Source organism: Zingiber officinale, chromosome 4A (assembly GCF_018446385.1).
Source record: "Zingiber officinale cultivar Zhangliang chromosome 4A, Zo_v1.1, whole genome shotgun sequence".
NCBI classification, from domain to species: Eukaryota; Viridiplantae; Streptophyta; class Magnoliopsida; order Zingiberales; family Zingiberaceae; genus Zingiber; species Zingiber officinale.
The window spans coordinates 130,824,181-130,932,858 of record NC_055992.1 but is presented as its reverse complement, the minus strand read 5'-3'; the positions used below and the strand labels follow the sequence as shown (position 1 = coordinate 130,932,858).

The window sequence follows — 108,678 nt, the reverse complement described above, 5'->3', positions numbered from 1 at the left end:
GCCCGTCCGATCGGCCCCATAACCCGCCGATCGGCACCATTTGCTTTTTTCTAGACCAATTCCAGGGCGGCCTTAGATTTCCTACCCATCCATTCATTTTGGAGGTTTGTAATTATTTCCGCATCCCGCTCGGCCAGCTTGTGCCGAACTCCTTTAGGTTGCTGAGCGGGGTGGTTGTCCTCTTTAAGCTGCATAGTATCCCACTTGACCCCAAAATATTCCACTTCTTCTTCTACCCCAAACAATCCGAGTTGGGCACTTTCGTTTTCCAGAGTAGAATAGGCTTTAAATTTTTGATAATATGCCGACCTCCAACAAACACCGGAAGGAATTTTTCTTCTACATCCGACTTCCCGAGCGCAAGATTTCAACAAAATGGCAGATCATTGACTCACCGGAGCTCGGCAAGTTGTAAGCAATCCACCTATCTTCATGCAAATAATCTGTTGTCCGTCACGATACAAGATCGACCGCTGTCGCTCAAGGTGTTATATATTTTGTTATCTCCTGCTCGGCCAATCTTCCCACCGTATGGGTAAGAGACTCTTTACTCCCTTCACCTTTTTATCTAACCGATTTTAATTTCTCCTATTGCAGCTAGTCATGTGGCGCTCCAAAGCTACCGCTCATCTGAAACTGAAGGCCATGGAGATCGAGGCGGCCACCAAAAAGGAGCTCGCCGAGCGGGGTCTCATCCCCAGCCGCCCGGCAGATGCGGGAGAGGGGGGGCGCAGTCCGCCCCTGAAACAGATGATGCCCCATCCGCTTCAACGGAGGTTGAGGCGGATCCTGTTTCCTCGGCTCCCGCCGAGCTGGGAATTCCCCCGTCCGGGGATCCACCGCTAGAACTTCGGCGAAAACGTCGAAGAGACTCCGGTCCTCCGCCACCCCAAGAGGGGGAACCACATGAGCCGATCGGCGCATTTCGCCCGATCGCACGCCGCAGACGGGACTCGTGACATCGCCTCCTGCAGCCCCACCGACTCTCCTCCCGACTCGTCCGCTTACATCGGTTGGGAAACTTCCACCATAGGGAGTCCTCCGCCAGCGATCGCAAGAAGCGCCGCCACCCAACCATCAAGACCACCCTCCGATTCCCATCGGAGGAATATTTACTATCCGCCGATCGGCCTTCAAGCCCTGCTCACGAAATAACCTTGACGGGCCCGCTTGCAAGCTTTTGAGGACGCCAGATTCAAGCAATTTCATGACGCCCAAGCAACATGACAACAACATGCAGCAGCCACCTGTATTCATTTTCTTCCTGCTCCATGCCACTATTTGATTCCCGATTTCATTATTTCCTTACAACGCTGGGCTGAGCAAATCGCCACTAGCCGTCGGCTAGCCGAGCTGGAGGGTCTCCTGGAAAAATTCAATTGTCGGGGGTCCGTCGACCGAGCCTCGAGGCCGAACAGAAGAAGGTTGCCGATCTGGCTGCGGAGGTGGCCCGACTCGAAGACTTGGTGAAGAAGCGGGACGGGGACGTGAAGCGCGCCAGTGGCCGGAAGAGGCGAGCGATTGCTGATCTGGATAAAATGAAGTCGAAGTCCGGGCCCTACATCAGCAGTCTAAGAAGCTAGAGGCCGAGCTGAATGCCGAGCGAGAGATCCGTTCGGCAGAGCGCACAAAGGCCGAGGTGGACTTGAAGGCTGTTCAAGACACCTTAACCGCTTCCCGAGCAGCACTCAGAAAATATAAAGAGGGAGAGCCGAGTCGCCTAGCAGCCGCGCGCCAGGAATACCTCCACTCGGAGAGGTTCGGCCTAAAATTCGGTGGCAACGTCTCTTCCACTTTCGCCGAAGCGGTCAAGGTCACCGTGACATACTTGAACAAAGGGGGCCACCTTCCCGAGGGAATGCATATTCCCGCCTCCGACCTGGCGGCCATGATTGATGATATTCCCGATGCCTTCTTCAGCTTTGAAGACCCTGAGTGAGGCAGGTTATTTCGGGTACCTTCTGTATTTCATCCGCTCGGCGGATGTAAAATTTTTGTGCGTGCCGTTCGGCATAATTCTTCTTCTAAAGAAACGCTGCTCCTTTGCTTGTTTTCCTACTCATTGTCCATAATATTCTTCTGTTTGCTTAACGTTGATACTTAGAGTCAGTCCTGCTCTTAAGGGTTCTCTTTCACGCGTCCGATCGGCTTGGCACATTGCATAGAGTTCGAGCAAGGTAGCCTACTCACTTTGCACGTATCCTGCCTGCGTGAAGTCCACAAAGCCGAGTATCGAAGGACCAACTCCCAATCGGGCCTGAATTTTTTAATATTTGTAGTTTCCACGGTTTCTTACTTTGATATTCGTTCTTCCGCTCGGGATGTTTATAGCCGATCGGCGGCTCTCGATTTTAACGACGGTGCTCGTCCAGCACGGATGTTTATAGCCGATCGGCGGCTCGATTTTTAACGACGGTGCTCGCCGAAGCACGGATGTTTATAGCCGATCGGCGCGACTCGATTTTAACGACGGTGCTCGTCGGCACGGATGTTTATAGCCGATCGGCGCCTCGATTTTAACGACGGTGCTCGTCGACGGATGTTTATAGCCGATCGGGCGGCTCTCGATTTTAACGACGGTGCTCGTCGGTCTTCCGCCGGAGGGTTTATAGACGCCGGCTCGTCTCTACGGTTTAACGTCCGGGCTAGACGGCCTTGAGGTTGACTCCTTACTGTGTCAAGCGACCTTGGCCTTCATATCCCGCGCTTGAACAATATTTATGCCGAACAACACGGGTCATTCGCTTGCGAACCTGATCGGCAGGGAGGCTTTCACTATTCGGGTGCTTGGCTCGGATAATCCCTATGCCCTTTACCCAAGAACGTACTCTGGCCGAACGGCTCGTGGTCCGCCTCAGCATTTTGGCTCGGATAATTTATATCCGTCCGAATGGTACGGGCTTCCCTTTTAGAGCGTTTGGCGCCAATTTGATCCGTATACCTCCGGCCGAGCGGTTCGGGGCCTTCGTTGTCGAGCACTTGGCTCGGAAAACCATATACCGGCCGACCGGCTCGGCCTTCGCCTCAGGCAATAACCTCCTCTATCATCCCGAACAGCGCAGGGCTTTGGTTTCCTTCCGCCACACTAGTATGCAGCCCGGCCGAACCGCTCGGGGTCTTCGATTTCGAATGCTTTTATTCTATACGCAGCCCGGCAACGCTGCTTCGATTCTCCCGGCTCGGATACAAACCTCCCTGCCGATCGGCTCGGGGCCTTGATTCATGATGATAATGCCTTATATTCGCTCTTTTGACTTTTCATCTCGCATTTCAAGTATTTAGTCGAAAAATGAAATACAGGTGATTTACAATGATACACCTTTCACCCCGCCTGGTAAGGTTGGAGGTGGTTCGCCCACGGCCTATCTAGCTGCCATCCGTCCTCATCCTCCAGATAATACGCTCCCGACGGAGCTTTTCGATGATTTTGAAAGGGCTGCCCATGGAGCTTCAAGCTTGCCGACGTCGGCGACCTCTTCCAGATAAGATCGCCGACTTGGAACGATCTGGGAATTACGCCGGTTGTAGTTTTGCTTCATCCACTGCCGATGCCATCACCGAACGGACGCCTTTGCCCTCTCCTCTTCTACCAAGTCCACTCCATGTTTCTTCGTTCGCTTGTCATCATCATAGCTCGATCCCGGCCGACTCAACGCCGACTTGACCGGTATGATGACCTCACCGCCATATACCAAATGGAACGGTGTGACTCCGTCCCTTCTTTGGCGTCGTTCGGATAGCCCACAAGACGCTCGGCACTTCATCCGGCCAACTCCTCCTAAATGGTCGAGCCGAGAGCGCAGAATACGGAGAATTTCCCTGTTGGCTACTTGAGGATAGGCCACGGACGTGAAATGTTGCTCAATGCCGTAGCTTTGCACCAATCCTCTAACATCTTCCCCGTGAACTACCGCGTTGTCGGACACTAGTCGGCGAGGGATGCCGAACCGACAAATGATGTGTTGCCCGATGAATTTTTAACCATCTGCTGATCTTTGCCAGGGCTCGGCCTCCACCCACTTGGAGAAATAGTCTACCGCCACTAGTAAAATTTCCTCTGCGGTCGCCATCGGAAATGGACCCACAATATCCATTCCCATTGATCGAACGAACATGAGATGGTTGATGCCTTCATCTCCTCTCGGTGGGAGAAGTTGTGATACTTGAAAGGCATGTAGATACCGTCCGAGCGGCATCTGTTTGTAAAGTTGGCCAAAAGTATCCGCCAAGAGGATCTTCTTAGCCAATGAGCGTCCGCCCGGATGACCCCGCATGATCCTTGATGTACTTCCTGGATGTAAGGTGAGTCCTCCGAGCTTACACATTTCAAAGGCGCGAGAAAGCTTTCTTGTAAAGCTGATCTCCGATGAGTGTGAACCGACCGACTCTTCTTCTGAGGAGCCGGGCTGCATATTCATCGGATGGTGTGGTGCCCGAACGGAGGAATTCTATAATAGGTGTCCTCCAGTCACTTGGAAATGCGAGGCCTTGCATCCGGTCGACATGCGACACCAGTAGCGTTTTTTCAATTGGTTGCTGAACGGCGACCGGCGTTATTGAGCTCGCTAGTTTGGCTAACTCATCGGCAGCCTGGTTCTCCGTTTGGGGGATCTTCTGAATAAGCACCTCTCGGAAAGTAGCTTTGAGTTTTTCAAAGGCCTCAGCGTAGAGTTTGAGCCGAACACAGTTGATTTCAAAGGTGCCGGAAAGTTGCTGAGCGGCCAACTGTGAATCAGAATAGAGTGTCACCCGAGCTACTCCCACATGCCGTGCTGCCTGCAATCCGGCTATGATGGCCTCATACTCTGCTTCATTGTTAGTAGCTTTGTAATCTAGCCGGACGGATAGGTGCATCTTTTCTTCATGAGGTGAGAGTAGTAATATTCCGATCCCACTTCCAAGCCGAGTGGAGGATCCAACCACATATATTCTCCACATAGCTTCTGGCTCTGGCCTTTGCACTCCGGTCACAAAATCAGCCAAGGATTGGGCTTTAATCGCCGAGCGGGGCTGATATTGGATGTCAAATTCACTCAATTCTGTCGTCCACTTGATAAGCCGTCCGGACGCTTCTGGATTCAACAGCACTCTTCCAAGTGGACTGTTCGTCCGGACAATAATGGTATGAGCCAAGAAATACGGTCGCAGGCGCCGAGCGGCTAGAACTAAAGCAAAGGCCAACTTCTCAAGCCCAGTGTAACGAGATTCAGCATCTTTTAAAATGTGGCTTAGAAAATACCTTCGCTGTTCGCCCTCACAAGTGCTGAGCCTACAGCATGCTCAGTTGACGACAGATACATATAAAGTGACTCACCCCCGACCGGCTTGGCTAACACTGGTAGAGAATTAAGATATGTCTTCAACTCTTCAAATGCTCGGTCACATTCTTCATCCCACTGGAATTTAGTAGCCTTGCGCAGGATCTTGAAGAATGGCAGGCTCCGGTCGGCGGTTCTGGAGATGAATCTCGATAGAGCGGTTATCCGACCGGTCAACCTTTGCACTTCTCTTGTATTTCTTGGGGGCGGCATGTCTTGCAGTGCTTTAATCTTGCTGGGATTTGCTTCAATTCCCCTCTCGGTCACTATATATCCCTGAAAACGCCCTCCTTTGGCTGTTTAGTTTGACTCCATATTTGCGCAGAAGGTTTCTTCCATATCCTTGAAAAGATCGGCCGCTCGGACGGATTTGATAAGAATGTCGTCCACATAAACTTCCAGATTCCGCCCGATCTGCTCCTTGAAAACCTTGTTCATCAAGCGCTGATAGGTGGCTCCGGCATTCTTCAATCCGAACGGCATCACATTGTAACAATATGTGCCGTCAGCCGTTACGAAGCTTACTTTTTCTTGGTCTTCTCGGGCGAGCGGTACTTGATGATATCCTTGGTAAGCATCAAGCATGCAAATTAGTTCGCAGCCGGCTGTGGAGTCCACCAACTGATCTATCCGGGGCAGAGGATAAAAATCCTTGGGGCATGCCTTGTTTAAATCTCGAAAGTCGATGCAGACCCTCCACTTGCCGCCCGGCTTGGAGACCAAGACTACGTTGGCCAGCCAGCTCGGGTACTGCACCTCGCGTATGTGGCCGGCCTTCAGAAGTTTTTCCACCTCCGCCCGGATAATGGCATTCTGCTCGGCGCTGAAGTCCCTTTTTCTCTGCTTCACTGGTCGAGCGTCCGGTCGGACATGCAATTCATGCTGCGCTAGGCTCGGCGAAATTCCAGGTAACTCATGTGTCGACCAGACGAAGACATCATGATTTCGTTGGAGGCATTGAATCAGCTTCTCCTTCTGTTCTTTCCCCAGATCAGAGGCGATAAAAGTCGTGGCCTCCGATCGGGTCGGATGGATCTGGACTTCCTCCTTTTCATCATAAATTAAAGTAGGAGGTTTCTCGGTTATGGCGTGTACCTCAATTCGGGGCGCCTTCCGAGCGGAACAAGCTTCTGCTCGGATCATCTCTATATAGCACCGCCGAGCTGCTAGCTGATCTCCCCGCACTTCTCCTACTTTGTCCTCCACGGGGAACTTTATCTTCTGGTGGAAGGTTGAGACAACCGCTCGGAATTCGCCGAGCGTCGGTCGTCCCAAAATGACGTTGTAGGATGAGGGAGAGTCGACCACCACGAAGTTTACTGTCCTGGTCCTCCTGAGCGGCTCTTCTCCTAGCGAGGTGGCCAGCCGGATTTGTCCGACCGGCTGAACTTCGTTGCCCGTAAACCCGTAGAGCGGGGTTGTCATGGGCAGCAGCTCGGCTCGATCAATTTGCAGCTGATCGAACGCCTTCTTAAATATGATGTTGACCGAGCCCCGTGTCAACAAATATGCGGTGAATGGTGTAATTTGCTATTACCGCTTTAATGAGCAGTCGTGGGGCACTTCAACTCCTTCTAAGTCCCCGGTCCGAAGTGATTTCCGCCCACTTGCTCGCTCTTGGTCAGCTGCGTGGATCCGGTGACGGACGCCCGCCTTTCTCGGTTGGAATCTCCTCCGGTCGACCAACAATAACGTTGATCTCGCCCGGAAGTATTGCTCCTATTTTCCTCCTCCCGAGCGGACGGCCTGACCGCTCTCTGGACGCCCGGCGATTCTCCCGCCTCGGGATCGGTGCCGATCGGTGTCTCACGGTGTCGCCCTGCGGGTCCGGCCACCATGAGTCCCACGTCTCGCCGATGGGAGGCGACTGCTCGGCTTTCCCGGAACAGGATTGGACACAAAGGGAAGGCTTCGCAATCCCTCGTGTTGTGCGTATCCGTCTGAAGGAGCAGAACATAGGGTCCACCTCTTCTTTGGCTTGGGCGGCGGCAGCCCACTTCTTGACGTGTGATCCGACGTGAGGGATCGAATTGCTTCGCCCTCGGTCCTCCGGGTGGTCACGAGCGGTGTCGCTTTCCACTCGATGAACAGTGCGCCGTACGGAGTTTCCTTTTTCCGAGCGGCTTGCGCTTCTTCCACATTTATATATTCGTGGCCGATGTAGCATGTGATCATAATCTCGGGCGGCTTTCGGATAGCGACCGGAAGAAGTCCCCATCCACAAGGCCTTGTGTGAAGGCATTCATCATCGTCTCCGGGTGGCCGTTGGAATATCCATCGCCACTTGGTTGAATTGCTGAATATAGCCTCAAGCGATTCTCTCGGCTCTTGCTTGATGGCGAATGTCGACACTTGTCTTTTGATAACGCCGACTACTGGCGAAGTGGTGGAGGAAGGCCGTTCGAATTCCTTGAAGCTCGTGATGGATCCGTCCGCAACCTTGAAACCACCGCTGAGCCGATCCCGAGAGGGTGGTAAGGAAAACTCTCACTTTACTCCATCGTGTATTGATGGAGTGTGGTCAGATATCGAACTTACCCGGATGATCATCCGGGTCCGTTGTTCCATTGTATTCGCCGATCGTCGGAGGCACGTAGTGCTTGGGCAGAGGGTCTCGTAGGATAACCTCCGAAAATTGGCGATTGATCCGGGGAGGAGTCCGCTCGGGGAGCTTTCCCCTTCCTGTCATCCCGCCTTGGCATTTCATCTGAGGAAGATCCTCTATCTCTTCGGGCTGGTATGACTTCAGGGGTGCGAAACAAGGCCCGATGGAATGCGACGGTGGTTGGAGGTGCTTCCGCTCGGCCACCAGACGCAGATGTTGCTTGTTGCTCCGCCCGCTCGGCGGATGCTTTTTGTTTTTGCTCCATGAGTTTGGCGGCCCTCATCTCGACCAGAGCCTCGAGTTCTTCTGTTGAAAGCGTCACCGTGTGTTGTCGTCCAGCCTCGTCCATTGTCTCCGATCGGATGCAGGAGCGTTCCCACAGACGGCGCCAATTTGATCCTGTCCGAACCAAGAGTCAGTGGACGCTGGGCACGTGGCGCTCTCTGCTGGATCCTCGAGTGCTCCGGCGAACCTGCAACAAAACCGAGCCGGGAGGGGTGTCCCGGCGACGGTCCTCCGACGCTCAAGTCAGGCGAGGAATGACAAAAAGGTGGCCTCAAGATGAAGACGTGCATACCTCCGGTGAAGAAATTGGGGCCTTATATAGACCCCTCGAAGAAGCCTGGGCGCGCCAATCAAAGCAATCACCTGCATTTGACCATGCCCAGGCATGGGTCTGTCAGAAGGGCCATGCCCAGATATGGATCCGTCAGAAAAGGCGTCCCTGAGGCCATACTGCTACTGTATCAACCTTTCCATGATGTGACGGCAAGATCCTCCATCGTGCGATCTTGTGTACGGCCTAATCATCAGACATGCTTCTACCGATATCCCATATCCCGAGCCGAGCGCATAGGCCGCTCGGCCACCTTTTTGTCCCCTCGCCCTTATTTTGCCCGGGTGGGTTGCCCGCTCGGCTCTTTGGCCCCTGCCGTTCGGGCTCCCGGTCGGCCCTTCGATCCTCCTGCCTTGGCGTCGGACACCCAACCCCATGGATGGGTTATCTCTAACTCCGCTCGGACCAACCCGGCTGATCGGCTCGGCCATTAACCGCTTAGTCAGCCCTTCATCGGTTCTCAAGCTAAGACCCTTCAGGAAGTGGGTCCCCCATTCTTACTGCCGGATCAGTTGGTTTTCAACTTCATTCTTATAGAGAGCAAATTTTTCTATAACTTCATTCTTACTTTTAAGAAAATACACATAATAGTATTTTATATTATCATCTACAAAAATGATAAAGTATTTATTCTAACCACGTGTTGGTGTACTTTTGAGGTCGCACACGTTGGTGTGAATTAGCCCGAGTAGTTCGTTGCTTTTTTCAACATGTTGAAAGTATGATTTTGTCATTTTTGCTTCAGCACAAATCTCACACTTATGTTTTGGGTCAAGGTGGAATATATGTATGATTTGCATGTTTATTAATATACGCAATACATCGTAGTTAACATGTCCTAGTCTACCATGTCACAAACATAAAGACTCAAGTATATAAGTGGAAGAGCTTTCATCTTTATTTATCTTGGGTCTAATGGTCATTACATTGAGTTTAAACAACTCATCATATACATAGCATCTTTCTACAAATATTCTATTTTTGGATAGTATAACTCTGTCTGACTCAAAAATAATGTGAAAGTCATATTTGCTTAATAGTGATTTGGATACTAGATTCTTCTGAATCTCTAGAATATACAACACATTGTTTAGAATAAGGTCCTTGCCCAATGTCATTTTCAGCACAACTTTTCCTTGGCCTATGATGTCCTAGGTTATTGAGTTCCCCATGAACAGATTGTCCCCACCTTTGACTTCTTCAAAGTTGTGGATCAACTCTTTATTACAGCAGACATGTCTAGTGGCTCTAATATCGATCCACCATTGTCATGAGTTTGAACTGATCAAGTTCAATTCTGAGACCACTGCGCAGAGGTCATCTATTTCTGGTCCCTCGTTCAAGATGACCTCTTACTTCTTCTTCTACTTTCTGCATTTCGAAGATTTGTGATCGACTCGACCACAATTGAAGCACTTCCCAGAGAATCTCTTAATGCTTCCTCTGGGTCCTATCATGGAAGTCTTGGGGTTCTTTCATTTCGAGTTTTGACCATGCTCGACTACGTTGGCTTTCACAGTAGCCTGAGGGAACAACTTTCTCTCTACTCTCGTTGTCTTCTTCGATGTGAAGTCTAACAATGAGTTTCTCTACATTCATCTTCTTCCGCTTGTGCTTTAGTAGTTCTTGAAGTCCTTCCACCCGGGAAGCAGTTTCTCAATGATAGCAACCACTTGGAATGTTTCACTCAGAACCATCCTTTCTGATTGGATCTCGTGCAAAATCACCTGAAGCTCCTAGACTTGGCTAATCACCATATTGGAGTCAACCATCTTGTAGTCCAAGAATCGACCCATGATGAACTTCTTGGCCCTTACATCCTTCATCTTGTATTTCTTGTCCAGGTACTATACACAGCGTACAACGAGTTGACAAAGCAGTTGAGGATATAGTTTCGGCAAAGGAACTTAGAGTGAGTCTATACCTCCACTGTACTGATGGTCTACGCTTCAATATCCTCAGCATACTTAGGAGGGTCTTTGATCAAGAACTGAGCTAGATTAAGGCGTGGTCAAGTAGAAGAGCATCTTCTATTGTCACCTCTTGAAGTTTAATCCAGCCAACTTCTCTGGCCTTTCCCCGTAGTTCATTAGCACAATTACAATCAAGGTGAAGGGGTCTTCATGTGCTGAGTCTCTTGCACCTCAACACTTTGTTTTGTGGCCATCTTAACAGAACGAAGTCTGCTTCAAGATTGTTGGACAATCTGTTGCCTGAGATATTAAGGAAAATTACTGAATTGAAATTACATAAAATTAATTCAAATTTATTTGTTGAGATGACTTGAGCAGATAATCTCATGTTGCCAGCAGGCTGGTTCTGCCAAGCTTCTAGTGGTCCAAGTTGCGAAGTTGATGTGGTGTGTTGCAGAATCAGGAGTTGATTGTCGAGTCAGGAAGGAAATTCACTGAGTAAGATATCGAAATCTGTGTTCAACGCAGTTTCTTTGAAATAGATTCACCCCACCTCCGGCTGTCCTTCGAGGTTCTTTCGGGTCATTTGTTTCTCATGATACAATGACAAAATCATGTATGCAACCAAGCACTGGTCGTTCGTGGAGAACTGAGAATGCATCCGAATGCTATCATGAGTAGTTCAGCTGAACAGATACATTGCTAAGAGAGTTTTTGTGGAAGAACATGGGTGGACAAAAGTTTGTTTTCCGCGCTTCCTCTTACTCTCTATCTTCTGCTCAAGATCTGAGCTCCTTATATAGGGGCTCAACCTTTGGCCGTAATAAATGACCGATTAATAATCATTTATTACCATTAATTGCTAGTAATTTTAATTAGATCAATTAATGATCATTTATTCCTATAATTATCGACAGTTTCAATTGAATGAATTAATGACTCTTATTGTTATTAATTATCGATAGTTTCAATTGAATAATTAACAACCATTTATTACCATTAATTATCGACAGTTTCAATTAGATTGAATTAATTGAAATTAATTCATCTGTTTCACCTAAGCAGCAAAAAAAAATGTGGCAAAATATTGGTTTATTCGCTTGGCAAATCTTGCCTTGACCAGTCCGACATTCGCCGTGCTTAGATCGTGCTTACACATAAGTCAACCTTGGTTCAGTACAATTCGGACTCTGAATTTGCACCCACCCCTGAGTACTCACGCATAAGAGAGTCTCTCCCTATGCAAATATTTATAACATCAATACATGTACCATAATTTAAACTAACAATAAAGTCAAGATATTTCTAATATGAGACTAAAACCCATGCATAACAGAATTTCTTCATCTCTCTCCTTTATTCTATTCACATTTCTAATAATTTATACTAGAGTTATATTTATAAATAAATCATAAATATTATTTTATATACCTATAAATTTTTATAAATTAGGATTTAAAAACTATTGATATTTTAAATATTACTTATTAAGTACTTCATAAATTCGTGTTACTAATTTTCGAATATTATTTTTCCACTATGTTCCTTTTACCTTGTTAATCATTCATATATCCATCTAGACATACTTTAACTATCAAAATTTAGTTGTAATGGATAATCAATAGTCCGAAAAGAGATTCTTCATCAATTATTAATGGATACATTGATAAAATTATGAGATTGATACACTGATAAAATGACAACGAATACAGTTCGATTAGAGAGAAAAATCAATTGGAATATATATCAATCAATAAAAATTGATTAGTTGTCTCCCATAGAGGTAGCTAAGTTAATATTTAGGTGAGGGGTTGTCATAATCACAGGATTTATGATCTTGTATTAGACCCCCTCACTTAAGAGGCCCTTTGATTGACTGAATTACTTTTATGATTTACTCAAGGGACGTTTGGTTTAGAAGAATAGGAGTGAGGAATGAGAATGGGAATTATTTATTAACATTGTTAATGTTTGGATTATAGGAATAGAAATACAAATAAGGAAATGAATTCTTGAAATTGGGTAATAACTCATTCCCATGTATCTCCCCTTCAATGAGTCATTACTATATTTTCATCAATCAAAATATTTCATTATTCCAAAATTACCCTTAACTTAAAATTAAAATTTTCTCCCTTAATATCAAATATCAAAATATATTTATTATTATTTTCTTTCATATCACTTTTCTCTCCTTGTTTTCTCTCATCATATTTTTTCTCTCATCGTTTTATCATACACTTTCTCTCTCCTCAATCTCTTCCATCGCACTCTCTTCCTTCTTTTTTTTTCTCATCATACTTTCTCTCTCCTCAATCTCTCCTATCACACTCTATTTTCTTTTTTTTTCTCATCACACTTTCGTTCTCATCATACTTTCTCTCTCCTCAATCTCTCTTGTCACACTCCCTCATTTTTTTTCCTCAACACACTTTCTCCCTCATCATACTTTCTCCCTCATCATACTTTCTATCTCCTCAATCTCTCCCATCACACTCACTGTTCTCTTTTTTTCTCATTGCACTTTCTCTCTCATCATACTTTTCTCTCTCACCATACTTTCTCTCTCCTCAATCTCTCTCACCACACTCCCTCTCCTTATTTTTTTCTCATTACATTTTCTCTCTCTTCATCCTCTCCTAGCATACTTTCTCTCACATCATATTTTATCTCTCATCATGCTCTCTCTTATCACATTCTCTTTTTCTCATTTTCTTTCATCACACTTGCTCTCTCTTCATTCTTTCTCATCACACTTTCTCTCTCATCATTCTCTTTCATCATATTTTTCTCTCATATTCATCTTTCTCTCACATATAATTTTTTTTCTTTGATTTATTCCGATAGAAAATATATAACCAAACATTGCTTTTAAGAGTGATATTCATGGTGGCAAAAGGCGAATACGGTCGCCTCCAGCGCCCCCGCCAACCCGTCCCAGGGCCAACACGGAGGAGGCAAATCACGGGGCGGCTACTAGTCTTTGGAATAGTGACTAGCACATAAGGGAGACATTTATCTCGGCTTTGCCGAGATTCGAACCCCAAACCTCATACGCTAGCCACTAGACTCATCCGAGAGGACTTTTAAGAGTGATATTCATGCTCATACCCATTCCCATTTCACAATACAATGATTTCAATTCCAATTCCTATTCCTAGGAAAGAACTAAACGCTCCCTCACTTCTATTAAAGGGCCGAGTGTAGGGATGTAAATGAACCAAACGGTTTGCGAGCTATTCGGAGCTCGATTCGGTAAAAAACTTGTTCGAGTTCGTTCGTTTATCTTATCAGCCGAGCTCGAGCTTAAGGATATTCGGTTCGTGAGCTCGCGAACATGTTCGTTTATAGGCTCGCGAGCTAAAAAAAATGAGCCTTAAACCGAGCAAAAAAACGAGCTCAAAAAATGAGCTCTAAAACGAGCCTTAAAATGAGCTTTAAAATGAGCAAAAAAACGAGCTCTAAAATGAGTAAAAAATGAGCTCTAAACGAGCCCGAAAATGAGTCCGAGCTCGCTTAACGAGTTAGGCTCGTTAACTTCGATAATCGAGCTAATAACGAGCCGAGTTCGAGCCTTGTGATAAAAGCTCGATTCAAGCTCGAGCCGAGCTCGATTCAAGCTCGAGCCGAGCTCGAGCCCAAATATAACTTAAACGAACCGAGCTCGAGCCTAATATTGTTCGGCTCGGTTTGACTCATTTACATCCCTATCCGAGTAAGAGTTATTTAAAAAAAATAACAAATAAAGTATATAATATGCTTATAATTCAATAGTGCTATTTATTTATTTATTTTTAATATTCTCATCAGTAAAGTCAGCTAAGTTTTAGCTGATAAATCTTAAATTCCTTCATTGTCATCCTCTGAATAAATGATGATGGGTTTTCGAGAGGATCTTCCATAAAATAGGTAAATATTTTTTTTTTATGTGTTAATTATTATTTTAAAGTTTAGTAATTATTGTTGATTTATCTTCTCTGTGGATAGGGTACTAGGATGAGTCTATTTACCTTTTGTCACAATCTACATGAAGATCTGCTTGGCGCTGCAATGGGAGGGAGGAGTAAAGCAAAAATAAAAATAAAATAGCGACAGATTTTACTGTCAAAATAAGATTTACCTTTCTTATCGAATTTAATTTTAACTTTTACCTAATATTTTTAATTTTTTATTAATCAAAAATAATTTTGACCGTTAAAAATTTTAATAATATTTTACGATTTATTCAAACGGTAAAAACATAAAAATTATTAATAAATTTAAATATTTATGTTATGTTTGGATGAGTGAAAGAAGGAAAGAGTGGGAGGGAGGAGTAAAGGAAAAATAAAAATAAAATAACGACAGATTTTACTGTCAAAATAAAATTTACCTTTCTTATCGAATTTAATTTTAACTTTTACCTGATATTTTTAATTTTTTATTAATCAAAAATAATTTTGACCGTTAAAAATTTTAATAATATTTTACGATTTATTCAAACGGTAAAAACAAAAAAATTAATAATAAATTTAAATATTTATGTTATGTTTGTATGAGTGAGAGAAGGTAAGTGAAGTAAAAGCATTCATGATGTATTAATGGGATATTATAATACTCTTTTGGTAAAAGGAGTATTCAAAGTGTTGAACGCATTTAAACAAATGTGGGAGGGCCAGCCAGGACATCCATGTGTATTTTTTTTTTAAAAAATGTTATTTATTAAAAACTTAAATAGTTTTAAAAATAGTAAAACGATTGAAATAATAAAATTTTAATATTATTTTTTAAAAATACTAAAATTATTTTTTTTAAAAAATAAGATTATTACAAAAGGTTCTAACATATATGTTACTTTATGTGACAGGAAAAGAAGAGAAGGAATTTTAAATATATAAAATTATAAAAATAATTTTATTTTTTAAAATAAATTTACATGTGAAAAAAATAGGTATAACCTATTTTATTTTATTTTATTTTATTTTACATCCCAAATCGATTCATGAGCAGACATTACCCCGTCTGGAATCTTGTGGGACCGGGATTAATGGGCCGCTAGGGTGGCGATTCCAATTTAATTTTTTTTTTTCGCCAATGAGCGGACATTACCTTCTCGCCCTTTTCCCCTCAACTCACTCCATCCCAAACAAGTTCAAAATTCCTTTTCCGCTTGCTTACCCTCCCAAAAGAGCGTTACCTAAAAGAGGAAGTCGAGTATATCCGATCGTTTCAAAGACCGGCGTAAGGGCAGTAGGTATCATGGAGGAGGAGACCATGGAGCGGCGGAAGAGATCAACAGACGATTCTCGGAGATATTCCCGACGCCGCAACCACGAGAGGAGTAAGAGGACTAAGCGAAGAGACGGATGTCGTTTCTCCGAGCCGGAAGATTCGAGGGTTACGAGGGATATCACAGAGAAAGAGATCGTGGACTACATGGTGAAGAAGGTGCAAAAGAAGGTATTTGTCTTTATTTCTTTTGAATACGTTTATTACGGTTTGTGAGAGCTCTCAAGTGGGGGCAAACTGTGCTTCTTTTTAGGCTCTGAAGGTTGCGAAGAAACTCAAAGCAAACAAGGTGACTGGATATTCTAACGATTCAAATCCTTTTGGAGACCATAATCTGACTGAGAAGTAATGTTTCTTTTTTGTTTTTAAGTTGTTTTTTTTTCTAAATAAATTATGTTTAGATGTTTTATTTATTCGTATGTTCATTTTTAATCTTTGGTTGTTTCTTTCCTTTTGATTTACTCAATCCCAAGAAAAAAATCTTGATCCTTGGTTTGCATGATTGTAAGTGTGATCGTGAATTAAAGATATAGAAGAATAGTTGTGATTTGCAATCAATCATACCATTAATCATCTGAATTTATCAAATAGAAGGACATAATTGTATAGTTGAGACGTTTTTTTTTTATGTGGAGTATATTTTTATACCATCCATTACTTGAAATAGTTTGTAATGATTAGTAAGAAAATGTGTTAGGTAGGAGGGGGAAAATGTAACAGACATAGAGTGGTCAGGTTGAGAATCCTTGTTGTTGTTAAGAATGTAGAACTAAAATTTAGATTGGACAAGTTGCAAAATCAAAAGAAAACAAAATGAATAAGAGAGAAGATGATAGGAAAAATTGATAGGGAAAAGTCGAAAAGGCACATTTCTTTGCTTTGTTTAAAAGATGTCTGTAGAGGGTGGCTTTGGTATTTGAGTTCCCTTATTAGCTCCTTTCCTCCAAATTAGGTTTAGTTGGAGAAAGCAAAGGTAGACAAACACGAAGTGGAAATAAATTTTAGGGTTAGCATAACATACTCAATTACTGACAATTAGACTGCTTAGTAAAAGCTACTCTACGACAAGGCTGCTGAAGCTTTCATTGTATATATTTTCTCTACACACCAAGGCACGTAGAAAATCAGACATGAATAATTAGATATGACATTTTTTGTCTTTATCTTATGCATTCATTTCCATTCTACAGAAAATATGTTTTCTTTCTAGTTAGACATTCATCATTGAGTTACATGTTAGTTCCTGTGGAAACATCATATCACTGTTTTGTACTTATTACTCTATTCATTTACATATTGGTAGGTTTGTATGGATGAAAAAGATAGAATCTGATATTACACGAGGTGTACTTCTTGATACATCAGTGAATGCTGAAAAGAGTAGACAAAGAGAAAGAATGGTAATTATAGTTGATAATGATACAATTTGTAATAGTCAATTCTTTTATGTTATATATTTTGTTTTGCTTGGATTGATCAAGGAAGACTGGCTTTAGTAACTAATTAAGTATATTTACCTAGTCCTTATTCCTTGCATGGATAGATACTCATGAGTGTACAACTTAAAAACTCATAGTGGCATTTAAGGTTTGCTCCACCTGTCACTAACTAAGATGGTCGCATTAAGTGCAGAGTTGCTTCTTGTTAGAGAATATGCACTTTAATTCCGTCTGTGTATGTGATAATATAATGCCACTACATATTAGTCAACTTCTTAGACGTTGGTCTCTTTATATTTGCTGAATTTGTAGTTTGAGCATGATTTTGCATTTTCTCTCGAGATATGCTGTACTTAAGGGAAATGAATGGTGATTATTGTTCATGAATAAAGATAAAGCTTTCTAATCTGCTAAAAGAAAACTGCATTCCATTGCATAATGCTAAGTAGATTTTCCTGGATTCTTCTCTTTTGAGTAATTCAGTTTATTATTCTATGTTCTCTTTTTGACCAAAAAAAAAGAGATTGACATTATACAGGAGATAGAATTCTCTAATTTACTTCTTTTTATTTGCTACAGATCCAAAGTTTATCTGAAAGTAGGGGTATTTATTGCTGCATGCTAATATAATCTACTGATGTAGGCTGAGATTGAAAATATCAAGAAAAGAAGGGAAGAAAGGGCAATTGAGAAAGCACAACATGAGGAAGAAATGGTTTGGCCAAATTCTCAATTTTCTATGAATACACTTATCTGAATCTTTGTAAATGCTTTCCTTATGATAGTTTAGTTAAATCTTCTCATACTTTCTTTGGTAAAATGCCACAGACAATGTTGGCAAGAGAGAGAGCCTGGGCTGAGTTTATAGATTGGGAGAAGAAAGAAGAAGAGGTGATTATATTTTCAATTTGCCACATTTTTTCTACTCGTGATTTTCTAGTCTTTCATGATATTCTTATCATCTTCTATTAATTTTGTTCTACTGTGCAGTTTCACTTTCATCAAAGCAAAGTTAGATCCAAGATTAGATTGCAAGAAGGACGTGCAAAACCCATTGACATACTTACCAAGACCCTTAATGGTTTAGAAGAATTTGACTTTGATCTAAATGAACCATACATTGTATTTAAGGTATTTAATTCTCAGTTCTCAATACCTTTTGATAAAGCTCTAACTTAAAATTTGCTAATGCCTATTAGGTTTCTTGAGTACTCTTTGTAATATCGAAGTCTATGTTACTCCATGAATAACTTTGAGAATTGTAGATTTCCATAACAGTTACCTTGTGATGTGATTTTATTATTATTATTATTATTATTATTATTATTTTTGAGTAAATTATTCATAGATGCTAAACGTTGAAACTGCAGGGGCTTACTGTGAAGGATTTGGAAGAACTTTGTAATGACATTAAACTGCATCTAGATTTGGATACAGCAACACCAATTCATATCAGATATTGGGAGGTGAAGTCTTTGGCTTTAGATCTTTCTTAGTGCTCACAATTTGAATTTCTATACATTCTATTGTACCGCCTTCTCTCTCTTTCTCTGATATGAGAAGAATGTTTATTCTCAATTTATCCTTTTAAAATTTGTCATTTACATAATCATATTTGTTATTGGCACTAATGGCTTAACATTTTTAATTTAGCTGATTTCGAAGGAAAATATTATTCACATGAATTTGGATGAATGAAAAATGAGGGATGTCTAATGCAATGCAAATATCTTCTAATAAACTTGCACACGATCAATTTATGTTATAAAAAAGGAATTATGTTTTCTGAACAACTTTAAGATTTCAGATTATATAGGTGGTCAATCTCCATCCAAAAATAATTAGCAAAAGAGTGGGTTCAAAAGGTAAAAGATACCTGCATTCCTAAAATTTTCTATTTGGTTGATGTGTCTCAGTTTGGGCTTCTGATCATTAGATCAGATTAATGAAAACAAAGCTTGGGATTTCATATTCATTTGAAAGTTGATGAAATTGAACCTTTTCTGACTATGGTTAATTAATAACTTTGATTCTTTTATTTATCTCGACTGATAGGTTATTACTATATTTCACAATTGATTGAACTCTTTCTGTTACTCAAATGGTAATATTATAATTGGGCTTTGGAAATTTCAACACTAATTTGTGTAATAACTTCTTATCGTTTTTTATCTATCCATATTTCATAATTTGATTGAACTCTCTGTTACTCAAAGGATAATATTCTAATTAGGCTACTGACAGTTCTAATCTGATTTATGAACTATGGTCACATAACTTTGATATTTTTTCTTACCTCTATGAATTCTTTTCCTTTTCCCCCCTTGATGTAGTTGATATCTTGTATGCTCCTGATGTTGCACAGGCGTTGATAATAGTTTGTAACTGGGAACTTGCAGAAGCTCAGAAAAGAGATGCAATTGATCGAGCTAGAGTACGTGGTGAGCAAGCACCTCCTGAAATTCTTGCAGAAGAAAGGGGTTTGCACTCGAGCATTGAAGCTGATGTGATGAATATGTTGGAAGGGAAAAGGTCTAAGGAGTTGGAGTTTATGCAGCAAAGAATTGAGTCACTAATGTGCTCAGGCACTGCCAAGGTTGTCGAGTATTGGGAGGCTATTCTCGAACGCCTGCAAATATACAAGGCGAAGGTATGCTACCAATCTTGACAGCAAGAGTGAGATTAGACTCATTTACTTCTGTTAAAGCTTTGTACTAGTGCTAGTATCTAGTCTCTAGTACAATAATTGCATGTTTTAAATAATTGGAATCATCCACAATGACCTCTGTCGTTCTGCTAGAGTTGAATCAACTTCATAATCAGATGTTAGTCTTCATGCCTCTTCTATATTCCTTCATATTGGTCTTTTAATGTACCTATCCTGAATCTATGCCCTCTGCTAGTTTTGCTATTGGAGTTAAATTGAAATCATTGCTATTTGCTATTGGAATAAACCATAGTAAGAGTGCCTGTACCTTGAGTTGTAACATTAGTGTTGTGTGAACTTGAATTAGAAATGGAATGAAATGACTCTCTTGTTTACTTGGAAGTAAACAAAAAAAGAGAAAGTAATTTATTTCCTTAAGTTTCCTCTATTTTTATTTCCACTCAGACTAGGCAGAAATAGATTGAAATGGAGTTTAGACATCTCATAAATACAAATGTGTATTCTCCCTTTTCAATTTTGTCTAGCTAAACAAATAAATGAAATAAAGTGAAAATAAGATAGTATTCTTTTCTTTTCTCTTCAACTTAAACTCTTTCGTTACATTCTGTTTCCTCTTCTCTCTGTAAAGATCAGGTATAGATAATGTGCTTCCCATCTTGTAAGCTGTGGTTATTGGACCCCTTCAGTGGACACTTCAAGTTGATCTATGTGCCCATGTTGGACTTGAACACTGTCACTCCCATGCCAACACTTCAAGTGGACACTTGCACATCTATTGGTTATGTGCAAAAATTACCCATTCTCTAAGAAACTGAGCTTATAGTTATATCTTCCAACAATCAGTTCAGAGTTAGCCTTATTTTTTCTCAAGTAGGGATAGGAATCCTTGAATAGAAAAGGATAATTGAGGACCCATATCAGATGCGCCCTTATCTCATTACTTATCCTTTTCATTTCAATGGTAAAGAATGTGCCCCAAAGACATATTTAAATAAAACATGTGTCTTCCATTATGCATCTGGTTATATTGTTCAAAATTAAAATTTTAGGATTTATGAAATCTATGCCTACACTGTGCATTTTAAAGTGTTTCTCTCAATCTATTGGTTTTATGAAGATGAACTTAGCTCTTTTAATTTATGGGTATTATTGCTCAAACACTATATGTAGGCTACTCTTAGAGAAATCCATGGCTTACTTCTACAAATGCATCTTCAATGTTCGGAGCATCCTCCAGAGCTCAAGAACCGGTTAAAAGAACATGAAGATGCAAAAGCAGAAGAGGAAGAGTTGCAGGATCTGGAGGGTATATAACTTCGAAATTTAGTCGTCTTAGTTATCTGAAATTGCCTGAGTGCTATACTTATGCTGTAAGTTTTTTTCCCCTAGATTCCAAGCATTATTCTCCTGAGCATGTAATTGAGGAAGCTGATGAACCTGAAGAAGCAGGTTCATTCTCACCTCAACTCTTTCAAGGTGATGAAGACAATAAAGCAATTGATCCCGAGGAAGACTGGATTAAACTGGTAATGTTCCTCTCCTACTGTTGGGCAACTTCTATTGTACATGTCATTGAACAAGCCTAGAATTCATCTCTTGACTTTTTGTTCTTGTTCTTGATATTCCAAGTTGAATCCCATGTTGGGTTTTTACTGTATGTGTTATGGAACAACCCTAGAATTTATCTTGACTTTTTGTTTTTATTCATGATATTCCATGTTGAGTTGGGCACTCCCAGGGAGAGTAGAAGGTTTGGTTACTGCATTTGCAGTAATTAGCAGGTGATAGTTTTGACTACTACATATTTTTGGCTCAAATTTGTGAAAGGTAAGTCTAGAAAGTACATATTAAAATTGTCATTTTCAGTCTTATAATATGCTATTAATATGGATATGGCAATTTGTTTCTCTTCTGGTGGTCGCTGATTTTGAATCATGTTGACTAATCCTGCCCAAAGTTTCCTCCAACTCTTTCTTTTCGATTAGTTGGTGTTTGGTACGGCTGATTTGGAAGGACGAACTGCCCATATCATCCATTCAACTGTGTCATCAGTGATGGATAAGCTTATAGCTTTTGCGAAATCTGACAACCAACTTGTTTGATCTTCTCCTTATTGCATCACTTTCTGAATTGGGAGACTTTTCATAGCATGCTTAACATCACTTTCTGAATCGGGAGACTTTTCATAGCATGCTTAATTAGCTCATCTCTTGCAGGGGCGGAAACGCAAGGCTGTAGAAATAGAGCAGCAAATGAGGACTTGGGAAGCAATGACTGCAAAGAAGGTGAGCACACCCGAAGAGAATATGGAACTCGAAGCCATGAGAGTGATGGGAGCTATGGATGAAGGGGATGCAGTTTTTGGCGCCAACTCTGAAGTAACTCTGGATTCATTGGTAGTATTTTACTCTCTTTTCTTCATATCAAAACATGTTCTTTGTGCTGTGACTCTTATTTCATCAGTTACCAATTTATATGAAATCCATTTTGTTTTAGAAGCCTCATATATGGATCATTTTGAAGAACATTGTGTGTTGATTGAAAAAAAGAGATACCTAACAAGTGAAAGTTTTAAAGGAATGCATATTGAAGAACACTTATTTTTCTTTTCTATTGGGCTTTCATTTTTTCAGGTATATTGGTGGCATGATAAATACCGTCCGCGAAAGCCGAAGTATACCAATTTGGTTCACGCCGGATACAAATGGAACAAATACAATCAAACTCATTATGATCACGACAATCCTCCCCCTGCGATTGTCCAGGGATACAAGTTCAAGATATTTTACACTAATCTTGTTGATAAGTCGAGAGCACCAGTGTATACTGTTGAGAAGGATGGCGACAGTGATGAGACTTGCATTATCAGATTTCATGCTGGGCCACCCTACGAGGACATTGTGAGTTGCAATTTATCTTAAGTTTCTAATAATATGTTAATTAAAATAGCAAATGCTGACATTCAGCCCTTGCTAATGAAGAATTTCAAATTTTTATCCTATTCTAAAATATTCAATCAAAGCCTCTTTCCACCTATTGTATTCAGATGTCCTTTTGTAGTCTTCATGTCATGTTGCCAACTAACTTGCTAAAGGGTATTTTCTGCCAAAATTGTCATAATTAACCGATACACCCTGACATATGGGTTAATTTTAATACAAAATGTTATCATTATACATTTGATTCACTCTTTGTGAATGAGATTAAGACTTTGAAAGTTGGCCATTTTTTTGCATCTATGGCACTTTTTCCTCATCTTTTAATTTATTAGTGTCACCTAGAATCAAATTTTGCCAAGTTTATTATGATTATAGCTTTTCCTCATCTTTGAATTTATTAAAACCACTTGCAATCAATTTTTGTCAAGTTTAGTATGAATTTCTTTTATAAGCTATTGGGCAAAACATTTTGATGGTCAAAAAGAATTTATTAGCACTGTGGGTGAGGCAGTTGCCTTAACCATTTCAAATAAGGTTATCTGAACTTGGAAAATTTTAATTAGAAAGATTCAAGCTAGGTATCTGTCCTAGTTATAATTTAATACTTGTATGGTTGCCTAATATGCTTGTATTGTTTGTTTGTATAAAATTTGACAGGCTTTTCGCATTGTAAACAAAGAATGGGAATATTCCCATGATAAGGGCTTCAAGTGTACCTTCGAGCATGGGACTTTACATTTGTTCTTCAATTTCAAACAGTATGGATACCGACGGTAGGAGGAGCTTGGGACATATTCATTTGAACTTGATAAAAGAGTCTTTTATTGGCAAACGATGACTCAAAGAAGTCTTTTGTAATTGTCTACATTTAACCAAGAAGTACATCTACCTCTGCTGTGCTAAATTGTGCGAGCAAGACTCGCTTGTTAGTTTTTTTATATGTTTATTTCATTTGGGCTGTGCTGCTAAATTATATTTGTGACTTTGCTATCTATCTGATTTTCAACAGTCAAAATCCTAAAACATTTTCAATATTTAAACTTTTAATCCAACAGCATCCAAACATAACAATTATAACAAACTAAAAAGAAGTTAAAAATTATGAGAATATTCCCATTCTTAGTTAAAAATTATGAGAATATTCCCATTCTTACATAGACTTTCTACTCAACTAACTCTAGATGTCCATGGCCATACAGAATCTTTGATGACCAGTTCCAAATGCCAAGTTCCAACTCAATAAGAAAATGATATTTCAATGTCTACGTTCTTGATGTGATTGATCTCTTTAGATATTGACCCTATTAATTAAAACTGTTCATCAATCTGTTGGATCTTATTTATTTATTTATTTATTCAGAGTGAACATCATATTTTTATTTCAACAATTTACCAAAGAACGTACGTAAAAATTTAAATTTATCAAAAAGCGTACACTATTTTGGTATTTACCAAAGAGCGCACTTTTTTAAATGTATTTCCTATTTTACTCTCCTGATAATTTGCCTTTTTCTACTATTCTTTTCTTCACTATATTTCTCTCTCTTCTCTCTTTTCTCTGTCGGCAGAAAATAAGAATAACATTAGTCAATTTTTAACCACATTTTAATACATTTGAAGAAGTCAAAATAAATAATGGACATCATATTTGGTCTCCTTACAATTTTAGAAATCCACAGGAACTAAAATGGGTGCAATCGGAGCTTTCTAGGTCGATCAGTGAGTTTCGATCAAAACCCACTGATGGACCTAGAGAGCTCCGATTGCATTCATTTCAGTTTCTATGGATTTCTAAAATTGCAAGGAGTTCAAATATGTTGTACATTATTTATTTTAGCTTTTTATAGATGTTAACAAGTAAAATCAAAGAATCGGCATAAAAGCCCACGTTGGGCCTGATATGGAATGTTGGGCCTGATATGATTCCATATCAGGCCCAACATGGGCCAGATATCATTCCATATCAGGCCCACGTTGGGCCTGATTTGAGTCCATATCAGGCCCAATGTGGGTTTTTTGCCGATTCTTTAATTTTACTTGTTAACATCTATAAAAAGTCAAAATAAATAATGGACACCATATTTGAACTCCTTGCAATTTTAAAAATCCATAGAAACTGAAATGGGTGCAATCGGAGCTCTCTAGGTCCATCATGTAGAAAGCTCCGATTGCACCCATTTCAGTTTCTATGAATTTCTAAAATTGCAAGGAGTTAAAATATGATGTCCATTATTATTTTTAGCACTCCTAGTGGTAGACCAGAGGTTTTGAAAACCCTAAATCTCTCTTTATTCCTTGTTTTTATTTTTTTGTTGTTACTAGGCCTGATATCTCCCATATCAGGCCCACATTGGGCCTGATATGGGGAGATATCAGGCCCACATTGGGCTTGATATGAAGAGATATCAGGCCCAACGTGGGCATGATATCTCTTCATATCAGGCCTAAACAAAAAAAAGGAAAAAAAGAAAGAAAGAGAGATTTAGGGTTTTTCAAAATCTCTGGTCCACCACTAGGAATGCCAAAAATAATAATGGCCACCATATTTTGACTCCTTGCAATTTAGAAATCCACAGGAACTGAAATAAGTACAATCGGAGCTTTCTAGGTCGATCAGTGAGTTTCGGTCAAAACTCACTGATTGACCTAGAGAGCTCCGATTGCACCCATTTCAGTTTCTATGGATTTCTAAAATTGTAAGGAGTTCAAATATGATGTACATTATTTATCTTGGCTTTTTATAGATGTTAACAAGCAAAATTAAAGAATCAGCAAAAAAGCCCACATTGGGCCTGATATGGACTCAAATCAGGCCCAACGTGAGTCTGATATGGAATGATATCAGGCCCAACGTCGACTTTTATGCCGATTCTTTGATTTTACTTGTTAACATCTATAAAAAGTTAAAATAAATAATGTACAACATATTTGAACTCCTTGCAATTTTAGAAATACATAGAAACTGAAATGAGTGTAATCGGAGCTTTCTAGGTCCATCAGTGGGTTTTGATTAAAAATTGACTAATGTTATTTCTATCTTCTGCCGACAGAGAAGAGAGAGAAGAGAGAGAAATATAGTGAAAAAAAAAAGAGAAACAGTAAAAAAAGTCAAATTATCAGTAGGGTAAAATAGGAAATATATTTAAAAAAATACACTCTTTGATAAATACCAAAGTAATGTATGTCTTTTAGTAAATTTAAATTTCTATGTGCACCCTTTAATAATTTGTCGTTTTTATTTCTTAAAAAATGTATGATGCTTTGGGCGGCCTTCGATATAATTAGTATCAGCTATGGCGTGAGAACAAAACAATATATAATTGACCATGAGAGGGAGGCCTGGGTTGTTAAGATAAAAATAATAATAATAATAATTTACTCGATTGTTACTCATTTATAATGACATGTTATTGTAAATATAGTCTCATTACGATGAGATCATTTAACAACAAATAGAGTATTGTAATATAAAAACACGACATGAACATTATTGATTATTCTATATACAGTAATAATTGTCATGCGCCCAGAGGCGTAGCTATATACCTCCTGAAATTCAAGAAAAATATTAATACAGCGGGAAAAAAATTTTAAAAAAATGTATAGTCATAAACTTTGAAATTTTCTCGTCTTTTTAGCAAAAAAATTTAATTAAAACCCTTTCAACCTAACCCATTTTCCTCTTCTCCCAAGTCAATTTTTTTCTTTATCCGTTTTTCTTCTTCCTCCTCTAATCTCGAACTTTTATTTTCCTCTTTTCATTTTTTTTTTCTTCCTATAATATCTTTCATATTCTTTTTTTCTAACTCTAATTTTACCCACAAAATCTTTAACGACATGTCGCTTCCGTTATAGCCCAAGTCGCTATCACCGGACACCGATTGCTACCATCGTCACTGTCATTTGTTGTATGGTCGTTGTCTTCACTTGGCCAACGTCGTTGCTTCGCCGATGCTCCATAAAAAAAACATCTTTTAGGTGAAATTTACTTGATTTCTTTCGCTTAGCCGATACCGTTGTTTGCTGCTAGCATCATTGTCATCGTCGCGGACTCCGTCGCTTTGCCCCTCCTGAGTAAAAATCCTAGCTACGCCACTACATGCGCCTGATCTCGACCGAACCCTTCAACTGGAATTGAAGCCTGATATTTCCTCAGCGCTAGTATGTCGTCAACAACAACAACAACAACAACAAAGTTTCGTCATACCACAAGCATTAACGGTCAATTGCGAAAATACAAATAAATAAATAAATAAAAATTCATGCTGAAAGTATATACTTAAATCGACAATTCCTCATGATGATAGTGTTAAATGAAAATACGATGTTTGTTTTATATTCTCTTTTCTTTTAATAAACGAATTAGTGGCTAATAACAATAAAATTAAAGAATCTCCGAAGACTCCTTCAATTTACAATCCACTATTTTATCTAACGGCGGATTCAATTTATATATATACCTAGAAGTTTTTATCCATCCACCTTAATATTCTCCAGCTTCCTTATTGTCATCTTTTCAAATTTCTCTTTGCATTTTTGGTCGCGGACATAATTAAACACTCAATCAACATATTTGAGTTTCTAGATATGAGATTGAGTTATAAATCTAAAGGTCAAGTCAAAACTAAATCATGTAGAAATAGCAGGCTAGCTACTAAAGCAATATGCAAAATATGAACATGCTCTATCCTCAAAAATTGTAGCAGCCAGCATTATTGAGAACAATTAAGAAAATACCTCTCTAAATTCACAGGAGGAGCTGGAGCTGGAGGAGGAGCTGGAACTGGTTCAGTAGCATTTGGCGTCCAGATCTCTACGCCATTGTCTATACCGCAACTAGCAATAGCAGCAGCATAAGGATGATATGCAATACGGTTGACAACAAATTTATCTCCTTTCAACACGCGCTAAAGCATGCCGTCCCTTTTCCTCCAAATAAAAATTTGGCTGCGGTTTGAACTGCTGCTAACGTACTCACAAGTCACAATTTGGAACACTAGTGATTTCCCACAGAACTACGCCCAAATCGTCGCCTCCGGAGATGAGCATATCACCGTATATATATATATATATATATCTGCATTGAATCTCACAGTGTACACGATATCTGTATGTTTGTCTAATTTTTTGTGAATGCTAAAACGCAGAATAGGATCCTGTCACCAGAAGTTAATCAGAAAAGTATCTAGTAAATGCATGCATGCAGTTCACTCACGCATAATAAACTAGAGAAATATTTAATTAAATAGGTAATTAATTAATTACCTCCGAGGCACCGTAGCGGCTGGCGAATGCTCTCGGGATTAACTGGCCCGTTTCACAGCGCTGTACTCGACGATGCAGTTGCCTCTCGCGCTCTGCATCTTGGATCACCTTTCGAGCTAGTTCCAATCAACAATCGACGAGATCAGTTCAAACTCCTTAATTTTCAATCAAACAGTGGTGGCCCTTTTATAATATGGAGAAAATTTAAATTAAAAAAAGGGAAAATATTACATTTCAACTATAAAGAGAAACCGAGTTTGAACATTTTATTTAGAAAGTTTCTATCGAGATATTTGCTCTAATTCTAATTAGGGATGAACATTTGATTAATTCGATTAATAAATTAATCGAATTAACCGAAAATCAATTTAATGTTGACTAATCGAATCAAATCAAAATTTTATTAAAATTGAATGAATCGAGTTAGTTATTTCAGTTAACACCGAATTAACTAAATTTATTTAAAATAATAATAAAAAGAATTTATAAAAAATTAATATTAAATTAATTGAATTAACTGATTTAACCGAATGCTTATCCCTGAATTTCTAATTTAACTTTATGGTTGTCTAATATGCTTATATTATTATTTTTTTTTATAAAAGTTAGACAGACTATTCACATGGTAAACATAGAATGAGAATATATATTTTCACCAGAAAGAATAGCTTCAAGTCTATACCTTCATGGATAAGACTTTATATTTATTCTTCAATTTCAAACGGCACCGATACCAACTATAGTAGGGGTTGGAACTTATTCATTTAATTAAAACTTAATAGAAGAGTCTTTTATTACCTATAAAACATATATAATTATTAATATTAATATTAATATCATACATGTATAAAAGAATTCATATAATTAATTAATTAATTGTCCCCTGGTTAAATTTATTTATTTGAATGTATATATGTTTTAAAATTTCTATTTAAGTTTTCAAAAAGAAAATGTAGATCCGCTACAACGGCCCGGTCGGCCCCTCTAATGTTAGCCCTACGGATATGGAAGGAGGTACATGCAGATATACAGACATTAGGCGCATAGTGGGGTAAACCCTAGGTCGTCAGTTCTTGCGAATCGACCCCTGTCCATTACGTAAGAAATGTTATGCGCCCACTGTCTGTGTTACGCCCTGTGGACTCTATTTAAGTTTTCAAAGACTAACTATAAGATGGAGCTAAATTGCTAAATTTCCTAAGCAAACATGCTTTTTTTGCGCTCCTCCTAACTCCAAATTATTTTATACTTTAGGTTATATATATAAATTTTTTATCCTGCATACTTCTGAGCGATCTCATAAGTTTGGATGTTCGGATGTTCGTTCTGGTGTCTCAATTTTCAAAAGTGAATAGAGACATTGGATGGACATCCAGACGTACGGATCTGTATGATTATCCATGAATATATAAGTTAAGGATGTACACGATATCATCTATATATTAGGGTCAAAATTTTAAATAATGCTAAAGCGATCGAAGGCAATAAAGCCAATTTTTGTGTTAGTATTGTCCATATAAATAAAAAGTTAAATGAATATTAGTTGAGCGTAAATATTAATAGTAAATTATAAAAGACACCGAAATGAAAATGTAAATTATAAAATAATAATAACGAAATTATAGAGGTTATTTAAAAAAAAATTGAAATATGAGATTAAAATAATAATACTCAAATAATTAAAATATGAGAGTAAGATAATAATCCTAATGAGTATTTTTGGACGAAAAAATAACACGTGATATATAAGGCTTAACTTATGCTCTATCCAATTTAAGGATTAAGAATTAATTAATATAGCATAATTTTTAACCCGTCTTACTTTTTATGTCATGATTTTAACCATGAAAAATAAAATTTTTTAACAACGATTATATATATATATATATATATATATATATATATATATATATATATATATATATATATATATATATATATATATATATTATTATTATTATTATTATTATTATTAAAAATCTTCTTCTTTACTAATTAATTCAAAGATTTATTAGTAATTCCACAAGCGAAACAATCAGTGATATAGAGTTCGAAGCTCAGTTATGGCATATTATTATGAATTTTTCTCATCATTAATTTTCTATGATTGTTTTATATAAAAAAATATAATTCTCTTTAGTCCCATATCTTAGAATTGACAATACTATGATTAAAAAAACTTCTATAAAATTACACTCTATGAGCTCGGAATAAAATTTAAGGCTCCAAAACAACAGAGAGTCATGTGTAATAAGCTTGATGTTGTTGATATTTATTGATCTGTTGGAAATTGGAGCAGACGGAACTCTCAAAATGATGTAATTGAAATGCAGACCAAATCACCATGAGCCAGAGGGGGAGTGTGATGAGCTGTCTTCTATGTTGATCCAGTCGTCAGAAGATCTCTGATCAACGCTACCTACAGGAATGACACGGGATTCCCTGGTCCCTGGCATCCCGATGCTCGAAGTAAATCCCACGGAAATATAAGGAACAAACTAATGATAGAATAATGAAATAAATAAAGAATGAGTACAGTGACATACCCTGACCTAGAGGGAGCCCTCGGATGGATTGGTGAGCTGGTCGTGACGCTTATTGAGTCGTGGTGATCCAAAAGAATAGATGAATGTGAGCTGGAGAAGTCAGATATGATGGCACAGAGTCGGACCTGACGACATGGAGCCGAATGCGACAGGGATCTGTTGGCACATAGCTGGATGCTGTCTAGATCGTTAGAATATGACAACAGCCTGTAGGCCGGAATACAACAACAGCTCGAAGGCCGGAATACATTAACGGTTTGAAGGGCGGAACAAAATAGTGGCTCAAAAGTCAGAGATAGACTATATCAAGGGAGTGAATGCTAGATCGTCATTGGGTATGTACAGTCGGCTGGATCTGAGGGGCATATGGTAACGATGATGATCTAGAGGATAGCTGAAGACGTGCCACCCGACTGCGGGCATCAACCGGTTGCGAGCGACATTGGCTGCTGGAGGCGGTCTACCAAAAGAGGGCGGGGTTGACCAGCTGCGAGCGGCGTCGGCCGCTGGAGGCGATGTCGGTCTTCTGTGGGCGCGAGGAGGTAGAAGGCGTATGGGCTGTTGACGTGTGTGAGAGAGAGCATGCTGGAATGGGGGAGAACGGCGGGGCAGTGCTCGTCTGCGATATGTGGAGGCAGAGGTAGAGGCAGAGTCAGTCGTGAAGCAGCACGAGGAGGAAGGAAAAAGGGCAACCGGCGAGAGGAGAGGCGGCGAGGTGACCCAGGCGTGCGTCCTGTGGTGACGGCGGCGAACAAACCCAGCCGAAGAAAGCCTCTCTCTAACAACGTAGTCGTGAGGGAGAGCGGCATACGAGGTTTCTGACGAGATGGCGGCGTGCGGCGTCCGTGAAAGCCCTCCACGGTGGCGCTCCCTCCCCTCTCTACGAATCCCCTTTCCTAACCTTTATATAGAGGGGACCAGCCAAGGGGTGTGTACCTCTTAGAGGAAAGGCCAAGAGTTGCATCCCATTGGAGGATGTCATTAAGGGAGAAGAGAAAGAAAAGTCCAAGAGGCGAAGAGAAGTCTAAAAAATATTTCTCTTGGAGGGAGGGAAAAAAATCTCCTCTCTCCATGTGGCTCTTATCCATCCCCACATCAATTATTAAATGGGCTGATACAATGTCAAACAGAATCAAGCAGTTAAAAAAGAGAGAGAATGGAAACTTAAATCCTCAAAATCATCAAGAAACTGAAATAGAGAAATGGAAACTTAAATCCTCAAAATCATCAAGAAACTGAAATATAGAGAAAGAGAGTGTGTGTTTTCATTGCAGAGATCCCAAAAGAACAAGCTACGCTACGCTATTGTTCTTTGCTTCTTCTGAGTAAAAGACTTCGAACAAACAAACCACACCAAGCTTTGCTTGCCAAGATACGCCAAATGTACTCTTATATCTCACGTGGTCATCAATTCAGGGTTTTCCCCCTTCAACGGTGGATTCCGATCGATCGATTGGGAAACGCAGCAACTTAAACACATCAAGTTTCAATCAAGACATTTTTAGGTTAAATTTGATTAAGATGTTCGGTGGCAAGTCTTTGATTTAGCCATTAGCGTGTTTCATTTGGCTAATCCTCACCTGATTTAATTTCCCGAAGACAGCATACTTTCCCAAAGTTTTTTTTTTCTCTGTTATTATCTAATGTGTCACATGCATGTTCTGCATTTGTATCAGATCAAAACAACATATAATCTTTTTAACTGGAGAAGAATATTTCAATTGATCTGAAAAGAATCATTTTTTCAATTGAATATATTTCTCCAGCTATTCCTGAAAAATCTTCTATGAGAAAATTATACTAGAGAATTCAATACGGTCTAATAATTTAAGCCTTGAAGGCTCTTAAGAATCTTAACTTGTACTGTCTAGCAAGAGTTTTCCTTTGATTGCTCAAAGCAATTCATTTCTTCAATAAGAAAAAGAAAATGAAAAAGTTTCCTGAGTATCAAGCAATACTTCATTTTTTACTAATCAGAAGGAAAGATTTTTGAATATACAAAAAAATTCAATCAAGTGAATAAAATAAAATAAAATCTAAAACGAATTCCCTTTTTTGAAAGAGTAGGAAGTACTGTGTAATCTCATTCTGTCGGCCAAATTTTCTCAACGCTATCAAAGAACAGAAGTCTAAGTTATTACTTTACAAATTTCTCTTCCGGTGTCGAAGTTATTTAAGCTGATTAACGTATGAACACGTGAATACAAGTAATTTACATGAACACAAAGGATACAAAGTCTCACTAGATTCAGAGTGATGAACCACGAAAAGCAGCAGAATTGAATTATATTCGGGAATTGGCAGCTGGAAACAAAAGACACGATATAACTGATGAGTAAGAAGCTGAATGATAGAAAGGATTAACAAAATGTAGACTTCTGGTAACTTTAAGCAAAAGAACCAAATAAAAATGAATCTGAGTTACTCACTACAGTATACAAATTGGTTGAAATCTAGTGTTACTCTGCCTTGTTTGGTTGTATCAAAGGAATTAAACAAATTCCTGCAACAAAAAAGGAAACAATTAACTGACTTACATGCCTGCCTGCATTCAAAGACATAAATGAAAACTCTTTGAAGCTTAACAAGTTCAAGACTAATTGCATGTTTCGATAGAAAAGCTTTTGTATTCCCTGTGAATTGCCGTAGCATTGTAAAAATGAACTCCAAATATCACTTCTAGTGGCTATTCTTTATCTATTCGACAATGTAAATAACCACGAGAAGTAAAATAGCCAGACTAGTTAAATCAGGTATTAGGATGGTTTAGTTGGGTCGGTTAGGCTGAATGCTCGAGACAGGCTGAGGAATGCAGCAAGATTGGTAGTCCGGACGAGTTGAATGAACTAGGTGGTGCGCTGAGTGTACCAAATGGATCGGACGAGCAAGGCTGGTTGGGTCGGACAAAATGAACTTGTCAAGTCATGCCTAGCTACTCAGAAAAAGTGGCTCATTGTGGTATTTTTCAGAAAAAATAAATCCAAAATTTCCGCCTATCCTTTAGTTTTTAAGAAATAAAGAGCACAGAATAATGTCGGAGTCTAAGTTAACTACTCCACCTACGAACAAAAGAATATGCATACCGAGCTGACTGTACAAATATGCAAAGTGAGATGAAGTCATCCAACAGAACCATTCCCCTCTTGTTCTTGTCAAAGCTCTGACATGGATCATCAATCAAAATTAGTAATAATGCAAGCATAAGAAGGAAACTAAGTTACGTTTACAAAATTCGACAGCATTAGAAATGAAACCATAGGAAAATATTAAGAATCAAAAGAATTTAATTTTTGCTAACATGAAACTCATGCGAGTGAAGCATGTCATGAAAGAAAGCAGTGTTAGGTTAAGACATAAAGAAACAAACGTTTGATATCATATTACAAAAAAATATGCACATTAATTTCATAAGGATTAGTCCATAGTATCTTATGAAACTGACAAAATTGTGAAGATAGAAGCTAAATATCAAGTATGCCTTCTATATGCCAATATAAAAATACAAATGGATATTCTCCAGAACATTAAATAGCACGTCATCTACCTCACAGACTGTTAAGAAAGAAGGTGAATCAAGGGAGAAGCCAAGGCTGACCAGTCCCTGCAAGAATGTTGTGGAAATTCTCAACATTAAGGTGAAGAAAAAATAGGACAGCATGTGCTGCAGATGTATATAACTGCACAGAATATTCATACTGACAGAAAAGTCATAACATAAAGCAGACCCTAAATATCACGTGACAGAAGTCAAGAAAGTGAATATTAATTACTAAGAATAACAGTTAAATCAAAAATAGAAGTATCTGGCTATATGCCAATTGAAAAACTGGCCCTAATTTACAGCTGCTCTACCTTAATTTCCGCATCCAGTAGTTCTGGTCACAAACATTATGAGAATGAAAGCAATTACTTGGTAAAGGACGCTATCTGGTAATATCTTTTGCAAGAAAGGGGAGACATGAAACTTGATGGTATCAGTACTTCAAAAGTATCAACTCCTTACTTTTGAGTCAGAACATCCAAGGCAAGGCTAAGCATAAAACTTACAAAGAACCGTCTTCATTTATAGCTATGCTTCACAACCCACTCTATAGCAATCATTTACCCTATAGTTGAGAGATATAATACACTACAAAGAAGAGAATACAAAGACAATCAAATATGCAAGGTAAGTTCAGAAGAAAAATCAGAATCGTGGAAGTTGAATAATTACATTCCCATCTTAAGGATAAGGTTATGTGAATTTCAGGCGAGAATTTGAAAGCTGGAAGAAAAAATATAATCAGAATATAATGTTTTTTTAGAAAAATTATCCTCAACATTGTTTAGAAGATTAAAAGAAAGTGTCTCAATTTATTGTGTCTATTCAGAAACAAAAAGAAAAACAGACATCATATACCACAAACTTCATAACATAAACCAAAAAAATTCTTAATTTCAAAGGTAATAAATTGTATAAAGGTAATACAGATTATATACGTAACATATCTTTGAAGAGGTTGATTGGAGTTGTCATATATTGCTGCAACGACAATAAATAGCAATCACACTCATATTGTTCAATTAAACTATAGAATTCATCTATTTTGTTATGATTTAAGCAAGAACTATAAATTTCCATTGTTGTTCTAAGAACTATAAATTTCCATAACAAGCTCCTTTTCTTAAAAATATTAAATAAGAAAGATAGATACCACCAAGGTTCCTTGTAACAATTTGCATAAGTTAAAAGAAATAAATTAAGGGAAAAATAGTCGAAATGAAATAAGAAAACATAAGTAATTAATTTTGAAACAGAAACTTTCCAGCATTGATTTTTTTTTTTTAAAAAAAAATCAGGGGTGGAGGGTCTTCCTTGGAAAAAAAATATAGCATTCATAAGGTAAACAATCCTCTTCCTACATTAAGGAAAGAATAATTTTCTAAAAAATCACCATGACAAGAAACCATTACCTCATAGACATCATCCGGATTTAGATATCCACGACCCCTATATATCCAAGTAGAAGAAAAGTTATACAAGACAAGCACAATGTATGAACAGGATAAAATTATGATTATACTAACTTGGTATGGTAACTTATAAAAAATTGAGTAAAATCATTCTATTCTTAATTGAACTCAGTAAGAAACATATCATGAGACATGTATATCAATAATCAACGAAATGCATATTAGAGAGAACCAATATAAATACTTGTGCATGTCCATTTCATATGTCAGATTCCCAATCTACCCAAGGACTAACTAGAAAGATCATGTTCATCTAACAAATACTAAATAGGTTTTCGGTGAGCAACTTAGAGCATGTAGATTGAAGAAGAAAATGAAGACTCAAACAGGGCCATGATGATTTAATTCCGAATTCTACAACAACTTTGTATGAAATATCAACTGAAAATGCACTTATCTATACACAGTTACAAATGACTTATTTATTGTACAATGCTGTCCTTAAAAAAATAATGAATTTCTAACACCTGTGAGAGAAATTAAAGCAAGAACTAGTTAAAAAGCGAACACATTACAGGATGAACAAAAAAAATTAACCACAGTCCAGGTTTATGAATTAATGGGCTAGGCCACATAATTGTGCAATTCTACAGCCCAAAACATGCGAGCCAAGTCGACTCATTCCCTATAGTGTAAACAGGCAATCTTTGTGGATCATGATCCAAAATATGGACTGGGTAGAATGAAGCATGTGCCACGATGCTGAGATTGAACCCTAAGCAGTTCAATTGCTATAAGTTTTTGCTCTTGAATGCAAGATATAGCAGAGAACAAAGAACTATATTTGAGAGAAGTCGAGCGAAAGGAAAAGCTATCGAGGAAGAGATGAAGTGGAAACCTTTACTTGCAAGATCCACTTTTTATACAAGCAGACTTTAAAGAGCTCATCTTTGTTGCACCCATAAGAAAATTATGTGAACCATGCCATCACTACAAGAAGCTTCAAAGTTTGTAACTACTGTGAGAAGTCTTTGATGAGTTGATACTGTCCACAGAGATGGCCCCCGTGTAAACTTATGGGGCATGTGGTTATGGCTTATGGTGGAATTTAGAAGCCAAATTGAATATATGTGATCATATGCAACGAATCACATTTGATGAAGCAATGACAACATACTGTAACTTAACAACACAATTCTTATTTTTGATTCAAAATATTAAGTTGTCTGGAAAACTTGTGCAAATGGTTATCTAACTATATTAGTCAATAAAATACTGAATTATATATGTTCTAAATATGTGTCTAGCAGCAAACTAATGTTATCGTTTGCAACTGTTAGCATGGAAATGAATTAATATGTACTAATTATTAAGCATGTGCTGACAAGGATAAATGATACTTCTTGTACAATTTGAGCATTTATATCATACAGGATATTGAAAAGGACTAATAATGTGCTAGATATGAGAAAGTTAAGGTGGACGTTAGAGGTTATGAGGATATGATATCCCAATTGGCCTCCTCTTTACATTCTTATAAAAGATGCAGTCCCTACATAGACAGGAGGTTCATTGCCGAGCCTTCTTCACCGTCACTCAATTGTCAACCATGAATGCTAACAACTTGGTAGGACAATTTGGGTTGACAGCTCAGCTCTCATGAGAGATTAGATTATTGACAAAGAGTCGAAGTTCTATTACTATCACTTATATCAGACATAGGACCGATTAGATGTAGCACCAACCAATAGATGACAAAATATGTAAAAATAATGTTAATAGAAAACAAACATATCCAAAGGAAGCCAAGAGATTCTATAATTGGAAAAATTAAATGGATTTAGAGTATAAAATTAAAGGAATAAAGGGAGACTAAAAAAGATAGTAAGAATACATTTTAAGATATAAATAAATGATAGAACTTAAAGAAAATATGATTAATTTGGTCTGATTTGCAGACTCTTGCAAGCTTAAGATCCGTTCCTGGTCTAAGTTCATGAATCTCATATAATGTTGTCTGATCCTACCCAAGAGTGAGCTCGACCACCTTGTGGATAGAAAAACCTATGCCAACTAAGAGTAAGCTCAACTCTATATTTTGAGGACACTAATGTACAATGACACAGGATACTTCTCGTACATGACCTCACCACTCCAGCATAGACTACCACAGGGACCATAGTTGATGGCATGAAAAACACCCATTTTCCAACTAGTATCTAATCTTGTAGATTCCACAGAAAATTCTTATTGTACTTTGATTATTTAGTTTATTTAGTTGTATTGTTGCTTCTGCAGGGCAGTATGCTAGCATCGAGTTAAATACCCAAAATAAGACTATGTAAGCACAAACAAAAATGCAAGAAAATAAGACAAAAACATTACTTCCAAAGTTGAATAGAGTAAGGCCATCTTATAATAAGTAATAAAAATTATGTGATCATTAACTGTGGAAGTTTTCTAAATCCAAGAACTTATCGTAAGTTGGTCAGTTCTGATTCTGCAAGCAACATTACTGAAAGATAACCACATGTAAGGATGAAGGACGATACCTTTCTTTGAGGGTGAAAGCATTTTGGACCTGCAAAAGGATTAGAGTGTTTATGTGCCAGTACAAAAGAAACAAGGAAGTAACAAAAAACTATGAGAATCTTAATTGAAATATACAGAAAAATCATGAGGCAAATAGGGTGTTACATATCTTTGGTTAGATAGGAACCTTATACAAGATAACAACCATTAGATTCGTAATATAAACAGATAACAGTTGCAAATAAATCTGATTCTAGTTGGGGAGCATTTCAATGTTTTGACATTGAAGCATTGGATTCATGCCACCAAGGATGAACATTCAAAATGGAAATATATGGTTGGATAAAGCAGATTATAATTTTTTCAAGAGTTGGAGGGAACAGCGCAAAGGTAGAAATCAAAGTTTACAATAATACAACCTCCAGATTTATAATGATTCCGTAACCCCCTAGAACAGCATATTGGTTAAAATAGAAACAAATAATGCATCTGTATTTCATTGTTTTTTAGAAATGATCCAAATTAATGGGCAATAACACTTCCAAAATAAAGATTCCAGGATAACAGGTCATTGATACAATTCAGAATAATCAAAGCAAACTAAATCTACCATTTGCCTTCTTCAGACTGTACTTAGAGTTCATCATGTATGATAAACCAGTTCACTTAAGCTAAAACAATTGGAGTAAATTTGAAGGTAAAATGTTGCTATTACCCTTTAGCAACTGAAGAAAATCAATTAAAATAACAAAAATGGCAAATGTAAAAGCTGTGTAACACTGTCAACAGCACGAACATTTGAGCTCAGCTAGGATGAACATATAAGAGAGTAAAGACTCACGAAGTCAGCTTCCTTCTTTTAGACCTTTCTAGTGTGGGTTTCAGTTCAAATATCTAACAAATTAGTTATCAGTTGCAATAATATGCTATGTGCTGTCAGGAACATTCTACTATGCACACTAAACAAGGATTCAATGAATGCTATTAAGCAATGAATGGATCACAATTTTGTGTCATAATTTGTTGCCACAAATATTAACGTTAGAAGTTCCATGTGTTTAAAATTCACCAATACATATTCACAAGAAAAAAAAATTCATAACATCAACTAGAAAAGTAAAAAAGATGAGATGCAAGATCAAGATGTAGTGAATAAGACATAAAACACAAGCAAAGCTCAAGTAGTAAGATATTAGGACAAAGAACAAAAAAACCACGCCACTTAGGGCAACCATATTTAAGAAACAGAATATTATCTTTCAAAACTTGGTTACTTTATAACAAAAAAATGATAATTCTAACACACTATTATCACCACATGTATTTTTTAAAGCAAAAAGGTAAATAGATGTTTTGGAAATCCCTTTGTATAAGTCCCAATGGTAAAAAACAGTATACTTGGGAAAGCCAAGCATGCCTGCAGTCTGGAAGGGACAAAATTAAAGAACATAAAATATGGATGAACTATTAGAAAACATCAGTTATATTGACTATATCTTCAGTACAAGCTATGTAAAATTAGAAACAGAAATTATTGCACTTGGTCCTACTTCAGTTTTATACAAACTAAAATTTGTAACACAAGTTTCTTATATTCAGTTGATATGAGAGCTGACCTTGAGAAGAAACTTGTTGAGAGCAAGAAATTCTGTGAACAACACAATTAGACAGATTAATGGAGTTATATCTAGAAAGCAACAGCATTCAACAAAAAAAAATCATTAGACTTTTGCTAGTAAGAGATATAAAGCTAGTGATTCCAGCTGAACCATGGGCGTCTTGACCTTATGCAAACAAACAGTCAGTAGTTATTACAACAAATCTGATTAGATGCATTGGAGCTCAATAAAGGTATATATGATCAAACATGGTTCAATTAAAACAATAAGAATGAGGCCATTCCCAATCAATACTACATTGGGTTAAGAAAATCAAATGTGGAAATGCATAACTTGACACTAAAAAAAGGTACAACAGTATTTTGCAGAAGATCTCTCAGTTTCAATTAGTTTATCCATGGACAAGTTAAGAAGGTTTTTTTCATTAATATGATTAATATAGTTGTACGAACCATAATTAGTATTACAACCTTATAGAAACCACCACTGTGAAAATAATTAATTCTTTTGCTGTTCTTAATGTGAACTGTGATGTACCTTTGCCAGTGACAGCATATGATGTAGTTTTATATGATACATAAAGGTCGGCGGTAATTGATTAACCAAATCAACTTATTACTGATTGAGAGAACAAAATCCGCCAAATCTACATTGTAATTAAACACTAAGTAATTACTGAAAAGTAACCAATTACTACTCATGTAAACAGCACCCAACGCATTGCATAACTAAGAAAGGAGTGATGAAACCACCTTCAAAGTTCATGGTCCCATTTCCATCAAAATCGTACATTCTGCAGTTTAAGAAACATCAAATTAAGAAGCAGAGCACCGACCAGCAACTGACGGAAACAGAAGGAGGCAGAGAGACAAACCTGATCATCTGCTGTACTACGGAGAGGGAAAAGTCGAGGTTTCCGACGGAGAGGGCTCTCTGATCGCAGGTTCATCGATGCCGAAATAATCAGAACTAGGGTTTTGGTTAGGAGAACAAAACAAGTATTATTGGATAAAACAAGCTGAGGGGGGTGAATGAGGAAGAAGAACCTGGAGCTGGTGGGCCGTGATGTTGCCGGAGCGATTGGAATCGACGCGGTCGTACCATTCTCGGAGGATCACGGCGTTGTCCATCCCGGTCCCCGATGACGAGGATTAGAAGTCGACTATTTATAGTCCACCAGTAGACAAGTATTTAGCAATTGCTGCTCCAAATACTGATTTAATAATACGATAAATAGGAATTAAAATATTGATTATTTCAAAGTATCTTTTACAAATTAAGTAAACTTTAGTGGGTAAAATGAAATTTACTCTAACATCGAATCACCTCGAATAAACGTGGCGATACCAACTGGGAGAAAGGGAGACCGGATACCGTTGTGGCGTTGTGCGCAGCGCATGCTCTGCATCGGCGCTCGCTGGCCGTCCCCACCGCGAAGCCCGCGACCGCAGATTGCTCCCTCCTCCGCCTTCCCCACCCCTATTTCTTGCCTCTCTTCCTCCTCGTCGCTGCTCTCCCATTCACTCCTCTCCTGCCCTCTCCTCCTCTCTCCCGCCCCTCGGCGCCTCCGCTTTATCCCCCCCTCTTTTCGTCGCTTTGCAGGTAACGCAAGACCCAATACTCTTCCTTCTCCGCTTAGTTAAGTTTTTGTTTACACTGTTATTGTGATCTTATCTGAATTCTTCAATTTTGATTTCACGACGTAAGAATCTAGGATTTTTCGGACAAGAAAAATCGACTGCTTGATATTTTTAGGGTAAATTGAACTCTTCCTAGTCTTTGAATTTGGAAATTCCTTCTTTGTTTCCCATCAAACATAGCACTCTCGATGATTTTTTTAATACGATTAGCAAATTTGATGGTTGATCCCTTATCTCTCGCATCGCGCCTGATGTCATAATGGCTGATTCTTCGATTTTGAATTCACGTCGTCGTATCTGAAAGAAAAAAATAATAATTTCTGGTCCGTCGCTCCTTAGGTAATATTGTCTATTCCACAAAACAATAGCATTCTCCATGGATCTCATCTATTTTTACGCAATTATTGATTTTATTGTTTGATCTCTTATCTCTCGTTCCTGTTGTCTTTATTATATATATGATTTGTTCAGTGTCTTGATATGTATAGCCCTCAAATTTTGGATCTAACCTAAATGTTTGTTCAACTGCTATATTCAGCACTCCCGTTCTTGAATCTAAACTCATGAACTGGTTAGGTGAGCTTATGTGCATGCAAAAACTTAGGTTTGATACTTTCAGTAATGGTTTTGCTTCCATCTTTTTTGAGACCAATCTTCATAAAAGAATTGACCTCTAGTCTTTTTACAATGTTCTTTCTCCTTGAATTTTGATGTGTTCATTGTTCTAATCTTCATTCTTTTGAGATATGCGCTTTAGACCTAACAAGCAGCAATATCTGGAGGGCATGCTTGCTCGCAATCATGTTTGCACTGTATCTATATAAATTTTAGAATTGTAGTTTCCTCTGATTATTCTTCTCATTTTCAATTAGATATAGATACTTAACCAATTGCAAACTATCATTTCTTTTTTTGTTATTATTTTCTTCATTGGATGATTTAATTACAATTGGTTTATGCGGTTGATACAAACCTTCCTTTTTCAGACCTTGCCATGTTTTGTATCTTAATAAACTCATATGCGGGTGTTTTTTAGAGGTAGAAAATATTCAAATTTTCTAATTCTTGATTGTACAGTGATGGATGACAATGATAAGGGTGATCATGGAAAGATGCTTTACACACGGTTGAGGTTATGGCAATTCACCGACAAGTATATCCTTGAGCCAATTGATGTCTCTTCTGATTCTTATTTGTCGATCAGTCGCACTGATGGATCAAGCAGCTTAATAGGTCTGTTTCCCCTCGTATATTTTGTCGTTGTGCTGCTGGCTTATTTTTATAATCAAGCATAGTTTCTTAAATAACAAATATATGGATTAAGGACTTCCTATTTTTGTCTAATCTATTATTTCTACTTTCTGTTTTTTTTTATTAGTTGAATTGCTAGAATTAAAGTTGTGGGTGGTAGATTATAGAATAAACAAAATTGTCCTTGACTTAATATGAAAGGACATAAAAAACCTGATTGTTGGAGTTCAGTGGTGTGTGAGATCTATGTATATATGCTTCTAAATAGTTGGGACAGTAGAATGTTGAACCCGATTTCAAGTCTCATTAATTCAATCATGTTAACCAACTGCTGGCTAGGGATATCTCTTTGCAGTGGTAGTTTTCTTTCAGTAATCAGGTTGCTAGTTGAACACCATTACATTCATGAAGTAATTTATTTACCTTGTTAATCAACTTGCTTAAAGAAATTTTGACTTCTAGTTCTACATAATTACTACCTTGAAGCTATAAAGAAAATTTTTCACCTAATTTTATCTGTTTCGATGTACAGCTCAACTTCCAAAGTGCACAACACAGTCTCCAAGTGTTCGCCCTGTTTTTGGCGTGATTGGAATGCTTAAGCTTTTAGTAGGTATGTGTATGTTGTCCCTAACATATTGTTGTTAGGTATTATTTGTATTGTATTGTTGACCATTGAACCCATTTCAAAAGAATGGTGAGATCCAGTTTTAGTGTTTACTTCAAGAATGATTGGTGAAGAAATGTAATGATCATTTCGTTGACCAGTAACTGCAGGTTCAAGTGTCACAAAGGTTTGAAATCTTATGGTCACAGGCCTATCTGCATAACATGGGTGAACTTATGATAGTGGAGCCTTTTATTTGGTTCTTGTTAAATGGGAAAGAAATATTGTATGCTAGTGATGAAAGACATCTATTGATAGTGGAACGTTGTATTTGGTTCTTGGGATTCTATTTGGCTCTTATTAATGGGAAAGAAATATTGTATGCTAGTAATGAGAGACATCTATTACACAGTATATATTGGACTCGATATAAACTCTAAACCTGAAACATTCATTCTGGGACTAAATCCGCAATACTTTATAATACTTAATCACTCCCCATACTATATATGTCCACCTTGTTATATAAACTATAAAGGTCTCATAAAAATTGACTAAGATATGCCAATGATGAAAATAAGAACACAATAGATGAGCCCAAAATCTAGGAGATATATCTTGAGTGAGCTTCTCCTTACGGCGATGTTGACAACATAGAATAGTCAAATGAAGGAGTTGAAGGAAATCACTCAATGAGGTTTCCTAAGGGTCAGCTAAGAGGATAACAATGAGAGAATGAAAGAGAAGATGAACAAATAACAATGTGGTGGATAGATCATTGGAGAAGAATCTTGTGCTTGAGGAAGAAATTCAATGGAGAGGGATGGCGATCTCTTGGAACGACCGAATATGAAGACATAACATTGCTTTAACAAAGAAAATAAAGCAGCCAACACTTCTCTCGTCATCTGGCTGGAGATGATAGAATTGGGTCTTGGAGCTGATGAGTATGTTCTGAATTCAAATAGGCATTGGAAGTTGGGGGGTCAGATGATGAAAGGATTCAGATCTGGATCTAGATGGCGCTGATATGGAAGGAATTGAATCAGACATTGGAGAGGCACTCAACTCTAGAGAATTCATCTGGAGGAGGCAAAATGTGAAGGAAACAAGAGCAAATGATGACAAATAAAAGAGGTATCAACAGTGCTTGAGGGAACAAAAGTTAGTGAGAATTGAGGGAGGTAAAGCTCTTTTTTAGGAAGAAGAGGTGACCAGTGCAAGGTCGATAGGATGAGAAGAGGATAGTAGGCTGCGGCTGCATGAAGGAGAGGAAGCAGTGTTTTCTTTTCTTTTCATTAGCATATCCATCCAAATTTGAATACCAAAGAAATCAAAACAAAGGAACAATCAAGGGTGATGTTGGCTTTAGGTGGCATGGATATTACAATGGAGAATAAGAAACCATTGTCGAATGCACAGGAGCTACATCCTTTCTACATCTGTAGCAGATTATTGTGGATGACAGTGCAGGTGTCAATTTGAAAGGTTGGTGTTGAAGAAAACTGAGATGACTAGATGCAAGAGGAGGATATTTGATTGTCTAGAGCAGACACAAATGCAAAGGAACACAGAAAGCAGTGAGTGCAACCAATGAAGTGGCAAATATCAGAGAAAGCTGTCAAAGAGGGCTACAAGAGGATGATGCAAGGCTGGTGAGGTGTGGTCTGAATCAAAGGAGATCCAGGCAGAGGCAAAGACAACAGGGAGAAAATGGAGATGGTGAACTGGAAGAAAACATATTTGATGCTCTATAGGCAAGTTTTGGGAGTAGAGGAGTCAGTGCTGCAGAAGATCAATGATGACCCTATAGGACATAGACACTCCATGGAGATGGCAAAGTGCAACGAATGTGGGCATATGTTGAAGGAGAATCAGGCATAAGGACAGATTGTAAGGCCAATGCAAGCATAATATTCTTTGCTGCCTAAATATCTACCTCCATATGTGATAGCTGTTGCTACCATATTCAGCATTATCACTGTTTCTAATGTGATCCTTTTTAGCATGGATTAAGGCAGGTTGTAAGGCCAATATAACATAATATTCTGTGCTTCCATTACATCTATGCCCATATCTGATAGATGTTGCTACCATATTCAACATTGTCACTGTTTCTAATGAGATCCTTTTTGGTAACTAGGGTTAGCATAGCTTGTAACTTGTAGAGAGGGTGGAAAAGCTGGTAATTGTCTCAATGAAGAACATTATTTTTGTTGTTGGACACAAACAATTTCATATGTGGAAGATTTATCCTGGCTTTATGAATTTTATAATGTATACGCAATTTGATGGAAGTGTGTGATTGAATCTGTTAGCCTTCAGCTGATACTTTATCAAGTTGCTTCAACAACTTGACAGTCGTTGACAAGGAACACTCATGGGAATTCATCAATTTCTTCCCATGTTAATGGTAGGAATCGTTTTCTTTCCTTCAAGTCATGAAAGATGAGGTGTTGATCCAATCTCTGACTGAGTTGACATTCTATCCACTATCTGGTAGATGGTTTTGCTGTTGATTATATGGTTTGTAGGTTTTGTGTTGTTCCTCACTTATATATATATATAATGCTTAGTTAGGCTCTATGCTTAAGTTGAACTCTGCTATTTTCACATAATGCTTTCTTTTAGATATTTTTTCATACTATTTATAGCCAAATTAAATGCATTATATTATTTTAACCATACCTTGTAGCTTTTGAGAACAAAAAAATAAGTGAGAATAATTAATATGGTCAAAGAGAAGATTTCTACTAGTAGCAATTTTAGATGCCCTATGTATTATTCAACAATATGCAAAAAGAAATATTTTGTGTTTTGTGGTATAACCATCTATTTTGACAGTTAGGAAAGAACATATACAAGAAGTTAGTTAGTAAAGATGTTAATGTTAAGATTGATTAGTGGAGTTATTAGGGGAAAAAAAATACTATTCAAGATCATTAGGTGTAATTTGATGGTAAAATTGGAGACAATGCATTGTAATTGGTATGTATATATTTGAAGATGACTAATTGATTCTATATTTTGACTTGACTTGATTAGAGACGGAAGCTTAATTTAACATAATTCAAATATTTTTTTAAATATAAACATCACTATTGATATAGTCATATTAAGTTTAGTGGAGGACAAAGAACCAATAGTTAAATGCCACTTCTGATTTATCTCTTCTTGTTGTACTTTCTAGCTTCGACTAGTATGATATTCTTACTAACTAATATACTCATGCTGCAGGATCATATTTGTTGGTTGTAACAGAGCGTGAATGTGTTGGATCTTACCTAGGGCATCCAATTTACAAGGTCTCAGGCATGCAGATTCTTCCATGCAATAATTCTCTGAAAAATTCTTCGTCTGAGCAGGTTGGAAGGGTTTTGTTTAAATTTTTGGTTCACTGGTAACATTTATTCAGTAATTGTAACTTATGTGGTTAAAATATATGTTTTTGGTTCATTGATAATATCTGTTCATAAATAATAACTTGTGGTTAAAATATATATTGACAGAAAAAGATGGAATCTGAGTTTTCCGTTCTTCTAGAGGCTGCACAAAGTACGCCAGGCCTGTACTTCTCCTACGACGTCAATCTAACTCTATGGTAAATATGTTTCTTTTTGAATTTATCTTTTCCAGAGTTCTTCCCTTATGAGCTAGATATATAAAATTAAAATTGAAGTCATTTTTCTTTCAGGTTAATATGCTATAATTTTGTACTTATACTAAACATGTGTTCTTAGCCACATTTTCTTTTTACCCGATGAACTAATTTATTGATTTAATGTGTGTACTAGTTGGAATCTTTGTGAGATGTGTGTAACATGTAAAATTTAACCTGTAGTATCTATAGTCTGTGATGTCGGGTTCATTAATTTTTGTTTAACAAGGTAGAAAGTTTTCTTGATTTGATTCTTCAGATTCTTTCTCTTTTGTCATTGATTTACATGTGTTGAAATTTGTTGGCTGTTGAATATACTATGTCTACTGATCAATGATTTGATGCCAAGTATGTGCTCTTTTGTTCAGGTGGTAATTATAGCAAGAGACTGAGGAGTTTAAAATAAGTCAGCCTCCGATATATTCTTTAATTCCTTGTACTTATGATGCCATAAAGAAATAATGACTATTATCACCAGGCACTGCTCTCTTGGAAATGGTCTCATAATGCATCAGTCAATTTTTAATGTCAAATTACCTTAATCATGCCTGAAGGGAGGTAATCTTATGCTAGTCTCCTAGGTGACCAAGAAGACCAATGGTGCAACTCTCACTTTTTTGTCTCAACCCTAATTTTCTGACAGTTCAACTAGTTGACCATTATGCATATAACTAACATGGCAATTTTCTTCCACAAGGTCAAAGTCATAAATGGTTGTATGACTTGTATGTAATTTTGAAATCAGCTTTAGTTAGTGACCCCTTATCATATTCCTCTGTCATGTGGACTTAATGCTTGAACCCAAAAATCCCTTCAAGAAGCACCTGTGCTTTCTAAAATAGATTAATGTTGTTATAAAGTTTTAAGAGTTGATCGAATGCCCCCAGGGCGTAACACAGATGGTGGGCGCATGATATCTTTGGCGTAATGGCTAAGGTCGATTCTCAGGAACTGACAACTTGGGGTTTATCCCACCATGCGCCTGACACCTGTGTATCTGCATGTACCTCCCTCCATATCCGTGGGGCCGGCACTAGGGGGCCGTTAATGTAGCGGATCTACATTTTTTAAGAGTTGATCGAAAGTATTAAATGCTATTCTAATTGGATGAGCACCACTGATTTATTGTTCTCTCAATTACAACTACAAATTCTTCAACTTGATAGTGAGTTTTCTCATGTCTAGGCTAGTCTTGCTTTATATTACTTCATAATGATCACTACTAACTTAACATTCTCCCCAACAAATACCTGATTTATGTTATGGTCCATTTTGAGCAATGCCTCTTACGCTGCATCTCATAATTAGTCTGACAAATATATTCAGTATACTAATTTCACCCTTTTTGGGCATTTGTGGCTTAAATTACAAATGTCTTTGTTCTACTGTTTTCTAATGCCCATAATAATTATTTGTTTGGCAGCTTGCAGAAGTTACATGAGTTGGGAAATGACTCGAAGATGGTACCTCTTTGGAGACAGGTACAAATTTTTTACTCCTGACATGTATGAGAAATTTGTTGATTTGGGTTTACTTAGTTTTCATTCAAAATGTTCTTGTACCTTTTAATAGATTGAGAGTAATTTGGAAGGGTTTAGATTAAGACAATGTTTCATTGTTGGAAGTCTGATATTTATTTAGGGGTTTTTGATGCCTTTATGTTGTATTTATGTTCCTAGAACAACCATTAGATTTGATTTTGTTATCCCCATGTATGTGCCTTATCATCAAGAAATGAGAAAAATGATCTCAATTATTGCATCTTTGACAGGCAATTTAGACTATCTGCACTCTACCTCATATAATGTTTTAACGCTTACAAAAAATGTTCCATTAAAGACACTTGGCTAGCCCTTCACTTATGCTATAATAAATTTCAAATTATTCCATCTCATTTTAGCCCCAAAATCCTGTTTTTGAGGGAAGAAACTCACAAAAATTTTAGATTTTAACGCACAACCTAAAATAATCTAAGTTAGAGTTTCAAATTAGGTCTCTCTCTCTTAAATGAGTGAATTTTTTGAACACCTATTTCCTGATATGAGTTGTATGTAGGATGACATAGACAAGCAATACAAGTTTGTAATTCTCATTCAAAATCAAGGTGGTGATCCTTGACATAAACAAGATGTGTTGGCATCACACTGGCCTTTTGAGTGTGCCTGTACTTGGTTTTGCCTAGTCATTCTTTAAAGCTTTGATCTCGTTCTGTCATCCATTGATTTACTAGTATTAGATGTTGCTTGCTTGTATAAAATCAACCTCATAGTGCCAACTTCATATTGCGTCTGTCACCTCAGAAACACATGCGGCATGCGTGCCCATGCCTGAAAAAAGAAGTGTTGTCATTGAGGATAAAAAAGGTAATGTTGCTAGGTACAAGATAAAGCAATGCCTAGTTCAAAGATATTTTCCAGTGTCTTTTTCTTTAATTGGTGTTGTTGACAAGAAGAAGAGGGCTTGTGAGATGAAGAAGAGAAATACCTAGGTTGAGGCATGCTAACAAGGTCTCTTATTCATTTGCGACATACTTGTTTCTAGATTGATCTCCTCCATATCACACAAATTTAGGCCTAGATCTCAATTCAATGAGAAGTTGGTAATAACGAAAAAAAAAATCCTACTCACTTGCTTTGTAGTATTGTTCTAAATGGTGGTTGAGGCGGCCACCTAGGTGGGAGGCGAACCTCAACCGCACCGCCTTGAACCGCACCGCATTGTGTTTAGGTGACGGTAAAGCGTTTCCTAGTAGAGCTTGGGCGACGCCTCCAGACGCGTTGCCAAGCTCAGGTGATGCGTTTGGGCACACACGATGGGTTCAGACTCATCGTCGGCCCCAGGTCTGGACTCGTCACCGGGTTTAGACGACGCATCTCGACACGTCACGTCCGACGACGTGTCTGACGCCGAAAAATCAAAGATGGTCGAATAGAATAGTTTTTTTTTAACTAGGATTTAATCAAAATTTTATATTAATAATTTTAATCATGATTGGGCTAATTTAAGTAGACATAATTAAAGTCCAATAAAATTATCTTATATATATATATATATATATTAAAAAAAATATTTAGATTAACTTTTTTATTTTTTAGTTAATATATTTTATAGTTTTTTTTTAAATGATCCTATATTTATTTTTTATTCTTTAGTTAATATATTATTTAATTATGTATAAAAATAAGTTAAAAAAATTCAACCGCCTAGATGGTAGGCGGTCAGCATTGCCACCACCTACCGCCATTTACAACACTGCTTTGTAGGTTTAGGGAATACTTCCTTTTGATCATATCTTTGATTTTTCAAAATTTGTCTTCCATATAGCTGATATATTTCTTTGACCCAACTCATCAACATCGGGCTCAACTAAGTTTGACAACTATGGTTCTATGTGTCGTGCAATTGGCGGAATTTGTTTCATCCATGCTGATCTTCATGGTATTCTAAAGCACGAGACAAAAAAAAAATTAGCAAAAAGGTGATTGGGTTGGCAAGGGACCATCATTGACCTAAACAATCAAGAAAATTGACTTGTTCAATTAGTCATTTTGAACTTCTATTAGGCCTAATAGAAGCTCTGCTGTCACATTGCCAAGGTTGTTCCATGTCAATCCCCATTCAAAATGGTATGTTTTGGCACCCTATAATGCTGACACTTGGCATGCTTTCACACAAAACATGTGATAAATTTAGATGTGCTTTACTCTTTCAGTACTCTTTCATTTAGTTTATTTTTTATTTTAAAAATAAGGATATAACAATTAAATAGTCATTTGAATTGCATTTTTATTTTGCTATATCATAACTGTACTCAACAAGTTGACATGTGTTATAGTAGCCTATATCAATTTAGATAGTTGAGAACTCGTATGATCTTTCACTTAACCATTAAAAAAATAAGGATATATCTGCTTGTTTTACATAGATACAGTATGAAAATTGAATTGTCAAAATTGTGTTAATTACGACAATTTGTTACTTGTCTTATCACTTTAATCTAAGCTATCTTGCAGGCAGAACCTAGATTTCTTTGGAATAGCTATATGTTGGAAGCACTTATTGATAACAAAGTGAGATGTGATTCTCAAAAACTGCTTGAATGAATTAGCATTAGCTTATCTCATATGTTAATATGTTGCATTTCTTTATGCAGTTGGATTCGTATATGCTACCAATCATCCAAGGAAGTATCCTGATATTGTCTTTTGCTCGTTTGTTTTTAGTCCCGTTTTGCAAGTTTCGAGTAACTTATTGAGTTATTGCAATAGCCTTAACCGTATATCAGGCTTCCAAAGTTTTCAAGCAGCCATTGGTTCACAAATCATTGATGTTACCTTAATTGCACGTCGATGCACAAGGAGAGCAGGTTTTGGTTCATTAGAAAAACTCACTGTTATTTGCTTCAGTTTTGGATTATTTATTTGAATTATAACACTGCCAAGTGGAAGGAAACCCAAGTTCAAATCATAACATGATGTGCCTCGCTCATTTCAATTTTAGTCTCTTCTTTTGTAAGAAATTATTGTACTATCGTACCTGTATTTTGCTTTAAGGTACTCGGATGTGGAGAAGAGGAGCTGACTCAGAAGGCTATGTTGCAAATTTTGTTGAATCAGAACAGATTTTGCAAACTAATGGATTTACAGCATCCTTTGTCCAAGTACTACTTCTTTTCCTTTTGGTTATAATGTTAGATCGAATCAAATTACCCCATGTCTAGCAAAACTTGTTTGCTATGTTTGTTTGTGTGGTTGCAGCTTGGTGTTGGGTACAAAAAAGTTTAGAAATTGTCTTATGCTTTCAATGGATGCACTTGTTTACATAATACATTGAGATACTTCTAAGCATCATCCGGAATTTAGATTGCTCAATGGTATCCTTGATTGCTCTTCTAGATCTGTTTCTTTGCTGAACTACTTGTGTATTCTAAGCATTGCATAGAAGCAAGAAGGCAATCCATTTGATTAGACATACAATTGCTAAATAGAGGTGAATTTCTCTCTCTGATATTTGATAGAATAATTAAGCAGACAATATGTAGGTTAAGTATCTACCAAAATAGTTGACTTTCTGCCTGTTTAATCAGTAATACAATGTTCTTTGTTTAAGCAAATTGATTTTAGCATCTGGTTGCTCCATATCCTTATTTCTCATCCAGTGTCTATTTTATTGGTAGTTGAAACATTTAAGAAAAATGACATATTAAGGGTTTAGTTTATAGAAAGTCTTTTTGAAAGAGGATTTATCAAATTAATGCTTGCAGATTCGTGGATCAATGCCATTTCTATGGGAGCAAATTGTTGACCTGACATATAAACCTAAATTTGATATTGTTAGGCCTGATGAGGCGGTAATAATTCATTGATACTCTCTCCTTTCTAAAATAGGCTCCTTAAAAGTTTCTCTCATTATCCTCTTCTTTCTATTTGACAGTCTCGTGTGGCTGAAAGGCACTTCTTAGATTTAAATAAAAAGTATGGTTCAGTTGTAGCTGTTGACCTTGTCAATCAGGTAATCATTATTGTAGCATCCTTCATGCTTATCTTATTGTTAACTATTCATGTTCCTCAGAAATTTGCACATTATGTTTATGCAAAGTATTTGCTGTGTGGTTAAATATGATACTCTGGCCTACATTGACACTGAATATTTTATTAACTTTTAGTTCACTATTAGTTGAATGATATGTTCTTAGTATCATTTCTTAGAAGAATTTAATCTATATTGGACCGAATGTTCTGTACCGACCAGTATGTACCATACGCACCACATTATATCTTGCCTATTTGATGACAATATTGGGATCTTGGAGTGGTAGTATAACTGCCCGGCCTCCTTGTTCGAGAGGTATCAATGTAGTCACAGATCTATCACCTGCCCCCCTTTGCTTCAGATACATATGGGCTTGGACTATCTTGCAGGGTTGGTAGACACATATTTTGTGCTCTTTTATATTTTGTTCGCATATATCTGTATATATTCTTTCTATTAGATTAGTTAAGTCAACTGTGAACAATATAGTGAAAAATGAGAGATCCCAACCTAATTATTTTAGTGAATCAACTTAAATAGATTTTATCAAAGGTGAAAAAAAAGGAAACTAACCTCACTTGATTATGTCTCTGCCTCCATCTTGTGGCTTTAGTGAGTCTGCATGAGATTATATTTAAGATTCATCCAAGTTTCAAATTGTATGCTAATGTTTGCAAGGGAACTTGGGTTTTTTGAATCTCATGCATATGTATGGGCATTGGGCAATGAACTTTCTTAATATAAGAAATAATGTAGACCAAATTAATTGATAGAAGGCTTTGATTTTCCCTTATTATTATGAATGTTTGATGCTCAAACATATAAATTAATATATTATGGAAACATCTTAACTTACACAATTAGTTTACAAAGCAATATGATCAAGTATGGAAGTAAAAGAGGAATATTTGAGAAGCTACATAAATACCACAGTCAAAGTACCATGCTAGTAAATGTATGCAAGACTTGATTTCAAAAATAGAACCCAACATGCATACCCCTCCAATCTAGTATGCTCATTACATTATTAACATCGTGTAATAGCACAGATGGATTCCTTTGAGTCGTGTTGGTATGAGCCTGCAATGCAAACTCAGAAAGAATAGGATTATTCAGGAATGGAGATGCTATAATCAGTAATCAGCGCATTCATAGTTTCGTTAATGCTAAATGTCAAGATTAATTTTGCATCTTTACTTCCTCCTATCTCGACTTAAGAGCTAGTCTATCAAGAAATCATATTATAAATGCTGTTTTCTTACCTTACTAAACTCCTCTTGTGCGGTGAATTTATTTGATGTTGTTGCATTTATTATTTTACATATTACATTGCTAACTTATCTTTCTGCATACACAAAAGAGAATTTAAAGCTGTACAGATTTTATTCATGCTTTCTTATATTTGACACAATCATCAGCATGGAAGTGAGGGACGTCTAAGTGATATATATATATATATATATATATATATATATATATATATATATATATATATATATAATCTCATTCTTTACTAATTAATTTTGGTGAAGCCTAAAATGAATTTACGTTAATATCATTTTTTCTATTCACACTAAAAATAATTCAAATATTTATTAGTAATTCTACAAGCGAAACAATCAGTGATATAGAGTTCGAAGCTCAGTTACAACGTATTATTATGAATTTTTCTCATCATTAATTTTCTATGGTTGTTTTATATAAAAAAATACAGTTCTCTTTAGTCCCATATCTTAGAATTGACAATACTATTATCAAAAAAACTTCTATAAAATTGCAATCTATGAGCTCGGAATAAAATTTAAGGCTCCAAAACAACAAAGAGCCATGTGTAATAAGCTTGATGTTGTTGTTATTTATTGATCCTTTTGGGAATTTGAGCAGACGGAACTCTCAAAATGATGTAATTGAAATGTAGACCAAATCACCATGAGCCAGATGGGGAGTGTGATGAGTTGTCTTCTATGTTGATCCAGTCGTCAGAAGATCTTTGATCAATGCTACCTACAGGAATGACACGGGATTCCCTGGTCCCTGACATCCCGATGCTCGAAGTAAATCCCACGGAAATATAAGGAACAAACTAATGATAGAATAATGAAATGACTAAAGAATGAGTACAGTGACATACCCTGACCTAGAGGGGGCCCTCGGATGGATTGGTGAGCTGGTCGCGACGCTTATTGAGTCGTGGTGGTCCAAAAGAATAGATGAATGTGAGCTGGAGAAGTCAGATATGATGGCATAGAGTCGGACCTGACGACATGGAGCCGAATGCGACAGGGATCTATTGGCACATAGCTGGATGCTGTCTGGATCGTCAGAATCTGACAACAGCCTGTAGGCCGGAATACAACAACAGCTCGAAGGCCGGAATACAATAACGGTTTGAAGGGCGGAACAAAATAGTGGCTCAAAAGTTAGAGATAGACTATATCAAGGGAGTGAATGCTAGATCGTCATTGGGTATGTACAGTCGGCTGGATCTGAGGGGCATATGGTAACGATGATGATCTAGAGGATAGCTGAAGACGTGCCACCCGACTGCGGGCATCAACCAGTTGCGAGCGACATCGGCTGTTGGAGGCGGTCTACCAAAAGAGGGCGGGGTTGACCAGCTGCGAGCGGCGTCAGCCGCTGGAGGCAATGTCGGTCGTCTGTGGGCGCGAGGAGGGAGAAGGCGTATGGGCTGCCGGCGTGTGTGAGAGAGAGCATGCTGGAATGGGGGAGAACGGCGGGGTAGTTCTCGTCTACGATATGTGGAGGCAGAGGTAGAGGCAGAGTCAGTCGTGAAGCAGCACGAGGAGGAAGGAAAAAGGGCAGTCGGCGAGAGGAGAGGCGACGAGGTGACCCAGGTGTGCACCCTGTGGTGACGGCGGCGAACAAACCCAGCCGAAGAAAGCCTCTCTCTAACAACGTGGTCGCGAGAGAGGAGTGAGGGAGAGCGGCATACAAGGTTTCCAGCGAGATGGCGGCGCGCGTGAAAGCCCTCCACGATGGCGCTCCCTCCCCTCTCTACGAATCCCCTTTCCTAACCTTTATATAGAGGGGACCAGCCAAGGGGTGTACCTCTTAGAGGAAAGGCCAAGAGTTACATTCCATTGAAGGATGTCATTAAGGGAGAAGAGAAAGAAAAGTCCAAGAGGCGAAGAGAAGTCTAAAAAATATTTCTCTTGGAGGGAGGGAAAAAAATCTCCTCTCTCCATGTGGCTCTTATCCACCCCCACATCAATTATTAAATGGGCTGATACAATGTCAAACAGAATCAAGCAGTTAAAAAAGAGAGAGAACGGAAACTTAAATCCTCAAAATCATCAAGAAACTGAAATAGAGAAAGAGAGAGTGTGTTTTCATTGCAGAGATCCCAAAAGAACAAGCTACGCTACGCTACGCTACGCTATTGTTCTTTGCTTCTTCTGAGTAAAATGCTTCGAATAAACAAACCACACCAAGCTTTGCTTGCCAAGATACGCCAAATGTACTCTTATATCTCACGTGGTCATCAATTCAGGTTTTTCCCCTTCAACGGTGGATTCCGATCGATTGGGATTGGGAAACGCAGCAACTTAAACACATCATGTTTCAATCAAGACATTTTTAGGTTAAATTTGATTAAGATGTTCGGTGGCAAGTCTTTGATTTAGCCATTAGCGTGTTTCATTTGGCTAATCCTCACCTGATTTAATTTCCCGAAGAGAGCATACTTTCCCAAAGTTTTTTTTTTCTCTGTTATTATCTAATGCGTCACATGCATGTTCAGCATTTGTATCAGATCAAAACATATAATCTTATTAACTGGAGAAGAATATTTCAATTGATCTGAAAAGAATCATTTTTTCAATTGAATATATTTCTCCAGCTGTTCCTGAAAAATCTTCTATGAGAAAATTATACTAGAGAATTCAATACGGTCAAATAATTTAAGCCTTGAAGGCTCTTATGAATCTTAACTTGTACTGTCTAGCAAGAGTTTTCCTTTAATTGCTCAAAGCAATTCATTTCTTCAATAAGAAAAAAATGAAAAAGTTTCCTGAGTATCAAGAAATACTTCATTTTTTACTAATCAGAAGGAAAGATTTTTGAATATATAAAAAAAATTCAATCAAGTGAATAAAATAAAATAAAATCTAAAACGAATTTCCTTTTTTGAAAGAGTAAGAAGTACTGTGTAATCTCATTCTGTCGGCCAAATTTTCTCAACGCTATCAAAGAACAGAAGTCTAAGTTATTACTTTACAAATTTTTCTTCCGGTGTCGAAGTTATTTAAGCTGATTAACGTATGAACACGTGAATACAAGTGATTTACATGAACACAAAGGATACAAAGTCTCACTAGATTCGGAGTGATGAACCACGAAAAGCAGCAGAATTGAATTATATTCGGGAATTGGCAGCTGGAAACAAAAGACACGATATAATTGATGAGTAAGAAGCTGAATGATAGAAAGGATTAACAAAATGTAGACTTCTGGTAACTTTAAGCAAAAGAACCAAATAAAAATGAATCTGAGTTACTCACTACAGTATACAAATTGGTTGAAATCTAGTGTTATTCTGCCTTGTTTGGTTGTATCAAAGGAATTAAACAAATTCCTGCAACAAAAAAGGAAACAATTAACTGACTTACATGCCTGCCTTCATTCATAGACATAAATGAAAACTCTTTGAAGCTTAACAAGTTTAAGACTAATTGCATGTTTCGATAAAAAAGCTTTTGTATTCCCTGTGAATTGCCGTAGCATTGTAAAAATGAACTCCAAATATCACTTCTAGTGGCTATTCTTTATCTATTCGACAATGTAAATAACCACGAGAAGTAAAATAGCCAGACTAGTTAAATCAGGTATTAGGATGGTTTAGTTGGGTCGGTTAGGCTGAATGCTCGAGACAGGCTGAGGAATGCAGCAAGATTGGTAGTCCGGACGAGTTGAATGAACTAGGTGGTGGGCTGAGTGTACCAAATGGGTCGGACGAGCAAGGCTGGTTGGGTCAGACAAAATGACCTTGTTAAGTCATGCCTACTCAGAAAAAGTGGCTCATTGTGGCATTTTTCAGAAAAAGTAAATCCAAAATTTCCGCATATCCTTTAGTTGGAGTCTAAGTTAACTACACCTACGAGCAAAAGAATATGCATACCGAGCTGACTGTACAAATATGCAAAGTGAGATGAAGTCATCCAACCGAACCATTCCCCTCTTGTTCTTGTCAAAGCTCTGACATGGATCATCATTCAAAATTAGTAATAATGCAAGCATAAGAAGCAAACTAAGTTACGTTTACAAAATTTGACAGCATTAGAAATGAGACCATAGGAAAATATTAAGAAACAAATTTCAAAAGAATTTAATTTTTGCTAACATGAAACTCATGCGAGTGAAGCATGTCATGAAAGAAAAGCAGTGTTAGGTTAAGACACAAAGAAACAAACGTTTGATATCATATTACAAAAAAATATGCACATTAATTTCATAAGGATTAGTCCATAGTATCTTATGAAACTGACAAAATTGTGAAGATGGAAGCTAAATATCAAGTATGCCTTCTATATGCCAATATCAAAATACAAATGGATATTCTCCAGAACATTAAATAGCACGTCATCTACCTCACAGACTGTTAAGAAAGAAGGTGAATCAAGGGAGAAGCCAAGGCTGACCAGTCCCTGCAAGAATGTTGTGGAAATTCTCAACATTAAGGTGAAGAAAAAATAGGACAGCATGTGCTGCAGATGTATATAACTGCACAGAATATTCATACTGACAGAAAAGTCATAACACGTGACAGAAGTCAAGAAAGTGAATATTAATTACTAAGAATAACAGTTAAATAAAAAATAGAAGTATCTGGCTATATGCCAATTGAAAAACTGGCCCTAATTTACAGCTACTCTACCTTAATTTCCGCACCCAGTAGTTCTGGTCACAAACATTATGAGAATGAAAGAAATTACTTGGTAAAGGACACTATCTGGTAATATCTTTTGCAAGAAAGGGGAGACATGAAACTTGATGGTATCAGTACTTCAAAAGTATCAACTCCTTATTTTTGAGTCAGAACATCCAAGGCAAGGCTAAGCATAAAACTTACAAAGAACTGTCTGCATTTACAGCTATGCATCGCAACCCACTCTATAGCAATCATTTACCCTATAGTTGAGAGATATAATACACTACAAAGAAGAGAATACAAAGACAATCAAATATGCAAGGTAAGTTCAGAAGAAAAATCAGAATCGTGGAAGTTGAATAATTACATTCCCATCTTATGGATAAGGTTATGTGAATTTCAGGCGAGAATTTGAAAACTGGAAGAAAAAATATAATCAGAATATAATGTTTTTTTTAGAAAAATTATCCTCGACATTGTTTAGAAGATTAAAAGAAAGTGTCTCAATTTATTGTGTCTATTCGGAAACAAAAAGGAAAACAGACATCATATACCACAAACTTCATAACATAAACCAAAAAAATTCTTATTTTCAAAGGTAATAAATTGTATAAAGGTAATACAGATTATATACGTAACACATCTTTGAAGAGGTTGATTGGAGTTGTCATATATTGCTGCAACGACAATAAATAGCAATCACACTCATATTGTTCAATTAAACTATAGAATTCATCTATTTTGTTATGATTTAAGCAAGAACTATAAATTTCCATTGTTGTTCTAAGAACTATAAATTTCCTTAACAAGCTCCTTTTCTTAAAAATATTAAATAAGAAAGAAAGATACCACCAAGGTTCCTTGTAACAATTTGCATAAGTTAAAAGAAATAAATTAAGGGAAAAATAGTCAAAATGAAATAAGAAAACATAAGTAATTAATTTTGTAACAGAAACTTTCCAGCATTGATTTTTTTTGAAAAAAAAAAATCAGAGGTGGAGGGTCTTCCTTGGAAAAAAAATATAGCATTCATAAGGTAAATAATCCTCTTCCTACATTAAGGAAAGAATAATTTTCTAAAAAAATCACCATGACAAGAAACCATTACCTCATAGACATCATCCGGATTTAGATATCCACGGCCCCTATATATCCAAGTAGAAGAAAAGTTATACAAGACGAGCACAATGTATGAACAGGAAAAAATTATGTTTATACTAACTTGGTATGGTAACTTATAAAAAATTGAGTAAAATCATTCTATTCTTAATTGAACTCAGTAAGAAACATATCATGAGCCATGTATATCAATAATCAACAAAATGCATATTAGAGAGAACCAATATAAATACTCGTGCATGTCCATTTCATATGTCAGATTCCCAATCTACCCAAGGACTAACTAGAAAGATCATGTTCATCTAACAAATACTAAATAGGTTTTCGGGGAGCAACTTATAGCATGTAGATTGAAGAAGAAAATGAAGACTCAAACAAGGCCCTGATGATTTAATTCCGAATTCTACAACTTTGTATGAAATATCAACTGAAAATGCACTTATCTATACACACTTACAAATGACTTATTTATTGTACAATGCTGTCCTTAAAAAAATAATGAATTTCTAACACCTGTGAGAGAAATTAAAGCAAGAACTAGTTAAAAAGCGAACACATTACAGGATGAACCAAAGAACAAAAAAATTAACCACAGTCCAGGTTTATGAATTAATGGGCTAGGCCACATAATTGTGCAATTCTACAGCCCAAAACATGCGAGCCAAGTCGACTCATCCCCTATAGTGTAAACAGGCAATCTTTGTGGATCATGATCCAAAATATGGACTGGGTAGAATGAAGCATGTGCCACGATGCTGAGATTGAACCCTAAGCAGTTCAATTGCTATAAGTTTTTGCTCTTGAATGCAAGATATAGCAGAGAACAAAGAACTATATTTGAGAGAAGTCGAGCAAAGGGAAAAGCTATCGAGGAAGAGATGAAGTGGAAACCTTTACTTGCAAGATCCACTTTTTATACAAGCAGACTTTAAAGAGCTCATCTTTGTTGCATCCATAAGAAAATTATGTGAAGCATGCCATCACTACAAGAAGCTTCAAAGTTTGTAACTACTGTGAGAAGTCTTTGATGAGTTGATACTGTCCACAGAGATGGCCCTCATGTAAACTTATGGGGCATGTGGTTATGGCCACGGTTTGAAATGTCGTTCCGTGTTGCCCGGCACGGACGGTTTTTACCGTTCCGCCGGGCGGCCGAAACCGGCACATGAGGCGTCCCCGTCTCGGCGGCACCGGAGGAGATGCGGGACGCCTCCGTTGGCGTCGGAGGAGACGCGGGACGCCTCCATTGGCACTGAAGGCGTCATGCGTAACGCCTTCTGCGGCGCCGAAAGCATCCGGCAAGGTCGCCAGACGCTTCCAGCGATCCTTCTGGCGCGACGCTTCCCGCGCCGTCGGACGCCCCCCGAGAGATTGCCCGTGATGATCGCGGGCGCGATCTCGCGTACGCGATTTTTTTTCTTCTGTTTTTGATAATTATTTATTTTATTTAATTAATTTAAACAATTCCCAAGGATGTGTGGAGGATGTGTGATATTTCGAAGAGACTTTTATAAACCCTAATTAAATTATCCTAATAAAATATATTTAAAATTAAAATAAATTAAATTTTTTTTATTAATTAATATTCTGAAAAAATAATATTTTAAATTTCATTTAAAAATTTTAAAAAATATATAATAATTCTTATTTATATTCTAATATATTTTTTATTATTTTAAATTTTTAAAAAAATTCTAAATTTTTTTTAAAATTTTTTTAATAAATTATATTTATATTCTGATTTTTTTTATTTTTAAAATTTTTTTTACTTGATATTTTTTACTATTTAAAATATATATTATTTAATTAATAATTAATTAAATGAATAAATAGTTAATTTATATACTTATTATTATTATTATTATTATTATAATAGATACTTCCATTTTAATTTGAATTATTGATATATCAATTTTATTTAAATAAAAAAAATTTTAATTATTTTTTCTAACAACATTAAATTATTCAATAATTGAGAACTTATAATCAATCAATATACAACTTATTTTTATATACACAATAAATATATTTATCTTATAATTACTATAGATAAATAAAAAATACCGAAACTGTATCGGCACGACACGGTACGGTACGATACCGAAACCGTATCGTTCCGGTGTGAGACCGAAACTTCGACACGGGTTGAAATTTTAAACCTTGGTTATGTCTTATGGTGGAATTTAGAAGCCAAATTGAATATATGTGATCATATGCAACGAATCACATTTGATGATGCAATGACAACATACTGTAACTTAACAACACAATTCTTATTTTTGATTCAAAACATTAAGTTGTCTGGAAAACTTGTGCAAATGGTTATCTAACTATATTAGTCAATAAAATACTGAATTATATATGTTCTAAATATGTGTCTAGCAGCAAACTAATGTTATCGTTTGCAACTGTTAGCATGGAAATGAATTAATATGTACTAATCATTAAGCATCTGCTGACAAGGATAAATGATACTTCTTGTACAATTTGAGCATTTATATCATACAGGATATTGAAAATGACTAATAATGTGCTAGATATGAGAAAGCTAAGGTGGACGTTAGAGGTTATGAGGATATGATATCCCAATTGGCCTCCTCTTTACATTCTTATAAAAGATGCAGTCCCTACATAGACAGGAGGTTCATTGCCAAGCCTTCTTCACCGTCACTCAATTGTCAACCATGAATGCTAACAACTTGGTAGGACAGTTTGGGTCGACAGCTCAGCTCTCATGAGAGATTAGATTATTGACAAAGAGTCGAAGTTCTATTACTATCACTTATATCAGACATAGGAGCGATTAGATGTAGCACCAACCAATAGATGACAAAATATGTAAAAATAATGTTAATAGAAAACGAACATATCCAAAGGAAGCCAAGAGATTCTATAGTTGGAAAAATTAAATGGATTTAGAGTATAAAATTAAAGGAATAAAGGGAACTAAAAAAGATAATAAGAATACATTTTAAGATATAAATAAATGATAGAACTTAAAGAAAATATAATTAATTTGGTCTGATTTGCAGACTCTTACAAGCTTAAGATCCGTTCCTGATCTAAGTTCATGAATCTCATATAATGTTGTCTGATCCTACCCAAGAGTGAGCTCGACTACCTTGTGCATAGAAAAACCTATGCCAACTAAGAGTAAGCTCAACTCTATATTTTGAGGTCACTAATGTACAATGACACAGGATACTTCTCGTAGGTGACCTCACCACTCCAGCATAGACTACCACAGGGACCATAGTTGATGGCATGAAAAACACCCATTTTCCAACTAGTATCTAATCTTGTAGATTCCACAGTAAATTTTTATTGTACTTTGATTATTTACTTTATTTAGTTGTATTGTTGCTTCTGCAGGGCAGTATGTTAGCATCGAGTTAAATACCCAAAATAAGACTATGTAAGCACAAACAAAAATGCAAGAAAATAAGACAAAAACATTACTTCCAAAGTTGAATATGGTAAGGCCATCTTATAACAAGTAATAAAAATTATGTGATCATTAACTGTGGAAGTTTTCTAAATCCAAGAACTTATTGTAAGTTGGTCAGTTCTGATTCAGCAAGCAACATTACTGAAAGATAACCTCATGTAAGGATGAAGGACGATACCTTTCTTTGAGGGTGAAAGCATTTTGGACCTGCAAAAGGATTAGAGTGTTTATGTGCCAGTACAAAAGAAACAAGGAAGTAACAAAAAACTATGAGAATCTTAATTGAAATATACAGAAAAATCATGAGGCAAATAGGGTGTTACATATCTTTGGTTAGATAGGAACCTTATACAAGATAACAACCATTAGATTTGTAATATAAACAGATAACAGTTGCAAATAAATCTGATTCTAGTTGGGGAGCATTTCAATGTTTTGACATTGAAGCATTGGATTCATGCCACCAAGGATGAACATTCTAAATGGAAATATATGGTTGGATAAAGCAGATTATAATTTTTTCAAGAGTTGGAGGGAACAGCGCAAAGGTAGAAATCAAAGTTTACAATAATACAACCTCTAGATTTATAATGATTCAGTAACCCCCTAGAACAGCATATTGGTTAAAATAGAAATAAATAATGCATCTGTATTTCATTTTTTTTAGAAATGATCCAAATTAATGGGCAATAACTTACAAAATAAAGATTCCAGGATAACAAGTCATTGATACAATTCAGAATCATCAAAACAAACTAAATCTACCATTTGCCTTCTTCAGACTGTACTTAGAGTTCATCATGTATGATAAACCAGTTCACTTAAGATAAAACAATTGTAGTAAATTTGAAGGTAAAATGTTGCTATTACCCTTTAGCAACTGAAGAAAATCAATTAAAATAACAAAATGGCAAATGTAAAAGCTGTGTAACACTGTCAACAGCACGGACATTTGAGCTCAGCTAGGATGAACATATAAGAGAGTAAAGACTCACGAAGTCAGCTTCCTTCTTTTAGACCTTTCTAGTGTGGGTTTCAGTTCAAATATCTAACAAATTAATTATCAGTTGCAATAATATGCTATGTGCTGTCAGGAACATCCTACTATGCACACTAAACAAGGATTCCATGAATGCTATTAAGCAATGAATGGATCACAATTTTGTGTCATAATTTGTTGCCACAAATATTAACGTTAGAAGTTCCATGTGTTTAAAATTCACCAATACGTATTCACAAGATAAAAAAAATTCATAACATCAACTAGAAAAGTAAAAAAGATCAGATGCAAGATCAAGATGTAGTGAATAAGACATAAAACACAAGCAAAGCTCAAGTAGTAAGATATTAGGACAAAGAACAAAAAAACCACGCCATTTAGGGCAACCATAATTAAGAAACAGAATATTATCTTTCAAAACTTGGTTACTTTATAACAAAAAAATGATAATTCTAACACACAACTATCAGCACATGTATTTTTTAAAGCAAAAAGGTAAATAGATGTTTTGGAAATCCCTTTGTATAAGTCCCAATGGTAAAAAACAGTATACTTGGGAAAGCCAAGCATGCCTGCAGTCTGGAAGGGACAAAATTAAAGAACATACAATATGGATGAACTATTAGAAAACATCAGTTATATTGACTATATCTTCAGTACAAGCTATCTAAAATTAGAAACAGAAATTATTGCACTTGGTCCTACTTCAGTTTTATACAAACTAAAAATTGTAACACGAGTTTCTTATATTCAGTTGATATGAGAGCTGACCTTGAGAAGAAACTTGTTGAGAGCAAGAAATTCTGTGAACAACAAAATTAGACAGATTAATGGAGTTATATCTAGAAAGCAACAGCATTCAACAAAAAAATCATGAGTTAACTTTTGCTAGTAAGAGATATAAAGCTAGTGATTCCAGCTGAACCATGGGCGTCTTGACCTTATGCAAACAAACAGTCAGTAGTTATTACAACAAATCTGATCAGATGCATTGTAGCTCAATAAAGGTATATATGATCAAACATGGTTCAATTAAAACAATAAGAATGAGGCCATTCCCAATCAATACTACATTGGGTTAAGAAAATCAAATGTGGAAATGCATAACTTGACACTAAAAAAAGGTACAACATTATTTTGCAGCAGATCTCTCAGTTTCAATTAGTTTATTCACGAACAAGTCAAGAAGGTTTTTTTCATTACTATGATTAATATAGTTGTACAAACCATAATTAGTATTACAACCTTATAGAAACCACCACTGTGAAAATAATTAATTCTTTTGTTGTTCTTAATGTGAACTGTGATGTACCTTTGCCAGTGATAGCATATGATGTAGTTTTATATGATACATAAAGGTCGGCGGTAATTGATTAACCAAATCAACTTATTACTGATTGAGAGAACAAAATCCGCCAAATGTACATTGTAATTAAACACTAAGTAATTACTGAAAAGTAACCAATTATTACTCATGTAAACAGCACCCAACGCATTGCATAACTAAGAAAAGAGTGATGAAACCACCTTCAAAGTTCATGGTCCCATTTCCATCAAAATCGTACATTCTGCAGTTTAAGAAACATCAAATTAAGAAGCAGAGCCCCGACCAACAACTGACGGAAACAGAAGGAGGCAGAGAGACAAACCTGATCATCTGCTGTACTACGGAGAGGGAAAAGTCGAGGTTTCCGACGGAGAGGGCTCTCTGATCGCAGGTTCATCGATGCCGAAATAATCAGAACTAGGGTTTTGGTTAGGAGAACAAAACAAGTATTATTGGATAAAACAAGCTGAGGGGGTGAATGAGGAAGAAGAACCTGGAGCTGGTGGGCCGTGATGTTGCCGGAGCGATTGGAATCGACGCGGTCGTACCATTCTCGGAGGATCACGGCGTTGTCCATCCCGGTCTCCGACGACGAGGATTAGAAGTCGACTATTTATAGTCCACCAGTAGACAAGTATTTACCAATTGTTGCTCCAAATACTGATTTAATAATACGATAAATAGAATGATAGTAGGAAAAATTTGCATGCCAGTAAATATAATTTTGCATGTAATTCCATTAGAATAAATTTTTATTTTCGTCCCCTAATTAAATATATTTATCTAATTATCTCTCATATTTTAAGTATAAAAAATCTAAAAATAAATATAAAATTCAGTACATTAAATTAGAATCTAATATATTTTTTTATCAAATTGAGTACGATTCTTTTTCCACCTCAATTGGATGAAAAATATATTAGATTTTCTTTAAATGATACTCAATTGGATGGAAAATATACTAAATTTTCTTTAAATAGTGTTGAATTTTGGAGGAATTATATTAAGTAGGAAAAAAATTGTACTCAATTTAATAGAAAATATACTCGATTCTAGTTTAAAGTACTGAATTTAATAGGAATTATATTCATTTTTAGATTATTTATACGTAAAAAATATGAAGGATAATTTTAATAAAAAATATACTTGAATATACTAGATTTTCTTTAAATGATACTCAATTGGATAGAAAATATACTAGATTTTATTTAAATGATACTTAATTGGATAGAAAATATACTAGATTTTCTTTAAATAGTATTGAATTTAGGATGAATTATATTAAAACAGGAAAAAAATCATGCTCAATTTAATAGAAAATATACTCGATTGTAAAGTATTGACTTTAAGTGAAATTATACTAATTTTTGGACTTTTTGTACCTAAAAAATCTGAGGGATAATTAGATAACAATATTTGTATAAGGGAGTTGAAATAAATAAAACTTTACATAGAAGGAGTGGAAATAAAGCTTTTTATGAGTGAGGATTACATGTAAAATTTAAGTTGTGATTGAAGATTTTTCTCTATTTTACTCATGATAGTAGTATTGATTATTTTAAAGTATTTTTTACAAATTAAGTAAACTTTAGTGGGTAAAATGAAATTTACTCTAACATCGAATAACCTCGAATAAACGTGGCGATACCAACAGGGAGAAAGGGAGACCGGATACCGTTGTGGCGTTGTGCGCAGCGCATGCTCTGCATCGGCGCTCGCTGGCCGTCCCCACCGCGAAGCCCGCGACCGCAGATTGCTCCCTCCTCCGCCTTCCCCACCCCTATTTCTTGCCTCTCTTCCTCCTCGTCGCTGCTCTCACATTCACTCCTCCCCTGCCCTCTCCTCCTTTCTCTCGCCCCTCGGCGCCTCCGCTTTATCGCCCCCTCTTTTCGTCGCTTTGCAGGTAACGCAAGACTCAATGCTCTTCCTTCTCCGCTTAATTAAGTTTTCGTTTACACTGTTATTGTGATCATATCTGAATTCTTCAATTTTGATTTCACGACGTAAGAATCTAGAGTTTTTCAGACAAGAAAAATCGATTGCTTGATATTTTTAGGGTAAATTGAACTCTTCCCAGTCCTTGAATATCCCCTCTTTGTTTCCCATCAAGCATAGCATTCTCGATGATTTTTTTAATACGATTAGCAAATTTGATGGTTGATCCCTTATCTCTCGCATCGCACCTGATGTCATAATGGCTGATTCTTCGATTTTGAATTCACGTCGTCGTATCTGAAAGAAAAAATAATAATTTCTGGTCCGTCCCTCCTTAGGTAATATTGTCTATTCCACAAAACAATAGCATTCTCCATGGATCTCATCTATTTTTGCGCAATTATTGATTTTATTGTTTGATCTCTTATCTCTCGTTCCTGTTGTCTTTATTATATATATGATTTGTTCAGTGTCTTGATATATATAGCCCTCAAATTTTGGATCTAACCTAAATGTTTGTTCAACTGCTATATTCAGCACTCCCCTTCTTGAATCTAAACTCATGAACTGGGTTTGGTGAGCTTATGTGCATGCAAAAACTTAGGTTTGATACTTTCAGTAATGGTTTTGCTTCCATCTTTTTTGAGACCAACCTTCATAAAAGAATTGACCTCTAGTCTTTTTACTATGTTCTTTCTCCTTGAATTTTGATGTGTTCATTGTTCTAATCTTCATTCTTTTGAGATATGCGCTTTAGACCTAACAAGCAGCAATATCTGGAGGGCATGCTTTCTCGCAATCATGTTTGCACTGTATCTATATAAATTTTAGAATTGTAGTTTCCTCTGATTATTCTTCTCATTTTCAATTAGATATAGATACTTAACCAATTGCAAACTATCATTTCTTTTTTTGTTATTACTTTCTTCATTGGATGATTTTATTACAATTGGTTTATGCGGTTGATACAAACCTTCCTTTGGCAGACCTTGCCATGTTTTGTATCTTAATAAACTCATATGCGGGTGTTTTTTAGAGGTAGAAAATATTCAATTTTTCTAATTCTTGATTGTACAGTGATGGATGACAATGATAAGGGTGATCATGGAAAGATGCTTTACACACGGTTGAGGTTATGGCAATTCATCGACAAGTATATCCTTGAGCCAATTGATGTCTCTTCTGATTCTTATTTGTCGATCAGTCGCACTGATGGATCAAGCAGCTTAATAGGTCTGTTTCCCCTCATATATTTTGTCGTTGTGCTGCTGGCTTATTTTTATAATCAAGTATAGTTTCTTAAATAACAAATATATGGATTAAGGACTTCCTATTTTTGTCTAATCCATTATTTCTACTCTCTGTTTTTTTTTATTAGTTGAATTGCTAGAATTAAAGTTGTGGGTGGTAGATTATAGACTAAACAAAATTGTCCTTGACTTAATATGAAAGGACATAAAAAACCTGATTGTCAGAGTTCAGTGGTGTGTAAGATCTATGTATATATGCTTCTAAATAGTTGGGACAGTAGAATGTTGAACCCGATTTCAAGTCTCATTAATTCAATCATGTTAACCAACTGCTGGCTAGGAATATCTCTTTGCAGTGGTAGCTTTTTTTCAGTAATCAGGTTGCTAGTTGAACACCATTACATTCATGAAGTAATTTATTTACCTTGTTAATCAACTTGTTTAAAGAAATTTTGACTTCTAGTTCTACATAATTACTACCTTGAAGCTATAAAGAAAATTTTTCACCTAATTTTATCTGTTTCGATGTACAGCTCAACTTCCAAAGTGCACAACACAGTCTCCAAGTGTTCGCCCTGTTTTTGGCGTGATTGGCATGCTTAAGCTTTTAGTAGGTATGTGTATGTTGTCCCTAACATATTGTTGTTAGGTATTATTTGTATTGTATTGTTGACCATTGAACCCATTTCAAAAGAATGGTGAGACCCAGTTTTAGTGTTTACTTCAAGAATGATTGGTGAAGAAATGTAATGATCATTTCGTTGACCAGTAACTGCAGGTTCAAGTGTCACAAAGGTTTGAAATCTTATGGTCACAGGCCTATCTGCATAACATGGGTGAACTTATGATAGTGGAGCCTTTTATTTGGTTCTTGTTAAATGGGAAAGAAATATTGTATGCTAGTGATGAAAGCCATCTATTGATAGTGGAGCCTTTTATTTGGTTCTTGAGATTCTATTTGGCTCTTATTAAATGGGAAAGAAATATTGTATGCTAGTGATGAGAGACATCTATTACACAGTATATATTGGACTCGATATATAACTCTAAACCTGAAACATTCAATCTGGGACTAAATCCGCAATACTTTATAATACCTAATCACTCCCCATACCTATATATGTCCATCTTGTTATATAAACTATAAAGGTCTCATAAAAATTGACTAAGATATGCCAATGATGAAATAAGAACACAATAGCTGAGCCCAAAATCTAGGAGATATATCTTGAGTGAGCTTCTCCTTACAGCAATGTTGACAACATAGAATAGTCAAATGAAGGAGTTGAAGGAAATCACTCAATGAGGTTTCCTAAGGGTCAGCTAAGAGGATAACAATGAGAGAATGAAAGAGAAGATGAACAAATAACAATGTGGTGGATAGATCATTGGAGAAGAATCTTGTGCTCGAGGAAGAAATTCAATGGAGAGGGATGGCGATCTCTTGGAACGACCGAATATGAAGACATAACATTGCTTTAACAAAGAAAATAAAGCAGCAAACACTTCTCTTGTCATCTGGCTGGAGATGATAGAATTGGGTCTTGGAGCTGATGAGTATGTTCTGAATTCAAATAGGCATTGGAAGTTGGGGGGCCAGATGATGAAAGGATTCAGATCTGGATCTAGATGGCGCTGATATGGATGGAATTGAATCAGACATTGGAGAGGCACTCAACTCTAGAGAATTCATCTGGAGGGGGCAAAATGTGAAGAAAACAAGAGCAAAAGATGACAAATAAAAGAGGCATCAACAGCGCTTGAGGGAACAAAAGTTAGTGAGAATTGAGGGAGGTAAAGCTCTTTATTAGGAAGAAGAGGTGACCAGTGCAAGGTTGATAGGATGAGAAGAGGATGGTAGGCTGCGGCTGCATGAAGGAGAGGAAGCAGTGTTTTCTTTTCTTTTCATTAGCATATCCATCCAAATTTGAATACCAAAGAAATCAAAACAAAGGAACAATCAAGGGTGATGTTGGCTTTAGGTGGCATGGATATTGCAATGGAGGATGAGAAACCATTGTCGAATGCACAGGAGCTACATCCTTTCTACATCTGTAGCAGATTATTGTGGATGACAGTGCAGGTGTCAATTTGAAAGGTTGGTGTTGAAGAAAACTGAGATGACTAGATGCAAGAGGAGGATATTTGATTGTCTAGAGAAGACACAAATGCAAAGGAACACAGAAAGCAGTGAGTGCAACCAATGAAGTGGAAAATATCAGAGAAAGCTGTCAAAGAGGGCTACAAGAGGATGATGCAAGGCTGGTGAGGTGTGGTCTGAATCAAAGGAGATCCAGGCAGAGGCAAAGACAACAGGGAGAAAATGGAGATGGTGAACTGGAAGAAAACATATTTGATGCTCTATAGGCAAGTTTTGGGAGTAGAGGAGTCAGTGCTGCAGAAGATCAATGATGACCCTATAGGACATAAACACTCCGTGGAGATGGCAAAGTGCAACGAATGTGGGCATATGTTGAAGGAGAATCAGGCAGGACAGATTGTAAGGCCAATGCAAGCATAATATTCTTTGCTGCCTAAATATCTACCTCCATATGTGATAGCTGTTGCTACCATATTCAGCATTATCACTGTTTCTAATGTGATCCTTTTTAGCATGGATTAAGGCAGGTTGTAAGGCCAATATAACATAATATTCTGTGCTTCCATAACATCTATGCCCATATCTGATAGATGTTGCTACCATATTCAACATTGTCACTGTTTCTAATGAGATCCTTTTTGGTAACTAGGTTTAGCATAGCTTGTAACTTGTAGAGAGGATGGAAAAGCTGGTAATTGTCTCAATGAAGAACATTATTTTTGTTGTTGGACACAAACAATTTCATATGTGGAAGATTTATCCTGGCTTTATGAATTTTATAATGCATACACAATTTGATGGAAGTGTGTGATCGAATCTGTTAGCCTTCAGCTGATACTTTATCAAGTTGCTTCAACAACTTGACGGTCATTGACAAGGAACACTCATGGGAATTCATCAATTTCTTCCCATGTTAATGGTAGGAATCGTTTTCTTTCCTTTAAGTCATGAAAGATGAGGTGTTGATCCAATCTCTGACTGAGTTGACATTCTATCCACTATCTGTAGATGGTTTTGCTGCTGATTATATGGCTTGTAGGTTTTGTGTTGTTCCTCACTTATATATATATATATATATATATATATAATGCTTAGTTAGGCTCTATGCTTAATTTGAACTCTGCTATTTTCACATAATGCTTTCTTTTAGATATTTTTTCATACTATTTATAGCCAAATTAAATGCATTATATTATTTTAACCATACCTTGTAGCTTTTGAGAACAAAAAAAAGTGAGAATAATTAATATGGTCAAAGAGAAGATTTCTACTAGTAACAATTTTAGATGTCCTCTGTCTATTATTCAACAATATGCAAAAAGAAATATTTTGTGTTTTGTGGTATAACCATCTATTTTGACAGTAGGAAAGAACATATACAAGAAGTTAGTTAGCAAAGATGTTAATGTTAAGATTGATTAGTGGAGTTATTAGGGGAAAAAATACTATTCAAGATCATTAGGTGTCATTTGACGGTAAAATTGGAGACAATGCATTGTAATTGGTATGTATATATTTGAAGATGACTAATTGATTCTATATTTTGACTTGACTTGATTAGAGACGAAAGCTTAATTTAACATAATTCAAATATTTTTTTTTAAATATAAACATCACTATTGATATAGTCATATTAAGTTTAGTGGAGGACAAAGAACCAATAGTTAAATGGCACTTCAGATTTATCTCTTCTTGTTGTACTTTCTAGCTTCTACTAGTATGATATTCTTACTAACTAATATACTCATGCTGCAGGATCATATTTGTTGGTTGTAACAGAGCGTGAATGTGTTGGATCTTACCTAGGGCATCCAATTTACAAGGTCTCAGGCATGCAGATTCTTCCATGCAATAATTCTCTGAAAAATTCTTCGTCTGAGCAGGTTGGAAGGGTTTTGTTTAAATTTTTGGTTCACTGGTAACATTTATTCAGTAATTGTAACTTATGTGGTTAAAATATATGTTTTTGGTTCATTGATAATATCTGTTCATAAATAATAACTTGTGGTTAAAATATATATTGACAGAAAAAGATGGAATCTGAGTTTTCTGTTCTTCTAGAGGCTGCACAAAGTACGCCAGGCCTGTACTTCTCCTACGACGTCAATCTAACTCTATGGTAAATATGTTTCTTTTTGAATTTATCTTTTCCAGAGTTCTTCCCTTATGAGCTAGATATATAAAATTTAAATTGAAGTCATTTTTCTTTCAGGTTAATATGCTATAATTTTGTACTTATACTAAACATGTGTTCTTAGCCACATTTTCTTTTTACCCGATGAACTAATTTATTGATTTAATGTGTGTACTAGTTGGAATCTTTGTGAGATGTGTGTAACATGTAAAATTTAACCTGTAGTATCTATAGTCTGTGATGTCAGGTTCGTTAATTTTTGTCTAACAAGGTAGAAAGTTTTCTTGATTTGATTCTTCAGATTCTTTCTCTTTTGTCATTGATTTACATGTGTTGAAATTTGTTGGCTGTTGGATATATTAAGTCTACTGATCAATGATTTGATGCCAAGTATGTGCTCTTTTGTTCAGGTGGTAATTATAGCAAGAGACTGAGGAGTTTAAAATAAGTCAGCCTCCGATATTTTCTTTAATTCCTTGTACTTATGATGCCTAAAGGAATAATGACTATTATCACCAGGCACTGCTTTCTCTTGGAAATGGTCTCCTCAGTCAATTTTTAATGTCAAATTACCTTAATCATGCCTGAAGGGAGGTAATCTTATGCTAGTCTCCTAGGTGACCAAGAAGACCAATGGTGCAACTCTCACTCTTTTGTCTCAACCCTATTTTCTGACAGTTCAACTAGTTGACCATTATGCATATAACTAACATGGCAATTTTCTTCCACAAGGTCCAAGTCAGAAATGGTTGTATGACTTGTATGTAATTTTGAAATCAGCTTTAGTTAGTGACCCCTTATCATATTCCTCTTTCATGTGGACTTAATGCTTGAACCCAAAAATCCCTTCAAGAAGCACCTGTGCTTTCTAAAATAGATTAATGTTGTTATAAAGCTTTAAGAGTTGATCGAATGCCCCTAGGACGCAGCACAGATGGTGGGCGTATGACATCTCTGGCGTAATGGCCAGGGTCGATTCTCAGGAACTGACAACTTGGGGTTTACCCCACCATGCGCCTGACGCCTGTGTACCTACATGTTCATCCCTCCATATTTGTGGGGCTGGCACTAGGGGGGGGGGCGTTAATATAGCGGATCTACATTTTTTAAGAGTTGGTCGAAAGTATTAAATGCTATTCTAATTGGATGAGCACCACTGATTTATTGTTCTCTCAATTACAACTACAAATTCTTCAACTTGATAGTGAGTTTTCTCATGTCTAGGCCAGTCTTGCTTTATATTACTTCATAATGATCACTACTAACTTAACATTCTCCCCAACAAATACCTGATTTATGTTATGGCCCATTTTGAGCAATGTCTCTTACTCTGCATCTCATAATTAGTCTGACAAACATATTCAGTATACTAATTTGACCTTTTTTGGGCATTTGTGGCTTAAATTACAAATGTCTTTGTTCTACTGTTTTCTAATGCTAATAATTATTTGTTTGGCAGCTTGCAGAAGTTACATGAGTTGGGAAATGACTCGAAGATGGTACCTCTTTGGAGACAGGTACAAATTTTTTACTCCTGACATGTAAGAGAAATTTGTTGATTTGGGTTTGCTTAATTTTCATTCAAAATGTTCTTGTACCTTTTAATAGATTGAGAGTAATTTGGAAGGGTTTTGATTAAGACAATGTTTCATTGTTGGAAGTCTGATATTTATTTAGTGGTTTTTGATGCCTTTATGTTGTATTTATGTTCCTAGAACAACCATTAGATTTGATTTTGTTTTCCCCATGTATGTGCCTTATCATCAAGAAATGAGAAAAATGATCTCAATTATTGCATCTTTGACAGGCAATTTAGACTATCTGCACTCTACCTCATATAATGTTTTAACGCTTACAAAAAATGTTCCATTAAAGACACTTGGCTAGCCCTTCACTTATGCTATAATAAATTTCAAATTATTCCATCTCATTTTAGCACCAAAATCCTGTTTTTGAGGGAAGAAACTCACAAAAATTTGAGATTTTAACGAACAACCTAAAATAATCTAAGTTAAGAGTTTCAAATTAGGTCTCTCTCTCTCTTAAATGAGTGAATTTTTTGAACACCTATTTCCTGATATGAGTTGTATGTAGGATGACATAGACAAGCAATACAAGTTTGTAATTCTCATTCAAAATCAAGGTGGTGGTCCTTGACAGAAACAAGATGTGTTGGCATCACACGGGCCTTTTGAGTGTGCCTGTACTTGGTTTTGCCTAGTCATTCTTTAAAGCTTTGATCTTGTTCTGTTATCCATTGATTTACTAGTATTAGATGTTGCTTGCTTGTATAAAATCAACCTCATAGTGCCAACTTCATATTGCGTTTGTCACCTCAGAAACACATGCGGCATGTGTGCTTATGCCTGAAAAAAGAAGTGTTGTCATTGAGGATAAAAAAGGTAATGTTGCTAGGTAGAAGATAAAGCAATGCCTAGTTCAAAGATATTTTCCAGTGTCTTTTTCTTTAATTGGTGTTGTTGACAAGAAGAAGAGAAATACCTAGGTTGAGGCATGCTAACAAGGTCTCTTATTCATTTGCGACATCCTTGTTTCTAGATTGATCTCCTCCATATCACACAAATTTAGGCCTAGATCTCAATTCAATGAGAAGTTGGTAATAACGAAAAAAAATCCTACTCGCTTTGTAGTATTGTTCTAAATGGTGGTTGAAGCGGCCACCTAGGTGGGAGGCGGACCTCAAGGTGACGGTAAAGCGTTTCCTATTAGAACTTGGGCGACGCCTCCAGACTCGTCGCCAAGCTCAGGTGTTGCGTTCGGACACGCATGATGGGTTCGGACTCATCGTTGTGCCCAGGCAACAGGTCCGGACTCGTCACTGGGCTTAGACGACGCATCTCAACACGTCACGTCCGACGACGTGTCTGACGCCAAAAAATCGAAGATCGCCGAATAGAATAGGTTTTTTTTTTTAACTAGGATTTAATCGAAATTTTATATTAATAATTTTAATTATGATTGGGCTAATTTAAGTAGACATAATTAAAGCCCAATAAAATTATCATATATATATATATATATAATTATTATTTATTTTTTAAAAAATATTTAGATTAACTTTTTTATTTTTAGTTAATATATTTTATAGTATTTTTTTTAAAAAAATGATCCTATATTTATTTTTTTATTCTCTAGTTAATATATTATTTAATTATGTATAAAAATAAGTTAAAAAAATTCAACTGCCTAGACGGTAGGCGGTCACTACACTGCCACCACCTACCGTCATTTACAACACTGCTTTGTAGGTTTAGTGAATACTTCCTTTTGATCATATCTTTGATTTTTCAAAATTTGTCTTCCATATAGCTGATATCTTTCTTTGACCCAACTCATCAACATCGGGCTCGACTAACTAAGTTTGACAACTATGGTTCTATGTGTCGTGCAATTGGCGGAATTTGTTTCATCCATGCTGATCTTCATGGTATTCTAAAGCACAAGACAAAAAAAAATTAGCAAAAAGGTGAGTTTGGGTTGGCAAGGGACCATCATTGACCTAAACAATCAAGCAAATTGACTTGTTCAATTAGTCATTTTGAACTTCTATTAGGCCCAATAGTAGCTCTGCTGTCACATTGCCAATGTTGTTCCATGTCAATCCCCATTCAAAATGGTATGTTTTGGCACCCTATAATGCTGACACTTGGCATGCTTTATCACACAAAACATGTGATAAATTTAGATGTGCTTTACTCTTTCAGTACTCTTTCATTTAGTTTATTTTTTATTTTAAAAATAAGGATATAACAATTAAATAGTCATTTGAATTGCATTTTTATTGTACTATATCATACCTGTACTCAACAAGTTGACATGTGTTATAGTAGCCTATATCAATTTAGATAGTTGAGGACTCGTATGATCTTTGACTTGACCATTAAAAAAATAAGGATATATTTGCTTGTTTTACATAGATACAGTATGAAAATTGAATTGTCAAAATTGTGTTAATTACGACAATTTGTTACTGTCTTTATCACTTTAATCTAAGCTATCTTGCAGGCAGAACCTAGATTTCTTTGGAATAGCTATATGTTGGAAGCACTTATTGATAACAAAGTGAGATGTGATTCTCAGAAACTGCTTGAATGAATTAGCATGAGCTTATCAGATATGTTAATATGTTGCATTTCTTTATGCAGTTGGATTCGTATATGCTACCAATCATCCAAGGAAGTATCCTGATATTGTCTTTTGCTTGTTTGTTTTTAGTCCCGTTTTGCAAGTTTCGAGTAACTTATTGAGTTATTGCAATAGCCTTAACCATATATCAGGCTTCCAAAGTTTTCAAGCAGCCATTGGTTCACAAATCATTGATGTTACCTTAATTGCACGTCGATGCACAAGGAGAGCAGGTTTTGGTTCATTAGAAAAACTCACTGTTATTTGCTTCAGTTTTGGATTATTTATTTGAATTATAACACTGTGCCAAGTGGAAGGAAACCCAAGTTCAAATCATAACATGATGTGCCTCGCTCATTTCAATTTTAGTTTCTTCTTTTGTAAGAAATTATTGTACTATCGTATCTGTATTTTGCTTTAAGGTACTCGGATGTGGAGAAGAGGAGCTGACTCAGAAGGCTATGTTGCAAATTTTGTTGAATCAGAACAGATTTTGCAAACTAATGGATTTACAGCATCCTTTGTCCAAGTACTACTTCTTTTCCTTTTTGTTATAATGTTAGATCGAATCAAATTACCCCATGTCTAGCAAAACTTGTTTGCTATGCTTGTTTGTGTGGTTGCAGCTTGGTGTTGGGTACAAAAAAGTTTAGAAATTGTCTTATGCTTTCAATGGATGCACTTGTTTACATAATACATTGAGATACTTCTGAGCATCATCTGGAATTTAGATTGCTCAATAGTATCCTTGATTGCTCTTCTAGATATGTTTCTTTGTTGAACTACTTGTGTATTCTAAGCATTGCATAGAAGCAAGAAGGCAGTCCATTTGATTAGACATACAATTGCTAAATAGAGGTGAATTTCTCTCTCTGATATTTGATAGAATAATTAAGCAGACAATATGTAGGTTAAGTATCTACCAAAATAGTTGGCTTTCTGCCTGTTTAATCAGTAATACAGTGTTCTTTGTTTAAGCAAATTGATTTTAGCATCTGGTTGCTCCATATCCATATTTCTCATCCAGTGTCTATTTTATCAGTAGTTGAAACATTTAAGAAAAATGACATATTAAGGGTTTAGTTTATAGAAAGTCTTTTTGAAAGAGGATTTATCAAATTAATGCTTGCAGATTCGTGGATCAATGCCATTTCTATGGGAGCAAATTGTTGACCTGACATATAAACCTAAATTTGATATTGTTAGGCCTGATGAGGCGGTAATAATTCATTGATACTCTCTCCTTTCTAAAATAGGCTCCTTAAAAGTTTCTCTCATTATCCTCTTCTTTCTATTTGACAGTCTCGTGTGGCTGAAAGGCACTTCTTAGATTTAAATAAAAAGTATGGTTCAGTTGTAGCTGTTGACCTTGTCAATCAGGTAATCATGACTGTAGCATCCTTCATGCTTATCTTATTGTTAACTATTCATGTTCCTCAGAAATTTGCACATTATGTTTATGCAAAGTATTTGCTGTTGTGGTTAAATATGATACTCTGGCCTACATTGACACTGAATATTTTATTAACTTTTAGTTCACTATTAGTTGAATGATATGTTCTTAATATCATTGCTTAGAAGAATTTAATCTATATGGGACTGAATGTTCTGTACCGACCAGTATGTACCATACACTACATTATATCTTGCCTATTTGATGACAATATTGGGATCTTGGAGTGGTAGTATAACTACCCAGCCTCCTTGTTCGAGAGGTATCAATGTAGTCACAGATCTATCACCTGTCCCCCTTTCCTTCAGATACATATGGGCTTGGACTATCTTGCAGGGTTGGTAGACACATATTTTGTGCTCTTTTATATTTTGTTCGCATATATCTATAGATATTCTTTCTATTAGATTAGTTAAGTCAACTGTGAACAATATAGTGAAAAATGAGAGATCCCAACCTAATTATTTTAGTGAATCAACTTAAATAGATTTTATCAAAGGTGAAAAAAAAGGAAAGTAACCTAGCTTGATTATGTCTCTGCCTCCATCTTGTGGCTTTAGTGAGTCTGCATGAGATTATATTTAAGATTCATCCAAGTTTCAAATTGTATGCTAATGTTTGGGAACTTGGGTTTTTTGAATCTCATGCATATGTATGGGCATTGCACAATGAACTTTCTTAATATAAGAAATAATGTAGACCAAATTAATTGATAGAAGGCTTTGATTTTCCCTTGTTATTATGAAAGTTCGATGCTCAAACATATAAAATAATATATTATGGAAACATCTTAACTTACACAATTAGTTTACAAAGCAATATGATCAAGTATGGAAGTAAAAGAGGAATATTTGAGAAGCTACATAAATACCACAGTCAAAAGTACCATGCTAGTAAATGTATGCAAGACTTGATTTCAAAAATAGAACCCAACATGCATATCCCTCCAATCTAGTATGCTCATTACATTATTAACATCGTGTAATAGCATAGATGGATTCCTTTGAGTCGCGTTGGTATGAGCCTGCAATGCAAACTAAGAAAGAATAGGATTATTCAGGAATGGAGATGCTATAATCAGTAATCAGCGCATTCATAGTTTCGTTAATGCTAAATGTCAAGATTAATTTTGCATCTTTACTTCCTCCTATCTCGACTTAAGAGCTAGTCTATCAAGAAATCATATTATAAATGCTGTTTTCTTACCTTACTAAACTCCTCTTGTGCGGTGAATTTATTTGATGTTGTTGCATTTATTATTTTACATATTACATTGCTAACTTATCTTTCTGCATACACAAAAGAGAATTTAAAGCTGTACAGATTTTATTCATGCTTTCTTATATTTGACACAATCATCAGCATGGAAGTGAGGGACGTCTAAGTGAAAGATTTGCAAATGCCATGCAGACTATTCAAAATGATGATATTAGGTAATGTAGCATCAGAATAATAGCATCATGCATACAATAGTAGTACATGTACACTTTCTTTTTTGATATCAATATATACACATTTACCCTTGTTCAAGAAAAAGCATTAACAATAACCAAGTCTTATTCCACTAGGCTCAAAAAGAAAAAAAAAAAGAAAAAAAAAACAGCATCATGATAATAAAATTAATTTGTCTTATTTCTTTAATTATATATATTATCTTCTCTAGGTATGTACATTTTGACTTCCACCAAATCTGTGGCCATATACATTTTGAGCGTCTGTCGATCCTTTATAGCCAAATAGAGGATTTCCTGAATAAGCATGGGTATGTTGTTTGCTCAAGTGTCTTTCTTTTTGATGCAGCACTAACTTGTTCAATGTTCATTCATGCAAACCACTTTTGACTTGCTAATCTTTTATAGGAATTGGGCTCCTTTGTAAACTTACAATATATTAAATATCATGAAGAGGAATAGAGAAAGGATGGCCAAATGAGTTTTTCTTTGGTGGAGTATAATGTTGTAGAAAAATTATGTAGTTTTAAATTCAGAAGATCTTGAATTTTATGAGTATTAAGAAATGCAATATATTATTTTGGTTAAATCACTACAAACTAGGTTATTTTAATTATGTTTTATGAAATTAAGTTAGTTTAAAGATAGGTTTATTTATCTAGTTTGCAACAATATTGTATTTTTGGTTCCCAAGTTGGGCTGTCATTGGGCCTCTAAAAGAAGCCCCAACCCTTCATGTTAGCTCACTTTTCAGCTTAATAATTTTTTTTTTTAAAAAATCTTAGTTTGTTTCTCCTGGTGTTGCATGACCTATTTAGCAGTTCATGAGAATTGCATTCCAATGGGAATTGGATTGTCCAGTTAGAGGTGAAGTGTTTTTTTACAATACGGTTCAAGGATAGAAAGAAGTTCCACTTATGGGCTCATGGCTTCAAGAAAACTCAAGAGGCACAAGGTTTCTTGAGTGGAGCACTTGCTTGCTACCTGAAATGTCAGATCCTCATCTGGTATTTACTGGCAATCAGTATATTCTTGGTTCTGCCTTGATTAATAAGTCATGTCAAATGGTTGAAATATGGTTTTCTATATTTAATTTAGTTCACATGGAATCAAAGGGTAACTCTGATTCCTTGCCATTGGGTGGCCAACACAGTTAAGCTATTGGACGTGTTGTTATCCACGATTAGGAATAAAAGATGCATTCATCTGATTATTTAGGCAGATGAAGAACAGGGTTCATGACTCTATAATCATACAAGTTTCTTTTAATATCTCATTATCTGTGTGCCTCTAATGGAAACTGGCTCATTGATTGTAATCAATGAATCCTATGATGATCTTTTAGGTACTTCCTATCAAATGACAAAGGCGAGAAAGTTACAAGTCAGACAGGAATTGTGAGAACCAATTGTATTGACTGCTTAGATCGAACAAATGTTACACAGGTAAATGTATTTGGTGTTCATTTTGGTTATGCAAAAGATGTTATTTTTATTTGATTTCTTGGCTCATGCAATCTAAACCTATCAAAGGCAGATTTAAACCTATGAAAAGAAGCAAAACAATTGTTGTCAGTTATTCTACTTATTTTGTTCCTTTTGAATTATTTTGTTTATTGTTAGATGGAGGTTGTTGTAATGACTCATTCTGATCATCAGAAATAATTCTTTTCCTTTATAGTAAAGCTGAACATTCTTTTTACTTTTTTTTTTTTTACTTTGATAATGTTTGTGTAGTTAAATGAAAATTTAATTTGAACCTTTAAGCAGTTGGGAATTAGAGAGTGAAATTTCGAGAAGATAAAATAGCATCCATACAAATGGTTATACCTAAGTAGCTAAACTATGTAATTCACCTTACGTTTCAGCCTAGAAGTTGTGTATCATAGTTAATGTTAGCATGGACTACAACTTGAACAAATCAATTCAAATATATCAATGTTTTGAAATCTCAGTTTCTCAATGCTCTCATTACTCCTGTTTGCATGTCCTATTGAAATTTCTGTAATGTTCATCTCAAATGCTTGACAGAAAGTCCAATAAAATTTCTTAACCAAATCTATATTTGATTTCATCGACTATGCATTCACTTTCTTTTCTATTTACCTGCCAGATATACATCTTTCCTCTATTATTATATTTCCTTGCTGTAGTATATGTTCAGATTGATGGGCAATTTGAACATTACCTAGTTACCTTTGACTTGCTATGCGTGCTTTTGTTAAGTCCTATTAGAAACAACCTTTTTTTTTTTATACTGTTTTCCTTGTTTTACCTGCCCAATTTATGTGAAGTGTTCGAGCTTAAAGATGTTAGATTAAGTGATTTACTTCATCATATTTTCTAAAAGGAGATATTTCAAAACCGATATCCCATATAAAATGTAACACTTTTATTTATTTTGCATTGTATTATCTCTTCAGTGTTGGAGTCTTCATTATTTATTCTTTTTGGAGGTAAGGTCTTTTACTGTGAAATATTTTAAAATTCTGATTTTTAGTTCATGCTAATTTCCAAGTAGGAACTTCATAAAAGATCCATTAAATTTATCTTCTGTACTTGTGTCTTCTGACATGCTCAAATTTCCATGTTCTAGAAATCATTACTAGATATTCTATCTTCTAATTACAGAACATGATTGGGAGAAAGATGTTGGAAAGCCAACTCAAACGAATTGGTCTTTTTGGTCCTGATGAGGCAATCACTGCTCATCCATATTTCGATGCTAACTATAAAATTTGTGAGTTTCTGTAAAACTTTGTACTTTTTTTGGGTACAATTTCTAATATTGTAATTACTACTTTCAGTATGGGCTAACCATGGAGATGCAATTAGTATACAGTATTCTGGGACTCCGGCATTGAAAGGAGATTTTGTTAGGTATGCCCTGAAGAGTTTATCTTTTGAGGTGTTCAAGTTCCAAGGTAGTATTTCTTATTGTACTATTTTTGTTTAGTTCAATGATTAACTATGGCAATACAACTCAATAGGATCCTTTAAAAAAAAGATCCTTAAAGCTTATAACTGTCTGGTATTTAATTTTGGAGATTGATTACTAAAATGTGGATTATCACTAGGCATTTACTTGGTATACTAGTCTATAACAAGATGTTGAAACTGGTATGGAATGGTTTTTAATACTTTGATTGTGTTGAATGATTCCTTATGAGTATCCTTTATCTTAGGAGGTGTTGCAACTTGCAAGAGCCAGAACACTGATTTAAAAACAGTACTAACACCTTAAATATCATTTGCTCCATTGTTTTTCTTTTATAACATGCTTGTTTAGCACATACTCGACTACACTACTGTTGAACAAGTACATCATACCCAAATCTTAGGGATATATATATATGCCGATCTGCACGTTAATGTGTACTAGATATATAACTTTTCTGAAGCTGAATATCGGCAAGGAATGAAAGTTTTGACTCCTTCAAATCAAGATCATTTGTATTGTTAAGAAATAAAGCTAGAAGAGAGTATGCCCTCTCAGATCTATGGCGCATATACTTTTTCCTTCTTGATAAGCATATTAAATTATCCTTGAATATGCTGTTACAGGAGAGTTGTTACATGCCATTGCTATTGATACAGGTATGACACTAGATTTGTTGTGATTAAAGAATATGGAAACAATTCGAGTATATAGACATGTTGGTACGTAAACCTTGATCAAGATGTAACCAACACCATTAGTTCTCTTTCAATGGAAAAGTAACCCACTTACTTGGCAGTACAACTATGATCTGTCATATAGTGCATCAAAATTGATCATCATGGTTTGTCCCCACTATTTGGAATCAGCTATATGGATTTTAGTCCTACATTTATCTCTATGCAAAATATGCCACTAGTCCACCATTACTCGGACTTGAGGTACTAGTATATGGCACAAATGGGGATTCAATTTCTGCAAAAGGTCATATAGACCCCAAGCCTCCCCAGCCCCATAGTCATATGTAGGAGGGAATTTTTACGCCGGGTTCACCAGGAATCGACCCTTACCCATTCCTACAAATCTATCATGTGGTGACTAGCTTGGCTATGCCCTGGAGCACAATGGGGCTCCAAGTTTCATACCATGGTGGCTGTTAACATTTTTTAGATGTGAAGTGGGGTTGTCAAATGACAACTCAAAGTGATGGTGTTGGAGTATGGGTGTTTGACGTGGTTACATAAGGGATAAATGAAGAATCCAAGTAATAGAGCAAAGAGCAATATGTCAGTCATACTGTTTATGCCTAGTACACCAATGGTCCACTTGGAATTTGATGGTTCTTGTGCTGGGCCCTTGTCGAATTGATATTTACTGCCTGTACCATGCAGTTTGATGAAATATTTTAAACCTTGAGATAATTGGTATTGAAGATCCTTTCTTACTATGTTCCTTTGGTTTACAGACTATCTTTTTTTGCTGTTGTTTCTTGATGTACATATTTGTTGGAACTTGTTCCTCAGAGTTCGATGATCATTACTAGGTTCTCTACCTACTTGATAGTTAGCATTTGAAGAATTTCCTTCTGTAGCCTTCAGGATGTTCTATTATCATGTTTTGTATTGATATCCTTGAATTTTTTTCATTGAATTTACTGTGACATAGTTTTGTCTAACGTCATATGCATATTGCTATTTTCATGTCTAGTACATTGCTTAGTCTTATTTGATTTTCCCAGGTATGGGAAACGGACAGCTCAAGGAATTGCCAAGGATGGATGGAATGCTCTTGCTCGTTATTATTTGAACAACTTTGCTGATGGGACAAAACAGGTATAAACTGGTGATTATATATCTATAATCTGTGGGATGGCTAAATTTTCAATTTAAACACTATTGTTGAACAACCTTTAGTCAAAATCCTTTAGTTCTTCTAGTATTTTCTGATTTGTGGTATACATAGTTCATATATGTGAGAATCAAAGCATACAATTATTTATAGTTTAGACTGTCATTGCTCTTTTCCTTCTCATAAGAAAAGCATAGTGAAAAACATTATTTGAAAAGGATCTCTAAGAAGGAAGGTGATGAGAGGCAAACATGCATGTGATGGCTTGCTGAGGCATGAGATTCTAATAGGAAATGTATGAGAGATATTCAATGTCAACCTTTATTCAGATTATTAGCTTGCAAACTCCCTGAGTAAAATAGCCCCAAAGTTTGTGCTAGGTGTTATTAGAAGTGCAAGATGCTCCACAGACACCAAGGTACAATGTTGTTTTGGTGTGGCAAGTTATTGACTACAATAAAAAGAATTACAAATATGGATCTGAATATTTAATAACTGAAACACTGAAACCACCAATCCATATCATTGCTTTTGCATGTGTAAGTTAATTGCAAGTTACCTAGGCATTAGGATTTGATCATATTGACCGTTGAAGTATTGAAACTCATGGAGAAACTAAATGCGCTGATTGATCTCATATTATCTTCGTAGCAAAAGACAGTTTTAGAATACAGAGCTTGATTGATGTGCCACCCAAATTCCTTAATCCACCAAGATTTTATATTCTCCCTCAACTTCTCCAATATGACGGAAACCAATTTCATGCATGTGAATTACTTTTGTTTACTTGAATCACAATACAGACTTTTTTGTGAATTACTTTTGTTTACTTTGGGTCCATTGCCAAAGTCCACAGGCTTGTTACAACAAAACAGCGTTGTATATAACCATATGCCACTTGATACCTAATCCATTGTTTTTCTTTGACCATATTTTATCCATGTTTCATAAACTTGATTATTTATATGTTAAATCTGAACTAGATATTCTTTGTTACTGACCAGAAGTTATTCCTTCTTCTATGTTATCTCCATGTGTTTTATGGTAATGGAATGGTAAACATCAATAACACTTTTTTTTATTTATTCTGTTTAATGTTGCTATTGTTAATTGTATTGATTATTACTGCCTTCATTTATGACTAATATTTTTTTTTTGTTTCTTTATACAAGGATGCAATGGATTTGTTCCAAGGACACTATATTGTGTCTGTGAGTAGAGATTTGGATTCTTCAACCAAAGTTGGAGCATTAGAGACATATATGGTAACGTTTGACTCGTTAAATTATTCCTGCATATTTTCTCAAAGTGAGGAAATCAACTTGTTCTTGCAAATGGTGCATGAATCCTGTTGCCTATTGTTGACCATCTTTTCCAATACAAAAAGTTTGAATTCGTGTACTCTGAAAATGTAGGTTATCTGGGGTAACTTTTAAGATTTAAAGATAACTACTATAATTGTAGCAAAATGTGATTATGCTCACCCCAGGCGTCCATCCCCAAATTATATGAAGAGATATAAATCATGGGGTCAGCTTATAGCACCGCAAGTGGTTGGGGATGGGAGGAGTTTAAAGATAACTACTATAATTGTAGTAAAAAGGTTATTATACTCACCTTAGACATCCCTCACAGCCTATCTTTATGTGAAGGGTGGTAAATCACGGGTCAAAAAAGATAACTACCATAATAAAAGCATATAAAATGTTCCTAGTATTAATAGATATATAGAGGAAGTGGAGGGAAAAAATATGAAATAGAAATAATGTAGACATGACTTTTTCTTAGAGGAAAAAGTAGCAAAATCCTCCCATAATCCTAATTTGAAATGTCATAATTTTTTTTAAAAAATCATTATAAAGAAATAGTCAGTCAAAGAGATCCTAGTAACTACATCTTCCTGCTTGGGGTGGTTAAATTGGAGCTTGTGTGCTATTTTCCCCATAATTTGCAACCTAATTTCTTGATAAATGTTTTCATTGTAGTCCTTTCGATTGGCGTTGGCACTAGTCTTGTGTGGGCTTATGTTTGCATTCATGTCTCTTCGACGAGGTAAGATTCGCAATTTTGGTTTCTGAAACTTTTGTGACACTTTTTATAACTTGTTTGATTGGAACTCAAACCATTCTTTCTTTTTTACTCTCAAATATTAAGATAATTTATTGGAACAAAAGTTAGATTGTCTCTAGATCAAAATACTTTGTATTCTTGAATAGTTGAATCATTTTTGTCATGCTTGAATATAATAAAAAAATCTCGACATTTACAACTGTCTTGACTCTCTTTTTTTTGTCTGTCAGCTCAAACCGATCTTCGACATCTATTTCTATCATTCATGTGGACTGGATTGAGTCTGGGAATCACAGCATTCGTTCGAGCTAACGGTCGGACATTCACCAACAGGCCTCGATTTTACAAATCAAAGCATTGAAGAGGATCTCACGTTCATTCAATTCATCCACGTAGCCACAGATATTTCTATCTTCAATCGCATAGTACGCTTTTATTTTTTTATTTGACTTTGAATATCTTTTGGTGTATTTTTTTTTATCACAAAAACACTCCAATACGAGGACTAACTATTGTTTTCCTTGTGAATTTTTTAATCTGTAAGACTTGTTCTTTTCGATGCATTTTGGATAATAAATTTGATTTGAATAATCTTTTCGACTCATCAATGACGCTGTGAATGCAAGTTTGAATTATCTTTAAGAATCAATTGAAACCATTCTTTTTGTCTTGCTCATTCAAGTCTCGGGCTCCATCAAATCTTCATCCACTAAATAAGCTAGCAATTAGTGTGAGTACTCCTTTCACTCTTCCATTTAAATCTTCAATAACGAGTCGTCTTTCTTTGGCTTATGTTTTGTATATATGTTGACTTTCTTTTAAGTCCGGATATCATTATTTCCAAAGTTAGTTACTTGTTAATCGATTCAAATGGTCCAAATCTTGAGGATCACATGAACAACTTGAAGATGACTTTAAGTTTAGAACAATAAAAAAAATAGTCAATGCACTTTTCGTTGTGCTTATTTGGTCTTCATTAACTCCTGCTTGTGTTGTTGAATAAAATTTGACACTAATTCTGGATTAGATTAGTCTATACATATGTGTCTTGGTCCTGCAAAAATTTTCGATGACCCAGATAAATTTGAAAGTGCGAATGGTTCATTGTCTCACAGCCAACATTTCAAGATTGTATTTAGGATTGAAGATTGTATTTAGGATTGTAAATAAATCTAATGTTCATGAATAAATTTGATGTTCGATTTAATAATAACTTATTGATATTCGCTCAATACATACAATATCAATTAAATAAATAAGTTTGAATAACTCGTTAAATTAAACATAAAACTTAAACATATATGTGTTCAGCTCACAACGTTCATGAATAATATTCATGAATCATATCAATATACTAAATAAATAAAAAAAATTTAAAATGAATAAACAAATTTGAATAATTAATTAAATAAGTAAAAATTTTAAATAATCAAATAAACTTGAATTGAGAGCTAGATAATATTTAAATGAATTAAATTTAAGTCAAGTATAAACAAAACTTAAACTCATACAAAATAAATCAAGTCAAGATTGAAAAATTATTTCACTTACTTCATTTTAATCTAAGGCAAACTTGAATAAGTATTTTAATGACTTAGCTGTTTTAGGTAGGTTATTTTATCAAATAAATTTGAACTCCTTGAAATTTAGTTCGGCTGGCTGGGCTTAGTTATCACTAGAGGAAATTAATTCGGTGGTGTATTGCAGTTAAAAAATTGAGTTATAAATATTTAATTAATTTTGAAAGTATTTTAACAAGCTATTGTAGTCAGGAAACTACTGTAATAATTATTAATAAACATTGTTAATAATGCAATTGCTTCTTTTTTTTATAAAAATAAATAAATAAATAAATAGAAGTTGAAGATTAATACAAGTCCACATCATGGGTTTCAGGGTGCATAAACCACCCAAATTTGTCTTCTCTGCCGCTGGCATCCACTTAATTAGTCAAACCAATGTAATAGAATAGAACCAAGAACCTAACGTGAAGTTGCAGTAAAATTTTACATATCGTTATGGTGAGTAAAAGGTGTAAAATTGTTACTAAAATATTTATGTTTTTGATTTTCAGTTATAATATATTTGTAAGAATTTTTTTTCTAAATATGATACATAACTATGAGATACTGGATGATCCATCTTAATACTTCCTAATTTATTAAAAAAAAATTCTATAAAACTAGATCCATTTAATTGGGTGTTATCTGAATTCATCATTAATAAAAGGATTAAAGTAATAACATAAAGGTCTATATAAAAAACTATAGAAAGTTAATTAGCTTATTAGATAGATAATTAAAGTAATAACATAAAGTGGGTACAATTAATTCCTTTTAAATTTGCTTATTAGACTCAAAGGCTATAGAAAAAAAGATGTTATATAAAAAATGTTGTGAAACTTATCTCATGTACTTATTTTTTTTAATTAATTTATTTATTTTCCAAATGGAATGTGACTTGCCACCATTTCGCGACAACTTTCAAGTGAAGGCGTTACTTTATTGTTTCAATTAGCTCTATTATTTCGAGGCCCCTCTTATTTGGGCCCCCGATGAGCAATCTTAGGTTTCCTATTGGGAAGCCTACCGACCTTTTTCTCCCACGAAAGGGATTTTTTTTTTATTTCCCATGAATAAAGTTTCCATAATTTCTTTAAGGAAACTAAAAATTATTGGGCAAATTCTTTTCATATACAAAATATAGTGGAATGCTTCTTTTTAATAAGAAATTACATTTATTTTTCCAAATTAAGTTTATTTTGATAAGGTTAAAAAATTCCTAATAAGCGCTCCAAATTTTATATATATATTTTTCTATAGATTTAGACTATTTCATGCTTAAAGAGCATCGGTAAATCATAATTAAAGTTGCAAATCTACATTTATATAATTCAGAAAAATAAAAAAAAACAAAGATTAAATACCAAGAACAGATCCTCAATAACATTTGATATAATATTTCTTATAATATTAAATTACTTATTAGTTTTATCAAATTTAATAATTATTACTTTTAGGTATTCGGCAGCCCCATATTTATAAAATTGTTCCAGTCCATATCCATAAAAACACTCCACAATTGTCACGGGATTCTGATCATAATTGATCGTAATTCCTCTTTAATTTACATTCTCATCTAGATTATAGTTTGAATTAGGCGGCTGATGGTGGGAGGACAACCCGCTAAGCTGCCGAGTCTTGAGAAATTATAATTATTAAATTTAATAAAGTTGACAAGTAATTGTCAATGCTGTAGATGATTTGCTATACTTCACTTGTGGTCCACAGAATATCAATTAAATGGAAATAATTGATATTGAATTGAAATTTTCAGTTGGATTAATTTAGAATTTCAATTTTTTAAAAAGAATCTCGAATATTTGGATTCATTTGATTCCTTCTAAAATTCAAAATTTAGAAATTGATTAAATATATCCCATTAATTATCAAAATAAATCAAGAAATGTATATGAGTCATATCACTACTACTTAATTATTGTCAATGATGTAATTAAACAATCAATTAATCACTCAACTGATGATCTAACAGTAGAAATGAAATTTTACATGATATTGAAATTCTGTAAGTGAAAAAAAATTCTATAGTATCGAATCGGCCATCCCAGATTTAATATTATATTTAATATTTTTTTTATATATAAGTAGAAAAGAAACTTTTCCTCTTCTTTTTTACTTTTAGGAATTTAAGAAAAAACACTCTTGAATTTTCTAAAATTATATCGGAGTAGTTCGCCTTGTGCGTGCTGAACTATCTTTTGTCAGAAATTTTTTTTAAAAAATTTAGGAAAATCTGACCCTACTTAAAAAATTGCAAGTGTGATCTGGACCGTCAATTCTGGAATGAGGTATACACATACTCGATGCTGATGGATCTGTGCACAACCAATTATTTCATTTCATTTCATTTGTTTCTTTATTTTGACTTTGTCATCTGTTGCCATGATCAAGTCACTATTCGAAATCCAAAGTCAAATTTGAGGCTTTTGTGTTCCGTAGCCAACTGCATTAGCCATTTTTCATCCCATTGGTCCTCCATATTTTAAATATTTACAAGAGTGGCCGATGATGTTAATGACATGACAACTAACTTAATTTATATATAAATATATATTATATATTAGTTAGTGTTGCGTATTAGATATATAACTATTCGGGCACTACTCCAATAAAATCTACTTTACCTTTCTCGAATTTTGTTTCCAATTTAAGGAAAATGTGCAAACCAATCATTGGTCTTTTTTTAGCAGTAAATTTTGCAAGATTCTTGCGAATCTTAGGACCACCACGTGACGCCAAGTGCCACTGGCAGTAACATCAGCAGCCGCTCCGTGGATCTCAATTCTCAAGGTCAAGAAGCAAACGATGGATCTCCGCCGTCGGTTGTTTCCCTTTCATTTCCCTGCAAAATCTTGACTATTTTTTTTTAAGATTCCTTGAGATTTTTTCCAACTGTAAAAACAGTGAATCGAAGAATATCCTGATGATCAATAAAATTTTTTGGGATCGAATTGATGACCTCTATAATTAAAGAAAAATAATATGCTAAAAAAAGAATTTCAAGAAAATATTGAAAGATAAACATATTAAATGGTGGATCCAAAAAAATAAAATAGTGGGTCGTAAATTTCTTTATCTATCTTTAAATATTTTCTTAATTTTTTTTTTCTAAATATCATTGCTCATAATTAAATAAATACTTATATTTAAAAATCTCGAACTTTTGCTTGTGTGAATCGTGAATATCTCCCAAGATCCCGAAGGAGAATGAGGAATCTGAATTTGCATCTCCTTCTAGGTCAACGACAGCTCTCTCCTCCGCGCCTTTCCCCTTCTGCCCTCCACCCCGCGCTGATGGTGGGCCACAGGGCGAGGCGTGGGTTGAGATTCCACAGCCGCCTCAAATTCCATGATCACACAGTTCGTCGGATTCACCTGCGAGGACGGAGATACTGCTTCTCCAAAACTAGCTTTGGGGAGACTTGAAAGCCAACAAGTTCAGTTTTTTTTCTTTTTTCCTTTATTTTTTGTTTGTTGTTCTCTTATCTCTAGCTCTGTGAATGCTGTGTTAATTAATTCTCTACTCTTCCTTGCTGCATGGATTGATTGAAGATCCTGGCCATGGGGCTCTGAAGATTAAACCTGCTGCCTTCTCATGGAAGATTCTGGGGTTGATTTGGACCTACTGGACGAGTTGTTATCAGGGCCAGACCTCGATTGCTCTGACGAACTCTTGCAAACAAACACATCGTCGACCCCCTTGAGCACTTTTTCCAACTTCGATGATCGAGTTGCTGTTCTTCGACCTTCTTCCACAGGTTTCGGTTACGAGCCAGACATGATCTGGCAGATTCAGACCAAAGATCCAGTGCCTACTGTCGAGCAAAGATTGAACCATGCTCTTAGATACATCATGGAATCGCATAGAGACAGCCACATCCTTGTTCAGATTTGGATCCCTGTCATGAGAGGGGACAAGCAGATCCTCACCACTCATGGCCAACCTTTCTCGCTAGATCTCGCTTGCCAGAGCCTTGCCAATTATCGAACGGCCTCGACTAGGTACCAGTTCATGGCCGATGAGGGCTCTCATCAGGCGGTGGGCTTGCCCGGCCGGGTGTTTCTGGAGAAGTTGCCTGAGTGGTCACCGGACGTCCGGTTCTTCAGCAGCTATGAGTACCCTCGCCTGAGGGATGCTCAGCAGTTCGATGTTCGCGGCACGATAGCACTGCCGATCTTCGAGAAGGAGAATCGATCTTGCTTAGGGGTGGTGGAGCTGGTGATGACCACGCAGAAGGTCAATTACAGTTCGGATATTGAGAAAATTTGCAATGCTCTTCAGGTGAGTTCATCGTGTTGCTTGCTTGTGCTAATGATCTTACAATGACTACTGTTCTTGCATGCTTTTGTTAGTCTCTTGATTTATTATTATTATTATTATTATTATTATTATCATCGATCTCATTGCAGGCTGTTGATCTCAGGACCTCTGAAGTTTTTGGCGTGCCCCGTTTAACAGTGAGCTACAAATATAAACTTCTCAAAACAGATTGAATCCATCGCCACACTAACACGCATATCCGTTCTTTGTCAGATGGCCGGCGACTCATACCGAGCCGCCTTACCGGAGATCCAGACGGTCTTGAAGACGGCCTGCGAGAGACACCGGCTGCCACTAGCTCAAACATGGATCTCATGCCTTCAGCAGGGCAAAACGGGCAACCGCCACTCCGACGAAACCTTCATGGACTGCATTTCGACCGTCGACGATGCTTGCTACGTGCAGGATCCCACCATGGCGGAATTTCAACAAGCATGCTCCGAGCACCACTTGCTCAGAGGCCAAGGCGTCGTCGGCAGAGCATTTACGACCAATCAGCCCTGCTTCGCGTCGAACATCACAGACTTCAGCAAGATCGAGTACCCACTGTCGCACCACGCGAAGTTGTTCCACTTGAGGGCCGCGGTGGCGATTCGGCTCCGGTGCATTTATACGGGGAAAATCGACTTTGTGTTGGAGTTCTTCTTGCCTGCCGGTTGCATAGAGAGTGAAGAACGGAAACTACTGATGCTCACGATTCAGCAAGTGTGCAGAACCTTGCGAGTCGTGACGAATAGGGAATTAGAGGACGCGAGTTCTCTGTTCAGAAACAAGGAGAAAAATGTCCCTGCGGCTTTACTTTCTGAAACAATGATGAAATCCAGAGAAGGTTTATCGAAGAATCTTTTTCCAGCCTCCATGCAAGGGCAGTATATGAAAATGGAACGCGAGAGGTTCAGCGTTTCGACGCAGCTGTGTGATGATTCCCATAATGATTATACGATTTCTTTTTCAACTGAATCTAGTGCTCTGAATACGAAGAAGTTGACGGATAAGAAACGCACGAAGATTGAAAAAACTGTCACTCTGCAGGAGCTTCAGAAATATTTCGCTGGCAGCTTGAAGGATGCTGCCAAAAGCCTCGGAGGTAAGCATCACCATCATGCATGCCTTGTGAGTTCCAAGATTCTTCAGCACATACTTCACATGAACATTAATTCTAATTGTACATGTTTGCTTTCAGTGTGCCCTACGACTCTGAAAAGAATCTGTAGGCAGCATGGAATAAATCGATGGCCTTCTCGAAAGATCAAGAAAGTCGGTCACTCCTTGAAGAAACTGCAAGTGGTCATAGATTCAGTCCATGGCTCTGGAGGAGGAGGAGGAGGCGGCGGCATTCAGTTCAGCTCCCTGTATGAGAAGTTCATCAAAACCACTTGGTCGGAGAACAACACTTTTTCCTTCTTCAAGCCACATGATCAGCCCGAATCCTCTAACTTAAACCCAGTGATCGAAGGTAGATTCGCCTCGCGCACCTCTGGATCGAATTCCCTTTGCAGCTCGTCGTGCAGCCAAAACTCTAATTCAAGTCAGGGATGCTCCAGTGAGCAAAAGCAGCAGTGTGACAGAGCTGATGAACTTGTTGCAGCTGTAGAAGAAGCTCAGACGCACGAAGAACTGCTGCATCTCCCAACTCAAGGGCCCCAAATTCAAGAGCTTCAAATGGATCATTGTTCTCTTCTGCCAATGCATCAACATGATTTTTTCAAGGTCAAGGCAGTTTGTGGGGAAGAGAGAGTTATATTCAGACTACATCCTGCCTGGGGGTTCCAAGATTTAAAGCAGGAGATACATCGCCGGTTCGGAATAGCTGATTCGATATCAGTGGATATCAAGTACCTCGATGATGACTTCGAATGGATCCTGATGACATGCGATGACGACCTTAAGGAGTGCATTGACGTCTACAAACTATCAAATGCTCACACCATCAAACTTTTCATTCTTCATGTTGCTCAATTACCAACTACCAGATCATCATGGTGAAGCACAGGACTACAGCTGAGCTATAAAGAAGGTATCGATCACTCTCGTGCTTACAGCTGAATTGCTAACGCACCAAGACCTTCCGCATCAAATTTGGAGTTTGTAATCATGTATAGTTTTGTAAAGTAAGTGGTATTTGCCACCATTTTATAGGCAGATCCAATGACTTTCTTTCTGCTTTGTTGTATCATTTGGATTTCAGTGAAAGTTGCACTAGGTTTGTGTACAATAAGTACTTCCTGTTTGTCTTCATGGTTCTGGTTCTTTGAGCTCTTTGTTCTTGACAATTCAATGCACAACCATGAAAGCTCTAACACAAATTATCAGCCGATGAACACGCAATGCGAAAGAAGCTAGATAAGCATATCATGAACAAGATACCTGTGTAACTCACAGATGGTACCATTCCAAGAACATCAATTCAGAGAATGAAGAAAATACATTGGAATCATTTTGAGAATTAGTGTTCATATACTTAATCCTACAAACTCTTATAAACAATTGTATGGAAATGAAGTGCACTTATAAGCCTTGTTTTAAAAATATCAAGGTCAACATGGATAGAAATTGGATATTGATTCCAAGCTGCATTAACTAGAGCAAATCTTTCGTGTCTTCGCGTTCTTGGAGAATTTTACTATCTTAATCACCATTTCCAGGTCTATGCCGGAAAGTAAGTGGTGATCTTGGGTGCACCGGGCCAAGACCTCCGTTTCTGTTCTGGCTTGGAAGCTTTGGTTTAGACTCCTTTGGTATTCTCTTTATGTCTGCTATCCGCTCAAGAATCTCGAGTACTTCCTTCATGGCTGGTCTGTCTTTTGGATTGGAAGAGATACACTGTAAGCTAAGATCGGCAGCTTGTTGAGCAGCTTTCGAAGGATACTTCCGGTCCAACTTTGGATCCATCAAGTCATTCAACATGCTTCGATCCACAAGAAATGGCTTAGCATAATCTGCCAAGCTGACTTGCCCGCTCGGGCGACTGCTATCAAGTGCCCTCAAACCAGAGAGTATTTCTAGCAACACTACTCCAAATCCATAGACATCACTTTTGACGTATAGATGTCCTGAACAGCAAGAGGCTTATCTTAATATACAAATTGATATGACTGAAATGTTCAGGAAAAAGCAAAGAATCTATCAGCATTGAAATCATCAGATAATGAACTCAAACTGAGAAAAACCTTTTACAACATTAATTAGTTCATAAATCTTGTTTGCCTTATAAAGATTTATTATTTGGGTATCAGTCCTTTTTTGTCTCAAATCCGAACAATAGAAAATTGGGCTGAATAATACATTATCAACTCTTATCTAGATGTAATCCTGACCATTTTCTATTCAGGTTAATACTGAATCAAGTCAGTTAATGAGTTTCTTACTCGTCTACGTTCACTAGTCACACAAACACATGTTTACTAAATGTGAACGAGAACAAGAACATCAAGAACTGTCAAAATAGTGCATTGAAATCGTCTGATGAGTGCAATATCCTACATGAAAAGTAATCTGATTGACAAAATAAGAAAACAAAAATGGTGGATACCTGTAGCTACATACTCTGGAGCTGCATATCCCTGGGTGCCCACGATTCGGGTGGTGATATGTGATTGTTCTCCAGTTGGCCCATTCTTTGCCAAACCAAAGTCAGAAAGCTTCACATTGAAGTCCTGCATAAGCCAAAAGCATCGGTCATCAGCATCTCTTATCGAAGAGAAATTAGGTTGGGGATGACCAAACAGGTTGGTGCTGTACCAAGTCAAGAAGGATATTTGAGGCCTTGAAATCCCTATATATAATTTTTCTCTCAGATGAATGTAAAAATGCAAGACCTCGAGCTGCACCGATTGCTATTTTCAGCCTGAGCTCCCATGAAAGTGGCTCAAAAGCTGACCCTTCTGCCGATGATCAAAGTACTCGATTTTTAAAACTTGTGTCAGTAGCAAGATTAAGTTTAGACAGCTTTCAGAAAACAAATAACTTTGTGTGTAAACTAAGATAATTTACAGTTATATCATAAGGTTTCAAAGAGAAAGGATCATTAAACTGTTCAAGCAATAATAAGATGCAAAATACAACTTTGCAGTCATTGCTAAGCTTACTCATATCGGCATAATTTAGTCGGCATCACGTTGGTATAAAAATTTTAAATTGGAAAGAGCAACAAATACAAACTTCTGAAAAGGTGATTCTCCAAGCTCCCTCTGGCCATGTGCTCATAAACAAGTAGAAGCTCAGGGTCCTCCAAACAATAGCCTAAGAGTTTGACAAGGTTGGGATGTGACAACCTTCCAAGAAAGTTCACTTCGGACTGCAATTTAAGAAGCAGGGACTAAGAAACCAAACTAGTGTTTATGATCAGATAAGCACAAAATTTAGCAAAGTAAGCAGTAACAGAAATAAATGATTCCGATCGACTACTTCAGATTGTTTCACTTTACAATTATGTAGGAATAGTGTGACTTCTAGTTCACTTATTCTAGAAAGCCAAAAAAAATCACAACTTATTGAAGTGATTTCAGTTTTTGCTGTTGATCATTTTGATGAAAGAAAACTCATAAGAAAAGGAAATCTCCTCATTTTTTTTTCTATGTTTCTACTTGTTAACTAATCGTAACGACAAAATGATATAGCAAATGACCTGCCATTCCTCCATCCCTTGCACACTCTCAGGATTCAGTTTCTTCACAGCTACAGTGATCCCAACCCCAGTCCTTGTCGGATTCAGTGTTTTCTCATCAACCCATCCCTTGTAGACCCGGCCAAATCCTCCTTCCCCAAGAACTGTGTCGGGTTTGAAGTTCTTAGTGGCACTTTTCAGTTCGGCAAAGGTAAAGATCCGGAGATTGGGAACCTCCAGGATCCGGCCTTCCCAACATGCATCTTCAACATTCTCGACGCCGCTGCCCATGCCTGTGTGAGAAGAAAAGGAAACAAAATTGAAGCCATGGTCTGTTAATTAGCAAGAAGGAATATCTGAAAATTTAAAACCAGCAGCAAGAACAGATGAAGAAAAAAAAAACAGATTTTTATAATCCTTTGTTGACAATAGAAGCAGGTCGCTAAAGCTCAAAGCTTGCCAGTTCCAGCAATTTTTGTTGAGGGAAAAGGAAACAAGCACAAAGCTTGGCCACAAACAATAAAGCCAACATGAAAAGTTGTGACCTTTCCAGGAAATAGGGAACCCCTTTAAACAAATTAGGGTTCCAAAGATGCAAGCTTCGTAGAATCGACATAGATTGAGAAAGTCACAGGAGGTAGTAAGTACCTGCGGATGGTGGTCTGGAATCATGAGGGCTCAAATCCTTCACAGGAGAACCAAAACAGCTCCCCATGATCAGAAAAAGGTCACCTTTGTGTCTATATGTGTTGCTCTACTGCCTAAACGAGTTCTCCACTGCCTTTCCTCTCGGTATGGAGATGACCCTGGAAAGCAAGAAAAGGAAGAAGGTGAGGAAAAGGAGAGGAAGGAAGTAGGTAAGTGCTTGTTTTGTACAGACAAGAAGCAGTTTTGATTGTCATTTTTTACTTCCAAATTTTGACTTTCACATCATCTAATAGCTTGTGTTATACAGATAGAATTTCAAGAACAAACAAGTACCTCAAGAACTTCAAATTCAAATCCTCCAATTTAAAACGATCTACTTCATTCACTGTAATATATATTTATCAAGAAGTTCATGATCAACTAAAGTTTTATATTTGCCTTTAGTTTTTCCCCGTGCCATGTATTTGATTTAATATATTTAACCTTGCATTAGTGGCTTGATTAACTCTCAATTCAAAGCTTTGATCAATCCATGCTTCTTGGTAGGTCGATTTGTTTGACTGAAAATCTTGTCAATCTTTACGATTAATGTTTGAGGTAAGGTCAATTTTTGCATAATATTTCTAGAAAGTATTTTTTTTCTTTGAATTAAAGTAGTTTTTTTTAATAAACTGCTTTTATAAATAATATAGAGGTTTAAATTTCTTCCGTCCCTAACTTATGTAAAAAAAATTACAGAATTAATTGTTGAATAGAAAACGGCCGTGCCATTCGGCCATTCAACGAGAACTCCCTCTCTCTCTCTCTCTTCGTTGAAGGAGAAGAAAATAAGAAACTCAATTAATCGTTGAATTGGCCCACCGCGTTGACTCAAGAAAGGAGGTGAATGAGTATGCGTGTGAAATAAAGTCACTGTCAAAGTCAAAATCAAACTAGTCATTCAACGAAGGATCCAGTATGAACGGCATGTCGTAGATTTTGTCGTGAAGAAAGTCAATAGAATTTGTCGTGTAGTGGAATACTAATTTAATGCGGCTTCTTAAAGTCCTTGTCGCAAGTCCAAAATTCATATAAGCAGTTTTTGTATTAAAAAAATTAATTATGAAGCCTTGGCAAAGGTGAAAAATATCTTTCACGGAACTTACTTTTTTATATCCAAATTAGTAACCTTCAAGAAAATTATTACATAGTTTATCTTTGACATTTAATGATTGAAATTGTTTAGTCAAAATGGACTTTTCCATCAAAATATAGTTTCCAAGGCAAACACAATGGAAAATATGAGATGAAGACAGACATTAAGAGACATGAGCTTGACTAATTATCTTGGGTTAGGTTTTGACAATAATAAAATGAATATATTTGTACTATAATAGTTTTTTCCTGGAAATTTGTATCATGGCGTTACGTCGCTGATGAAGTCACTGGGTATTACGCGAGAGCATTTTCCTAAACACATGCACAAAGTTTAGAAGAAAAAAAAGTTTAAAAATAAATCTCCATCTTTATTTTATTTAGAAAAGTGCCACAAATTTAATGGCTTAAATATGAATACATTGTAAAAATGACGATACAAATTCTCAGAATAAAACTAGTACAAATCAACCAAAATGTCATCGAAAAGTCCTCGTCGATCGATCGATTCAATCTTTTCAAATTTCAAAGACTTTGTATTCAACAATTGCCGGGTTAGTCTGGCAGAAATCTTCCAAAGGATCTCCACTTCCCTGTGCAGGAGCTGCTGGCCGCTTGCTCGCCACAAGATGTGCTAAATCAACAACTCTTTGGCTGCATCACATCACAATCGATTCAACGTATATAATTGATGATATCGTACGCAATAAACTAGTTTGATCCTATAGAATTCGCATTTTATTAAAGGGCGGACGTATGTAATTTTTAGATTTAAGATTTATCAAAGAGCCTATTTAATTTTCATTTTAGGCCTTTCGTCAATTATTATAGTGCTATATTTAAAGAATAATAGCTGAATTTTAAATGGCAAATTATGAAGTCAACTTTTTTTTTTTTTTTATGATAAATGTATTATACTCCCAAAAATAATAAAATATAATCATATGATGTCTACAAAGTGCATAAGAATTTTATGACTTTGTAAGACACTGAAACGATGCATAGAAGTAGGGCTCAGTTATCAGAAGTCAAGGGGATGTGTCAGTCAGAAGTCAAGGGACGTGATAGTCAACATATGAAGTAGGACCAATCGGGGCCATCCAGCATATAAATCCAGGGCGGAATTTATCGGTCAAGAAACTAGGTCTGCGGCAGGACGCGTGATCAGGGCGAAACCTGACCTGGCTTCACCGGTCAAGTTTCCTCAAGCTAGCTCGCATAAACAGACTTATCAGTCTTGGTCGGGTCTGAATCAGGATAGCAGGGAGAAAGAGACTTGGGTCGCACCATTCCGTCCATCCAGTCTGTTCATCAGCACTTAGCAGACTGACCCGAGCTGCCTTGCTCACATTCGAGTGGGATAGAAGGCGCTACGCGACAACGGGTCAGGAAATTATAACTACCTATCAGAGAACAACTACTGTATGTCAAGGAGGCAGTCTCCAGAAGGTACACACTATTGTATAAAAAGGGGTGTCCTCTCCCCTGCGCAGGTACGCTCACTCGCACACTTGTCTCCTACTTTTCTTCTTCCTTCGTACACTGTTCTTTTGGGGAAAAAATACCTGACTTGAACATCGGAGGGCCTTCTCCGGGGACTTCTTCCCTGGTTCTCGGCCTCTAACATTCTGTGTGTTTGTCTGAGTGTGCACAGAGTTCTAGTATCGCTGGTTCAAGCCCAACAGTCCTTCAGGGCCACGTGGGGGTCCGTTCTTTGAAGCCCGCACGACCACAACATTGTTGGTTGCTACTCGGAAAACCTAATGGTTCCACTGTACAAAAATTTTGTACAAAGGTCTGAACTTTTCCCTAGCTAACATGTGTTCTTTTAAATTAAACTTGGATCACCTGCGGAACTTAACACGTTTGATCCAAAGTTTAATCTATTTGTTCTTTTAGGTTTTGACTTGGATCTCCTGCGGAACTTAACACGTTCGATCCAAATGACCTAAGTTATTAATTCCATTAAATATTAATTTCCATAATTGGTTCCCAGTACTGACGTGGCGAGGCACATGGCCTTCTTGGATATGGGAGCAACCACCACCGACTAGACAAAACCTTTTAAGGAAAGCTAATATTTAATTTCCTAAAATAACTTTAGGTTAACCAAAAGGAACAATCAAATCACAAGGAAAAGAAAAAAAACAAAGAACACAACATCGAAAACAAATTCGAAATACTAGAATCGCATGCCTCTTGTATTTGGTATTATTTCCAAAAATAACTAGTATGATGCGGAAAGGAAAAATACTAATTATACCTTTTAGAAAGACCTCTTGATCTTCTACTGTATTCCTCTTCTAATCTCGGACGTTGTGTGGGCAACGATCTTCCGAAATGAGAACCACCAAGCACCTTCTTCTTCCTTACAGGTTTCGGCCATCAAAACTTCTCCTAGGATTAAGAGGTTCGGCCACCACCACCATGCTCCAAGGGATGCTAGAAAAGAGGCTTCTTTTCTCTCCTTCTTCTCCTTCTTAGTTTCGGCCACCAAAGCTATCTCCACCATGAGAAGGTTTCGGCCACACAAAGGAGAGGAGAGGAAAGAAAGGGCCGGCCACACCCAAGGAAGAAAAGAGGGAGAAAAATAATAGAGTTGCTTATCATGAAGCCTCCTCTACCCCCTCTTTTATAATCATTGGTCTTTGGCAAATAAGGAAAATTTAATAAAAACTTCCTTAATTCTTTTGCTATTGAAAAGAAAAATTTATTTAATTAAAAATAATTTTCTTTTCATCATGATAATGACCGGCCACCTTTAATCCCTTAATCAAGGAAATTTTAATTCACACAAGAATTAAAACTTCCTAATTTGCTTCCGGAAATTTATAAAAAATTTTCAAATAATTTTTCCCTTCATGGTGGTTAATAAAAAAAAATTATAAATTAAAATCTTTCTTTTAAACATGTGGATAAAAAGAAAGTTATCTCTAAAAATTAAAATATCTTTCAATCTACAAATAAGGAAAGATATCAAATCTTTTCTTAATCTTTTGTAGAAACTTATAAAAGAGAATATTTAATTTTTAAACTCTCTTTTAAATAATGAACATGTTTAAAAAGTAAAGTTTTCTTAAAATTTAAAATCCACCTTTTAATCAATAAATAAGGAAAGATTTCAAATTTTTAAACTCTCTTTTAAACATGTGGATGATTTACAAATAAGAAAAGTTTTTAATAAAAATTAAAACCATCCTTTTAATCTACAAATAAGGAAAGAGATTAATCTCTTCTCTTAATCTTTTGTAGAAAGCTATAAAAGGGAATTTTAATTTTTAAACTCTCTTTTAAATCATGATATCCACATAAGAAATAATTTTAATAAAAAAACCCTTTTAATATTCTAGTGGTCGGCCACCTAAGCTTGGGACCCAAGCTTTGGCCGGCCGCCTACATGACTCATCCACTTGGTCTTGGCCGGCCCTAGCTTGGGTTCCAAGCTAGCTTGGCCAGCCCCATTGGATGGGTAAGAAGGTGGGTATGCGGTGGGTATAAATCTCTATATACTAGAGGCTACGATAGGGACCGAGAGGAGGAATTGGTTTTGGTCTCCCGATAAAATTAAGCATCCCGTGCTCGCCTCGAACACACAACTTAATTTTATCAATAATAATTCATTCCACTAGAGAACTATTATTGAACTACCACACCAATCCCAAATTACATTTTGGGCTCCTTCTTATCATGAGTGTGTTAGTCTCCCTGTGTTTAAGATAACAAATGTCCACTAATTAAGTAAGTTACTGACAACTCACTTAATTAATATCTAGCTCCAAGAGTAGTACCACTCAACTTCATCGTCATGTCGGACTAAGTCCACCTGCAGGGTTTAACATGACAATCCTTATGAGCTCATCTTGGGGACATTCTCAACCTAGATTACTAGGACACAGTTTCCTTCTATAATCAACAACACACACTATAAGTGATATTATTTCCCAACTTATCGGGCTTATTGATTCATCGAACTAAATCTCACCCATTGATAAATTAAAGAAATAAATATCAAATATATGTGCTTGTTATTATATTAGGATTAAGAGCACACACTTCCATAATAACTGAGTTCTTTGTTCCTTTATAAAGTCAGTATAAAAGAAACGACGTCTAATGGTCCTACTCAATACACTCTTAGTGTACTAGTGTAATTATATAGTTAAGATAAACTAACACCTAATTACACTACGACCTTCCAATGGTTTGTTTCTTTCCATCATGGTCGTGAGCTACTGTTTATAATTTATAAGGTACTGATAACATGATCTTTTGTGTGTGACACCACACACCATGTTATCTACAATATAAATTAATTGAACAACTACATTTATCACAAATGTAGACATTTGACCAATGTGATTCTTATTTCTAGATAAATGTTTTATACCAAAAGCTAGTATACATTCTAACAAGCATCACAGTCCCCTCCCCCTCAACGCCAGCGACACTTCATCTGGCCTTCATCCAACTCAAATTCCGGACAGGATCAGACACCATTAAGAAAACTTCATACATAACATCACACATCTAGATCTCACTAATATCTACAAAGTACCAAACATAACTTGGACTTTGTATGACATCTGAACATATCACAAAACATTACCACACATTACAAAAGAATTACTTGATATCCACAAAGCACCAAACATGATTTTGGACTTTGTGAAATATCTTCTCAAAGCAAGGTATAATATTCTCAAATCGGCTCATGTTACGTGCATTCTACATGAGATAAATCATGGAAGATAGAGTAAGATGTCTTGCTTTCATTTGTCATCCTTTACCTTTGTATTGTTGCCGAAATGTATCAAGAAAGGAGGCTGTATCAGTGATGTAAAAAGTGATACCCATCCATGTCTTGACTTTATCAAGTAGGGGCTTGACAATGTCACAATCAAAGAAAATATAGTTATTGGATTCATCTTGTTGGTGGCAGAATGCACATAATTTGTTGGACTCATATGAGATGGTGCCCACCGTTCTTAGTCTTCCATGAGCAAGTAACCAAGAGGTAACCCTATGCTTGGGAAAAATATGTGGCTTCTATATCACCGAAAACCAATCCACTTTAGCCACTCTTGGATGGAAAAACTCATATGCTAAGGCCGACCTGTTATTTTCCCCCGCAAACCACTCTATCATCTTTATGTTTGTGGCGCCAATGGAGGTAGTTCACTGTACAAGCTCATCATGAATATAAAGTAAGCGTTTAATATGGGGGGAGTCCGAATGCTTACTCCTCCATTGCCAAAAGTCCATATTTTGGATATAGTGATGATGAACCCATCGAATCCAAAGGGACTTCCTTCGATTTTGAAGATTCCATAGAATTCGACATAAGAGAGCTATATTCCATGTTTGCAAATCACGTAAATCATATCCTCCTTCTTCTTTGGGTAGACATATAGAAACCCAAGAGATTGGTGGATGTTTTGTTGACCATACAAAAGAGAGAGAGATGCCATATATCTTGTCAATAACTCCACTTGGTATTGGAAGGATAGATGACCAAAAACATTCCACTCCTTGAAGTACCGATCTTACAAGTTCCAATCTTCCGGCATGAGAAAATGTGTGCTTCAGCCAAGATACAACCTTCTTTCTTATGGAGTCAAGAAGTGCCCCATAATTCACAATCCTCAATTTCTCCGCCGCAAATGGAATACCAAGATATCAAAAGTGGCTGCATCTTTTCCATTTGAATTGTATTTGACTTTAACTTTGTTATTCCCTTTTGGTAATTCCACGTGGATGCATTAAAATGGGAAAGAAGAAGAAAAGTCTCAAATATTCACCTTTGAATCTATCCAAGGGTCCACATCCTATACCTTTTGAAGAGGATAGAGTTGCTACTATGGAGGGTGCCTCACAAGTGGCAGATCATGTTGAGGTGGCGATCCAAGAGGTTGAGGTGGTAAATGATGTGGCAAGTGACCCTCCAAGTCACCTTCCTCCTCTCCCAAAGGGTGGAGTGTTTCTTCCTCAACCGCCCCCCTTACCTAACCTCGTCGGAGAAACTCACTCCATCACTGCTGGAGGTGATGAAGTTACTGTCGAACATGAAGCTGATCAAGTACCACCTACTAATGTGAGGGTTACTTAAGCAACAGTTCCTCAAGGACATGGAAGTCTGGTTCATGGGCCAACCTCTTCAAGGATAATAGACAAACTAAGATGGTGACCCAATTACAACAATCTCAACCAATCGGGCAACATTTAAGTTTTGAGTATGATGACATTGAGACTGTGGAAGATTCGATTGAATTTTATCTTGTTGGGTGTTTCATGGGGAGGTATCCGGGAAGGAATGGCATCTCTTTCATTGCATCCAGATGGCGAGTATGATATAAATTTTACATGTACAAAAGTGGTTGGGTTGTATATCGTTTTGATACAGTGCAAGATCGTGACAAAGTTCTACTTGGGAGACCGTATTTTGCATATGGGATTCCTTTGTTTCTAAAGATTATGCCATGTTGTTTTTTGTTTGATGAGGATGGAAGGTATATCCCCACTTGGGTACAAATTCATGGATTGCCACCGGGTTGTTGGTCTCCCAAAGTTCTCGGACTCATTGGCTCGGAGATAGGAAGACCGATGTATACCGACAAATTGACCCATACAAGGGAAAGATTGACATATGCTAGGCTCTTGGTAGAGGTCTCGATCCATGATGAGAAAATAAGAGAGGTTCAAATTACATTACCTACTTGCGCTCAACTTGACCTCCAGATCGTTTATGAAGTCATGCCCGATTTTTGTGATGATTGTCGAAGACTTGGACATTGTAAAGAGGATTGTAAGATTTCTGGCCATCGCCGTCCCAATCACTCACAACCTACAAGAGGAAGGCAACAATTTCAGTATAGAAAAAAACAACCAATTCCTCCTCAAGGGCCTCCACAAGTCATTGATGACACTCCACCTCAAATGGATTGTGTAGCGGAACAAGACCTTGTATTGGCTGCAACGACTATTGAAGAATTGGTTCCAAAGGAGATAGGATCATCACCCCTTCTAAATGTGTCCTACCCTCTTTCACAACCAGTTGTGGTATCACCCCTTCCATCTGAGAATAGTGTGGCTTCATCATCAAATTCAACCGATACTCAAGCCGATGTTAAGGAGGTTTCTGCGTATCAAGAACAAATTGATTCAAGTGAGACTACTTCTATCACTTTAGGCACGGAGGGCACTATCATTTCGAACAGTACCTTATTCCCTCATTTGATTCTGAGACCTATTGTGGATGAGGCACTACCATCTTCACCAACTTCAATTTCAACATATGTGGAGACTCGGTAAAATGGAAGGAATTTACGGGTTAGAGCAGTGATAATCATGATTTTCGTTATATTATCTTGATTCATAATTCGAGTTTTTAATGATATTTTCATAGATTGAATTCATATTTACATCACATTTCATAATTGCATTTGATCTTAGATTTAATTGCAAATTAGTCTATAATCGTGGTATTTGATGCTAATATTTTAATATTTTCTTTGTAGGCATCAAAAGGGTCATGGACCCGATCAGATCAGACCACATTTACAATCAAATTTAGGGCTAAACAAGACGATCAAGCCTTGGAGTGATTTGGACCGTTCATTGAAGATTGGAGAGATCTGAGCCATCCGTCAAGGATCTAGTCCATCCAAGCTAAGAGGAAATACATCACAACCATTGATGAAGACCTAAAAGCTTTTGATCCAGATCTAAGAAGCTCTCACCGTTGATCAAGACTCGAAGTAATTTGGACCGTCCAATCAAATGTGAGGTTGATTTAAATCGCGTGAGAAGCTATAGTGTTCCTTGAGCTCGGCGTTTTCTTGATTTCAACACTGTTCCTTCTCCTTCTTCAGCGACGTTGAAGCCTCCCGTTCACACTTCCAGATCTAAGAGCTAGCTTTCTTCATCGCCAGCGATCTTTGAGTTTCCGGCGACTGACGTCCAAGGGTATTGGAGTGCGATAGAGGGCGTTCCCCATTCGCGATTTCAGATTTTGCAGTTTCATCCACGCACGGAGTTGAGGGTGTTTCCCCAATCCGTGTCCATCAGCCAACGGTGCTCGAAGGGCGTTCCCAGAAGCCACCGAATACACTCTGACCACCACTTCATCGCGACACTCGAATCGATTGTTCAAGCAATCGAGTCAAGCGCTTACCAGGTTCGAATCCTCTGTTCCTCGCGCGCTGTATTGCTAGGCGAATGCGAGCTTTGAGGGGCGTTCTCCAGAGGCTATGAACATCATTTGTGCTAGCTGTGAGCTTGGTTGATTTTCGGTTATTTCCCGAAGGGCGTTCCCAGAGGAGACATTGTGTGACAGCAATAGGAAAAAGTATGCGGCTTGGAACTGTGGTTGTTGAACGTTTTCCTTTTCTTGCTATTGATATTTGAAGCTTCCATTACCTTGTTCAGATCTGATGATCTGATTTCCTATCTTTGCAATTTTGATTGATTTATTAGCTTTGCTCTTAATTTCCTTTAGATTTCTGTAATCAAAACCCCTGTTCAGTTACTTAATGTGTTTATAGTTTGTTTCTGATTCTTTAGCTTTGCTATCCGAATTTGTTGAACTCTTGCAATTCAAATCGTGTTTAAGCTACATACTTAATTTGCAATCCGTGTCCTGTTTAGAATTTGTAGTTCAGTTTGTTACTAGCTTGTTAATTTAGGTTGATTAGTTAGAAAGTTTTTGCTCTATACCTTTACTCTTGTGACTGCGAATGTGCTCGAATGATGAATATTTGACTTGAGCTTTTGAGATTATTTGTTGAATTCGACTATGACAGTGAGTTGAATGCTAATTTGGTAAACTATGAATTCCATTGTTTTCATTTGTCTAACTTTGTTGATCATGATTTAGAATTGAAGACTTGGTGACTCATTTGAATTAATGATGCATTAGAATCTGAATTGAATAGTTCTTCATTACTTTTGATTGTAGAAGGATTCAATTTGTGATGTGAATGGAAAAGCTTAATTGACCTTGTTGATGTAATACTTCGATTTGAATCAATTCTAGAGCACTCACACATTTATTAGTTATTCTTGGAAAAATACGACTTTGGACTCCTTACTACAACACTTGTCTTTAGAATTAATGAGTTTCAATCATTATTAATTTGGAGCGCCTAGTGACATGTGAAAAAGGCTAACACCAAATTTTAGTGCCGTTGCTGGGGAACATAACTAGTTGTGTGTGCTTATTTTGGATTGAGCATTGATTGGTTTATTTTGTTAGCATCTCTATAGATTTGATTGTTTTTTTTTTTTGTGTTTTCATGTTGGTTTGTTTCTGAAGTGTCAAGTTTTTTAATTTTCATATATTCATCTGTTTGAAACTTATGCTCTTGAGTCTTCTAATTTTGAGTTTAGTATTGTAGTGTAAAGAACAAGAGATTTCAGTAGCATGGATCCATATTTTCATAATTTTGGAGGTGGAATGGAGAGTTAGTATTTTCAGCCTGAGTATCAATTTTACCCAACCATAGATCAACAAAATATGTATGAGTCATTTTCAAATGCTTATAATGCTAATTGGGTGGATCATTCACATTTCAGGTATGAGGATGCACAAGGACAATTTATTGAGTCATATCCACCCTACTAGAATTCATATGGGTTCAAGAGGTTTCAACATCCTTTATGCCATATTCTTTTCAACAGAACGATCCTCAAATTGAAAAGTCAACATGGAAAATCAAGGAGATTATGCAACAAATGAGTGAGCATCAAGAGCAGCAATTCTCAAGGATACAGAATATACAAAATCGGTTGGATCAAATTGCAGCATCCATCGATCAATTACAAACACAAAGCTCCAATGGGAGATGGAAAGTAGAAATTCTGTCAGGCCTGACCCTACTCCCATTTCTTCGCAAGATTTTTCTAGTATTATTTGTGAT

General features: G+C 36.5%; 7 protein-coding genes across 8 annotated transcripts; 4 read left to right on the top strand and 3 right to left on the bottom strand.

Annotated features, from left to right (window-relative positions):
* Positions 1 to 15,542: 15,542 nt before the first annotated feature.
* LOC121971230 (cactin-like) lies at positions 15,543 to 23,736 on the top strand. The gene is made up of 13 exons (XM_042522389.1): positions 15,543 to 15,891; positions 15,974 to 16,065; positions 17,024 to 17,120; positions 17,803 to 17,874; positions 17,988 to 18,050; positions 18,150 to 18,290; positions 18,530 to 18,625; positions 19,525 to 19,809; positions 20,998 to 21,133; positions 21,217 to 21,353; positions 22,044 to 22,223; positions 22,461 to 22,727; positions 23,424 to 23,736. The coding sequence occupies exons 1-13, from the start codon at positions 15,691 to 15,693 to the stop codon at positions 23,541 to 23,543; spliced, it is 1,887 nt and encodes a 628-aa protein (XP_042378323.1). The 5' UTR covers positions 15,543 to 15,690; the 3' UTR covers positions 23,544 to 23,736.
* An 8,871-nt stretch (positions 23,737 to 32,607) lies between these two features.
* Positions 32,608 to 40,870, bottom strand: LOC121971229 (sorcin-like). 2 transcript variants are annotated; one of them, XM_042522387.1, is made up of 10 exons: positions 40,728 to 40,870; positions 40,556 to 40,614; positions 40,434 to 40,474; positions 39,679 to 39,710; positions 38,083 to 38,111; positions 35,531 to 35,567; positions 34,122 to 34,178; positions 33,661 to 33,737; positions 33,007 to 33,080; positions 32,608 to 32,881 (listed from the first exon to the last, which is right to left on the bottom strand). In XM_042522387.1, the coding sequence occupies exons 1-10, from the start codon at positions 40,809 to 40,811 to the stop codon at positions 32,862 to 32,864; spliced, it is 510 nt and encodes a 169-aa protein (XP_042378321.1). In that variant the 5' UTR covers positions 40,812 to 40,870; the 3' UTR covers positions 32,608 to 32,861. The 2 variants fall into 2 exon arrangements, with proteins under 2 accessions (XP_042378321.1, XP_042378322.1); XM_042522388.1 differs by having other exon boundaries at positions 40,556 to 40,650; positions 40,728 to 40,858.
* A 145-nt stretch (positions 40,871 to 41,015) lies between these two features.
* Positions 41,016 to 55,144, top strand: LOC121972796 (phosphoinositide phosphatase SAC7-like). The gene is made up of 15 exons (XM_042524426.1): positions 41,016 to 41,283; positions 42,399 to 42,554; positions 43,105 to 43,185; positions 46,417 to 46,544; positions 46,689 to 46,780; positions 48,261 to 48,318; positions 50,851 to 50,907; positions 50,991 to 51,024; positions 51,123 to 51,203; positions 51,391 to 51,497; positions 52,101 to 52,187; positions 52,271 to 52,348; positions 53,788 to 53,809; positions 54,254 to 54,272; positions 54,931 to 55,144. Exons 1-15 carry the CDS (start codon positions 41,079 to 41,081, stop codon positions 55,142 to 55,144), a joined length of 1,419 nt encoding a protein of 472 aa, XP_042380360.1. The 5' UTR covers positions 41,016 to 41,078.
* Positions 55,145 to 56,531: 1,387 nt separating this feature from the next.
* LOC121971228 (sorcin-like) lies at positions 56,532 to 65,784 on the bottom strand. Its single transcript, XM_042522386.1, has 10 exons — positions 65,644 to 65,784; positions 65,473 to 65,531; positions 65,351 to 65,391; positions 64,595 to 64,626; positions 63,002 to 63,030; positions 59,365 to 59,401; positions 57,976 to 58,032; positions 57,507 to 57,583; positions 56,890 to 56,963; positions 56,532 to 56,764 (listed from the first exon to the last, which is right to left on the bottom strand). Exons 1-10 carry the CDS (start codon positions 65,725 to 65,727, stop codon positions 56,745 to 56,747), a joined length of 510 nt encoding a protein of 169 aa, XP_042378320.1. The 5' UTR covers positions 65,728 to 65,784; the 3' UTR covers positions 56,532 to 56,744.
* Positions 65,785 to 66,804: 1,020 nt separating this feature from the next.
* On the top strand, positions 66,805 to 87,066 carry LOC121971227 (phosphoinositide phosphatase SAC7-like). Its single transcript, XM_042522384.1, has 21 exons — positions 66,805 to 67,053; positions 68,163 to 68,318; positions 68,869 to 68,949; positions 72,192 to 72,319; positions 72,464 to 72,555; positions 74,030 to 74,087; positions 76,597 to 76,653; positions 76,737 to 76,770; positions 76,869 to 76,949; positions 77,139 to 77,245; positions 77,849 to 77,935; positions 78,019 to 78,096; positions 79,532 to 79,602; positions 79,833 to 79,931; positions 80,966 to 81,065; positions 82,251 to 82,359; positions 82,427 to 82,499; positions 84,296 to 84,389; positions 85,578 to 85,670; positions 86,391 to 86,457; positions 86,706 to 87,066. The coding sequence occupies exons 1-21, from the start codon at positions 66,849 to 66,851 to the stop codon at positions 86,834 to 86,836; spliced, it is 2,001 nt and encodes a 666-aa protein (XP_042378318.1). The 5' UTR covers positions 66,805 to 66,848; the 3' UTR covers positions 86,837 to 87,066.
* A 4,172-nt stretch (positions 87,067 to 91,238) lies between these two features.
* Positions 91,239 to 94,596, top strand: LOC121971226 (protein NLP1-like). The gene is made up of 5 exons (XM_042522383.1): positions 91,239 to 91,491; positions 91,608 to 92,337; positions 92,466 to 92,513; positions 92,590 to 93,463; positions 93,560 to 94,596. Exons 2-5 carry the CDS (start codon positions 91,651 to 91,653, stop codon positions 94,360 to 94,362), a joined length of 2,412 nt encoding a protein of 803 aa, XP_042378317.1. The 5' UTR covers positions 91,239 to 91,491; positions 91,608 to 91,650; the 3' UTR covers positions 94,363 to 94,596.
* A 186-nt stretch (positions 94,597 to 94,782) lies between these two features.
* On the bottom strand, positions 94,783 to 97,835 carry LOC121971225 (probable serine/threonine-protein kinase PIX13). Its single transcript, XM_042522382.1, has 6 exons — positions 97,631 to 97,835; positions 97,004 to 97,275; positions 96,538 to 96,673; positions 96,118 to 96,260; positions 95,909 to 96,032; positions 94,783 to 95,429 (listed from the first exon to the last, which is right to left on the bottom strand). The coding sequence occupies exons 1-6, from the start codon at positions 97,695 to 97,697 to the stop codon at positions 95,005 to 95,007; spliced, it is 1,167 nt and encodes a 388-aa protein (XP_042378316.1). The 5' UTR covers positions 97,698 to 97,835; the 3' UTR covers positions 94,783 to 95,004.
* Between the last annotated feature and the right edge of the window lie 10,843 nt (positions 97,836 to 108,678).

What these genes read in the sequence shown, in the direction of transcription:
- LOC121972796 (XM_042524426.1), top strand. Translation starts at nt 41,079, where the DNA reads ATGCTCTGCATCGGCGCTCGCTGGCCGTCCCCACCGCGAAGCCCGCGA. An exon ending in AAAATTCTTCGTCTGAGCAG is followed by an intron (nt 46,545 to 46,688) that starts GTTGGAAGGGTT and finishes ATATATTGACAG; the next exon opens with AAAAAGATGGAATCTGAGTT. An exon ending in AAGCACTTATTGATAACAAA is followed by an intron (nt 50,908 to 50,990) that starts GTGAGATGTGAT and finishes TTCTTTATGCAG; the next exon opens with TTGGATTCGTATATGCTACC.
- LOC121971230 (XM_042522389.1), top strand. Translation starts at nt 15,691, where the DNA reads ATGGAGGAGGAGACCATGGAGCGGCGGAAGAGATCAACAGACGATTCT. An exon ending in GACCATAATCTGACTGAGAA is followed by an intron (nt 16,066 to 17,023) that starts GTAATGTTTCTT and finishes ACATATTGGTAG; the next exon opens with GTTTGTATGGATGAAAAAGA. An exon ending in TTCATATCAGATATTGGGAG is followed by an intron (nt 18,626 to 19,524) that starts GTGAAGTCTTTG and finishes GATGTTGCACAG; the next exon opens with GCGTTGATAATAGTTTGTAA.
- LOC121971229 (XM_042522387.1), bottom strand. Translation starts at nt 40,811, where the DNA reads ATGGACAACGCCGTGATCCTCCGAGAATGGTACGACCGCGTCGATTCC. An exon ending in TGGGACCATGAACTTTGAAG is followed by an intron (nt 39,711 to 40,433) that starts GTGGTTTCATCA and finishes TGTTGTTCACAG; the next exon opens with AATTTCTTGCTCTCAACAAG. An exon ending in ATCCGGATGATGTCTATGAG is followed by an intron (nt 34,179 to 35,530) that starts GTAATGGTTTCT and finishes ACATTCTTGCAG; the next exon opens with GGACTGGTCAGCCTTGGCTT.
- LOC121971227 (XM_042522384.1), top strand. Translation starts at nt 66,849, where the DNA reads ATGCTCTGCATCGGCGCTCGCTGGCCGTCCCCACCGCGAAGCCCGCGA. An exon ending in AAGCACTTATTGATAACAAA is followed by an intron (nt 76,654 to 76,736) that starts GTGAGATGTGAT and finishes TTCTTTATGCAG; the next exon opens with TTGGATTCGTATATGCTACC. An exon ending in ATCGAACAAATGTTACACAG is followed by an intron (nt 81,066 to 82,250) that starts GTAAATGTATTT and finishes TTCTAATTACAG; the next exon opens with AACATGATTGGGAGAAAGAT.
- LOC121971225 (XM_042522382.1), bottom strand. Translation starts at nt 97,697, where the DNA reads ATGGGGAGCTGTTTTGGTTCTCCTGTGAAGGATTTGAGCCCTCATGAT. An exon ending in TTCCAGACCACCATCCGCAG is followed by an intron (nt 97,276 to 97,630) that starts GTACTTACTACC and finishes CTTCTCACACAG; the next exon opens with GCATGGGCAGCGGCGTCGAG. An exon ending in TCCAGAGTATGTAGCTACAG is followed by an intron (nt 95,430 to 95,908) that starts GTATCCACCATT and finishes CTTGCTGTTCAG; the next exon opens with GACATCTATACGTCAAAAGT.
- LOC121971226 (XM_042522383.1), top strand. Translation starts at nt 91,651, where the DNA reads ATGGAAGATTCTGGGGTTGATTTGGACCTACTGGACGAGTTGTTATCA. An exon ending in AAATTTGCAATGCTCTTCAG is followed by an intron (nt 92,338 to 92,465) that starts GTGAGTTCATCG and finishes ATCTCATTGCAG; the next exon opens with GCTGTTGATCTCAGGACCTC. An exon ending in TTGGCGTGCCCCGTTTAACA is followed by an intron (nt 92,514 to 92,589) that starts GTGAGCTACAAA and finishes GTTCTTTGTCAG; the next exon opens with ATGGCCGGCGACTCATACCG.
- LOC121971228 (XM_042522386.1), bottom strand. Translation starts at nt 65,727, where the DNA reads ATGGACAACGCCGTGATCCTCCGAGAATGGTACGACCGCGTCGATTCC. An exon ending in ATATTTGTACAGTCAGCTCG is followed by an intron (nt 56,964 to 57,506) that starts GTATGCATATTC and finishes TTTTTGTTGCAG; the next exon opens with GAATTTGTTTAATTCCTTTG. An exon ending in CAACCAATTTGTATACTGTA is followed by an intron (nt 56,765 to 56,889) that starts GTGAGTAACTCA and finishes TTTTGTTTCCAG; the next exon opens with CTGCCAATTCCCGAATATAA.